At 37.6% G+C, this 140,313-nt stretch overlaps 13 protein-coding genes, 1 non-coding gene and 1 pseudogene across 22 annotated transcripts; 11 read left to right on the top strand and 4 right to left on the bottom strand.

Annotated features, from left to right (window-relative positions):
- Positions 1–5,861: 5,861 nt before the first annotated feature.
- LOC149006407 (putative ABC transporter C family member 15) lies at positions 5,862–14,060 on the top strand. 3 transcript variants are annotated; one of them, XM_089166074.1, is made up of 10 exons: positions 5,862–6,570; positions 6,797–7,677; positions 7,758–9,187; positions 9,328–9,414; positions 10,057–10,656; positions 10,771–10,935; positions 11,219–11,513; positions 11,834–12,354; positions 12,432–12,495; positions 12,622–13,321. In XM_089166074.1, exons 2-10 carry the CDS (start codon positions 6,846–6,848, stop codon positions 12,999–13,001), a joined length of 4,374 nt encoding a protein of 1,457 aa, XP_089022200.1. In that variant the 5' UTR covers positions 5,862–6,570; positions 6,797–6,845; the 3' UTR covers positions 13,002–13,321. The 3 variants fall into 3 exon arrangements, with proteins under 3 accessions (XP_089022200.1, XP_089022201.1, XP_089022199.1); XM_089166075.1 differs by lacking the exon at positions 5,862–6,570 and adding an exon at positions 13,344–14,060 and having other exon boundaries at positions 6,584–7,677; positions 12,622–12,861; XM_089166073.1 differs by lacking the exon at positions 5,862–6,570 and having other exon boundaries at positions 6,584–7,677.
- An 880-nt stretch (positions 14,061–14,940) lies between these two features.
- Positions 14,941–15,014, top strand: TRNAV-AAC (transfer RNA valine (anticodon AAC)). Its single transcript has one exon. It is a non-coding gene; the product is annotated as a tRNA-Val (tRNA).
- Positions 15,015–20,192: 5,178 nt separating this feature from the next.
- Positions 20,193–23,395, top strand: LOC149006405 (glyceraldehyde-3-phosphate dehydrogenase, cytosolic). Its single transcript, XM_089165467.1, has 12 exons — positions 20,193–20,331; positions 20,450–20,479; positions 20,573–20,673; positions 20,938–21,053; positions 21,137–21,236; positions 21,481–21,627; positions 21,726–21,786; positions 21,883–21,980; positions 22,287–22,429; positions 22,589–22,672; positions 22,815–22,904; positions 23,037–23,395. Exons 1-12 carry the CDS (start codon positions 20,328–20,330, stop codon positions 23,080–23,082), a joined length of 1,020 nt encoding a protein of 339 aa, XP_089021593.1. The 5' UTR covers positions 20,193–20,327; the 3' UTR covers positions 23,083–23,395.
- A 1,155-nt stretch (positions 23,396–24,550) lies between these two features.
- LOC149006404 (prohibitin-3, mitochondrial pseudogene) lies at positions 24,551–29,337 on the bottom strand (annotated as a pseudogene). 2 transcript variants are annotated; one of them, XR_016175300.1, is made up of 2 exons: positions 28,284–29,337; positions 24,551–25,701 (listed from the first exon to the last, which is right to left on the bottom strand). The product of XR_016175300.1 is annotated as a prohibitin-3, mitochondrial pseudogene, transcript variant X2 (transcript). The 2 variants fall into 2 exon arrangements; XR_016175299.1 differs by having other exon boundaries at positions 24,552–25,707.
- A 4,793-nt stretch (positions 29,338–34,130) lies between these two features.
- Positions 34,131–39,125, top strand: LOC149006403 (uncharacterized). The gene is made up of 2 exons (XM_089166472.1): positions 34,131–35,456; positions 36,997–39,125. Exons 1-2 carry the CDS (start codon positions 34,749–34,751, stop codon positions 38,317–38,319), a joined length of 2,031 nt encoding a protein of 676 aa, XP_089022598.1. The 5' UTR covers positions 34,131–34,748; the 3' UTR covers positions 38,320–39,125.
- Positions 39,126–47,518: 8,393 nt separating this feature from the next.
- Positions 47,519–52,764, top strand: LOC149006402 (lysine histidine transporter 1-like). The gene is made up of 8 exons (XM_089165294.1): positions 47,519–47,712; positions 49,849–49,997; positions 50,301–50,684; positions 51,006–51,399; positions 51,501–51,606; positions 51,716–51,807; positions 51,933–52,001; positions 52,087–52,764. Exons 1-8 carry the CDS (start codon positions 47,677–47,679, stop codon positions 52,183–52,185), a joined length of 1,329 nt encoding a protein of 442 aa, XP_089021420.1. The 5' UTR covers positions 47,519–47,676; the 3' UTR covers positions 52,186–52,764.
- A 3,822-nt stretch (positions 52,765–56,586) lies between these two features.
- LOC149006401 (lysine histidine transporter 1-like) lies at positions 56,587–58,977 on the top strand. The gene is made up of 7 exons (XM_089165295.1): positions 56,587–56,717; positions 56,838–57,221; positions 57,325–57,718; positions 57,825–57,930; positions 58,047–58,138; positions 58,257–58,325; positions 58,407–58,977. The coding sequence occupies exons 1-7, from the start codon at positions 56,665–56,667 to the stop codon at positions 58,503–58,505; spliced, it is 1,197 nt and encodes a 398-aa protein (XP_089021421.1). The 5' UTR covers positions 56,587–56,664; the 3' UTR covers positions 58,506–58,977.
- A 275-nt stretch (positions 58,978–59,252) lies between these two features.
- On the bottom strand, positions 59,253–65,992 carry POLA2 (DNA polymerase alpha 2). Of its 2 annotated transcripts, XR_016175196.1 has the most exons (17): positions 65,688–65,992; positions 65,528–65,603; positions 65,304–65,435; positions 64,531–64,897; positions 64,262–64,357; positions 63,780–63,859; positions 63,333–63,408; positions 63,058–63,231; positions 62,593–62,697; positions 62,378–62,473; positions 62,218–62,310; positions 62,059–62,091; positions 61,899–61,940; positions 60,718–60,848; positions 60,509–60,635; positions 59,519–60,237; positions 59,254–59,428 (listed from the first exon to the last, which is right to left on the bottom strand). XR_016175196.1 is itself a non-coding variant. In XM_089166568.1 (16 exons), exons 1-16 carry the CDS (start codon positions 65,761–65,763, stop codon positions 60,079–60,081), a joined length of 1,863 nt encoding a protein of 620 aa, XP_089022694.1. In that variant the 5' UTR covers positions 65,764–65,992; the 3' UTR covers positions 59,253–60,078. The 2 variants fall into 2 exon arrangements, 1 of the variants encoding a protein (XP_089022694.1); XM_089166568.1 differs by having other exon boundaries at positions 59,253–60,237.
- Positions 65,993–66,576: 584 nt separating this feature from the next.
- LOC149006399 (transcription factor GTE10-like) lies at positions 66,577–73,083 on the bottom strand. Its single transcript, XM_089166242.1, has 10 exons — positions 70,904–73,083; positions 70,737–70,782; positions 70,456–70,611; positions 69,507–69,580; positions 68,759–68,828; positions 68,568–68,648; positions 68,362–68,477; positions 68,189–68,255; positions 67,908–68,038; positions 66,577–67,817 (listed from the first exon to the last, which is right to left on the bottom strand). Exons 1-10 carry the CDS (start codon positions 72,158–72,160, stop codon positions 67,542–67,544), a joined length of 2,274 nt encoding a protein of 757 aa, XP_089022368.1. The 5' UTR covers positions 72,161–73,083; the 3' UTR covers positions 66,577–67,541.
- A 4,403-nt stretch (positions 73,084–77,486) lies between these two features.
- Positions 77,487–81,114, top strand: TSBTYPE2 (tryptophan synthase beta type 2). The gene is made up of 6 exons (XM_089165827.1): positions 77,487–77,800; positions 78,854–79,187; positions 79,282–79,498; positions 79,584–80,121; positions 80,248–80,346; positions 80,570–81,114. Exons 1-6 carry the CDS (start codon positions 77,737–77,739, stop codon positions 80,824–80,826), a joined length of 1,509 nt encoding a protein of 502 aa, XP_089021953.1. The 5' UTR covers positions 77,487–77,736; the 3' UTR covers positions 80,827–81,114.
- Positions 81,115–83,212: 2,098 nt separating this feature from the next.
- Positions 83,213–84,993, top strand: LOC149006397 (uncharacterized). The gene has a single exon (XM_089166441.1). The coding sequence runs from the start codon at positions 83,296–83,298 to the stop codon at positions 84,085–84,087; it is 792 nt and encodes a 263-aa protein (XP_089022567.1). The 5' UTR covers positions 83,213–83,295; the 3' UTR covers positions 84,088–84,993.
- A 10,982-nt stretch (positions 84,994–95,975) lies between these two features.
- LOC149006396 (RING/U-box superfamily protein) lies at positions 95,976–102,020 on the top strand. 3 transcript variants are annotated; one of them, XM_089166628.1, is made up of 6 exons: positions 95,976–96,170; positions 96,584–96,635; positions 96,734–96,843; positions 99,536–99,864; positions 100,121–100,179; positions 100,301–102,020. In XM_089166628.1, the coding sequence occupies exons 4-6, from the start codon at positions 99,610–99,612 to the stop codon at positions 101,529–101,531; spliced, it is 1,545 nt and encodes a 514-aa protein (XP_089022754.1). In that variant the 5' UTR covers positions 95,976–96,170; positions 96,584–96,635; positions 96,734–96,843; positions 99,536–99,609; the 3' UTR covers positions 101,532–102,020. The 3 variants fall into 3 exon arrangements, with proteins under 3 accessions (XP_089022754.1, XP_089022753.1, XP_089022755.1); XM_089166627.1 differs by lacking the exons at positions 96,584–96,635; positions 96,734–96,843 and having other exon boundaries at positions 100,301–102,019; XM_089166629.1 differs by lacking the exons at positions 95,976–96,170; positions 96,584–96,635; positions 96,734–96,843 and adding an exon at positions 96,850–98,129.
- A 4,266-nt stretch (positions 102,021–106,286) lies between these two features.
- LOC149006395 (DEAD/DEAH box RNA helicase family protein) lies at positions 106,287–119,703 on the top strand. Of its 2 annotated transcripts, XM_089166607.1 has the most exons (19): positions 106,287–107,699; positions 107,905–107,958; positions 108,212–108,324; positions 108,502–108,714; positions 108,816–108,894; positions 109,198–109,251; positions 109,366–109,440; positions 109,596–109,649; positions 110,871–110,915; positions 111,010–111,104; positions 111,263–111,392; positions 112,365–112,463; positions 112,790–112,845; positions 112,922–113,024; positions 117,248–117,376; positions 118,167–118,345; positions 118,828–118,852; positions 118,936–119,051; positions 119,351–119,703. In XM_089166607.1, exons 1-19 carry the CDS (start codon positions 106,383–106,385, stop codon positions 119,436–119,438), a joined length of 3,024 nt encoding a protein of 1,007 aa, XP_089022733.1. In that variant the 5' UTR covers positions 106,287–106,382; the 3' UTR covers positions 119,439–119,703. The 2 variants fall into 2 exon arrangements, with proteins under 2 accessions (XP_089022733.1, XP_089022734.1); XM_089166608.1 differs by lacking the exons at positions 118,828–118,852; positions 118,936–119,051; positions 119,351–119,703 and having other exon boundaries at positions 117,248–117,371; positions 118,167–118,273.
- Positions 119,704–122,123: 2,420 nt separating this feature from the next.
- Positions 122,124–128,326, top strand: LOC149006394 (uncharacterized). The gene is made up of 5 exons (XM_089166325.1): positions 122,124–122,781; positions 124,269–124,425; positions 125,927–125,977; positions 126,114–126,206; positions 126,759–128,326. Exons 1-5 carry the CDS (start codon positions 122,615–122,617, stop codon positions 126,834–126,836), a joined length of 546 nt encoding a protein of 181 aa, XP_089022451.1. The 5' UTR covers positions 122,124–122,614; the 3' UTR covers positions 126,837–128,326.
- A 1,087-nt stretch (positions 128,327–129,413) lies between these two features.
- On the bottom strand, positions 129,414–138,619 carry LOC149006393 (cytochrome c1-2, heme protein, mitochondrial-like). Its single transcript, XM_089165679.1, has 8 exons — positions 138,472–138,619; positions 138,298–138,381; positions 131,646–131,866; positions 131,148–131,427; positions 130,997–131,068; positions 130,270–130,386; positions 130,101–130,166; positions 129,414–130,019 (listed from the first exon to the last, which is right to left on the bottom strand). The coding sequence occupies exons 2-8, from the start codon at positions 138,355–138,357 to the stop codon at positions 129,903–129,905; spliced, it is 933 nt and encodes a 310-aa protein (XP_089021805.1). The 5' UTR covers positions 138,358–138,381; positions 138,472–138,619; the 3' UTR covers positions 129,414–129,902.
- Between the last annotated feature and the right edge of the window lie 1,694 nt (positions 138,620–140,313).

Raw genomic sequence — 140,313 nt, 5'->3', positions numbered from 1 at the left:
GGAAACACCACAACTCAAGGGCTATGGGAGCTAAAAAATAGAGTGGTCTATATCCCAAATAACAACAATGAATATGTTCCTTGAGGTATCTTCAATGGGTTTGGGGGAAGGGGAGATTCTATAACTAAGACGGCCTTCCAATTTGCTTAATGGAGTGATATTTAGAGGATCATTTGCAGAGATTGTGCTTAAACCAGCTCTAAGAGATAATAGCACCAAACACCAAATGAGTAATAGTGTCTTTTGTTTTGGTAAACGCAGGTTTTATTAACTAAAGGGAGAAACCCCTAATACAACCTACTCCTAATTGGTCAAACATTAACAACCAAAATACATTGGGGGGGGGGGGGGGGGGGTGGAAATAGTTAGGAAAGCGTCTTGTGTAAGAGCACTTTCCTTTGTCAAAACATCAACTACCATATTAGCTTCGCGATAGATGTTCCTGAATGTTATAGAAGCAAATGAGAGCTTGAGATGCATAATATCGACGATGATGGGAGATACCTTCCAAGGAGCTTCGGCCAGCCAGTTCTGCAAGATGTGGAATAAGGCCTGATTATCTGTCTCCACCTCTTTGTTGGTCAACTTGAAATCACGGGCCCATAGCAAGGCTTCCTGCACTGCTAATGCTTCTATGAGTACGATCTCTTGTGTAGTATGTGCCTCTACCAAAATAGAAGATCATCATTCATTTGTGGTCCCGAGCTACTCCACCAATACTGCCTAGTTTGGAAGAAGATAAATAAGATCCATCCACATGCAGTTTTATGGAATTGGGGTTTGGAGGATCCCACTTGATGAGGGGTGGCTCCGAATGCAGATGTCCAAATTGAAGGCTTTTCCAAATGCCAAATGCAACTTTTCTTGGCGACAGCCTTTCCTGTGTATCGAATAATCTAGTATATGCTTTCCACATGAGCCTTATTGTTGTGAGGATGGTCAAAGGCTATTCTTCTTGCGTGGCCTTTCTCCATTGTTCAATGAGAGATAAGACTTTGTCCACTAAGTGTCTTGGTTGTTATAGTATGGGAAAGTGTAAGATTTCTCAAACTGTATGAGCAAGCTGACAACTGATAAAGATGTGATCAGGGCTTGTTTGTTGTTCTCCGCAATGAAGGCAATGTGAGGGACACATACAACCTCATTGAGCCAGTAATGAAGCCGTGGGCAGCTTTTGATGGATAACTTTCCATAAGAAATGTTGGGCTCGGGGTAAGAGAGGTACCTTCCAAAAGCTTTTCCAAGTTGAATCGATTGGATACATTACTAGTGGAAGCCAATAAATAGGCCGATCTGACCTTGAAAATTCCGTTTGTTGTCCATTGCCAAATTTGTCGATTTGATTGCTGAGTGACTGGGATAGGAATTTCCAGGACTTTGTTTACCACTTCTGGGTGCCACCATCTTAGCAAAAGGTCTTTATTCCATAAGTGTGTAGCTCCATCAATGAAGCAGGAGGGTTTGTTTGGAGCAGTAGATGCAAAAGGAAAGCATCCCAAGTCCTGTGGATAATGTGGAATCCAAGTGTCTAACCATGGGTTAATACTTTGACCGTCACCCACTTGCCATAAAAGTCCTTGCTTCAGTAAATCTCTGCCCATTAAAATAGACCGCCAACCCCAGGAGTCATAACCGAAGGAGGAATCTCTAGAAAATAGTGGTGATGGCAATACTTTTTCAACATAAATCTACCCCATAAAAAAGTTGGATTTTGAAACAAATCGCATGCCTTCCGAGACAGAAGGGCGAGGTTAAAAGCAAGGAGGTTACGAAAATTTAGACCTCCGCTTGATTTTGGGGCACATAACGTATGCCAATTAATGGTATGAACTATTTGTTTGTCTCCATCAGACCAGAAGAACCTTCTCATCTTTTGCTCCATTTGTTGAATATATAGAAGCCTGTGGTAATCTAAAGCAAGACATGAAGTGTGTAAGAAGGGTTGTAAGGGTGGACTGTATAAGAATTGTCTTACCAGGAGCTGCTAAATATTTAGATCTCCATCCATGTAATCGAGCATTGACCCTGTCAAGGAGAGTATCATAATGTTTCCTCTTCATCTTTTTAGCAAATAATGGAATTCTCATATATATGTCCTCTGCCGCCGTTGGAGATATTTGAAAGTGGTTCGATAGATCATGTTTCATAGGTGCTGAAGTACTTGGGCTATAATGGGGCTCAAGTTTTGTGAACATTGAGTTCTTGCCCTGAGATCTCACAGTATTGTCAGATAATGTTGGCAAAAGTTCGAGCTTCTTTCTTGTTGACCTGCCCGAATAGTGTCACAAATGGTAAAGTCTCCAAAGGTATCCATGATCTGTTGGCATTCTCTATCAAAAGAAGGGAGTCTCAGTAGCGGGACTAGATGGATTTAGTGAAGGGTATGGAGAAGAATGGGTAAGATGGTCACATAAGATGCAAAGGGAAGGAATGGGAAAGGGTACTACACTATGGGGATCAGGGATGTGTAAGTTATGCAAAACCCTATTCTAGTTGGATTTAAAACCTCAATCCAAGTCCATTGTAATTACTTCATTAATTGAGATGCAATGTCCTTGATTAGCCTAAGTAAGAACTGAGGTAGCATGGTGATTATATATTATTTTCAAAAATAAAAATAAAAAATGGATGTGCAGTCATCTTCAATTCTTCACCATTGGTGAAGAAGAATATGCCTGATATATTGGCATGACCAATTCTGTCTCTTTGTCATTTTTTTTTCTTTCTTCTTTTCAAGATTTTGTTTGGATTCAGTGCCATTAAGTAATACTAATACATCATGGGCCATCGGATCGATATTTCATCAACGGCTCGACCGAGGTCTCGATCCAGCAGATCTCATAGGTAAAAGTGTCAAAACGCAGCTCGTCTTCTGATGTCAAATCTTCTGACAACCACCAAAGACGGTGGGACCCACCATCATTTTCTCTCTGCTCTCGTCTCGTCTCGTCTCCTTTCCACTTCTCGTACCTGATTGAAAGTTGAGCACTGAAATGAAATGAGTGTGGCACACTATTGCAAGTGCAACTTGTTGCAACCCCACGAGTGTTTTATTGATAAAGTTTTTAATGGTTATCTTTCCTTTCTTTCTTCTTTTTATTATTTATTATTATTTATTTTTTTCTTATCCATCGCAACGGTTATCCAAACTTTCTATCCGAAAAAACAAATATATCCATTCAACCTACTCAAACGTGAGATAGGTACCAACTTTCTACCAAAAAAAAAAATGTATCCATTGAACCTATGAAGTTTGAGATTGGTGCCAACTTTCTACCTAAAATTAAACAAATAAATAAATGAAACTGTGTCAAGTGGTAGGTTTTTAAACTATAATGGAAGGGTGAAGTTTATTCATCTTGGTAGAGAAGCAAACAGAGCTGCTGATTGGATGTTTAGGGTGCAACTTTGTCCCTTAGACCCATGGGCTTTTTTCCCAAATCCTCCAGCTGGGTTAGAAGGAATTCTCATGGTGGATGGAGAGTCTTGTTTAAGTTAAGTTTTATGTCTGTTCCTTTGGGTTATTTAACCCCGTCTTTGTACTGAAAAAAAAAAAAAAAAAAAAAAAAAACTATAATCCTCATTTAAGTAAGGTTTTCAACCACTCCACTAACCCCGCATTGATGGTGTTTATAAGATTTTTAATTTTTATTTTATTTTATGCTTGAGAGTTCCATTCATTCAATTTTCAGTTGTTATGGTCAAATCTGTCGAATCGGAATATTACGGTTGGTTCGGGTTTGGTCAAACATTAGGTTCGACCATATTAGAGCCGAGCTCAAGAGCTTGTAAAAAAAAAGAAGAAGAGTTTGGATCAAACTCTACTATTTCTGTCGTAGTTAAGTTCAAACTATAGAAAAGAAGTCTATTCTTAACAAAACTCTACGTCAAGACCTATATAAAGAGGTAAGGTTATCGTGTCATAAGGTAGGCACTCTTAAGTTATTGAATGCATTGAGAGATTAAGCTTGCTTCCTTTGTTTGTTTGAACTAACTTGTTCGTCGGAGACGAAATTCGACCACATCGGTCGAACACGTTTTTTGGCAGTTCAAGCGATCGACCACGAGGGAGTGAATTCTACAACAACATCAGTAAAAAATGATAATCTATTTTAATACTCATCTTCATTATGAGAAATTTACTAAGGGCATGTTTGATTACATAAGTTTAGAGATTTCAAATATCTAGAGATTTCAAATCTATAGAGTCATAATTCATAAAATTAACTGTTTGATTAACCTGAATATGTGGAATGAAATCTGTTTGGTCGGAGTGATTTTTATGGATGTGCAAATGTTTTAGTATCTTTTATAGTAAGGATGAAATCTCTAGATTTCACTCCATACCTATAAATCTACAAATTCACAATTTTAGTGTAAAAATATAAATTTCTAGATTTCATGAATCAATGTTTAAAAGTGAATTCCTCTTTTAAATATGTGGTGAAAATAACAAAGTTGGGAAATGATCCCCTTCCCGTGTGAGAAGAAAAACATGTTTTTTTTTTTATTTATGTTTCTCCGACATGTAATGGTAGTGGGCCTATTTGTAAGAAATAAGAGCTTAAATTAGAGGTAAGACCTTCAATAAATCCTACATAAGTCTCACTACTATTGTGTTATGGTAAAGCATCACGAGAACACACTCTTCTCCCCTTAAAAAAAACGATAAACCAAACTCGAATGAAAAAAAACAAAAAACTTCCAAGATCCTGCCCAGAAGATAGAACACCATGATTTGATGGTTGGAGGATCAAGTGGTATAATAAGTTAGAATTAAGGGACAACGGACGCAGTACTTGATTCTTACGAATCAACACTTTAGGGTTCTCCATGGAAGTTGGAGTAAAGATCATGTACTACAGCTAAAATTCAATCTAGAGGATTTCCTCAATTCTTGAGGTTGAAAGATGAGCCGAAGAATCAAACCCGAGTCACCAGACCCGTCATTTTAGGGTTTCAAGAGTCAGGATCAGTTAGGCTTAGGATTCATTCTTAGGGTTTTCAATTTTTCATACCCAATTCTGTCTCAATCTGCACCATTGATTTCCGGTGGTCCATTCCATCCAGGATCTAAAAAAGAGATTCTCTTGTTTTTTTTTTTAAAAAAAAGAAGAGATTCTCTTTTTTGAATCTGGTGACTTCAATTCAATGTCTACGGAATTCTCTTTCTCTAGATTCTTCCCCATTACAAAATGAAAAAGTGTCGACACCATGAGTGCATTATTGAATATATTATCATTATATCATCATTCTTTCATACCTAATTGGCTAATACCACTATTCTTTCTCTATCTTTTTTGCTGGGTAAAGTCGACTATATCATCATTCTTCCTTAACTAATTCCACCATTTTTTCTTTTTACAATACTGAAAATATAATTTTTTTTTTCTTTACTATTTTTCCATTCCATCATAGACCAATCAGTTTCCGGACTCAATTTTTCCAGTTTGTTTGGAACTTGGGAGCCGCCATGCTTTACTCATTCTTTACAAATTTTTATTACTAAAACTTGAAAAATATTTGAAAGATTGAAGAACAACTTACCAAAAAACAATAAAAATTTGAAGAACAAAAAAACTAACAAACCATATGTAAGATAAGTAAGGTTCTCCACTATGTATCTTATCAATGATTAGTGATTATAGTCTCACTTCCAAAATAACAGAAAGGATGTAGACTACATTCTAATACTTATTTCTCATGCTTGATTTTGCACCTACCTAAAAAAAATAATAAAAAAATTTCTCATTCTTTAATGTCGTTAGCTCTGTATCCCATCACCTTTAACCACTCGTCTCCTTTTCATTTTTCACACCAAAACCCTGCTATAAGCCTATAAAGCTGCTTTTCCTCTTTTTCTTCACATGTGTTCATTTTGTGTTCATAAAGTTGAAACATGGCTTTCGCCTTTCTCTTTCATTGTTGCATGAAAGAGCAGAGTTCCATTTACAACCAAATGAGATCCCTGAAAATTATGAGAGTATACCATGTCGAATAATGAGTCATCAATGAGGACATCCTCAGCCACAGAATTTGAATGCTTTGATTCGATTCAAAGTAGCGAAATTAATGGCAGCATTAGCTCCAACTTAAGGGGGGGAATATAGAAAGGCTTGAATGAACTTGGAAGTTTCCATTCAAGGAGTCTGGAGAGGATCTCTTTCTGGGTAGATAAAGAGGGGAAAAAGGAACATTTTTTCAGAATGTCAGAATGGGAATATACCACGGAGTTACTGGTTTCTCTCTAGGGTTGTAATGGATTTCTTGCTTTGATGAGGGAAAGAGCCAGGAAGGTGGGGTTGCAATTGGGGAACAGAATAGGAAGGAGACCCACTAATGGGTAGATGAGATATGGATAGAATTGACAATGCTGCAATAGGCTTTGGCTTCTGCTTTTGTGTTATTTAAGTGAAGGAATCCACATTGAGATGGAGAGCAGAAGACAAGCCTGCTGTGAGGAAGGTAGGGATTCCTCTTCATCATCACGTTGCTGCGCTCTGAACCACGTGCTTCACTTTTCATCCTATTAATATTTGGGTTGCAAATGGTCCGAGTCCCCACCTAGTTGTGAGTATACAGACAATGATTACAACTCTTTCATGGCCTTTTCTTCTGTTTTATAAGTAAACTAACCTTCAAGCCTTTGTCTTGTTTGATATCATTAATTAGAATTACAAGGAAAAGAATGAAAGCTCTTCATGTTTCTTCCTTTTCTTTCGTTGTTCAATCTGTATCTTTTTCCCCATTGGATTCCATTCCATTTTTCACTATACTAACACCTCACTCTGTACAGGGCCTGTGCATTGAGTCAAGCTTTATCTAGTTCTCAATACTGGGCTTTCATGGAGATTCCCATAAGTCTGGTTCTTAGCATAGCTGGTTTCTCACTGTTACTTATATGGGTTCTGGTGGAACTTGCTCTGAAGAGGCACAGATATGCAGAGTGTGATCAACAAAAATATGGAATGGAGAAGACAAGAGTTTTTACGGCCATTGTGCCTCTGTTCAACTTTTTTATCTTTACTTGCCATCTGGGTTTTTGTCTTCGTGAGGTTTGGAAGCTGAAAATAGTCCCGATCGAGTTGGTCTTCCCAGCAACAGCCTGGGTTTTAGCAACTATATATGCATTCTACTTGAACGATAGGAGTCTTTCAGGAAGCAAGAAGTGGCCGTCAAGCTTAACCTTCTGGTGGATTTTCTCCTGTACTGTTAGTGCAGTCAATGTCTTCATATACTGCCTAACCCATTTGAAGTCTGGAACGCTGCCTAATTTTCTCCTCGAACCTAATGCTGCAGAGCTCGTTTCTTTTCCTTTTATACTAGTTCTCTGCATCAATGCTTTCTGTTTCAGTTATAACAGAAGACTCCCAGGAATTAAAGAGCCACTTCTTCAGAAAGAGATTCATGAGGTTCCCCCGTATTTTGATACTTTCAGCAAATTAGGGATTTTCAGTAGACTCACTTTCAGCTGGCTAAACCCACTTTTCAGAAAAGGTCGGTCTGAAAAACTTGAACTTCACCACATTCCGGCAGTTCCTGAATCTGAAACAGCAGAGAAATCACACTCCTTGTTACAGGAATGGCTAGGGAAACAGAAAAATCAATCTTCCTCTCTGCACACAGCCATAGCCTATGCTTTCTGGAGACCTCTGCTTGTGAATTCTCTTTATGCAGGTATGATCAATTGACTGGTTTCTTGCTTTCTTTGCACGTTCTTCCAATGGTTTTAAGTACTGATTACAGTAGTTCTTCAGGTGTCAACACTATTGCTTCATATATGGGTCCTTTCCTCATCACGGACTTTGTTAATTTCTTATCACAAAAAAGTGACAGTTCCAGCCATGAATATGGACTATGTCTGGCATTAATTTTCTTCTTTGCAAAGACAGTAGAATCTGTGTCACAGAGACAATGGTACTTTGGTGCTAACCGTATCGGCATTCAAGTCCGAGCAGCTGTTACAGTATTAGTTTACAGGAAATCCCTTCTAGTCAAGTATGCTGGCCCAACCAATGGTAAAGTTGTAAACCTCATCAATGTAGATGCTGAGAGGATCGGGGACTTCTTCTGGTACGTCCATGGGATTTGGTTGTTGCCTATCCAGGTCCTTCTAGCACTTGTCATACTCTATAGGAACCTCGGTGGGGTTCCATCCATCGCAGCACTTCTCACCACAGTTTTGGTGATGATGAGCAATACCCCACTTGCCAATTTGCAAGAAAGGCTACATTCTAACATCATGGAAGCAAAGGATGTGAGAATCAAATTTACCTCAGAGATTTTGAAAAGTATGAAGACATTGAAGATGCATTCATGGGAAACCACCTACTTGAGAAAGCTTATGCTGCTTAGAGAAAGTGAGAGGAGTTGGTTGAAACAATATCTGTACATATGCTCCATTGTTGCCTTCCTCTTTTGGGCTTCTCCAACTTTAATCTCAGTCGTTACCTTTGGTGTTTGCATTCTAGTAAAAGTTCCACTAACATCTGGTGCTGTCCTTTCAGCTCTAGCCACTTTCCGAATTCTTCAAGAACCCATCTACAATCTCCCAGAGCTAATCTCCATGATAGCTCAAACAAGGGTCTCAATTCATCGGGTACAAGAGTTCATCAGAGAAGAAGATCAAAAGGTGCTACAATACAGTTCTACTCCTATAGAGCCTGATGTTGGAATTGAGATTGAAACAGGGGAATACACTTGGGGCACAAGCAACACAATTTTGAAGAAACGAACAATCAAAATTTCCAATAAGATGAAAATCATGAAAGGTGATAAGGTTGCTGTGTGTGGGTCAGTAGGTTCAGGGAAATCAAGCCTATTGTCTAGTATACTTGGAGAGATTCCAAGGATTACAGGAGCCGGGATCAAGGTGTATGGATCAACAGCTTATGTCCCACAAAGTGCTTGGATTCAGACAGGAACAATTAGAGATAATGTGTTGTTTGGAAAGGAAATGGACAGCAGTTTTTACAGAAATGTTCTAGAAGGATGTGCTTTAAATAGAGACATTCAGTCATGGAGTGATGGGGATCTGAGTATGGTGGGAGAAAGGGGAATGAATCTCAGTGGAGGACAGAAGCAAAGAATTCAGCTAGCCAGAGCCATCTACAGCGATTCTGACATTTATCTACTAGACGATCCTTTCAGTGCAGTTGATGCTCATACAGGAGCACACCTGTTCAAGGTAAGAGATAATACAATTTCAGCTTATCATATGGTTTATCATACCCTTGCTGTGAATGTAATTAAAAGGAACAAAAGTCTATGGTGCTGTACCATTTGTAGGTTGAAGTATCTCAGTGTTCTGTCTGTTGTACTTTGCAGGAATGTCTAATGCGAATCCTGTCTCGGAAGACTGTAATTTATGTAACCCATCAATTGGAATTCTTGCATGCTTCAGATATTGTTATTGTAAGCTACTTGCACTGCTATTATGTACACTTTCTTCTTTAAGAAAAACATCTAGAGCTATGATAGTTTGTTATCATGTCATATTAAGTTGATCTTACTTAAATATACTAAACATGTTTCTTAAGTTATGTGTCATGGGTCTGGTCCACACACACAAAAGACACACCGATACTTACAAGCCCAAAAAACTCTCAAGGGAGGAGGCCAATGTGGGGAGTTTTTTTTTTTAGGGTTGCTTCTCCTAGACTCCACTTTAACCATGTTAATTTGAGATGCTAAAGTAAAGAAGTTCAAGGAATAATATTAGTGTTATAGGGCTATAAGCCTATAATCACGTCTGATGCAACAGGCCTTCAATATTGCTTTATAGGTGGTCTACAATATTGTTTAGAAAATTAAGTTCCTCTTCTAGGTGGCAGGGTTAAGATCCTACTTTTCACTTGCTGGAGTTGGAAGCACCTTGAATGTGAATACAAGGAAGCTGCACAGAGGTAGCACCTGGGGTCTTATTAGTTATCACCACAGAGCTAGATTTGCATTTTTTGAGTACTTCATAAAGTCCAATGTCACTTCATTTTTTCAGTAATGTAATACTTATTTCCCTAGAAAAGTTATATTTTCTACTATTATATATTTCTGTAGGTAATGAAAGATGGAGAGATTGTTCAGTCAGGGAAATATGAAGACTTGATTGCAGAACCTGATGGGGAACTTGTGAAACAAATGGCTGCTCATAGCAGATCAGTAAGCCAAGTGGCCCCACCCCTAGCACATAGGTTTTTAACCTCAGGATCTGATCAGAGGAATCAAACAGAAGTCATAGAAGAAAGAACAGAAGATTTCAATGGCTATGGCGAACTTGTAAAGAAGGTTTCTGATGTAGAAACTGAATCTGGTCGTGTCAAATGGAAAGTTTATGCAACCTTTGTGACATGTGCATATAAAGGAGCTCTTGTTCCAGTTATAATTCTTTTCCAAGTTTCATTCCAGGTATTACAGATAGGAAGCAATTACTGGATCGCTTGGGCAAGTGAGGTGGGGAGCGTGAGTAAAGATAAGTTGATAGGGGTGTTCGTTTTGTTGTCTGGTGGAAGTTCCCTGTTCATCTTGGGTAGGGCAGTTTTGCTGGCAACTGTTGCCATTGAAACTGCTCAGAGGCTATTTCTTGGCATGGCTAACTCAATCTTCCGAGCACCAATTTCCTTCTTTGACTCCACTCCTACAAGCCGAATCCTCAATAGGGTCAGTTCCTCAAGTTCAATAATTTTTTCACTTTCATTGTGGTGATGTATAGTCCAGGTAGTTTTTCATTTTCATGCCTAAGCCATTTACTATTTTCTTAATTTTTATTTGCAGTCATCGACGGATCAAAGCATCGTTGATACAGACATTCCTTACAGATTAGCAGGATTAGCATTTGCTCTTATTCAGCTGTTGAGTATCATCATCCTGATGTCTCAGGTTGCTTGGCAGGTCTTCATTCTGTTCCTTGGGATCCTTGCCATCTCCATATGGTATCAGGTGAGCAATCAACATCCTCCACTAAGGTAAAATATGGTTACTTGTCTTAAGTGATGCATAGGATCCATCAATTAATGGCGTTTGCCATTATATCTCCTGAACTACTAAAGAAAATGTCATGCAATTAGAACATAGCATAAAAATTCAAGTACGCTGACAGAAAATGGCTTTCAGTAATTGACAATTCCATTATACTAGATAGGCTAGGAGTTTTTTTAAGTGCTTGATTTCTGTTTAGATATCTCTAGGGGGAATAAGCTCCAAATATTCCTACTTCCTGCAGGCCTACTACATCACTACCGCCAGGGAACTAGCCAGGATGGTTGCAGCCAGGAAATCTCCAATTCTTCATCATTTTACAGAATCAATTGCTGGGGCAGAAACAATCCGCTGCTTCAAGCAGCAAGATCGCTTTCTTCTCAAGAATCTCAGCTTAATTGATGATTACTCCCGTGTTGCTTTCCATAATTCAGCAACGATGGAATGGCTCTGTGTTCGAATCAACTTCTTATTCAATGTTGTCTTCTTCATACTTCTACTAGTCTTGGTCATCCTCCCAAAGGCAGCAATTGACCCCAGTAAGCTACTCAGTCTGTCCTTTTCTTTTTCAACTTTCAGCTAGCAAGATGACGTAGACCAAGCTAACTCCCTAAAAGGGAATTCCTGAAAAGCTCATGTAGCTGATCTCTTGGATGGTGAAGAGATCCTTGGTAGAGTAGTTTGTACTGGTCCTATACCTTAATATTTTGCATAAATACAGTTTTTCCTTATATGCAGTCCCTCTGCTCTGTCTGAGGAAATTGTCTATTAGGTTTCCTCTTCCCAAATGTTAAAAGATACAATAATTCGTGTTAACTTGTTATTAGATAGTTAATCATACTTGTGGAATGTAATCCAGGTTTGGCGGGACTTGCAGCTACATATGGATTGAATCTAAATGTTTTACAAGCTTGGGTGATTTGGAATCTGTGCAACGTTGAAAACAAGATGATATCAGTTGAGAGAATTCTTCAATTCTCTAGCATTCCAAGTGAAGCTCCACTGCTAATTGAAGAAAATAGACCAGGACCTGAATGGCCAGACCTCGGAACTGTCAAGTTTGAAAACCTCCGCATCCGTTATAGTCCCATGCTTCCCATGGTTCTTAAAGGAATTAATTGCACTTTCCCGGGTAAGGCAAAGATTGGAGTGGTGGGTAGAACAGGAAGCGGCAAGTCTACTCTTATTCAAGCTCTTTTCAGGGTAGTGGAACCCTCAGAAGGAAGGATTCTGATTGATGAAGTAAATATTTGTGAGATAGGTTTGCAGGATTTGAGATCTAGGTTGAGCATAATTCCACAAGACCCAACACTGTTTCAAGGAACTATTAGAGCTAATCTGGATCCCTTAGAACAACATTCAGATTCAGAAATATGGGAGGTAATAAAAATTCAAGTTTGTTTCATTGAAGGTACTGGTCAAAGTCATGTTGTCACTGAAACCATTTGAGATGTCAGGTTGTACGTAGGTGTCACCTTGCTGAGACATTGAAACAAGACCTAATGCTCCTTGATGCAACAGGTACAGATCTTATGTAAATAAAACATGGAATTCTATGTCAATACATTAGCTTCTACAGGGTATATCAAGATGATCTTCTTCATAGTTATCTTATGCTGTTTCATCTGCATTGTGGGAATGGATCAGTTGAAGAAAATGGAGGAAACTGGAGTCTAGGCCAGAGGCAGCTGTTTTGTCTGGCAAGGGTTTTGCTGAAGAAGAGAAGGATTCTAGTGCTGGATGAAGCTACAGCATCAATGGATTCCACAACAGACAATTTGATTCAGAGGACAATAAGAGAAGAAACAAGTAACTGCTCTGTCATCACTGTGGCCCACCGAATTCCGACTGTGATTGATAATGACCTAGTTCTTGTGCTTGATGAAGGTATGCTAATTAAGGCCACTCCTGCACACAAGCGCACACATATGCCCCCATCCCAACAAAAGAAAATTTTTATAAGTTCTATGTTTCTTCAATCGTCGTCTGCATCATGGAGCCATAACCCCACCATGCAGAATCAGTGACAGAATTTCAACATCAACCATCATAGGTTTTTAGTTCTACCAGTTCCACTTCCTCCTCACTCCCTGAGTTCACCTTCCTTCTAGTCTTCACAGTTTTGATTCACAGCCCATAAACCTGCAAGGCTGCAACAATACTCAATCCAGCTATAGGTCTTAAAATCTGCCAAATGCTTTCTGCTATCACCCTACTTGAAATAGACCATTCTCATTCTTCTGGCAAGGGTTAAATGTTGGAGAAGGACATTGATTTTCTCAACTCCATGTGAATCATCCTAGTTTGTGTTCTAATTATGTCAGACTTGTTGTCTCTGCTCACTTTCTTTTGCATTTGGACTAATGCAGGTAAAGTTCTAGAGTATGAATCCCCAAGTGAGTTGCTTAGAGATAATACTTCAGCATTCTCGAAGTTGGTGGCAGAGTTCTTAAAGAGATCATCAAAAGGTGAATGTTGCTAGAGATCAGGCTTGAAGCTTGATTGCTGAATCCACCTAATTAAGGGGAAATGGTGCTGACTTCTTCAGTTTCCTCCCATAAACAAGATATTTCGTGACAATGTAGAAAAAGAGAGTAGAATGGCAGAAGTAAAAACTGTCAGCTGGAACAACAGTGACAGCACGGGAGTACACAGTGTATACGTAACAAAATAGGTTTAAATATCACAGAAGATAGAGAGGCTGTTTCCTAACCTCCAAGAGATTACTTTATATACATGAAGATAAACATATATATCATGACTCTATTAGTTATTAATTGTTGTCATATAAGCCTTGCCTGTTTTTCCCCAATCCCAACATTTCAAGGCAAAAAAATTGAGTAATGCAATCTAGAAATGTAAATACCGGTATCTCAAACTCTTCTTTTTTAGGATCAATTTTACTACACTTGTTGAGTTAGTTTGTTTCCCAGAATCAATGGAAATATTTGTGTAGATTGGTACTTGATGTACAAAGCCATTCTCAACCTTATTTCTGCACATAATGCTCATCTAAGCTGATGCAACTAATCAATATACATCGAATCATGCATGGCAATCTCCACACTAAAGATTGGTCGGTGGATCTAACATCCTATCAATGTTACTAGGATGATGTAGAAGTTCATGACCTAAATGTGTTCTGGTAATAAAGAAATAAATGTTAATGCTATCTTTTTGTCAACTAAGAACCAAATCTGGGGCCTAATGAAACTGGCTACCAAACCCAATTTAAACTAAAGCTCTTCGAAAGGGAAAGCTATCTGCTTAAAGACTCATTGTGATGTGTCCATGCAGCTACACAAAAACTTGTTAAATTGAATTGAAGTAAGCTGTATATCTCTATTCTGAAATCTAATTGAAGGTGGAATACAATATCCCTGTTCAACCATTTTGCTCTCTAATTGATTTCTCAAACAATGGCCGACATCATTCAGTGCTAATGTTATAACTGAAGAGAAAGGTAGACAATTATCTATGATAACCTCACCGAAAGCGCTGCCATTTCCTGGGAGAGCAAAGAAGAAGCAACGTCTGATTGCTGTGTAATCTTTTCCGTGAGTTCCTCAATAGCTGCTGTGACCCCATTAGGGAATAAACCTGCAACATATAGACAACACTCATCATGCTGGAGTTTTAAGGTATAACATTCTATAGAGTAAAACCCAAGTCTATTCTATGGTGTAATCCTACTAAGTAGAGAGCAAAATAAGGACGAGAGAGTAGAAATAGTTAGTAACCAAAAGTGGATTTTTGTTCGCGGCTGCGCGGATATCCTCCGCGCAGCCCTAATTTTTGACACTTGTTGAGGAATTAATCTAACGGTTTCAGTTCGTTAATGTTGTTTTTTAAATTTAAGTTCTTTTGCAATTTGCAACTTCACCCCCTTGATTAAGTTCGTTAATGTTAATACATTTTACCATTCTATGATAAGTATACAAACTTTTAAGATTTAATAAACACAAAGGTTTCGTGGTGTAGTTGGTTATCACGTCAGTCTAACACACTGAAGGTCTCCGGTTCGAACCCGGGCGAAGCCATTACAAATTTTGTAATTTTTTTTATTCGTACCGTGAATATCTATGATACAGAATATCTTAAAGAGATCAATTTTATTTTTTATTTTTTATTTAAATAAAGAATAACAGCTGTGTTGACTCCCGAGTTGGGAAAACAGTCTCTTTACCAATTAGATATGACTAATCTATTTTTGTACCTCGATTACAAGGAATTATGTAACTTGGATGTTTGTCTTCCTTTTGTTTTAGAATGAATAATTGTTTATCCAGAAGAGAAAAAAATTTCCTTGACGATGTCGATGTTGATTGGTGAAGATTCCGTGCAATTACATGAGGTTTTCAATTCAAGCCTAATGACTCTCTGTTACACAAATCTAATCAACTCTTTTAAGATGTATTGGGGCTTGTTTGGTTACTTGAGTCTGGAGATTTCAAATTTATGGAGTCTTGGTTCCTAAAATTAACTTATTTGGTTAGTCTAAGTCTTTAGAATGAAATCTTTAGAGTCATGGTTCAAATGTTTAATGTTTTTATAGTAGAAGTAAAATCTCAAAATTTCACGCCACACCCATAAATCAACATATTCACGTTTTTAGTGTAAAAATGTAAATTTCTAGATTTTATGAATCGGAGATTCACAACCAAACGGGTATGAATCTCCCATTTGTGAATAGATTCATGTAACCAAAGAAGCCCTTAGAAATCGACATTTTCTTTTAATTACCGCTTGTTCAATTATATAATCAATAGTCCTAAATGACACCGCAACCGGTGTATTTAGAAATAAAAATCTTCTTTTAGTGACCATTTATGTAATATTAAAATATTATATAAACATCAATTGACATTGGCAAGACTCTAATGTAGTGTTACATATTCAATGAATCATAGATGTTAGCAAGTATTGAAATATGTATTTTTTTGGTATTAAGATATTGGATATTGGAACATCTTATAGTTTGTCAACCGAAGCATATGTTGTCAATATACTTTCCTCTCATAGTATTTACTCCCTCTCTCATAAATAAATATATTGGTCATTTTCTCATTTTCTCATTTCTCACTTTTCATTTCATATGCTATTTTTTTAAATATGTTGATAATTTGATGGTAACAACAATAATATGGTATTTGCAAAATACAGTCATACAACTTTATAATAATAATAGTAATAATAGCTTCAAAACCATATGCAGTCATCTTTGGGGAAATTATTTTTTTTAGGTAAATGAATGACAGTATTACAATCTTGTTAGGAATAATAGATGCACAACCACGAACAGAGAAAAACACAAACAAAGAACATAAGAGGGATTTAACGTGGTTCGGCAAAACCATGCTTACGTCCACCAAAGAGAAAATAAGTTTCACTATTTCCAGGAAACTACATACTACTCTCACACCCACCAAGTGCTACCCTTTACTTCTTGCCCAATCTCTATTCCCGGAATGGGTTCCCAATTCCTTACAGGAATTGATTCCCCAATTTCCTACAGAAATTGATATATATATATATATATATATATATATATATATATATATATATATATATATATATATATATATATATATATATATATATATATAAATTATCCCACAGAGACTATTTATAAAGAAACCTAAAACTGTAATTACAATTTTACTTTAATATTAGTAATTGACCAAAACATATTTCAATTACAAATACAACCAAACCATAATCACATAGACCCACAGAATACAAGACACCCAAACCCAATATAAATGTATTCAGCTTCAGCTTGTTCTATCTTAATAAACCATTTAATTTAATTTTTCCCCCTTTGGCAAGAAAATAAAATTTATTGATCAACATTACTTGAAAAAGTAGAAAGATTCTAGTTACATAACTTGGTGATCCAAAGAAATAGAAAGTGCCAAAAATGCCTCACATTGGTCGGTTCAGTTTGTTTCTAGGTGGGCTAATTCTGTAGCCGATACCCTAGCTAGGAAGGCCCGGTCCATGGCTAGTAGGACTGTCTGGCCTATTTTCGCTCATTGGCTTCTTGAAGCTTGTACTCAGGATGTCTTGGGTTTTGCTGGTCCTTCTTCTAATTAAAAATCAGTTTATCAAAAAAAAAAAAAAATGAGAAGAGACAGCCCACCTAACTAAGAATTTGCAATATCATTTTGTTTCGCTAGAGAAAAAAATGAATGCAACACGTTTCAAATACAGTCACCAGTTGCTGCAAATTTGAATGATTCCAGCAACTTCAATGGGCCAAACTTGGTTGTTTCCTAAATCAGGTGGGCCAACTCTTTGTTGTCTCATCTCGTCATAAGCTTCTTACTTGCATTTGGGACAGTCAACTACCCAAGGCTTCGCCCGGAATGAAACTCGATCAATTTAGAAACTGCCAAGACACACTTGCCCAACCTAACCATCGTACACTCGAAATTTCGGTTATTGCAAGAAAGCCATAATTGCCAGAAAATAAAAATAAAAGATTGCTAACTTCTTTTCCAATTTCAAAGCTATCAAAGATTGACATTGAAGGATTTACCAAAAACAAAGAGAAGAAAAAAAGATTGACATTCAAGGGGAACTAAGGAATCTATATGGAATATGCTTTGGCATAAATATTATTTTAGAGAAAGAAGTAGAACAGGTTAACATCACTGCAACAACACGTCAACACACCTAAACTCTCTAAATTAGACAAAGTGGTTGGTCATGGATGGGTTGACTTTGGCCCAATCAGGAGGCATCTATTCTTTTTGAGGCGGCTTTTTAAATCTCTTTTTTGTTTTTTAAATATATAAAATGGCTTTCATGAATGCTGACAGGAAAACTAAAACAATTATAAAAAAATTATTATAAAACTATAATTGTTAATTATACATATAAAAAATGTCACTCGGCGTGATGTCCACTAGTAGAGCATTGGCCTAAATTCAACAACGAATCATTTCATCTTTCCCTTCCATGGTTTCTAGTATAGATCTGAACTTAGACATGGATAATTTGAAGAAAAGAAAAAAAAAATATATTTCTTATACAATACTCTCTGACTATGGATTATCTCTCCTAATTATGCTCCTTCAATGATTTTATAATCACAAATACATAGGGGTTCACAAGTGAAAAATATAAAAAAAAAATGAAACCCATCACCGATACATGTGGCCCTCCTAGAGTCTATGGTCGAAAGCCATCGGAGGAGCACAGTCAAGGGAGACAATCTGGACTCATACTCTCTCTATAATCCAACAAATCCAAAAAAAAAATAAGTCTCTTTAAGCTTGGAGTATTTCTTATGCAATACTAGTTTTCCTACTTAATACCCTAGTTATATTATGAAACCTACAATAATTTATGTGCTAGGTTTAATTTCCTGTATTTTCTTGAATGGAGACAAAAAGAAAAGCCTCTTTGAATTTGGATATTTTACCTATAGAGAGAAAAAATTTCAATCAATATGTTTGGATTCTTTATGCATCTTCAATCTCAAAACAAGATATTATATTTTCAGTATCCGACTAACCGTGGTCAATAGTTGTTAAGTTTTATTTAACTTACTAAAAGGTGAAGATCTTGCTTTTGGATGGGAGATATGTCAAGATATCACTTATATGGATCGAAATTTTTATTTCTACACGAATAGAAAATGTAGATTCGATGTGATTTTTATCAGAAGTAAAAAAATGAAAATTTTCAAGGCCATCACCGAGTTATCCCTAATATTAATGCCACCACTTGAGTTATTCAATTTATCAAATAGACCTCTTACTACCAACAACATTAGTTTCAATTAGTTTTTACTTATTTATTTTCAATATTACCCATATATTCTAAGTTTTACAATCTATTCATAATGCATATGTTAAAAACTTTGTGAGAATTTAGAGAAAAAAAATGAGTTGAACGTGGATTTTTCGTTCAAGGTTATTCTTAGGGATAATTACTATTGCTCTCTTATACTTTGGTTTTATTACTAATCAAACCTCATTCTTTGTAAAATTACTATTGCCCCCCTCACTTCTAAAGGTGTTAAGGTTGTTAACATCAAATATGAAATGTCTATTTTGCCCTTTAAATTAAGAAGTAAAAAAAATATGACATTACCTTCATTTATAGAAACTATATTGCATGTCAATTATATCCTTAAAATCTTATATTTTATAATTAATTTTGGATTTTGTGGGACCACATCCTTATGATTGTTGAAACTTTCACATTTCACTTAAATTTTTCATAATTACCATGATGGAAGTTTTACAAACAAATTAACATATAAGATCTAATTGATATAAAATTTGGTAACATACATAATGGTCAGCATATATTAAGTGATTTTCAATTTTCAGCTTTGAATTAAATTTGATATTTCTTAATATTTTAGTTTCAATTTAATTACGTATTTCCTTCATTTGGTGGTTTCTTTTTAAAAAAAAAGAAAAGTAAAGTTAAAGTTAATTTTTTTCCTATTAAGGATAGTATTATCACTTGAAAAAATAGCAAATAAGTAAAAAGATAATTGCAGGGTTATTTTTGGGATTTTGAAAAAATATATAGATGCCACATCATCAGTAAACTGACAGAACTTAACGGTAGGGGGCATTAGTAATTGTTGACAAAATTAAAAGTTGGAATAGTAATTTTAAAAAGTACAGGGGATAGAGTAGTAATAAAATCAAAGTACAAGATGGCATTAGTAATTATCCCTTATTCTTATCTTTTTAAAATATTTAAATTGCTTACATTAGTACTTTAGTGTGATTTCTTAACTATGACGGTGTCTCTAATATGATTTTTACCTTCTAATGGTCTAATTGATAAATTAGATAACTCAATGAATAAAACCAAAAATTTTCCATGAAAAAAAAAATGGCGCTGTGGACCTTTAAACCGAAAAAAAAAAAAAAAAAAAAAAAACAAAGAAAGAGTGGGCACGCACGCGCCCACCCACACCGTAGTGTACTAAAATTGGTTTCTGGCGGATGAACCGAGGCGGATCCCCGAGTCAATCTGGCTTCTGAGTTACGGTTTTAAAAGGTTTCCAAAGTCGTTGTGATAGAAAAACCAAATGGCTAGAATATGCCGGTCCGACCGATCAGACCAGGCAGATGCAATGGGCCTGGTTTTAATGTCTCCGTTTTTAGGTTTACGGCTCTTCTTGAATCATAACCGCTCATCTGATCAAAACCGCCCGTCTTCGATAAAGCCGCACAGCTCGCGCACCAGTCGCTGCTAGCTTCACTCTTTATATAACCGACTTGAAGTTTTCCATTTCTCCACTGTCCTAACTAATCTTCTCCAACCCTCCCTTTTCTTCTTTGTAAATCTCTCTGTTAGGTTTCTCTTTCGCAATCATCATGGGTAATTTGATCTTCCTCATCATCACAGATCGATTTAGAAATATATACATTTGTTTCCGTTTCTCTACTAATCCAGTTATCTCTGTATTTTTTCTTTCTTCCTTCGATTTGTTTTGCAGGTTCTGACAAGATCAAGATCGGAATCAATGGTATTGAACTTGATCATATGCTATCTTTTTTATGTAGAGAGTTTCTCAAATCGTTCTTTATCTTGTCATTCTAACTGTTTATGTCATTTGTAGGATTTGGAAGGATCGGTCGTTTGGTTGCGAGAGTCGCTCTACAGAGGGACGATGTGGAACTCGTTGCAGTGAATGATCCCTTCATCACCACCGATTACATGGTAATCACATCCTTTCATTCAATCTTGCACTCCTGTGATCTACTATCGATATCGATCCATATCACTTGTTCTGACTATAATTTTACCAACCTTATCAACAAAAGAAATATTTCTTTTATCCGAATGGGATACATGATAGTTAGCGATTCAATCCAGAGATCCTTGTCCATATCATTTCGTGTTCGCATGTATATCAATGATCGGTTGCTTGATCGGATTAACTATTTTTCCCTGATCAGCGATCTGTTGCTCTGCTTTGTGCAGACCTACATGTTCAAATATGACACTGTTCACGGTCAATGGAAGCACCACGATGTCAAGGTCCATGACTCCAAGACCCTTCTCTTTGGTGAGAAGAAAGTTGCAGTTTTCGGCTCCAGGTATTAGCCTGCATTTACTGTAATTTGTATTACTGAACTGAGTTCTGACTCTGATCTACTTATTGTTACCGTGAAATTTTCAGGAACCCAGAAGAGATCCCATGGGCTGAGACCGGTGCAGAGTTTGTTGTTGAGTCAACTGGAGTGTTCACTGACAAGGACAAAGCCGCTGCCCACCTGAAGGTTTGCTAACTTCTCTTTCATTTTTATCGACAGTTAAACTCATTCGTGATCTTTGTTGAAGCCATTTTCTTTGTGTCTCGCGTTTGTATTTTGTTAACTTGCCCCACTATTTCTTCAGTATGGTGGGCCGAATTTTGCTATTGAATGATTTCCATTATTGGATCTGCTTGTTGATTACTGTTTTCGCACCAAAATACAGATAGTTAATTGGATACGTCTAACAGGGTTAGAGTGTTTGATGCAGGGTGGTGCTAAGAAGGTTGTCATTTCTGCCCCAAGCAAGGATGCCCCCATGTTTGTTATGGGTGTCAATGAGAAGGAATACAAGTCTGACATCGAAATTGTCTCCAATGCTAGCTGCACCACAAACTGCCTCGCTCCCCTTGCCAAGGTTTTGTTTTTTTATCCTGTTGTTTAAATAAATAAAATTGTTCTTGTGCCATGACAGAAGTATGAATTCATTAATTTTCTTGTCAATATTTCGAACAGGTTATCAATGACAGATTTGGCATTGTAGAGGGTCTTATGACCACCGTCCACTCCATTACAGGTTTGTTTATCACCCTGTTAATTTTCCTTTTTTGTATGAAGAATTTATTGTATCTATTAATGCCATTTCTAATATATATCTATATTCCTAATTCAGCCACTCAGAAGACAGTTGATGGGCCATCAAGCAAGGACTGGAGAGGTGGAAGAGCTGCTTCCTTCAATATCATCCCTAGCAGCACTGGAGCTGCCAAGGTAATCAATCTCACTATAAAGGTTTCCATATTTATTGCTTGATCTTTGACCAGTTGTTAGTTGCTGGTTTTGTTCTTTGTCATGTATATTCTTTCAGTTCACATATGTTTTTGTTGCTTGAGGATGAATCTTATTATAGGGTTTTTTCTTCCTTTTCAGAATCCTGTATAGAATGAATATAGAGAACCTATATATATTTTTCTTCTGAAGTAAAAACATAGTCGAAATTCTGTTTGGTGATTCATTTTATTGGATATTGCTGATTGGTAGTAAGTAATTGACATTTGGGCATGCGTGTTCTTGTAGGCTGTTGGGAAGGTTCTGCCACAATTGAATGGGAAATTGACTGGAATGTCCTTCCGTGTTCCCACTGTTGATGTCTCAGTCGTGGATCTCACTGTAAGGCTTGAGAAGAAGGCAACATATGAGCAGATCAAAGCTGCCATCAAGTAAGTGGTGAATTTCCTTAAGTTCGAATTTTTCTGATGATATTTTAATTATGAATGGACAACAGGTTTAAGAAGTTTTCATGTGGCTATGGTCTGATGGTTCCCAGTGTTCCTATATTTTGTATCTAATAATAAAATTTTTCCTGTGTTGTGGCTCAGGGAAGAGTCAGAGGGTAAGCTAAAGGGAATCTTGGGATACACTGAGGATGATGTTGTCTCAACCGACTTTGTTGGTGACAACAGGTAGAATGGCTATAACCTCAAGTTCTTTATATAAATTAACCTAGTACCTGTGTGGCTTGTTTTTCTTGACGGGGCTGTTCAGATTCATTTGTTGGTGTTCTTCATTGCTCATTGGAGCATAATATGTTTAAAACTGTTTCAGGTCAAGCATCTTTGATGCCAAAGCTGGGATTGCCTTGAACGACAACTTTGTGAAGCTTGTCTCCTGGTACGATAATGAGTGGGGATACAGGTATAAATTCTTTTATCCTATGTTGTTTATATTCAGTTTCATTTAGCATCTCTATTTAAGTTGGGGTTTTCATATCATTGGATTTGATCAATGAAATCATTTTAATGATGTGGTTATCCCTTTTTGATGCAGTACTCGTGTGGTTGATTTGATTGTCCACATGGCCCAAACCAAGTGAAGTGCTACCAATTCTTGAGACTAAGTGAAATGGGGGAAGCTGTTCTTCAATGTTGGTGGATGTGTAGTTCTCTTGTGTCCATGGTGTAGCCGTGTAGGTTAGATCGATCATGAGGGGGAAAAAATAAAACAGGACAGTTTTTAGAGTTTATTTTAAGATGTCAATTGGAGCTTGTAATGCGGTTTTTTGGATCTGTAGGAGACCTTACAGATTCCACGTTTCTTTGGTTCTTTTTCTTCCTTTTGGCTTTTTTTTTTTTGTTGAGGAACGATTTTAAGGTATTCATGGATGAGAGAGCTTCTGGTTTTTAGTATCATAATCCATATCCATTTCGATTATAATTTTCTTACAGAAGAACTGGCTGTATTGGTCAGCCACATTGAATTACTCAGATTTCAGGAATGGATGCGGAAGCAGGGCATTCATGTTTAGGTTAGAACACCTGAACAATGTCTCCCCAGAACCAGTCAACATATATTTTGCCACAATCTTCATCGTGTTAGCCGGATTTGCCCACACTGTTCTAAAGCAACTTCGTTTTACGGGGATAGAGCTTCAGTTCTGAGCAATAAATGCACAAGAGTAGTTCAGCCAATTTGCAGTCATTAGATTCAGATTTCAGTTGAGAATTCAATTTTGACTGCTAGTGTTGTGTTTCAACAGTTGAGATTGAAAACTTTTACCGAAATCTTGATCGACTGACGACTGAACTGCACATTTATTGCTCAGGACTAAAGGAAAAGAAAGGAAAAGGTCGATTTGTACTTTCCAACCTACCTGACGGTCAACATTCTGGTACTCTCCGTTCCATACTTTCTAGCTTTGGATGCCAGAATAAAGGTTGTCACAGTCCGATGGACAATATTCAGTCAAAGAAGCCCATCCCCTAAAGCAATTTCAAGATAATTCATTGAAAGCATAAAAAGTTCCTAACATCCTGATGGCAAGCATCCAAGTTGAAAGGGTTACAAAAGTCCTTTTTGCAGCCGACTGGTCCTGCCTCTTAACTCGTGGGTTTCAATTCTTAGAGTCTATATCCTCTACCCTCTTATAGTTGAGATCTCATTCCCCTTTATATTTTTCCATCCTACAATGGTGGTGAGACTTACTTTTTTTTTATTTGGTTGAATCAACCAACAAAGCTACTTGTCACAAATAACATCTTGTCATTACATCAAAACATATAATGTTTATTGGCTGACGTTTAACTGAAATGGTTGAATAATTAAAAGAAATGACACATTGAGGCAGAGATTACAAGTTAAACAAGCTAGCTCATACCGTGACTGAAGATGCAGGATAAGTTTATGACAAGTGAACGTATCAGCAAGGAAGAAGACTCTCTCTCACATCTTCCTTCCTAAATCTACCAAACTCAGGAACCTTGTGAACTGTCCAAGACCGTTTTCATCATCTTCACTTATCGTGGAGGGAGTAAAGACATGTGCATATATATGCCTTGTGTATCTTATTTGTCTACTGCAAATTTATATCATGATTTGGTCACCCAAGCCAGTTGACGTGAGATGAAACCACAATCAGCTTGTGATTCCCACTTTAATCTTTGCTTCTCAACGTTCTCATCATGTGAACCCAGATCACAAGGTTCTTGAGGTCTTAACCGTGAACCACAAGGATTCAACTTTAAAACTTTTTAGGTGAACCAAAATGATCTTCCACCACAGAAGAGCCAGCCCGAATTGTATCAAAGAGCAGAGGAACAATCACGGATATACATTGACTCAGATACCAGGCATATATACTTGAAAATACAGATCCATATCGCTTCTTTCTTTCTTTTTTCATCAAACAAATACAGTGGATGAACAATCAGATATCGTTAATTAACATTTAATAGTGTTTTGAAACTTGTGATCACACGATTACCACAAAAGAAAAAGAAACCTACGATCACACACGGATGATAAAACCACCTTTATCATCATCTTCAGTGAAATCCATACCATACAGTAGAGGCCATTGCTAACAAAGCAATGCTTGGGTGCCCTGAAACTGAATTCCTTAAACAGCTTGACTATGAGCAGGTGAAATAAGAAACTGCATGTTATAGAATCAGAAAAATAATTTAAACATTCAAGAAATCATTGAGGTTTTTGTGAATCATGGTTTCATGGGGAACATTATCAGTGTATCATCACAGATAAAATCCAGGCAAGTAAACCTCAATTGAATTTTTTTTTATTCTTTATCAAAGGGACCAACCCAAACTATAAGATACTCAAAATCGCTAATCTCCGCACATTTCGTTGATTGCTCTTCTGGGTTCAATAACACAACGGCAGAGCCACAATGTAAAACTTATTTCACAAAGAATGGGATACTGGTAAAATGATCCAAAGCTTTCGTTATTCTCAATTAAAATTTGCATAGCCGAACCCTAAAAGGTATAATATATGGATGTGAGAATTCAAAATGGTTGACTTACATTTACCAGATCAAGTTTCCAAAAACTCTTGACACTAGCAAATTCCTAATCTGAAAATGTTACCAATCAAAAAACTCCAACTCCAAATGGTTGCAAGAGTGCCCTTGGAGTAAGCAAAGCATGAACATGAATTTCAGCAACACCACAGCGTCATGGTGATCATGTAACAAAGCCTGCAACTAAACAATGTAAAGAGAAATGAGAAGGATAAACATAGCTGTGAAATCGTGCAACTTTAGAGTAGCACATAAACACAGAGAAATGAACGAAACAAACAGCTACCCAGTCCAGTCTTTACGTTTGTTCATACTGCATTTACTAACCACATAGAAATGCTTAGTGTCACTATGAAAATGACACCCAACAGTTGGTGACATGACTTTCCCCCCTAAAAGTGCTAACTTGCCTTTATTAAAACATCAAACCAAGAAACATCTTTTTTTTTGGGGGTAAAAAACCAAGAAACATCTACACAGTAGTTGAAACACACAACAATACTGGAATGATGTTAGGCCTTGGCCACACATCAGTGGAACAGGCTGCCACCTACAGCAGTTGAAACACACAACAATACTGGAATGATGATAGGCCTTGGTCACACATCAGTGGAACAGGCTGCGACGCACAGCAATTAAATCAAAACCAAAGCATCTCCCACACCATTAAAAAACTGTACTGTCAACCAGATTTTGATATTGAACTTGATCATACATTTGTTGATGAACTTTAGGAAACATTTTTCTGAAGCTTATCATGTATGCTGGTTGTGATTTTTTGTTTTAATAAATTGGTGACTTGCTACATAACACTTGCAGCAAAGCATGATATTGAATCAGCAAACTTTCTATTTGGTAAAACTTTTCCATTTGACTCCAGACAATCATACAATACTCATTGATGACATAATCCTCTGAAAAACCCAAGTTCCGACTGATCACAGTTACCACCCCAAAACTGTCAGATCATTCAAGGATACATGAAAATATCCTTCCTTGATCCCTACGACCTGGTACAATCAATTGCCTCAAACTACTACAGAAATCTGATAGTTCAAACACTCGACAAGATCTCCTCGAGAAATTAGAATCTCAGAAAACTTGACCTTCTTAAGAAAAGATGATATAAAAGACACAAAAAAATAAAAAATAAAGAATAATGTACAGCTAAAACAACTTGACAAATATTTCAAATATTTGGAGAATCTAGGTGAGATCTCGAAGATTTTAAAACTAAGAAAACTAGGATTGGAAGGTGCCTCTGACTTACGTATAATTCGCTGTACTTGGGTTGGATGTGAGGTGTCTATGAAATATGCATTGTGAACATTTCACAGTAGTTTAAGATTTCGGATAGAAACTTCAAGTCTTAATTATTTTATTTATCAATAAATATGCGTCTATGTTATGCGTGACCTGAATTCTTGTACCTTGTTTTGAAGATTGACCCACACTAACATACTTCGGTGGGGGACCAGACGCAATCCTGTAGGTCTTATTTGATACAATCAGTTTTAGTCTCTTTGAAGTAAAGATAGATTATGGGAGTGTGTAACTTGAGCTATTGATTGAGCCAGGCATGTATGATTTATCTGTGCCATTCAAATTCACCCCCAAAGGTGTCCCAATTCCAACAACAAAAGAAAGCCCCATACCTGAGTAACCAATTGATATGTATGTACCTCACATTCTATTGTGAAGTCATTCTAAGATTTGGGAATTTTCACCTTAGGGTTTTCGGTGAGAGTTTGTAACACCATTATGGGTGTCTTTGAGAGATCTCCATAATAATCTTCTTCCATACAGAGTGAAAGTTTTGTTTCTTTGCCCGTGGACGTAACACATCAAGTTGGTGTGTGAACCACGTTAAATTTCTACGTTGCTTTGATTTGTTTCTATTTCTATTCATGATTTCTATCCATAGATATATAATTATGTTGCTAGCAGTCAGCAAGGTGGAGAATAGGCAACTTCACTTTCAAGGTAATGTTCACTAACCAAGGATGCCAAAAAAAAAAAAAAAAAAACCCACACCCCAGAAAAACGTAAATATTAGAATAAGTTGATTGCCCAAAACACAGTTTTGGAGCCAAATATAGACACTTGACCACCAAAATATCAATCCGAAACAAAGAGAAAAAAATACAAACTTGCCAAGATCTCAAGATCTTGAGAAACTCGCTGGTCAAGACTGATGCTTAAGACAAGTTTTTGAACCCTGAAATATCTGCATAAGTACCCTCCAAATCAATTTTGTGTCCTATCAAAGATTTCTTGAAACCTTATCTATAACCAATCTAAGATCATAAACTTTATAAACATAACCAGTTAAGATTAGCAAAGCATCACTTCTACACTCCCAGCAATATACTTCACTGACTACAGCCTTATCCAAACTTCCATACCATAAGCACTTTAAAGTTCTGTAGTTGGTTTACGTGAAGTTTTCCTGAACCATGGTGGGTGAGAAATCTACAAGTAACTTAAATAAGTGTAACCAAGGTCGTTGGTTGAATCAAGGAATTAGTACCGTAGCTCATTGCCAATACTGCTCTACACACCATGAATAGCTTTAAAATACAGTTAAAACTAAACATCAACTGTTAAATGCACATTGGCAGCAGAAATTTACCTAAGTAGAAAACTCAGCAAACAAAAACTCGAATTAGGCTAGGTGATCAACTAAATGTAATTCTATGTAGATCCCATAATTCAACAAAACAAAAAATCATATGGGTAAGAGATTCAAAGTTAATCACCATGATCATCGGCCAGGCATCAAAGAAGGGTTGAGACCAAGAAGCATGTTATTCCCACCAGGAAGGTAAACAACATTGGGTGTCTTGGCCAAGGTAGCAGAAATCTCCCTGGAAGCCTCAATTTTTCTCAACTCAATCAACCCATTCCCAACAGCTGAAGTGGCTTCGGAGATCAATTTGGCGGCTTCACTCTCTCCTTCGGCCCTAATAATGGCAGCCCTTCTCTCCTGCTCAGCCTTGGCCACGACATACTTGGAGCGCTCGGCTTCTTGCTGGGCGACCTGCTTCTGCTCGACAGCCCTTGAAAATTCCGCACCATAAGATAGGTGGGTAATGGCGACGTCGTCGAGAAGGATGTTAAAATCCTTGGCACGGCGAATCAAGCTGTCACGAACTAGGGCAGAGACATGGGGACGCTCTGTGAGGAGCTGATCGGCATTGAATTGGGCAACGACAGCTTTGAGAACTTCATTGCCGATTGAAGGAAGGACCTTCTCGTCGTATTCAAGACCTAGGGTTTTGAAGATAGTAGGAAGACGAGGAACGTCAGGGCGAGCGAGGACACGGAGGGAGAGATGGACCATCTGAAGATCTTTGGTGCCGGAGATGGAGGAGTATTGGTGGGGATGAGTACGGATATCGAAGATGAAGGGCTTCTGCAGCCATGGAACCAAGAAATGTGTGCCTTCTCCAACCGTTTCGTCGAGAACTCCTTTGAATCGATCGAAAATTACTGCTCTTTGACCTCCATCGACTGTGTACATAGATGAATTCAGAACGGTTGCGCTCAGACCTAAGCCAAAAGCCGCTCTTGCTAGGTTCGTCAGGAGCGAAACTGCAGCTTGACTGCTACCCATTTTCTTCAACCTTCGATTAATCTCGAATTGAAAACCAAGACAGCGAAAGGTAAACTCGAATGTGCCTTGAATCTCGGACAGAAAAAGAGCACAGGAGTGTCTCTGTTCTTGAGGCTCTCACGTTCTATAAACTATGAACGGGCTTCACGAAGTTTTCTTGTTCTACAAGTGTCTTTTTTGTTTTTTCTTAGCCCAACTTCTTTTTCTGCACGTAACGGTAACCAGAACAGAAGCCCCTAAAACCCTAAACCCTACCGAATCCGGATCGCCTTCCATCAGGTCCATTTCCAAATTCCAACCCATCCATTTCCTGGTCCATTTTCCTCTGAATCAGTGACAAGTGTTTATTTATCAAAAAAAATGACAAGCGTTTATGAGTCGTATCAAAAGGCTAAGATAGATTTAGAAGATCCAAATTTTTTATTTAGTTTTAACTATTTGATGTATTGCCCATAAATGAAAAATAACAAAAAAAATTTAAGAGGGATGGACCCAAAGTGAAACCCTGTGGCTCTCCCTACATTCATGGTTAGGGAGCATTCATGTTCCCCAACAGGGTCGCTGATCAAGACTCAAATCCTTCTCAATCCAAATCACTTCGGCACTTTGCTGGGGAGAATAATATATTCTCTCATATAATGGTAGGACTCACTGTAGATCCCACTTACAGTTTATTTTATTAGTATTCATAGGTGGATTCCACCATTCATCTTGTAGTGGGGAAGGTTAATGTGACTGGGATGTCCGAGGTGATCCAGACTACTTATATGACTATTCTATCTAGTAGCTTCATGGCCAAGGGATGCAAGTGGGCATGAGTGCAATTCTCTACCTGTTAAACTCTTTGGATTCAACCAAAAAAAAAATTCATTCTCTACCTGCATGAAAAGAAAAAATTTTAATCCGCATGGACATATCTAATCTAAAAACAAGATTTTTTTTAAGCAAAGATGATTAACCCAAAAAACAAAGCAATGATTATAATGTCAAGTTTTATTTTAGTAAGCTACTCAAAAAAAACAAATATTCTATATTGGTTAATTTAAAAGAAGATGTTGGCTTCAATTACATTTAAAGAAAAAATTTATTGCCTATGTGGGTAGGGGAACCAGACTCAATGGGCACCCGCGCACACGAACTTGGTTCATTCTTCTACCCCATATTCATATTTGCATCCTTCTTTCTGTTGGGTAGGAATATGTAAACTAGGGCTACAACAAGGTTGGATTGGGTTGGACTTTAGCAACCCCAAGCTCCAACCCTTTATATTTAATCTAAGCACATTCTCGCCTTGACCCTAGTGTAGGACCAAGGATTATTAGTCTTGGCCCTAATTAGCCTTATCCCTAGTACTCTTTGGCCCTATCCCTAGCCCTGATTGACCCAATGCTTGGCTCTGGCCCTATCTTTGTCCTCGTTCAAATTCATTGAGATCAAGCATCAGGGAAAAAATTAGGATCATGATTAGGGCCAAAATCAAGGTCAAGGTTAGTGCAAAAAGGGACGGGTTGGGACAAGCCGGGCGGGTTAAAGAGTAATCCCAAGCCCGACCTTGGCCCTAGTCAGAACTAGAATATTTTGGCCCTAACCCGCCCTCAGGGCCCTATTCAAGCTCAGGGTGGGCTAGGGCGGGTCAGAGTCGTTAAGACCAAACTTGCACCCCTAATTGTAAACCCGATCACCATTCTGTTTAAAACATTCCATTCGTTGGGTTGTGAGTAAATGGGCTTGGCCCATATGTTACCATTGACATGATCGTTATTTGTTTTTATTATTCTTCTCTTTTATTTATTAAAACAATATAGTATGGGCTTGCGTTAGTGAAGCCCATGCCATTGTTAAATTAGCCCGTCATTAGGCTGAATTTACTGTACAAACCTCGGCCCAGAGGCCCATTTACTGGATTGGGTTGCTTTCAGAAGCCAGAACCATGTAAGGAATTTAGGATGCGGCTACTATGGGCCTGACCCATTGAAGAAAAGGAAGGATGTGTTCGTATTGCAGGCCCAAATGGACATCGATGCAACATGAATTGGGCCATATCGAATGTAAATTCCAAAATTTCATGACTTTCAAATCGGTATTCTTTTACCATATAAAGCCTACCAGGTATCGATATGATAGAGGCATAAAGCCCTTTAAGCGTTAATTTAGCAAGTACTAGAATAAAGAATTGTTGCAAGTAATATGTCGACATAATCAAAGATATGAATGATAATTCAATGACAATTGTAAGAACAACAGGGGAACAAAGTAGTGAATTCTTGATTACAATTTAGTTACATTAAGGATCGGTTTTAAGTCCATATTTATGTGCACTTATAATGAATAATTTACCCAAAGCATTCAATATGGGGTTTCATTGGTGTTTACTTTTTGTTGGTGAAAGGTATATGAGACACAAGTTGCGATTGGTACTAAGTTATAATCATAGAGAGCAACTTTAGAATCAAACAACTTTAAATTGGGTAGAACGAAAACATGATATCTAGTATATAACGTTGGAGGTAATTAGTTGAATGATGATGTGAAGGAGATTCCACAAAGCGTTTGTTTTAAGTATTAGGGTTCTATCATAAATAATAAAAGTGATATAGAAAATGATGTTTCCTAAAGAATAAAATAGGGCAGATGAAGTGTAGAGGTGCATTTAGTATCTTGTGTGATCAACAATGCTCCTTTGAAGCTCAAAGGAAAATTCTATAAAACCACCATAAGACTAGCTATAATGTGTAGTGTAGAGTATTTGAATGTTAAGAAGCATCACATTGATAAACTCAGTGTAGCACTAATGAGAAATTTAAGATAGATGAATGACAAAACTGAGAAGGATAAGATAAGAGATGAGCTACAGCTAGAGTAACACTTGTGGATGATAACAATAAAAGAAAGTTGATTGAGATGGCAATGCCCATTTTCAATGAAAGTCTTCAAATGCCCCCTAATAGGACCTTATGAAAAGTGGGACAAAGAATATAAATGCATAACTTAAATCTTTTTATGTATGACCTTAAATTGAGGTAATTGAAAGGCAAAGTAACCCATTTGATTGGGAAAAGAATATTGTTGCTGTTGTATTAGGTATTGATGATGTTGATGCATTTCTCTCAATACATCGATTACATCGATATAACATGTGAAACATTGATCCATTGGAAAAGTTGGACATAAAACACACAAAGTGCACCCACAATAATATCTATGAGAGAGAGAGAGAGAGAGAATTATATTCTATATGGAACATATCATTAGGGCAGACATTGTCATCTTTCATGTTGGTGGGACAATCATTTTGGAGTAGTTACTCTAATTAGCAGTACGTACTGCTTTTAATTGGTTTTGTAATAGTTGAGTCCTATTGAGAGAAGAAGATTAATGGTCTCATGGATGTTTTATAATCTTCTAATTATAAGTTGAAACTCAGTCCCACAATTTTCAGCTTTTTAATTGGTTCTGTAATAGTTGAGAGAAGAAGATTAATGGCCTCATGGATGTGTTATAATATTCTAGTAGTTAAGTTGAAACCCAGTCCCACAATTTCCAGCTTTAAAATTGGATCTATAATAGTGGAAAGAACAAGATTAATGGCCTCATGCATGTTTTATTTTCTTCTAGTTAGAAATTGAGAATCGGTCCCACAATTTCCTAACATACTTGATCTTTCAATTCATTGAAATCAACAATACAGAGCACACCAAGCATCACTTCCCTTCTGTAATCCATTGCATCTGTTCTGTGAATGTAAGTGGGACTATAGATGTCTAAGTTTTTCTCTTCTTTCAAGCCTACACCAGAACCACAACACTCCTCACAAGGTCTTACATGATTATGAAAAAGAAAGCAAAAAAGTGAGGAAAAAGGGATAAAGTAAACTGAAGCTCAACATAACATGGAAATGGCTATCTATCTATGTCTATGTCTATGTCTATGTCTATGTCTATCCATCTGTGTCTCTTTAGATGCTGTGGCCTCCTAAAAGAGCAAAACTAAAGTTAAAGCTGCAAATCACGTGAGCTTGGTCTTAACTTTAAAGGTTTTTGGACTTTAGGAACAGTACCTGCCAACCCAGTAGCCTTCTTTGCCAATGGACCCTGCTATTGATATGCCATTTATTTTATTTCACTAAAGCCAATGTTGCTGACACTTCACTAATTAACTCCACTCTCTTCTGACCTTAACAACTCACTAATTATGTCTAATCCCAGAAGGTCTCATGTGAAAAATCCTACATTCAAAAAGTGAAATCTATCTTATTCTCTAATCTGCAATTCTTTAGTTGCATCTTCTATCATATGAACTTGTGGAGCAGAGCAGCAAACTCAGAACTTGAACTCTTACTCATATTTCAAGACCAAACAACCCAGCCAACTTGCATTCTTCCATCTTTAGAGGGGGAAAAAAGGAAGAATTAAGAGGAAGGTAGGCAATTTTATTCTCTAGAGATTGCTCCTTTAACTACTTGTACCACTTCCTTAATTTCAATCAGAATCACAGGGTCCATTTAGTTAAAACCAGAAAAGCCTAACCTAAAGTAGATAGTGATATTACTTTAGGTGGTGATATTATTTGTGGGTCATCAATCAAATCACCCATCATGAAAGCTCTAAGTCTCTAACACAACCCGTTTATCGTTCTTGGTTGTTGAGCTTCCATTCTCCACCCATTAAGGTCTAATAGCCATTAGGCCAATTAACATTAGTGTTTTACTTTTGATGGAAGAGCTTTGTGTTCTTTGACTTCCCCCAGTCTCAGCAGAAGCAATCAGAATTTACAATCTAAAGTTGGAAACCTTCCAACTCACCTTGTTTAAGATTATTGAAATCACAAAAGATCCAAAACCAGAAAAGGTATAATCTCTTTTCGTTCTCCTTGGCCCATCCAGTTCACTTTTTCGGTATTCTACTTTCTCAATTGGGTACAATACGTAGTAGCATGCCAGCATCTCAATCATTTGCCCCAAAAAAAAACTTTACGGGGCCAGAGGAATCAATTTTTATTCAGTTTGCTTTTAATAATTTCTTTCTTTCTATATTTCAGCATTTCTGCGATTCTTTATCCGCCATTGAAGATTTGAAGTAAGGCCAGTGTAATTATACAAGTGGGCTACTCTCCAAATCTTCGTTACTGTCTTTTTATCTCGATGTACGATTAGCTTCCTTTAACTTTAAGCTTCCTTCTGCTCGTAAAGAGTACGTCATTCCTCTGAATTTTGCTTGATGGGAGCAATAATGGCTGTTTTTGCCTTTATATTCCCTCCTCCACTTCCCCTGTTTGTAACAGTCTCTGCAACTTTATAGTGTCCACTGGGAACTACTGTCCCTCCTCTGTCTTCTTCACCCCTGCTATCATGGGTCGTCCTTACTTTCCCATTTTGCTCTAGCTTCTCATGTTTCTGCTGGATTAATCTCGGTTTTCAGTTCAACTCCTGGTTGATCATTCTGTTTTGCTTTCATTTCTTCCACACCCTTTCTTCTCCATCTGTCTGTACCTGTTTTCTTTCACAACCCTACTGTCAAAATCGTAGTTTTCTCCATATTATTTTGTTTCCATCTCCCTAGAAGCTACAGTTTCTTCTGCATTATCTTTCACATAGCACCTAGGCATCAAAATGCCTCCTTCATACTTTCCTTTACGGTGGGAGAGCACAGGAGATCAATGGTGGTACGCCTCCCCAATCGATTGGGCTGCTGCAAATGGCCATTATGACCTGGTTCGTGAGCTTCTTCACCTAGACACCAACCAACTCATCAAGCTCACCTCTCTCAGGCGAATTCGCCGTCTTGAAACCGTTTGGGACGACGAAACCCAGTTCAAGCATGTTGCAAAGTGTCGTTCTGAGGTTGCTCGGAAGCTCTTTGTAGAATGTGAGAGCAAGAAAGGAAGCAACAACCTCATACGTGCAGGGTATGGAGGATGGCTTCTGTACACTGCTGCTTCCGCTGGGGATTTAGGGTTTGTCAAGGAATTGCTCGACAAGGATCCTCTGTTAGTATTTGGGGAAGGAGAGTTCGGTGTCACGGATATCTTTTATGCTGCTGCAAGGAGCAGAAATTCTGAGGTATTCAGGGTTCTGTTTGATTTTGCAGTTTCTCCAAGGTATTTGATGGGAAGTAGTGGAGAAACAGAGCGGCAGCCAGAGGAGGTCCCTGAGGTTTTTAGGTTGGAAATGGTGAATAGGGCTGTTCATGCTGCAGCTAGAGGAGGTAATTTGGAGATCCTCAGGGAGTTTCTTGCAGACTGTACTGATGTTTTGGCTTATAGAGATCTTCAAGGTTCTACAATCTTGCATGCTGCCTCTGGCAGGGGACAGGTTGAGGTGAGCCTTTTAGCCTTCAACTGCTTGCTTGCTTCATTTTTCTTTAGTTGATAACCTTAACGAATCTCCCTGAAGCAAAATTTTGTTCAGTGCAAATGTTTAGGTAAAGTGGTTATGTCTGCTTTGCCTTGTCTTATATTAAAGTTTAAGCAATCTGCATTTTATCACACTAGTCCGTTTTCTGTTGTTCCACTTGGGTTTTCCATTAACAGCTAATTTTAGATCCTAATCTGTTCAAAACACTGTTTTGTTGTATAGCTCAAAATTTGGATTTTTTTATCTTGAATCGGCCAAATAGGTGAATTTCAAAATTGTTCTAGTTAGCAACCAGGCTGTATGCGAGAGGGACAACTGAGGGGGTTATTCACAGGGAAAAGAGGCAGATACAGACATGAAATAAAATAAAACTGTGCAGAGACTCACGGGACCGCAGCAATTGTGGGCTGATGGAGCCAATCTATAGTAGTACCAGTATTGGGATCAGCCGTGACTGGTGTGCTGTTACTGTGCTTTGTGACCTTGGTTTGAAAGTTCACCTGTGCACTATGTTTCTAAGTGTAAAGAAAACTGAAATTCAGGAAGCATTTAGATCCTGACTCTCTTTAATCATATATATGGCCTTCTATCCTAGTTTTACATGAATTATGTTTACTGGTTATATGTGTTTAAATAAAAAAACAATGTGAATTTCATCCCTTAATATTGTTCACCTGTGGTTGTGGAAATGGTCAAAGATGAGATTTATGCAAGATCATGTTCAGTTGCCCTATGTTTCATTGAAGTATATGAGAAGATTTAGGGGTGTACTCAGTTAAATCAAACCCTGGTGGTGTTAGGTACCTGGAAACTTGATATTGGTATCTTTTCTTTTGTTTCCTTGGGACTCTTATCATATCATGTTAGGCCACATGCTAAATGGTAAGAAAGGTAGACAAGAGCATTGCCAATAACACTTATCTACTCCATAACATTCATATATTTATTTGTGATTCAGATGAAAACTCAGTGAAAAATAATCTTTTTAAGTTTCACTTCATCTGCCAATTTCCAGCTCTGGGGGATGAAGAACCAGAGACTTGCCAGTGAACTCGCCGGTATCTGTTCGTCTGGTATTGCCCAATTATTTAGATTATCTATTTGAATAGCTTGACCATATAAATTCAGAACTATTTCCATCTACTGAATTAATTAGGAAACAACAAGATGGGTGTTTGTTTCTATATACCATATACCAGTGGTTTCAATCTGTGTTGTTTGTTGAGTTTGGAAAATTTGTACATGCCATCTGATGGTTTTAAAGTTCCTAGACCTGCATGCTTTTGCTTGTCAGGTTTTTTTGTTTATAAGCTACTCATTAGTAAACAATCTCTCATCAAATATCAACTATATATACATTCTAGGATATTTATATCCAAACATTCCTGGAGATAGCTTCCTCAAAGCTCAGTATGAGGAACGATCGTGGCCATCTTACAGCTTCTTATTTTTACCACAAATCTCTCCTTTCCGACCGAAGTCTAATCACTGGTCTTCTGTGCAGGTAGTTAAGTATCTATTGGCATCCTTTGAAATCATCACCTCAACTGACAATCAAGGAAATACTGCATTGCATGTGGCAGCTTACAAAGGTCACCTAGATGTGTTAGAGGCTCTAATTTTAACATCCCCTTCGTCCAGCTCTTTGAAAAACAATGGGGGAGACACCTTCCTCCATATGGCTGTGGCTGGTTTCCGCACTCCAGGTTTCCGGAGGTTGGACAGACAGATTGAGCTCATGAAGCAGTTGATCTGTGGAAACATCTTAAGTATGCAAGATATCATTAATATCAGAAACAATGATGGAAGAACTGCTCTTCATTTGGCTGTTCTTGAGAATATACAATCTAATCTGGTGGAACTCCTAATGAGGATACCATCAATTGATTTAAACATACATGATGTTTATGGCATGACACCACTAGATCTCCTCAGACAGGGACCAAGTTCTGCAGTATCTGAATTATTGATTAAGAAGTTGATCTCTGCTGGGGGATTGTCCAATTGTCAGGACTATATGGCTAGAAGCGCAATTGTTTCACACTTAAAGATGCAAGGCATTGGAAGCAGTCCCGGAACTTCTTTTAAAATCTCTGATGCAGAGATATTGTTGTACACAGGCACTGATAATGCATCAGATGTTGGTGGTGATTCAGGAAGTGTATCATGCTCAAGTGAACGAAGTAATGCTGAATCAGTCGATGGGAAGCATGGCTCTTCTGAAAATAAAAGGTCCAGTTCTGTGAATTATGCAGCAAAGCGGCTGAAGATTCTCCTCCGATGGTCAAGTCAAAAAGAGAAGAAAACTGAAGATCTGAAGAAGTTGGGAGATGATGATTCAGTAGGATCATGTAAGAAACAAACCACTTTGGAAGACACTCCAACACCACTCAGGCAGAGATTCTCAAAGCCCTCCAGTCTTCCGAACAACAAAAGGGCTCTATCTGTCAGGAGTAACCTTCCAAGTTCATCCAGCAAGAAGAAGCTTGCTGTAGGACTAATCCATGGTGTTGTTCAGGCAATGCCACATTTGGCTGTTCCTACCCGATCATCTACTGGTTCTTTCTCAAACTCACCAATTCCTTCACCTTCTTCCTCAGGTAAACAAGAGGCTGTGCATACTGGAAATGGAAGTGCTGACACCTCTTGCTCTAAGAAGTCGCTAGTTAGTGATCCAGTGGTCATGAGCCAAAAACAAACCCCGGTAAAAAGGAGGTCGATGAACCAGTATTTCTGTTTCGGTGCTCAAAGCTTGTCCGTACATGACTCTGCTACAGGGCAACAATCAAACCAGGATTATAAGTGTTCACTTCTGTCAGTGGCTTGATTGAGTTGATCTTAAGCTGCGGTGGCAGTGGCTCCTACCATCAGAGGCTTCCTTGTATCATTTTATCAGGTTCACTGCACTCTTAAATGTACTATATCAGTAGAGATCTGCCAAAGTTACTTTATTCTCATCCACATAATATGGTTGTTTTCATGCATAGATATCTTGAAGTCTTGATGGATCTCCTGAGGCAGCCAAAACATCTAGTATGTCTGTAGTGTGAATCTTCCTTTTGTTATCTATTCTGTTATCTGAAATCCATATAGTATGTTTTTTAAAGTCAATTTTAGCACTTTTTTTCAATGCAAGATGAGAACTGAGCTTCTATATGAAATTGTTTCCCTTTGGAACTAACAAGTGCAACAGCAACAGCAACAGCAACAGCAAAGAGATGAATGTGAATTCAATATTCAATACAGACCAGAATAGAAGAGAAGAGAAGAGAAGATCATTCAGCAGTTCTACACTTTTGGGGGATCACCCACTGGTCCTTGCTTGCTTGAATCATTATCATTAGATCACAATAGGCTACATATAATCTCCTAACTCTAGAAATGCAAGTCAGCCCTGGAATAATGTGTGCCAAATGGTTTGAACTTGTGATGTGATAAACTCAAAATCTCAGATCTGGTGACTTGTATTGCTCAAGGTCCAAGTAACCCTGCCAAATGGCCTACCCCAGTATCCATCTAATTAGGCCTTGTTGAACTTGAACCCACATGGTTTGATCAATAAAAATATATAAAAAAATGTAAGAAATTACTCTCCAATCTAGTCCAGTCTAGTTTCTAGACTTAAGAACCACGCCAGCCATCAATACTTAGCTTCTTCTTTTTTTTTCCAATAAAATTTTCAAAATCTTGGGATACATAGTTGTGAAAGCTTTGTCGTGCTCTTAAAAAATCCAAGTGAAGCTTGGGAATCCCAATAAACGTTGACATTCTGAGAATGACCCCCATTGTTCTCGTTCTTGTGTGATTTTTAAAAGTTCTGAACAGAGGATCCGGACTGTGTCGAGTCTAGAGTCTCTAGACACAGGTCCAAATTTTCTATTTGTCATGTATAGGTGTTTCTTTTCTTCTTGGATTTACCAATGAGTGCTGATAAAACGGATCAAATATCCATACTTCTCAGTGAAGAGCTCGTGGATTTGACCTTTGTAGACAGTAATCTCCCTCCTAAAGATGTAGTTGAGGTGCACACAAGCTGGCTCAAATGAACATCAAATCGAAAAAAAAATAGTAAATAAATAAATATAAAAAATTAAAAATTAAAGATTGAATAATCTAGATGATCTCCACCCAGGCTGGCCGTTTTTCCATACCCATCCTCTGGTTGGGCTATCCTTGTACTACGGATAGGCCATCCTGTCTGGGTGGAGAGGATTTGAACGCGAGAAGAGATTTTCAATAAGTCCTAAGTGGACCCCACCTCTATTGTATGGTGAAAAAATACGAGAAATCATAAACCTCAGGTAGAGAACCCAGACTTGTTTTTCATATTCAAAAATATCCATATAGTTGAAAAATCAGCAGTATAATACAGGAGACATTATGAGCACAAAATAGGATCAGCTCGAGATTCTCAAAATCTAAAACAAACCAATTAAACCCCCTAGGTAGAGATTCTTTGACACTGCACAATTATTGAATCTTAATTATAGCCCTCTTTTAATTGTATGCACAAGTTGAGAACCCAGTCAACCCTTCATCTTCTATTCCATTCCTAGTTGCACTTAATTTCCAATACAACTACAGCAACTGTATGAATAATACATATATAACTCTCTAGCTCTGTCTGTCATCTTCCCAGTGGAGTAGCTTAAGCTGGAAGAATCTTATTAATTACTTTCTCTCTTCCTTCATCGTACTTAAATCTTATTATTGCTTCATCTTTAAATCTTATTTTTGCTTACATAGTTTTACCATCATGATGACCTTAGCATTTGAATTATAAGTACGTAAAACGTACGTATCAATCAATTTCTCTCTAATAATCTAATAGTGGATGAAGTTTCATGACGATGGAAGTTTTCGGAGATTCTGCAAGAGGGAGAAGAAGACATTCATGTAATTACAGAGCTTTCGCCATCAGATACTCTCATTCACACTCCACAATACGACTAGTTGCAGAGCAAACGCTTTAAAAAAAAAAAAAGTGTTGAAAATCAATCACACAGGAATCTTCAAAGTTAGAGACTCTGAAAATCTGCTGGCGATTTCGATTATGGAATATGATACCGGTTTGACTTTTCCTCTTTCTTAGAAAATCATCTGCAAGTTTAATTTACTATTAAAATGCGGTTTTTGAGTCCTAAATAGACGCTAAGGTCTTCGATTTGTTAGCTCTTATCCTTCTCGATGATGATGATGATGATCTAAGAGGAATCGGCTGGAATTTTGTGATTAACATGAATAATTAAACTGGGTTTGACTCTAAATTTAATGGTGATTAATTAATTAATTAATTAATAGAAGTTTTCGTCTTGTTTAGGTAGGGATGGTGATCGTCTCACTTTAGAAAGAAAAAAAAAAAAAAGAACGGTTTTCTGGCGTCAGCAGAAGACGTGTTTACCACCAAAGCCTGCAAAGAATTTTGGACGGCGCAATTTCTAAGTCAAAGCATTCAGAGGTGGTGGCTGAGTGATTATAAGCTCACTCTGACACAGTTTGATAGTCTCCATGTCTCAAGTTTCCGTTTTAAGTTTGAACTCGACAGTATGAATATTGCGTGGGGATACGCAAAGAGGTCTACATCCTCTAATTCTCATGCTCTGCAATTCCCTGTAATTTGCATTTAGGATTGTGACATGTTTCATAATTCTCTGTAATTCTCATTGCGTGGACAGGGAGGTGCAAGAGGCCTACATCATCTACAATTCTCACACTCTACAATTTCCAGTCATTTGTATTTAGGTTTGTAACACATATGACAGTTCAATTAAAACTGGTACGAGGTCGCTACTACTGCATCTCCATTTTTGTGTGTTGAATCGATCCATACAGCAAGTCTAGATCAGGAAAAAATTGTCTAACCAAGCAGCACAGGGAAGTATACCAATGCGATATGGTAGAAAAGTTTCATATGTATAGAAATGATAGTAAATTGAAGAAAATAAAATTAACTTATATATAAGAAGCCTTGTGTTTGAAAGAGGAGGCAATTTTTATGATTAAGGTAGAGATTTCTTGAAAAACAGAAAGAGTTGGAAAGTGTACTAATGACAATCATTTAAAGAGATTGGATCAATTTAGATCTTTTATTAAAGGTATGAAGAGAAAGAGTGCCTGAGTCTCCTTAATCATTTTTTTTATAAGAAAACGTGTGGAACAACCAACAGTGCATTTGACTTCAATTTAAAAACAATCCCATCTTTTTTTTTTATGTTGTTTGTGAGATCCCTCTAAAGGTCTTGACTCTAAGTCCTCAAACCCATCATTGAAGATTATTTGAGTAAATATTTCCTTAAATTATTTGCAATGACTGTAACAATTCTTCACCTAATGAGATTTTTACTTCTTTTTTATTTTAGTCTTTTGACAATAGTCATAGTTTTTCTCCAGTTTTCATGTATTGAGATTTTTTTCAAGTCATCTTTTGACAATAGTAGTGATTTTTTCTCTAATGTAAACTTTTTTTACATAAGCTCCTGTGTTCGGTTATTGCTCTTCTTCGTGGTTGTGCATTTGTCATGAACAAGAAATTATATTCATATTGAATAAAACCTTATTTTATTTTTAATTGATCCAAGTGGGTGGGAGTGGAGGAGAAGATTCAAAAGACGCAAAAAAATATTAAGAAGAAGATTCAAAAGAGGATGGCTGTCCCTATAACCCCACCCACTTACTCACTTTTGCCAAAGTTGATCATTCAAAGCCCACAAACAAACATAAACACTACACATTCACATTTGCACATTTGCAAATTGGCAAAGCCATTAAAATTACATGATAACTACATCTCCTTAATTTAGACTTGGCTACGCAGCTGTGCAACTGCCGTCTTCTTTCGTTGTTTTGAAATTTCTTTGTTCCTTCCTTGTGGGGGTGTCTTGGCGTCTCCTATTTTGACTTTCTTAATCCACTTTTCTTTAATTATTATTATTATTATTGTTTAAATATCATAATCTTATGACTTATGATATGAATTGTCACAATTAAAATTTGGGTGGACACAGCACCAAAGAAAATAGAGAGAGAATCCTTAATTTGTCTGAGTTCAGATACATATGTTAATCATGTTTACCAATATTAATATCTATCAAGTCTTTTAAACACCATTTCACCAATACAATATACCATCTTTTACCGACATCATTACCTCAAAGGATCTTCACTTCACTGTTCTTCTTCTATAAAGTTCTAATCATTCAAGTACACATTTTTCTTCATAGTTGAAGTCAAACTTTGCTAGTTTGTCACTATTCTCTTTTAGAGATGAGAAAAAAAATGAAATAGCTCTAGAAAACTGAAGAATTTCATAGACATGGACATTCACTAACAAAGTTAAGAAGAAAACAAAGATGGAGAATTTCAAACAACCCACTTAAAACAATTGCTGTTAGAAAATTTATTTTTTCTCCTATGACAAGTCATGGGGTCTATCTTTATCTTATTTTCTTCACACAAAGTACGGATTTATTTGTTCAATTTCAATTCACACTTTAGCACGGAAAAACTATCCATCTTAATAGATATTATTTTCATTTTTTTCCCTATAGTTCTGCCAATGTTTGGCCCAAGACTATTTAGGTAATTGGAATTGAGAAAAAGAAATTTTAAAGACGACTCAAGGGAGCAATTGTAATGATGTGTAGCAACGAAACAATATATTTTATTTTCTACAAAGAAAAGAGAAATAGACACAGAGATGCTAGCACGAAGTAAATACTAATACGGTGAAAACAAGTAAAAGTCGTTAAGAAAAAAGGAAGAAGTGTGAGTGGATTAGGGTTAGTATAAGAAAATTTGAGTTTATCATCATTATGTTTCATGAAGATTTCAAATGAGAATGATATTTCTTATCACCATAATCCACTATAGCTATATGGACGGTTGTACATCAGTTAAAAAAAAAATGGTAACCATACAAGTTTTGTAAAAACTAAGAAAATACAAAATCAAATTGCTTGTCTATTGACCAACAAAATTGAAAACCATACCAAGAGTAATTAACATCTATATGTCAAAACTAGTTGATTGCTAAATGGCAAATCATAGAAAACAAATGGATTTCTGTAATTAGGGGACACCAATCAGATGTATTAAATCATACTACCTTGTTTAATCAAACATTAGATTAGGTTTATGTTTAATTATGTGAAAATATAATGTTACGTGCAAGCAAACACACAAGTAACAATCAAAATTTTCAAAAAAAAGACTTAGAGCTTACTTCTTTAATAAACAAGAAACCAATAAATTTCATTTTGATCCGTATTTTATTGACTCTTATCAACTTTTTGTTGTATTTTTCCCATAATAATAAAAAAAAAACTTCCATTTAATTGGATCTATACTGGCTTTGTTTATTTTAGGAAAGGGTTAATAGCCCCTTGCCGGATGTTGGATCCAAGTTATTAATAGGCCTTTTAACTTTGATTTAATATCCAACCTGGCTTTTGTGTCCCGGTTCATTTGGCCATTCATAATCACTTTCCAGTTTCTCCGCAAAGATAAGAAATCAAGTTAATTGAACGTTTTGCTTTTTCCCCCCCCTGGACGGCTTTGTAGATTTAGTTTAGCTATATTTTTCAATCCAACCTCTTTTGCCGGTTCATTTGGATTCATTTTTCCAGTTTTAAGATAAGTAATTGAATTGCTTGGACGTAGACTTTGAGAAACATGTTGTGTTTTTTAAGAGTTTAAGATATTGATCATTGAGTTTGAATAATTGAATTTGAATCAGTTTAAATATTGAATAGTCGTTGTTAACAGATATAAATAGTGAAACATTATAGATTCCATCTTAATGAATAATGGTTGATGCTGAGTTTTGCCCAATGTGAATGTGACCACATACCTGTCAAGATGAATTAATGGAAGAATTCTCAAATATTAATTAGAGAAATGGGTTTTTTAGGGGGTTAGGTTTGATATTTGTAATGGTTAGAGGTAAATTTAATTGATATCATATGGATATGGTACAAATAGAGTTTGGTTTTTTGTCTGTCAAGGTAGAGAGGTCTGTTGTTCTCCTCACACCTCTCCACCACATTTCTAAATAACAAAAAAATAAAACAGATGTGGGACTCACAGTGTGTCACGTGTGCTCCACCATATTGTGTAATAAAGACATGTAAAGGGAGCACGGACTTGTACCCTGACGGATAGAATATCTGGACTCGATATCAATTACATACTAAATTGACACTTTAATTTGAGTTGAAAGACACAGTGGGGACTGGGGACTGAAAGGAAAACGTGTGGCCGACATAACACCCAATTACGTAGATGTCACTTAACTTCGTTCTTACCTGACCAATCAGCACTAGAATTCCCCTCTTAGTTAGATAAAGACACTTACGTTTGCTCTTAGTTGACAAAGATGACACTTGCCTCTCCTCTATTAAAAATTTCAATTAAAATATATTTTATATTTTTTGTAAATCCCAAGTTATCTTTGACTAGAAAATATTTTTAAGTAAATCTTAAATTATCCTCAATTGTCATAGTAGTTAAAACTCTAAATTATTTTTAATTAATTTAATTATTAAAACATCAAAATACCTATAACATGTATGTTTCATAAAAAGAAGAATCTTTTACATGAGCCACCTTCGTTTTCATTGGAAACAACTCCAATATCAAAGTCTTACAAATACCTCCTCCACCTCTAACACTATTACCTAGGACTATTAAAATTCAAATTAGAATTTTAATATAATCATCAATGAATACTATTCTACCAAAAAATGTTAATTGAATATCAAAATTTTCTATTAATAATAAACTTAGATTTTCCAACAATTAAGTCTCCCCTTTTCTTTTTTTTACAATCAACTAAGTCGTCCTCTTAAACTCTTAGATGTTGAGAGATCTTCGTTTGAAGGGATTCAAGGTAAACATCGAGATTCAACAAATAATTGAAATTTCATTTCCTGATATGTTAAAAAGTTATTCTGTCAAATTATGATCAATGAACCAGATTATATCTGACTAGATATTCAAATTAATATTCCAAAAGGTAGAACCAAATGCTTCTAGGGCTACCTGAGGAGCTTGGTTAGCTACGACACCAATGCATTTCTTCAAAGGTGTTACAAGAAATGCTTACTAATAAATTCGATCATATTAGAGTTGGGTAATTGGGACTAGAATCATTCGAGGAATAATACCTATTTCTCCAACTTTACACCTCAGAACACGCTTTCTCTCCGTGTGTCACATTTTCTTATCCCAAAATGGCTCAATTAGGTGATTTGGTATTCCTCCAACAATGCAGTAAATAGGGCCAAGCTTGCCCATTTTACCTTCATTGATATTGAATTATTGAATAAACACAAGATTTCTTCCAATTTATATGGTATCCCAACTTGGAAGAATAGTGATTTTTTTCTTCTTTTAAGAATAAAAATTGGATGAAAAATAAAGGGAATCTTCCCATTAATTTTGCTTTCCTTGTATGTTTGGCCCCTAACTTCTATGACCTATTATTAACTATAAACAATATACCTATTTGTCTCAAAATAAATCAATGTGCTGTCATATTCCTGATTACCCTTTTTTGGCAGAATCATATTATTGATGACTGGAGCTACATTTGGAAATCAAGAAATTAAAAAAGCAAGACAAAATTTGAAAACAAAAAAAATCTAAAAATAAAGTATAGTAACAAGTGCATCGTTTTTTTGCGTAAATGTAGTAGTTGTATATTTATGAACATCAATATCAAGTGTTATCAAATGACCATGGTAGGGCATAGTAGAATAACAACGGAGTCCATAGATGAGATCATAAGACAGAAATTGTCAGACTTGGCAACCATAAAAGTGTGAAGTGTGAAGTGTGAACCACACATGTACAACAATTGTCAAAAGTTCTTATTACAAAATTTCAAATGATTCTTATAATTCAACTCGACCATAAGCCAAGAAACTGAGAGATCAAACAAACAACTACGAAAATTTGAGCAGTGTGGATAAATATTATCCATTGTGCCTAAAGTTTCAAACTTAAAAGTAACAAAAGAAGTTGAAATCTCATCTCCCCTCAACTTCAACTACCCTAAACTAACTTTTGTACTTCTTAATGTAAGGTACTCTCTTAGCTTTTTTTTGTTTTCTCAACTTCTATTTTTCCTCGGTCAACTTACTTACACCATGTGGCTCATACTATAAAGACAAAGATCTTGAGGTTATCAATATAGGACTATCTTCTTATCATTCATCTTCATGTATAGACAAGAGAAATTAACTACGTGCATCCAAATAGATGATCAAGCATATCAACTTCAATATATTTCTAATAATGCTAGAGAAACCTACTCTGATAGCCTGTTGATTTTTTTTTTTTTTTAATTCATGCTAATTAGGCTGTTGTAAATATTTGTTTAAAGAAATAAAAAATACTATGCCAACTCTAATGTACTTTCCTTCCAAAAAATTTCGACCATAAAAAAAGGATTCTGATACCATATATTTATATAATGAGGAAATTTACAAGAAAAACAAGTAAAATGAAACAAAATATATGTATTGCATATCTGTCTTTCAAATTTTTTTATTTTACAAGGCGGCGAGAAAAAAAATTCTATTGCAATTTATATTAATAATATTTTAATTTTAATAAAATATTTTAATATTAAGATGCATTGTTTTATTTTTAAGAAGCATTATAATTATTGAGATGCAGTGTGCAGATGAATCCATACAGCACATCAATTCTTTCAAAAAAAACTACACCACATCAGTGGGTTTTTCAGAAAAGTTATCTTTTGCATCCATGTTTTCAGAACAATTAAGATAAATTATGACACAAAAACGGCAAAAAGATAAAAATAATAAAAGAGTCGTTTCAGAGGAAACTTCAGATTTTTCAAATTTTGCCAGCTTTTTTTTTTTTTGGTTCCAAATTTTTTCTACCTAGGAAAGGCAAGTCTGAAGTCAAAGAGCAAAAGGGGATTTCTACACTCCAATCAGACAATAGCAAACACTCTGCACAGCTGGAACAACTTTAAATACAGGACTTCCCTTCTTCTCATCTCTGTGCCATTTTCTTCTTCTTCTCTCTCCCCCAACTCAAAAGTTTTTTCTTCAACTTCTGTCTTCTCTCTTCTTCTTCTTCTTCTTTAAGGAGGCTTTCTCCTTCTTCATTCACCATATCTTGCCTTGCCTAATCCCATTTCAAAGCAGCCATCATGAGTCAACCTGCACCATATGAAAGCCCTGTCAAGGTATGCTTAGTTTGATTAGCTTTCACTGGGTTTATTAATAAGAGTTAGAATTTGCATGAAACTCAAAACTCCATCTATGTCATCTGGGTATCTCACTACTCTTCTATATCCCCCTTTTCTTTCTGGGTGGAGGGATTGGTATGGTATGGAGTTTCTTTTCTGTTCTCTTTCTGGTTAGTGTTTTTAATCTTAACTCAGAAGTCAAAGAGAATAGATCCACACAGGTTGGGAATTGGGTTTTAAAATTTGTCTATCAACCTTTGTTATCATTTGAAACCTGTGGCAGAGATTAGAAATCTTATACCTGCATTTTTCTCAAGATGAACATTTCTTCAATACTAGATGTTTTCTTTAGCTTTTGGCCTGCTGCGTAATTAATGTGCAGCAACTACAGCCTACCATCCGAGATTTCTAATTTGGATCGTCCCTTTCATAAAAGTGAAGAGTTATAATAAAAACAAATACAAATGCCAGAATTTTGATTTGTAGCATAGTTGCTCTTTAATTGTTCAGCACTGAATTACGACTCCTCTTCTACCAAAAAAAAAAAAAAAAATTACGACTCCTCTCGTACCGCTGGAGTATTCCTCACCATGGGAAGCTTGAATTCTGGCGTTTGCGTTTATTATTATTGTCGTTTTCAGTTTTCTCCACCTTGTGTGCCCCAATTGCCCATAACACACGGTGTTCTTGACTGACTAGAGCTGGGTTTGGCTCAAAGTCCATCTCACGAGGTGGGATTCTTCAGAAATTTCCGGCCACTTTCTGTCTTTCTAGCCTCTAGGCCTTGTATTATGTCAGAAACTGATTGCATAGGAAGAAATTAAATGACAAAACTGATAGCTATATCATTGACTTGTCATTTTGATTCTGGGTTTTTCTTAATATGGTGGTCCCAACCTGAACAGTATTGTCATGTAGGACAGAAAATGTGAGTATAATAAGCATTTTTTCTTGGTTTCATCAAATATCATACATTCATACGGGTGTTGAGATTTGAATTGAGTATGAATTTGAGTTTTGGTTTGGATTTGGTTGAGAGTTTTTGGCGGTGGGCTTCTGTTCATTGCTACAGTAACTTTGATTATTCAAAAGTTGCATGCAGAATTCCAAATCCTTGTGTGTTCCACCAGGTCACGATTTTAAGAGAAAAAAATATATTCAATTTCTCTTGAAATTTTGGTGAAAAAAGAACTTCTTCATCGGTGGGTGTAACTGTAATCCTCAGATTGGACTCCAGAAAAGTATTTCAAACCCTCAACCAACAGTGAATGAGGAGGTTCAATCAAAATCTCCATCGGATATCTCCAGCTGTTGAAGAACATGCACCCGTCGATGCAGGAAATTAAACCCAGTTTTATCGGTTCAACTTCACTGCTCTGCCAACTGTTGCGATCAAAGTCGACGCATTAAGTTCAACACGGTGGAACGTGGAAATGGGCGCAACAATGATAAAATGAAGATAGTTTATTTGATTTCTTGACTTTTAACCATTATTTAGAAATAATATATTCAAAAGTCTTGGGAAGCAAATCCGGAATCTTCCATTGCGGGACTCTGGAAGCAATCCCTAGGTTCATGCTCATGCCCAGTTCAGAATCTCAGATCTTACCATTACAAAGCTCGTCATAATTTTTGGCTAAGGCAAGATTTTTCTTAGTGGGTCTCAACTACTGGATAATGATCTCTAAGAAAGAGCAAAGACTGACTAGAATGGTTACGACTTACGAGAAGGGTCAGCGTGACCTGGTTTAATCTGTTAATTGTGTTTTGCATGATCAATAGATACTTTGGTAAGAATTCATTAGTGGGTTTCCACTTGCCACCCTTAGCGGGGATCGTTGACCTGTGAGTCCAATTAAAAATTTATTCTTTTCTTTTTCTCAGTGAAGGAAGACTAGGGATGGTTCCCACGATCAATATTTGAAAGTTTCCTCCAATATAGTATTAATTTCCCTGTGTTTGCTCCTCAGCAGGGAGTTGATTGGAGTCCATTTTCTGTAAATTCTTTCCAAATGTTCAGATGATTTCTATGGCATGGTTAATTTTTAGCACGCCAACTGTTTGTTTTTATGATAAGATTTTATCCACTCTTTTTTCCTGATTTTTTTTGTGTTTGGGGTTACTTAATGGCAGAAATCGGCAAAAGAGAAGGCCGCCGATGACTGGCTTCCAATCACTTCATCTAGGAATGCCAAGTGGTGGTATTCTGCCTTCCACAATGTCACTGCCATGGTTGGTGCTGGTGTTCTCAGCCTTCCCTATGCCATGGCCGAGCTTGGATGGTGAGTACTTCTTTAATTACCCTTTCATTTATTAAAACACAACGCTGCCTTTCTCATGAAACGTGAATTTTAGTATCACATGGATTTTTGCGGTATCATTCTACAGTTTTTATGGTTACTTTCCAATAGAGGTTTCTTGATTAGTTTTATTCCCGACTCTTTGTGGTACCCTTCTTCATGTTTATGGGCTGTTTTCAAATGTTTCTTTTGATCTATTTGGTTATCATCGATGCGCCTTCTCCACTGTTTAGCATCAGTTTCCCATATGTCTCTGTTTTCCTAATCTCTCTTTGGCCATTTCAGGGGTCCTGGTGTGGTTATTCTTGTTTTATCCTGGATCATCACTCTGTACACTCTATGGCAAATGGTTGAGATGCATGAAATGGTCCCAGGGAAGCGATTTGATAGATACCATGAATTGGGTCAGCATGCTTTTGGTGAAAAGCTTGGCTTATGGATTGTTGTTCCTCAGCAACTGATAGTCGAAGTTGGTGTGGACATAGTATATATGGTCACAGGAGGGAAATCGCTGAAGAAGTTCCATGACACTGTGGCCCCCAACGCCCCCGAGATCAAGGTCACCTACTTCATCATGATCTTTGCCTCTTGTCACTTTGTTCTCTCTTTCCTTCCCAACTTCAACTCCATCTCCGGCGTCTCCTTGGCTGCAGCTGTCATGTCCCTGAGGTAACTCTCTTTTCTTTATAGTTCTATGACACAAGCAGTGTAAGGTTTCTGGCCAGAACCACAGATTGAGTCTTATACTTGAGGTAGTCAATTGGTTCAAAAGCGCATGAAATTTTCACTTTTCAAAACCGAAACCAGCATTTTCTGTTAATTCAGTTCGGTTTGAAACCCCGATTTCATTTGCAGTTCTTAATTAACTGGCACCCTTGGTTTCTGGCCAGAACCACTATGTATTCCTACTCTGTATATGGTATCATGAAATTAGGTGACATTTCTGTTGGTTCAACTTGTATATAATGCTTTTGTTGTTCGTATATGCAGTTATTCCACCATTGCGTGGTCAGCTTCAGTTAACAAAGGGGTTCAAGCAGCTGTGAGCTATGACTACAAAGCCACAACCACAGCAGGGAAGGTCCTTGACTTCTTTAGTGCCCTTGGTGATGTAGCTTTTGCCTATGCTGGGCACAATGTGGTCTTGGAGATCCAGGCAACAATTCCCTCTACACCTGAAAACCCCTCAAAGAAGCCTATGTGGAAAGGTGTGGTGGTTGCCTATATCGTTGTTGCCATTTGTTACTTCCCTGTGGCACTCGTCGGATACTATATTTTTGGCAATGCTGTGGAAGACAACATCCTAATCTCATTGGACAAGCCTAGGTGGTTGATTGCTATGGCAAATATGTTTGTTGTAATTCATGTTATTGGGAGTTACCAGGTACAGTTTTTATTCCTTGATATTAGCTTTTATTACTTTGTTTTCCTCTTTGCCAGTGTTGGTCTAATCCTGCATCTTCCTCTCATTTTCTTTGGATTCAGATTTACGCAATGCCAGTGTTCGACATGATAGAAACTGTGTTGGTTAAAAAGTTGCATTTCACTCCTTGCTTCAGACTTCGCTTCATTGCAAGGACAACATACGTTGGTAATGTGTTTCTCTTCATTGAATGGGTTGTAGGAAATGTTATGCATGTTCACCACTTGGGTTTTTCTGGATTCTATTAATGTTTTTATTTTTGTTTTTTGGAGTGCAGCATTTACAATGTTCATTGGTATGACCTTCCCATTCTTCGGCGGGCTCCTTGGGTTCTTTGGAGGCTTTGCTTTCGCACCTACAACATACTTTGTAAGTCAAAATCCCCCCCCCCCCCCCCCAACTCTTCTTCCCGTCTGGAACAGCCCACCATGCTTCTTTCTCTTTTTGAAACAAAGAATCCATGTTAACATTTGCTCCCCTTCTGAAACTTTCAGCTTCCTTGCGTCATGTGGCTTGCAATCTACAAGCCAAGGAAATTCAGCTTATCTTGGTGCGCCAATTGGGTATGTATATACAGGAATTTAGTCCTCATTACCCCTAGAATTCATTGGCTTTATTTATTAACTTGGGATTCGTTGGTTATTGCAGGTTTGCATCGTACTTGGGGTTCTATTAATGGTTTTAGCACCCATTGGTGGACTTAGGCAGATTATCATTAAGGCCAAAACTTACAAGTTCTACTCTTAGATCATCTCGGCACAAGAGGGGATTACTTATAAAGGAACCAACGAAGAAGAAGATGATGACCTGATGCCTGTAAGGAACAGGCCTCAACTTGATGAGCAACATCAGTATTTTAGTAAACAGACTACTTTTGGTTGGTTTTGTGGTGTTTTTGTGTTCATCAGCTTCTCTGCCTTAAAGCGGTTGCAATACCCATGCGACGAATTGAATTGGGGAGGACAGATCCTCGAATGGGCCCTTTTCCGTTTATAGTTTTGATGTTCGCATTATTTAAATGACTGATTCTATTGGTGTTTTATTTTCTGAGTTTGAAATCTCTGTACTGAAAGTGGATGTAAATGTTGTTTTGTCCCTCTTCACCTCTTGTTCTGTATCAGTTCCAAACGAGAATACAATGTCAAATTTCATCCAGAAAAGTATTGAATGTCATCTAGTGATTCTGATTTCATAGCCTGTGTTTATCTGTTACATGAGGAGAGAGAGCTCCCATAATCCCGTATTTATTGTAAACACATTGAAGGGTGGAGAGAGCTCCCTATTTTCTGTCTTGTATTTTCTATTTTCTCTGTTTCTCTAACTTGCACCCTATTTTGCTCTGTGTGGGTCTGTCATCCATTGCTTAATTAAGAATGTAAATTAACCATTTGACTATTATAAGTCGTCTCTTCCTAAAATTGTGGAATTGCAGACAGTCCTTAAACCAGAGATACCACCTCCTCAGGTCCTATATTGTTGACAGGGGAGGCCAGGAGATTAGGTGTTGCAGGTGCAGGGTGCTGTAGGTTGAAGAAGGGTTGGTTGTAATAGCCAACATCCTGCTTTTGCTGGAACAACTTTTTTCAACGTACAACTTCCCCTGCATGTCACTACCAATTTCTGCTTCTCTCAAGTCAGACTCAGAAATCTTTCTAAACTTCTCTCTTCTTCCTCTTCTTCTTTAGAGGCTCTTGTTTACTCCAACTCCATTCACCATATCCTCCCCTCTAAGTCCATCTTGCAAAAGCCATGGGAACTGATGCTGCAAACGGAAACCCCACCAAGGTATGAGTCGTTTGATCAACTCTTTCTGCATTTGTTAAAGAGTTAGAATTTGCATGTTAATCAAATTTCATCAATTGTCACCTGGGTATATCACTACCCTCAGGATGTAGTCAAGGTGGGCATGGTTAAACCATTTAAAAGAACTCTCATGAGTCTCATCTCTCCGTCAGCCTTCTTCGCGTTATATGTAACAACTATGCGTAGGATGTAATCGAAGTGGGTGTAAGTTGGCCCGGACGAACTTCAGTTCCCCCTTGCCCCTCTTCAAAAAGAAAAAGGAGGAAAATTCGAAGTATGTTATGGATACTATCTTAAATGATTCCAATTTCTCCTCGAACACATGGTTTCCTCTGAAAGTTTTATTCAGTCTAGGGATGTAAATAGATCAAATTTGGCATTGTTAAACACATGAATCTAGAGATTTCAAATGCTCTGAATCGGATTATACCCGTTTGGGACTAGTCATGATCTCAAATTATGAAAGCGAATTAGAATTTATTTAGTTCACAAAATCATGTCAATCAAATAAATTTTCAGGATGAACGTTCATTCCACAACCAAACACTGAATTTTTAAAGTAACTCCATGGATTTGAAGTAGATTTGAAATCCTAGATTGAATGCAATGTAACCCGAAAGTAATGGATAAAAATATCCGAATGCAATTCGAATATTCTACATCTGATTACATTAACTATTGGTAGTTAAATTGAATTAATTACTATTAATGAAGGAATAATGATGTATTTCTTAAAATTAAACTTTAATAGAATACAGATATTAAAACGGATAGTATCTATCAAATAGGATAATATTCCACTTAAAATTAGCATATATCCAAATTAAATCAATTCCTAAATCTCTCACTACTGGTTAGAGTATAACCTTCGCAATGGTCCTCCAAATTTTGCTCCTCGAATGCAATTTGAATGGTTATCTATAAGGATATTTGTCTCAAGCTAGCTTCTATTCAAAAAAAAAAACCCAAGATCACATCTAACTTGTATTTCGATTGATGCAATGGAGAAGATAGTCGTCAATGGATCATGCTTGGGAGAAGGAGCAATGCATGGTTATGGTTAGATCCAATTTGAGGTCCAAAGTAAATCTGGACCATTGAATAAATAAATATTTTAACTTACACAGTCAACAAAATCAATAAAAACACCACCAATCAGAACTTTGTCCTTTCCTCTTCCGCTTTCTTGAAGACATAAATTTCGGAATATTTGAGCTCAAAAAGATGGATCTTATATGGGGTCCTTCGACTGATATCCGAAACTTTTTTTTTTTTTTTTTTTTTGTTTTTTTTTTTTTGGTAAACAGCACTTCTTTTAAATAATTAAAAAACAGTACAAGCTGTAATCCATTGTAAATTTATTTAATTCCAAAAACCCCTTGTTATGAACTCCACAAGTCAAGTCTGGTCGGAAACGAACCAAGAGGTCCTGTAGTCTTGTTGAAGTGATGGTGGGAATCTGAGATTTCAACCGTCGTCGACATGCAAATTGACAGAGCCCAACTCCTTCGATAGCTGAGCAATCCATCCGCGAGAGCAAGAGCAAGAGCAAAGGAATTTGGTTGGGTCAAGCCCAAAATGGATCGCGTCCACAATACCCTTAGAACAAACACCCACATAGGGGGAGATACAAACACCCATATAGGGGGAGATACATATAATACCCACATAGGGGGCCGCAAGGGCGGACACAAAACTCCTACAGGTATGGCAATGGTAGCAACCTATATCCGAAACTTGAGGTGAAAGCAAATTTAGGAATTCGATTGGACATTTCTAGAAAAATTAACCCAGATGAAAAATAATAATAATGAGAGAGTAGTTTTTCTTTTTTATTCATGCCATTTGGTTGTTGTTATTATTTTCAAGAGCAAATTGAACTGACACCCCAAAATGAAAGCCTTAAAGCATTGACACCCTACTTTATGTTTAAAAAACACATAGGTCCTATTCTGTTAGAATGATTATTACTTGGTTAGTCTTATTTTTGTAAAGACTATTATACCCTTCACTTATTCTTCAAGAGCTCTATTGGATTCCACCGGAAGAACATCAGCGGCGGTGAAATAGAAAAGAAACAGAAAAAAAAAAAGTCGAATCCACTGGACAGTGAGATGGAATCATCAGATTCTGGTGTTCGTAGGAGCTTTTATATCGATCAACGTTTCAATTCTATGAATGCACTAGAGATCTTGAGAGAAACTGTTAGAATCCTTCGGTTCGATTCGTCGCCTTTCATGGTGATTGCTGCAGTTCTTATTTGCCCTGTTTCTGCCGTAATCCTCTCCCATGTCTTCATTCAACAGTCCATCGTAAAGAGACTGACTCTTAGGCTTCTTTTGGTGGCACACTCTACGGGAATTCCTTTGAAGCCTTGTATCAAACCGTGGTGTCAACGGTTATCAGAGATGGCACTTGCAGCTTCTTTTTACTTCCCTTTGTTCATAACATAACATTTTCATTATTGTCCAAAGCTGCTGTTGTGTACTCTGTTGGCTGCACCTACTCGTGGTGTCAACCGCTGCTGGAAGAGGAAGAAACAAAAAAGGAAAAAAGAAGCAGTAGCAGCGGCAGTTAGCACCGCCGCTGCTGGAAGAGGAAGAAACAGAGAAAGAAAAAAAGCAGTAGCAGCGGCAGTTAGCACCGCCGCTGCTGGAAGAGGAAGAAATCAAAAAGAAAAAAAAGAAGCAGTAGCAGCGGTCTAACTGCCGCTGCTGGAAGAGGAAGAAACAGGAAGAAAAGAAAGAAAAAAAAAGAGCAGCAGTTAGCACCGCCGCTGCTAGAAGAGGAAGAAACAGAAAAGAAAAAAAAATCTGGATGAACCCCTATTGATAGAATCGGTGCTGCCTAAATTGCTGCTGCTGCTCTTGCTCTTGCTCTCGCGGATGGATTGCTCAGCGCTTGAAGTCGAAGGAGATATGGGCTCTGCTGCTGCGTCAGTCCGATTTGGTTTGACATCGCAAGGCTGCAAGTGCTGCTATGGCTTGAAATCTCAGAGATTCCCACACCATCACTTCCAACAAGACTACAAGAGGAAGACCATCGATGATGGTGTATCACTGCTGCAATCCGGCGACCTAGACTTGACTTTGACGGCAGGGTTTCATAGCAAGGGTATTTTTGGAATTAAAATAAATTTAACAATGGATTAACAGTTTCACTAATAGAATGGACTAGTGTGTTTATTGAATTGGAGTGTCTGTGTTTTTTAAACATAAAGTGGGGTGTCAGTGCTTTAATGCTTCTATTTTGGGGTGCCAGTGCAATTTGCTCTATTTTCTATCCTCTTTTTTCTTTTTTTTTTTCTTGTCTGATTTGTGGTGTTTGGGGTTCCTTAAGGAAAAGACGGCCGAAGACTGGCTTCCAATCACTTCATCTCGGAATGCCACTTGGTGGTCTTCTGCCTTCCACAATGTCACTGCTATGGTTGGTGCTGGTGTTCTCGGCCTTCCCTATGCCATGGCCGAGCTTGGATGGTTAGTACTTCATGTTTATGGGTTGTTGTGAACTGGATTTTGTTTTTATCTATTTTGGTTATCATCGATTTGCCTTTTCTACTGTTTAGCATCAATTTATCGTCTGTGAGTCCATTTCAGGGGTCCTGGTGTGGTTATTCTTATTTTATCCTGGATCATCACTCTTTACACTCTGTGGCAAATGGTTGAGATGCATGAAATGGTCCCAGGAAAGCGATTCGACAGGTACCATGAGTTGGGTCAACATGCTTTTGGTGAAAAGCTTGGCTTATGGATTGTTGTTCCACAGCAACTGCTAGTCGAAGTTGGTGTGGACATAGTATATATGGTCACAGGAGGGAAATCACTGAAGAAGTTCCATGACACAGTAAGCCCCAACGCCCCAAACATCAAGCTCACCTACTTCATCATGATCTTTGCCTCTTGTCACTTTGTTCTTTCTTTCCTTCCTAACTTGGACTCCATCTCTGCTGTCTCCTTGTCTGCTGCTGTCATGTCCTTGAGGTAAGCGATGTTTTGTTTTATGACAGAACCACCAATTGAGTCCTACACTTAAGGTTGTCAACTCATTTAATTATTATAATGCTTTTGTTGTTCATATATACAGTTATTCCACCATTGGGTGGGCAGCTTCAGTTGAAAAGGGGGTTGAACCAGGTGTGAGCTATGACTACAAAGCCACAACCACAGCAGGGAAGGTCTTTAATTTCTTAAGTGGCCTTGGTGATGTAGCTTTTGCCTTTGCTGGGCACAATGTGGTCTTAGAGATCCAGGCAACAATTCCCTCTACCCCTGAAAATCCCTCAAAGAAACCTATGTGGAGAGGTGTAGTCGTTGCCTATTTCGTTGTTGCCATCTGCTACTTCCCTGTGGCATTCGTTGGATACTATATTTTTGGCAATGCTGTGGAAGACAACATCCTAATCTCATTAGAGAAGCCTAGGTGGTTGATTGCTATGGCTAACATGTTTGTTGTCATTCATGTTATTGGGAGTTATCAGGTACAGATTTTATCCCTTAACAGCTTTGATCACTTCAATTTGAAGTCTTTTTTTCTTGCCAGTGTTAATCCAATCCTTTATTTTCATGTCATTTTGTTGGATTCAGATTTATGCAATGCCAGTGTTTGACATGATTGAAACTGTGCTGGTTAAAAAGATGCATTGCATTCCTTGCTTTAGGCTTCGCTTCATTGCAAGAACAACATACGTTGGTAATATATTATATATCCCTTAACAGAATTGGATTTTGGAGATCTTACTAATGTTTCACGGCTTGGGTTCTTCTAGTTGCTGTTGTTAATGTTTGTTTTTGTTTCTGGGATTGCAGCATTCACAATGTTCATGGGTATGACCTTCCCATTCTTCGGTGCACTTCTTGGGTTCCTTGGAGGCTTTGCTTTTGCACCTACAACATACTTTGTAAGTCGAAATCCCATTTTTTTTCCTTTTTGGAACAGCCGCCCAGTGTGCTTGTTTCTATTTCTGAAACAAAGAATCCCTGTTAACATTTGCTCTTTCTTTCTTTCTGAAACTTCAGCTTCCTTGCATCATGTGGCTTACAATTTACAAGCCAAAGAAATTCGGCTTATCTTGGACGATCAATTGGGTATGTATATGGAAGAATTTATTAGCTTTTACCTGTCTCTCTATTGAGTTGAAGTTGTCAATTAAATCATGGGTTTTGCAGATTTGCATAATACTGGGAGTTGCATTGATGGTTCTGGCGCCCATTGGTGGACTCAGGCAGATCATCCTTTCTGCCAAAAGCTATAAGTTCTATTCCTAGATCATCTCAGCACAAGAGGGGGGTTATTATACAGGAACTTATGAAGAAAATGATGATGATGATGATGATGATGCCAGTCAAGTTTGGCTAGTCTGTGGAGTAAGGGTTCATCTGTTCCTCCATGTAGAAGGGATTATCCATGAAGAGAATAAGAGATTACCATTAAAACCAAGCAAGGCTTACTCTACCTTCTTTCCCTTTTTGAAAGAAAAAAAAATGGAATTTCTTGATAGTGATCATAACCCCTGGCCAAAGGCCTTGAATGATACATGATGCTTTCTGCATGTGCTTTCTCCCGTGTTACCAACAATTGGTCGTCTATCATTAAAATTCAAAATTTTAATAACCTCCTCGATACGATATTAGCCGATATGCATCCATATTGAATATAATCAATGCAAAACATATCGATACATCTCTCTATTGGATTACACACTAAAGCACTTTTGACAATACGCTATCATACTCTATACAAGACACTACAATCTCTCACAATCACCTAACTAATACGATACTCGATACAGATACTTTAAACCTTAACTCCATCCACCACCTCTACAACCCCCAATCCCTTGTGCCTAAAATCATAACCCTCTACAAGCCCAATTTCCCAGGTGGAGCTTTTTCTTCTTTTTTTTTTGGTTGCCAACCCCGGTTTCCAAGGCTTTGCCCTGACTAATCCGGTGTTCGATCTACCATATACTACCAAATAGAAAACCATAAATGTATTAAACTTCACCAGTTATAATAAACTAATAACGCCTAAAAGAGCATAAAAAGAAAATGTAAAACAATATTTAATTTCAAAGAGTCTTCAGTTATGAGTTGACAGATCCTGGCATAATGTGCAACCCTCTAACCTTAAATTATTCCAATCTGGATTCAAACAGTTTTCTCGGTCAGTTTCAGTCTCCTATCTGCTTCTGAAAACAAAAAACAGAAAGACCTTGGTCAAAAAATGTCAATCAGTTCATCAGTCTCAGTTTCCTTTTTTTAAACACTCCTATACATACCCGTGCACACTGTTTCACTGGCTTTTTCTCTTTTTGGTGGTCGCTGTGCATCTCTGTAAAGAATGGGGATCTATGATCCATGTTGTGTATGGCCATGCACCAAAGGAATAGAATGGTTGAACCTATTTTCAGTATCTGTTTTCAATGTGGCAGTAAATTTTTCTAAGATGGGACTCCCTAAAGAGATGGTTCTAAATTCTTCTGTAAATTCATGGCACGGGTTTTCTTCCGTTGCATTATGTACAAGACTAATATGCTGCATTGCATCCTCAATAAGTTGATTCTACGAAGGAAACCTACTGTTACAACATAAAATTCTTATGGCACTTATTCTAAAATTTCTGACAATCTAGACGATTCAGTACCACTAAAAAGAGGTAGATCAGATGAATATCCACCAAACATTGACAAGAATGCTGTCCAGAAACTCTTCATCCTCATTATCACCACCATTTTGGTCTTCTCTCATTCATCAGCCTCTTCTGCTTTAATCCCTCAAAACAAGCTTCCTATGCGTCTGCTACTTGATCATCACAAGGTGCAAATCTTTAGTACGAAGATTACATCCTTATAATTGAAGCACTTGTACTGTCCAGATTCTTTTGATAATTTAGCTGTACAAAGGTCCCTCCTCCAATGCCCTTAGCCAACCTCCCAGGATTCACACACAAGCACTTTAATTGCTCATCCCCATCGTTTCTCCCACCAACAGAGAGCACCTGCAAAAAGCAACATGTTGCATGCTTCAAATTCCTCAAACTACAAGATAAAAAACTGTATGTAGATTTCACCCAAAATAAACTGTACGCAGAAAAAACCTAACATGTACCTACTAATACCTAAGAATTTCACAGTAAATGTGCCCCTGTGCACCATGAAATGGTGCAGAATTGTGCAACCATTTACATAAGAATCCTTTCCATTAATTAGCGATGGATTAGACAAAGGTCTGCCATGCTGAGTCTGAGAAGAGCAGGAGACTGGTGTTACCTTCACAAAAGGAGCCAGATCTGAAGGCAGGACTAGAATATCAGGAATCAAAGAGATCTGCATAGCTTCTGGAGCAAGTGACATATCCAAGGGAACACCTTCTGAGGGTGGATACAAGGGGTAAAAGCTGATAAAACAAAATAATTAGTTCTCTGATTATTCAAAACCACCATCATCGGTAAAAGTAAACCACAATGCATAATACGTACCTACGCTGACTGAGCAAATGAGTGGCTAACCGACTCATTCGGTCAACAGATGATGCATTGCCTGGGTTTCGTGAGATTTCCTCCCCACTAAGCTGTTTCAGGATATCCACCGTGCAGCATCCAACCTTGACCTGAAGCTCAAAACTGTGATTCCACATTCTCTGAAGATATAGATAACTATATTGGAGATGACAAGGAAATTCTTCGAAGCATGAAACAAACTGTTTTATCAAAATTGTTTCATCGAAATTTCAGTGAGACATGGCATTCATAAATAACCGTCCAAAAGGAAATCACTAGTGACCTATGGTATTACAAATCCTCATTAAACTTTAGATACCATCCCTGGGAGTTTATTTTTGAAGACTTGAAAATTACTAGTCATTATAATTTACCAAGATATTCAACCATGCCATAACCATAAATTTTTATAGAACTGTACAAGCACAGACAATGTTATATGGAATTAAAGTATTCAACTGTTTTGACCTTGGATCGAAACAAAAATCACTATCACTTTTTTTGAGAGGATATGTTTTTGTCAAATGAATGATAGAACCACCTTCCTTTGTGTGCAGGTGAATGTTGTTATCACCTTCCTTTTTTTCTTCTTTTGAAAAGCTTTTGACACCACATCTGCAGATGCTATCAGGTTTATCATTTCCATACAACCTTGCATGGGATTGGGATAAAGAATAGCCACCAACAAAATTAAAAGGCTAAAAACACAATGTATGAGCAACTTCAAGCCATATGGCACTTCAAACCAGCTTAATAGTCCCACTTTGCACCAAAAACAACCCCACCTTCAACTTTACTTTTTAATGCTTGTCAAATGGCATACCTAAGCTTACTGGGTTTTGGCTGGCTGGAATACACAACGCTACAAATTCATGTCCAGGTAAAGTAGGAATTACTGTTGATCATCCACATAACTTGAGAATCCTTTCCTTCAGACATTAAGAAGCTGTGCAAGGCCATAATGATAAGTGATACGGATAAATTCCTAATGAGTGAAAGCTATCATGCATTAACAATTGAGCAGATTTGTGTTGTTTCAATAGACCTGGGCCTTGATACCTACTTACCCACTAGCCCTGCTTACTAGCAGCCCAACCATTGCCCTCCTTCCCAACACACATGGAAAAAGCAATGATAGAAAGGGACATTTAAGGATGTACCTCATTCGCATAGAAAAGGCCCGGATTTGGAAGACTACATATCTGAGTCCAAAAAAAATTGAAAAACAAGATTTATTAGATTTCAATAATCATTAAGACCAGGAAGATCTTCATGATCCAGTATTTTGGAAACTTAATAAATCCAACAAAAGGCACATACCTGATTTTTGAGATCAGGAAGGTCAAATGCAGGCTGTAAAACCAAAATTAATTCAAAGATGAGTCTAAATTTTGGATATCCAGAAGGTTTTTTTAACACAAATCAACTAACTAAATCATTGGATCAAAAAAGTTTATAAAACCCAGCAAACAAAAAAACCTGAGGGAAAACAAAATCATGGTTTGCATCTCGTATGGAGGGGATGAGAATCACACGTGCTGCAGAACCCATAAATGCAGCATAATCTTGCAACTGCATCAGAAGATAATGATGAGAGAAGTAAACATCTCCTAAACATTTTTACAAATGCAATACTAACCCTTTTAAGAATTTCCACATGAAAAAGATCTGCAAAGCTTCTATCAACAGTTCCTTTCTTAATCTCAGGATGATCAGAATCAACAAATGGTCCCAGCTGCAATCATTTCAAGATTTATTTTTTTTTTTTGAGGGGGGGGGGGCATGCACCTTTGTTAGTCAACAACAAAGGGGAAAATTTTAAATTTGGACTGAACAAAATCTTAGGGTTGTTACCAGCATAATCAATTGAGGCTGTTTTCTGCTTGCATAAGCTAGCAATTCTACTAAAGGCTCAAATAACAAATTATCAGATGTTGTGAAGGGACCTGCAGCAATAACCTGTCAAAAGTTCCCAGAGATAGTGTAAATACACCTACGAAGGATGTGCATGTGAGATCATGTCAAGTAAATAAAAGCAGCAAGTCCAACTGCTATGCATTTGAACACTGCTTTACATGACATTTAACATAAGATAGCTGTCATGGGTACCTAATCATAGGTATGTACTGTAACTAAAATTTCAATTGTTCCCGTCTCCTTTTCAATAATGAGAGCATACACTTAGTAAGTAAATAAAATAATTATACATCATAGTTCTTACATAATATACAGTCGTCATCCCTTTTAGTTAATACCACGTGAGCACAATGTGTTGCTTCTTTATCTAAGTTTCAGACATTCAAATAGACATTTACATACCAATGATAGCTCCCCAAGCATAGAGGAAGGAGTTGCCTGAACTTCTGGTTCAAGAGCTTGCCTCTTTGCAGGAGGCAAAGACATATCAGGAACAGATGACAAAGGAATAGCATCTACAACTTTAGATGCAATCAAACAGTGTCCACTGGGATTGTGACCATTGACACCAATCACCTGCAACAATATATTTCTTCCAAAATTCACTTAATTATTTCTTACTGACAAAGAAAAAGGGGAAAAACTGAGCTTCAAGTTAAGGATTGTATGAATATTACCTGTCCAGGGAAGAAGGAAAATGGGGTCAATTTCTGTATGTCAAGCCGCACACGTTGACCACAAGAATGCTCAACACTGCTAAAAATAAAGACTCATAAGTAGCAGCAAGGTTTATGGAAACTGCAACAGGACAGGAGAACACAAAGTGTCATCTATGGGCATCAAGTACCTAATCCTATGCCCAACCAAAGCATTTTCTAAGCTGAAACATTAACAAATAATGCTCGTAATTTGCATCATTCTGTGTACCCTACCCTAGCCATCAACATCACAGGTGGACTAGTTTACATATATATCTTTTGGCCTGTTCTGTTATGAGATAAGGCTTCTTCTCCTTTCCTTCCGCAATAATTTTTGGAGCCGAACATTCAGACACACTGTAACTGAGATTTTCTAATCATACAGCGGATGTAAAGAAACAATGAGCAAGAAGAGTTGCTCCCTACCTGCCTTGCAACAGAATGGACTTCTCATTCAGACGGCCTTCTCCATCACAACAGACCATGCCAACTGAAAAAACTTCATTCTGAAATAAAAGAATTTGTCAAAAGCATGCAATGTCTGACTCAATCAAGCCAACAATCAATTAGCTGGCAATTGTAACACAAAGAAAATGTATATAGTACAAACCGATCTGAGATCTCCTAATGAGTAAAATCATCAATTTACCAAAACCGAACTTTCAAATTCAAATGAACTGCAGCAGGGGAACAATAACAAACTTCGAACTTCAATCATAAAATTCAAATTACAGACTCAGTAATTAGTACAAAGAGTAAAAAGTAGAATAATTTTGCACTCTTCTTTCTAAATATTTCATAACCCAAGAGGAATGGGGGAACGAAAAAATAAAATAAAAGAAAAAGAACCTTGTGAGAAACAAATGGTTTAAGAGAAGACAAAGGGGTTCATGAGACAGCCCAATCACCTGAGAGGCAACTGTGGGATCCACTGGTTCCTCATAGAGTCCAGAAGCAACAAGTGCATTTGCATATTTCATGATGCGTTCTTCAAGGGAACTGAACTGAATCACCAAAAACGGATTTAAGCATAGAGCACTAGACATCAATTAAAGTGAAAACCTCACACTCCATGAAAACCATTTTAAGGCTAAGGAAAAACATACGGTTCCAGAGATGGAATCACTTTAGAAATAGTGCTTCTTGGACAAATAAAGACATTATGAGATGTACTTACCCTGTCCTCAATTCTATCATACATGAATCTGCAACCTGGTTCTGGCTGTGATACATGAATTTGCACAGAACACTTCTCACTAGGTCTAACTCTCCTGATGACATCGTCCTCAAGACTCTCAAGAGTGTCATCTTTTACACCATTCTCTATACCTGGTGGGTTATTAAAAGAATGTTGTACTACGAACTTGGTTGTCCGTTGCCCAAAAGGAGTGATATGGCTACTAAGAAGTTCTAGTTTTCCAGATGTGGACTTCCCGCTTATTCCAGGCGTAATATCAGACAAGTCTGAAGGGATAGTTTCTGATCTATCCACTGGAGTTCCAAGAATACCTTCTTTTGTATCTTCAGGCTCACCATTTAGAATCCTACAAAAAAAAATTGGTCTTTGTGGGTTGACATGTAGATAACCTCTGCTAATTGTTAATATATGCAAAAACAAGGATGAGAAAAATAAAGCAAAACAAACCCATCTCATTCCCCCCCTCAAGGAACATTGGCAAACTTGTCTGTATCCATAGATAAGGCAAAAAGAGAAAGTTTGACAAGAACGAAAACATCTCGATTTTCTTTAACATCACTCTCTGCACCTATCTAAAAGGTCATGAATAGAGGAAAATATTTCTTTGAAGGTCTGGAGATAAGGGTAATGATGAAACGCTAGATCGCTTAATAAGAATAGTTAAAGGAAAAGATTCTCGTTCTAATGTCTTGACCTGACTATTCAGAACACAAATAACAATTGAAAGCGTATAAACTCAATTCATTGCTCACATATCAACATCATTACTGGAATAGACGTGCAAATGAGGATTCTCTCTAATAGCCCGGTCCTTCTGTTCATTTTGTAGGTGTAAGAAGAAGCCATCCATGTGAGCATTCTGCACCGAGGTTACGCTAAGTTGCCTGTCAGGAAAAAAGAAGATCAAAAGTATTAATGTATCTATCTAGAGTATAAAACCCCTGGAATAATCGGTGAATACAATAAACCGAATAACCTGTTAAGGTAGTAAACCTCCCAACTCGAAACGAGATCTGAAGGTCTGAGCTTGAAATTTATGCAGAAAGTGAGACCTAAACAAGTAACACAGTTATCAATATATTAGATATGCAGATAATGGGGACTTGGCAAAATAGAGGGAAAAGGAAGGAACTAACATTTCTGGAGTACTTCTTCCTCGTCGTCGACTGGAAAACAACTCTTCTCAAACTCTGCTTTGATCTCTTCCTCCATGGTAGCAAATTAGGGTTTCGTTTCAGGCCTCTGGTGCAGGGTCGAGAATTGCTAGACAAGGGCAAGAGGTAAAGCATAAACTAAAGGCGGGAAAATCGTTTCGGGCCTATAAATACTTTGAAGGTTCCCGCCACTCCTAACCCACGGCGAGGGGGGGAAATGCACACGCAAGCGAGTATCGACTAACAAGAAAAGCCGGGAAAATCCGGACCGGTAGAACAAACGAGCGGGTTCCAGTTCGAAAAGTGTAATAAAACGAAAACGGATTTGCTTCCCTTTTTATGGGATTTTTACTTGCAATCCCTTTTTACGAGTTTTTTATAGGACCAATCATACGACAATATAAATTTATTTTCAATTTTGAAAAATAAAATTGAAATTTTTGGGGGAAGAAAATTTATTGATTGTCTGATCACAAATTACAGGGGCCCACATAATTTGTATTTGTAAGTTGTAACACCGTCAAGAGAACACTCTGTGCTTCCCATCAGGGGAAATGATCCACACTATTAATATATCAGGGGAAACAGCCTCAGCCTGAAGGGGTGTCAATCAATTGGTCGGGTTAATGGGAGTGAATCGGAATCCTCTACTCATATGGAAACAAAATTTTGCAAATTAAAGAAAGGTTTTTATTTTTTTTAAGTAAATTAGTTAAAATGGTGAACAATGCTGTGGATCTGGACTCAAATCTGAGCACCTCATAAATCCTGGTCCACTTTCAGCGATGCCTGAAGAGTAGTGTAAAGTCACTGGGATTTTCAGTGAAACTCATTGATAACCACGGTTGGCAATTTGGATCAACATCTACTAGCCTTACAAAGCATATAAGGTAGCCATCAGTAAAACTGATTTTACTATCCAAACAAAAATTGAATTGGCCATCTAGAATGCTACAACCAAAACCAAACCACCCCCATTTTATTAGGGTTTAAAACACGGATTGAGATCAGCTCAGGAACATCGGTATGCCAAAAAATACCCTGTCAAACTTGTGGATTTCACTGTACTTAAGATATTTTGGTTCTCAGGTCCCCTACAGTCTACGATTCAAAGTTTTAACCCTCATGCCACTGATCATGGAACCCCAAGGTTCCTAGCAACAAGTACAAAAAAGTATAATCAGAAAACCACCAAAAATTCTTATCATCTTCTTGAGTTCATAACCTAATAGATCATACAGAAAAATCTGACTTGAAAAGGAGTATGATATACTAACAGAATCTGCTCCAAGATTTTTCAACCCTGTACAGATATATCAACTTCACTTGAAAGCAAGAACATAGGACATATGGCACCGCATGAAGCACTAATGAAAAGGGCACCCAGCAGATTTGAATAAGAAATTTCATTTCAATGTGTCTCAGAAGAATCTCTCTTTTTTTCTACAGTTCAGGAGTCCTCCACCCTTGTATCACAGCCCCTCGCCACCATCCCCAACTCAAGGAATGGGTGCTAGTAAACTGTCTTTACAGAGAAAGTCTGATCATTAGATTAAATTAGCCCTCAGAAGAGAAACTCTGCAATCCAAGTCCCTCAGTGTTATGGTAAGATTTGCTTCAAAAAGCAAAACTTTCATCAATCAAAAAAATGACCCCAAACCCAGAGCAGTAGTCACACTTCAGCCAAATCAAAAGCAATTAATTCCAATGGCTCCCAGACATCCTTGTCACCCATTCCTAGAAAGCGTTTAACAAAATCCTCACGGATGGACTTCCCAGCTATATTTTCTGATTCAAACTCCCTACACAGCATAGAGGCACAAGAACTAAACCTGCTCAGTCAATTTCTCCCTCTTCAACATCCTTAACAGGGTCTGGGACACTATGTGGCTCAACTTCTTCCTCCTCTTCATCATCCATTTTCATGTATAATCCTAGTTGCTCCAAAGGGTTACTACTTCCCTGCAGCGTGAAACAGCCTATGCCATCTTGAGAGTGAGCTGGGCTTGTTTCCTCAATATAGCTCAGCAAATGCTGAGCAGGCGCACCCCTAAGCATTTCCAAGTCCTCCAGAAATTGCGAATTCTCATTAATTTCCACAGTCTTTTCCATCTGCAGAATTGCCAAAATATTCAATCAAACAAGAGAGCAAGAGGAGAAACATGCAATTGGTTACCCAACGTCAAACGCATCTTAGTTTACCTTCTGCAAAGCTTGACGTGCTGCTTCTCTCTCAAGCTCCCTCTGCCGCTTGGCTTCAGCTGCAGCCTCCGCTTCAACTTGTCGTCGAGCCTCTTCTGCAGCCTTGGCTTCTGCTTGCAATCGAACTTTTTCTGCTTCCAGAATATAGTAGAAAATTATGAGTATATGGTTTTATGTTTCTTGTACCAGCCAAGGTCTTTCTAATATTATTTGCAAACAAAGCCTTCACTCAGCATGCCAAAAATGCAAGCAACCACATATTTGAAGGTTAACCAGTGTACCTTCCCTCTTCTGTCTCTCGAGCTCTTCCCTTTCACGTCGTAGTTTCTCAGGGTCCCCCTTTTCATCCTGAAGGTCACCAAATCAAACCATACCCAATCACAATTAAGGCAGAATTAATTTTGGAAAATGGACAGGGACAATGGGTTAAATTATGTCCAAACTTGTAACCAACCTTGTGAAGTGTCTTTTCTCGAGCTTTGAGGATGGTATCAGCAAAACGATTCCTCAATAAAGCTGCACGGTAGAGCTTTTCTGGGGAGACCTGTCTCTCAGACGGAGCACTCTCCCCTAAAAATGTCATTAGAGAAAGGGTGATATGACAAACCAGAATGAAAAGAACCTTGCTTTTTTCAGTTTCTCATAAGCATTCATGCTTACCACCAGGATGGCCATCTTCCTCCACAGAAACAGGGCCGGTTTGGGAATTTAGCTCACATTGATCCACCCCACTAACAGATTCTGTGCATCCAGGGAATATGAGAATTGAATACCATTATAAAGCAATCTTAGAGAAATTCACACTCTAGTTATTAAAACAGGTGTGAAATACATCGAACCCAGAAACTCACGAATTCCATCATGTGGATCAATTAAGTCATTTCTCCGTTGTTCCGCATCTTTTCCAGAACCTAAGTTCCTCTGAACAAAAGAAATTCAAAAGAATACATATAGCACTTTAGAACAGCAAAGACATACATATTAGAATTTTAGAACAGCAAAGACTAAAGTAAAAGGCCAAGGATATCCATTTGCCATGAGGGCCAAACAAAAATTGTATACAGTGCGCTTTTCAATATTGCATTTTACACAACAAATAATTATTCCACAGGATGTGTCATTGTAGCATTTGACAAAATCTGACAAATCCAATAACTATTGGAGGAACAAATCTGGTTCCAGAAGTTATGCCCAAAATTCTTGCAAATTCAGATGATTCCATATTCATTGTTATCCATGAGAAGGAATTTAGTGTTTGCCAGCATCACGATCCAACTTCGTTAATCTTTCTACATGAATTAGAGAAAAATCAAGTTAAGTGACACTGCCCCAAACCAATAATAAGCCTTCCTGCTAATCTGTTACCCTCCCTCCATCTTCCAAGGTCTCACACCAATCCCTGGATAGCAGATAAAGATATCTTCATGCTAGTTACCTTCCATCTTGATTGCCACAATCCAAGTGTTAAATGGGTCTAACTATCACAAGTTCCCTAGGAAACACTAACCTAATAATTTTAAAAAAAGGGTCAAAGCATCATAGAATCCAAACTAGTTATGCCAGGCTACAGATAATTCAACTATACAATGATCAATATACCTTTGAGGGATTTACTGGAGAAGAAGCTTTAGCACCCTCAGATTCTTTTCCTGAAGAACTGCCAGACTCTGAATCTGCAGATGAAAAAGAAAATGTCAAAAACTAACTCTACAACCAGTCTTAATCTTCAAGTAGAAGAATGTCAAAAATAAAAAATCAGCCAGGAAAAAAGACTCAAGCGAGAACAGTAAGGTAAAACTGGCCCCAGACAGTGAACTTTCCCAGCAGAACGTAGAAAACTATCAAACTATATTTTTCTGGTAAGCCTTTAGTTACAAGCAAAAGGGAGTGAAGTTAAGTGAGATTTGAGCTTGGCCCATGACAACATATGCCAAAAGTTGTCTAAAACTCCAAATTAACTAACAACCTTAGCAACTGGCTTTCCAGTTACTGCATATCCTCGGGTACTATATCATCCTCAGAAGTGTTCGGGTAAAGGCTCCCCTAGTGCAATAGTGCCAGCATGGTCACTCACCTCTGTAAGTTGATTTTGTTGAACAGAAGCGAAACCGCCCAGAGAATGAATTTTGATACCATAACCAACTTGGTTGGCGGGAAGTCATCTCTTGGGCAGTCAAACAGGGCAACACATCTTAAAGATCCCAGACCTTAATCTTGGTAATACCCCCAAAAATCCTGGTTTCAGACTACCTTTATATCGTCGTGAACATTCATACCATAGAACAATCACTTTTATTACAGTGAAACTTCAACAAATAATTACAGAGATTCTTTACTCGCATCATTACAATTTTAACGACAAAAAAAATGAAAGGAAGGACATGAAATTAGTTTACTGGGGGCTTTATAAGTCAGAAGTTGCTAATGGATAGAACTTCATCTGCCAACAAAGTTATTCACATTTTCAGCATTAAAGTTACAGTTACACTTAGAGCACAAAAAAGCAATGTGGTAGTTTGGGAATGATACAACAGTAACTGGTACATACCACTAGACGAAGAGCCAGATTCACTGCCAGAGCTTTTTGAACCACTGCATTTGCTGATTTTAAGGCCAGTGTCTTTTTCTATCTCTACTGGAGGGTAACTTGAAATAGGAGGATCATTCCCACCAATATCTACATCCTCATCAACAGGTTCATTGCCTGTGCATGTAAAGCGAACTTTATTTTCCCATAAAATTTATGAGGGTACATCTGGCTCACATGTTAACAAAATTCAACTTCCAAAAAGAAAATTTTAAATAATGATGAACAAATCAAAAGATAACCTTTGTAAGGCATTGATGAATTGCTAAGCCCAGAGTCATTCAAAATCTGCAAAATAATTTTACTAAATCTAAGTAAAAGACAATCAAATGCATTATTAGCCAAGTAACAGAATTCAAATAGGAGGATCAACATCAGACTTACAAATAAAGAAAATTAGTAAGGATACCTCCATTTCACAAGGCCCAACTTTTTCCTGATTTATTTGTTTGTCCCGCAAATAATCATCAAGAAGCTTCCGTAATGAGAACAATGTATCATCACTGAGAGTATCAATATCAATCTCAATTTCATCATCCCCAGTATGGCATCCATTAAAACTATGCCCCTTCAGGAAATCAACAATGTGCTCTGGCATATCTCCCATCAAAGATTCCAATTCTCTACTAAGTTTATGTTTTTCTCCCTCTGTCATGATCTGTTTGACAGGCTCTGTCATGACATTCTGATTTATTGTAGAGATCTTTTTTTTCTTCGTAGGTGGCATTGGCTTAGCAATTTCTATTTCTCTACAGACACTAGGTTTAGCAGGCACTGCCTGCAAATCAGCAGAAAGAAATTTCTTCTCAATAGATTCCCATCTTTTCTCAAAATATTTACTCAGTGTATCAGCCATGGCATGGACGTCATTTCCAGGTGGATTGTAAGTCATTGCATTTGAGAATGTAAGCCTTACATCAGTAACAAAACCCAATGGACTAGAGTATGCTCCTGAAGCTATCTTTCTCTTTATCGTACCAAAGTCCATCGGATGCTTGATAACTTCAAAATAATCTGGGATCTTCAACTTCACTACATCCACAGGAGATTTAAAAACACGAGCGTAAGAGTGTGAAATCAGACGTTTCAATAATGTCTCACACTGTTTCATCAACGTAGAATTTGACATTCTTGAAGGAGGAGCTTGCTTCATAGATTCAAACTTTCCCGAAATATCCCTTTTCAGCTGGGCACCATTGTTGCCTGGAGCAAACCGTTTCTTCCCCTGCCCAGACACCAGTTCAGAAGATCTTGGAAAATTCTCCCGGTGGGGCATTCTTTGTCCATCACTGCGGCAGCGTATGTCACTGGAAGATGACAGTGCAACAACACCATTTGCACCCTGCAAAACAATTCTTCTCTGAAGCACCCTAACCTGCTCAAGCTCTGCTGTGAGCCTCAGTTCCAAATCCTTCCTTGCAGACTGAGACATCTTTGATAATGGCAGGACTCGTAGGGGAACGCCAAAGTGATCCCACGTATCGACTTTCAAACCCATACACTTCCTTTTTGGAACGAAGGAATCCAATGAAGCCATTACCTCACTGTCTACTCGGCCTGAGCTGCCAAACCCTTCAGATTCGCCCATGGTTTCAACAGCATGACGATAGTCCGAAACAAATCCAGACGAATGTGCTTTTGACAACTTCTGCGATTTCCCAGTCATCGCCACCAAGACTTTCTATTAGTAGTTCTTTGATTCCTTCAGTAGTTTATACCCTTAGAACTTTCGACACCATAAGGTTGAACCCTTAATTATGCAAACATCAATTATCCCGGAAGACAAGTCTCAAGAAACCAAGTCTGCGGTCGTACAAATGGGTTCTTCTTCAATTTGTTCCAGAATAATATTAGATTCAATATTACCAGCACAGAAAGTTTCATTAATTACTTCCTTGTGCAACAGAAGTCAGTCGCCAAACCACGTCAGTTATTTTCTTGCCCAGGCGAAAATTTAAAGTCAATCCGAAGTGAAGATGTAATCTAAGATCACCCTCTGCAATTACGAAAGTTCGATTTCGAACTATGCCTCACAAATTTTCCTCTCTTGAAAAACCCTAAACTCGATGCAGTCATTGATCGATACAGAGAAATGGAAAACCAAAATTGGATAACTGCAAAAGTAAAACCCACCCTACATTACAATTCCCAATGCCGTCCGAACCGGAATCTACAATTCTCATTCAAAAATCTGAACAAAACCTCTCACTCTATACCCTAGCACAAATCACGAACTCTTCCCAAAACGGATGGAAAATGATTTAAGCATCAAAAAAAAGTTGAGGAAAAACACCAAAGAGTAATCATAGAAGTGTAGAACGCGTAAAATTCGAACATAACCCTGGAGAGAGACCAATGGATCAGGAGAAAGAGTACAAATAGAAGCTCCGCAAAAAACTCAGACACGAAGCAGTTTTCATAAAACCCAAAAACGCTTTAATACATCCAATAAGAAACCTGGATTTCGAGCCAAGCTGAGCAACTTCGGAGCGAAGAGTAAACCCTAGAACTCTTTCTTCGTGGTTCTCCTCCTAATATGCAAAAGAAATAAGTGCAGACCCAGACACTCGAAACGGAAGAACAAATCCACGAACGCTCGACCAGTTGGTTCTTCTTTAAAGACCACGGCAATTCCGCCTGGGCGATCGCTACCGTTTAAACCTCCAGCTTGTCTAATCGAACGATTATTGTCTTTTCTTTAGAATGCCCTCCGATTCTTTCTTTCTTTTTCTTTATTTTGTCTTTTTTTCTTTTTTCTGGGGGTGTTGTGTTTCGGAGAAGGGGAACCAGTTGCCCTCCGATACAGCTGTGCGTTCCATGATTGGTCTGGAGATACGTTACGGCAACATTGTTTTTGTTATAAAAAAAACATTGTTTTTGTTATAAAAAAATATATGAAATAAAATAAACACGTGAGACTTTTATAGTCGAGTAAATAAATAGAGGAAAAAAAATTATAATTGTGAGTTCCACAATTCCACTATCATTATATTTTTCTCGCTTTCTCTAAATATTAATATTTTGAACTTTAAATGGGCGAGGGCAGAAAAAATAATATTTTTTTTTTATTTTGTTTTTTTTGTTCAAGAGAAAAATAATGTGCTATATTAACAAACAAGGTCCCTTAAATCAATAAACAAAACTTGTATTCTGATTTTTTCCATTCTATTGAGCCAAAAAAATCATATTTTAAAATTTTTAGAATTTTTATCCATTTTTTTTCACTTCACTTCAAATTCTTTCAAACAAACAATACTATGGGGTTGGCATACACATCTAATACTTTGTAGTATGAGTTTAAGAGAATAGTTGCTTTTTAAAAAATAAAAAATATATATATAATAATTATTTGTTTTAGATATAGAAATTATTAAAAATTATTTGATGATTAATTTATAATCAATTAAACAAACAAATTAATATTCAATCTCAACTTGCTAAAACAATTCGTAATGCTAAAATAGGACAAAGACTAAAGAAATTCAACCAACGAGTATAATCATATAGATGATAAGGAAGCCAATATACTTGGGTCCTTGTATGTGTGGTTAAATAACTCATTCAAAAAATAATTAATTTAAAAATAAATTCAAAGGGCTATTTTTTATTAAGCAAAATCATATAATACTCAATGGTTTTTTATTTTATTTTATTTATATAATATTCAATAGTTTATTAACATCTAAAACTTGCATTCACACCGAAAAGATCAATTATTTATAAATAAATAAATAACTATGGTTTAGATTTTATAAGTTCAAAATGTGGCCAATTGATGAAATACTCAACCCTCGTGTCATCTATCATTCTTAAGCTGAGAATCTCAATCATCAACATGAGAATAATCAAAGATGAATCTGTAGAAACTATTTGTAGAATGGACAATGGAAGAACCACATCAAATTGGAAATTTATCATTCACAATGTCAAACAAAAAGGATCATAGCCTATGCCACCAAAAAATGTGAAGCCTAGGTTTGTGCAGAAATCGTCCGGTGAAGGATTATATGGAGAAAATTTGCAAGGTAAATAAGAGAAATAAAGATTTACCCTATATGTGTTTGCGGTGAAAAATCATTGAATTTTTATCATTTTTTATGGCATTATTAACCAAGCCGAATTATTTGCTATAATTCAATTCAATCAAAAATAATTGTGAATTTATACATATGGGTAAAAATCGAGAATTTTACAAAGTCGAGGGGGAAAAAATGTGAATCAAGCAAAGAAATTGCATTATTCGGGTTCGACAAATTATTCATACATAACTATGGTCAAGAATTCAAATATCCTTTGACCAATGCGAAGCATCGTATATATAAAATTGTTATTCCCTTTTTGGGTAAGCAATTGTTATCTCTCTTGTAGAAATTGTCATTTTCAAACAAAACTAATAATAATAAGAATAAATAAGCATGTCTAGTGATTGATAATTGTTGGGAATAAACCCAAACTATGCAATGGATCAAACACAAAAATCATACACAAGACACAAAGGTTTACTTGGTTCGGTCAAATGACCTACATCAAATGATGAGTCACGAGGACTCAAGACAATATGCACAACTAATATTAATGTTAAGTTGGATACAAAATGAACTCTCAAGTAGCTAAATATAACATAGTAGAGAATAAACCCTCAAGAGATCAACCAATACCTCATAGCATAGCAAACTCTAACACCATGAAACGATCTCACCTGATTCGTACAACACCGATTCATCCAAAAGCACCAAGAGACTCAACCAAAGACCAATAAGCCTCCAAACAACAGAGGGAACCAGCAAGAGAGCCTCAAATCAGAGGTAGCAGAGAGGAGAGGAGAATCGCACCATGCAAAGAGCAAAAGAGAATCCAACAATAGTACCTCACAAATGAAATCCAAAACCCAAATTGAGGTTTATGTTTACAGCAAATGAAATGACATAAATGCCCTTCAATTAACGCTAAACACGTAAGCTCGTATCCGATAAAAGAAAAATGACAGAAATGCCCCTGCTATATAGAGATGTTCCAACAATAATTGACTCTGAATTTTGAATGTTAAAACTTGCGATTTTTATAGTACATATCTTTATAATAAGAATAAATAAACATGTTTAGTGATTGATAAATTTTGAGATGTTAAAACTTACAGGTTTTACAATACATTTATCTATATAGATGAGGGACAAAATGAACACAGATGGTGTTGCATTCAAAACTAACACTATGAGTGAGCCGTGGGTGAATTTACTTGAACATGGTCTGAACTCTGAAGCGGGTCACAAAGACAAGATAGTTGGGTCAAGGACAAGAACACCCCAACGACAGCGAAGAAAACCGCCAACGACAGAAAGCAAGACCCCGAAAGAATCAATTAACAACAGAGCGGAGGATAAATCCAAACGAGGAAGGTCCCTCCCCAGGATCAAGATGATTTAGAGTTGCGGGGCCCTAGGGGCAAAGACGCCCCTTCCGTTTGATCATGCCCCCCAACGTCGGTTTCCAAAAGAACAGTCAGGTTTTGAACCTTAAATTTGTTAGGAAAATGACTCATATACTCTATCAGGTGTAAAAAAACCAAAATACTCTTAGATAAGTTTTCCTCACATTTTGCTCCGTAGGTGAGGGAAGGGATTCATCCATCTTCCTTCAAATATTGCCGGAAACCCCACAACTGCAGGCGACCCCCACCCCTCTCTGCCGGAAATACTCATTACCGCTTCAAAATTCATTATCGAGCTAAAGTTTAAATCATTTTTGAAGAAGACGAAGGCAAGGGTTTCACTGGCACATTCAGGTCTAACAGAGAACAATACTTCGTCCGGTTACTCTTCGTCTCATCTATGAAAATATGTTTACACATGCACTTCTCACTGCGGAACACTCAACTCTTCTGTGAGTTAGCCATGCGAGTCAGTTTCAAAACAAAAAATGAAAGAGATCATGATAATGACGACCCACTTGCCAAAATTGCATGATTTGTAGTTTCCAGAAAACATAAGAGGGGAAGAAAAAAACGTTCCATGGAAAGACTAATCGATATTGAGAAAAAAGAGATAATGGGTTTTGGGTTTTGTTTTCATTCTCTATCCAAAACGCCATGGAAGACTTATCTAAGAATCGAACTTGAAGATGACAGGGAACTAGAAAAGATTGTAGCTTCCATGGCAGACGAAGAAACGGCGACAAAGATTCGACGGCGACGATGGATCAGAAGAAACCAATTAGTAAAATGAAATAGAGTGGGAGAAATTCCAACCTTTAAAATCGAAATCGATTAGGAGTGACATGTGTAACATGTGTTTTTTTTTTTTAGTAGGAAAAAACATTTTATATGATACTTCTATTAGGTTGTTTATGTTATTTGATATATCATATAAAAAGGTTGTTTATTTATAAGGTATATTATATATATTTTTTAATTTAATCACAATTATTTGATATGACTTATAAATAAATTTCAACAATTTGATGTGATTGAGATATATGTGTTGGTAATTGTATTACAAATTCTACAAAACACAATAATGAAATTGCAATACAATTAAAAAATAAAATCCTTCGCCAATTTGGAGAATTTGATATTCGAAACTTGATATTCAAGGTCTTAATACCCCTCTCTGAAATTAGGACAATTACGTTGGATTTTACCTTTATTAGATTTGTTTAGTCTAGAAATAGTTTTGCTGACTATTTAGCTCAGGGAGCTAATCTTTTTAAACTCTTTAGACATTGGTGGGGTTTGCTACCTTTTCTTTGTTGTTTTCCCAAGCTTGTTCCTCTCCAAGCCTTTGTCTTTGGATGCTTTTAATTAATGAAATTTTCATGTTGTTGATAAAAAAATATATATATATTCGAAACTTGCCACGTATGAGTGAAGTTGAGTAAAGTGTTAGTCTTTAAGGCGGTTTGAATGCGATGAATTAATAGAAGAGGAGAGGGGAGAGCCTGCATGCATGTCTCTCTAGAGTCTTCTCTATTTATTTTCTCTTTGTGCCTCCCAACGTCACTCTAGCGAAAGATGAGCACTGGGAAGTGGGAATACTTTCAGTCAAGAGAACGCAGTAAAGGTTCACTCGAAACCATACAAATCCATCCACCAAGAGACATGCAATGCAAATTTGACGTTTTAATAAAGTTAATTCAACGGTCAACACATGACTGACGTTTGCCCTAGAAGGCTTGATGTTATTTGAGGAGTCTTCTACAGTCATCGTCTGATCGTCAGTCCTGTAATGTAGAGACATCACAGTTTCAATGGCGCATTCGCTTTTACCTGCTTCTTCATCTCACATCTATGGCCAGAGGATCCGTCGAAAAGGCAAACCATTTCCTCTTATGCTCTTTCGTTTCAATGGCATACTGAGCATTTTATTTTTCTTTTCTCTGATGTTTTGCTTTATTGTTGAATTTTTTTCTCCTCCTCTGTTTTTACTTTTATTGGGAATAAGTTATATGCAATTTGGTAGAAAGATATAGCCCTTTCAAGACTGATCAGAGTTCAAATTGTTCAAATCAGATTTGGGTAAAAATATTTTACTTGAAATTTCAGTTGTTATCAGACGTTATTGTATTTGTTATGTTGGGTACAAGTGTACAACCTGATAAAATGCCGTGATGTTAATTTTTGTTGTTGTTGCTGTTTGTATTAGTTCTGTTATTCTGTCTGAATACAATTTGATACTTGCCTATCATTTTTGCCCCAATCGCTTGGCTCAGGTGTTTATTTATTTATTTTTGTGGTTAAAGCTTGGGTGTTTTATTAATTAAAAGGGGTAAGAGGTTGTTTGGTTGGGTGTGAATGGATGTTTAATCTTTCCTGGGATCATCAGCATGAATGGTTGTGTAGCTATTTCTTGGCATGTCATTATCTTCTTCTGTAATGTATTTTTAATTTCATTATCGCATCATTTCATACCTATTCACACTAACCCTGTGTAAATGATATAATTCATTACTTATTCTCAATTTGATCCAAGATTGAATGCATTAAAATTTTATTTTATAAGTCAGAACTGCATTCTTGCTCTGAAAATTCAGATCTAGAAATAGGGAACTGATGCATCTTTCATTAAACTCAGATCCTGGATGAATGCCACCTTGATCAAATCATGATTAACCTAGGTCTGATATGTTTCCTGCACTATTAGTAAAGTAATAACATGAGTTTCAATACTAGGTTTGTTTCCAATTTTGGAGTGATTAGATTGTCAGCCGATTAAATTAGCAAGTGAAAATTTTCCTCTGGGGTTTTCAAACTTATTTATTTGGAGCTCTTGGCTATTATGCTTAGTTGTGTTTTGCTGTAAGTTTATGTCACTGTCACTCTACCTCAGGAATAATAAAAGCAGATCTGTTTGCTATGTTGCTACAGGTGGGGAGCCATGGATCTGCAGTTTCCCTACTAGGAGAAAGCCGATGAATTTGAAGTTTCCTTATGGCTCCAGAGTGAGTGCAAGAACAAATTCTGTGTCTGAAGCTAACGCAATAGACATCCCCCATCAGTGGTATAATCTTGCTGCAGACCTCCCTATCAAGCCTCCACCACCTTTACATCCAAAGACTCTCCAACCGATCCAACCTGAGGATTTATCTCCCCTGTTTCCAGATGCATTGATAATTCAAGAGGCTACTACTGATAGGTTCATCAACATCCCCGCAGAAGTTGTTGATGTTTACAGGCTTTGGCGCCCAACTCCACTGATCAGGTTCTTTTGCTGTAGCATCATGCATATGGTTTGGAAGTTTGAATTCTTTTATGATAATTGGAACCAACAACTTATATTTTACAGTGCAAAGCAGGGCCAAGAGATTGGAGAAACTTCTTAAGACACCTGCCAGGATCTACTACAAATATGAAGGCGGCAGCCCAGCTGGATCACATAAACCAAACTCAGCAGTCCCACAAGTATGGTATAATGCACAAGAAGGAATCAGGACCGTGGTGACAGAAACAGGTGCAGGTCAATGGGGGAGTGCATTAGCCTTTGCCTGCAGCTTATTTGACCTCAATTGTGAGGTAAAAGCAGCTATTTCATGGATATGAAATCTTTATGACCTATGATCTCATCTATTACTCAGTCTTCCTTGCCTATTTCCCGCAGATCTGGCAAGTTCGTGCTTCTTATGATCAGAAGCCATATCGTAAATTGATGATGCAAACATGGGGTGCCAAAGTGCACCCATCTCCATCTAGTGTAACTGAATTTGGGAGGAAAATCCTTCAAACTGATCCATCTAGTCCTGGTAGTCTAGGAATTGCTATTTCAGAAGCTGTAGAGGTTGCAGCTACAGATGCTGATATGAAGTACTGCCTGGGAAGTGTTCTAAATCATGTTTTGCTACACCAGACTGTTATTGGTGAGGAGTGTATACAGCAGATGGAGGCATTGGGTGAAACCCCTGACATCATCATTGGTTGTACTGGTGGAGGATCCAATTTTGGAGGGCTTTGTTTTCCATTTATCCGCGAGAAGCTCAATGGGAAAATCAATCCTATCATAAGAGCAGTAGAGCCTGCAGCATGCCCTTCTCTGACAAAAGGAGTGTATGCATATGATTATGGGGATACAGCTGGGATGACACCGCTGATGAAGATGCACACTCTTGGGCATGACTTCATTCCAGACCCCATTCATGCTGGTAAATATCACTTGGTTTAATCGAAGCCTCTCCAACTTCACCATTTCCCCTCCAAAGTGATTGTTAGAATTTTCTTTTCCCACTGTTTTCATTCTTTGATGTTGAGGATAAATTGTTTGTTTGCAGGGGGTCTGCGTTACCATGGTATGTCACCATTATTGTCACATGTGTTTGAATTGGGTCTTATTGAAGCATTAGCCATTCCTCAGACTGAATGCTTTCAAGGTAACTGATACTTTATTGACAAGGATCTTCTTAATGCCTCACCTTTTATGCTGAAAATTGGAGTGTCTCCACAAGATGTCTTACATCTTTTCTGCGCAGATTTCCTTAGTAAAATTATGTTTACTACAGAAATAAGTAAGCCATAGTATAGCCTAGAAACAATGTAGGTGTTGTCTGAGAAAAATTGATGTTAATTTTGACTTTCATCTTGATGTGATCACAGGTGCCATACAGTTTGCTCGGTCAGAAGGTCTGATTCCAGCACCAGAACCAACTCATGCAATAGCTGCCACTATCAGGGAAGCTCAACGTTGCAGGGAGGCTGGGGAAGAAAAAGTTATTCTCATGGCTATGTGTGGCCACGGGCATTTTGATTTGGCATCTTATGAAAAGTACTTGGAAGGAAGCTTGGTCGATTTATCATTCGATGATGAGAAGATAAAAGCATCTCTGTCTACAGTTCCTCAAGTTAGTTTCTAAACTGAATAGCATTAGTTGAATAAAGATGATGTTTAGGATAGATAGGAGAAGCACTAACTCTTTTATGTTGAAATTTTTAGTTAGTCGATTGGATCTACCCAAATGTTTCTGCATTTACCCTACTGTCTTCTTTCAGCCATAAATCATGCGCTCAATGCCCAAACAAGTTCAAAGCTAGTGATTTTTTTTTTCTGGGGGTAATTTTCATTTGGACTTGGTTTGATTTTTTGAAATAAAATGATATTTTGCATATCCTTCTTCTATGGTATTTGAAAAGGTCATTTAGGGACAAATCATCACCGTACATCCTTTAACTGTTAAGATAGCTCGATATATATAACAAAAATCAACGGCTGAGAATGAACATGAACATATGGGTTTAAGTGCAAATATTTTAATTTACTTGGACTTCTGATCTTTTAAATTTACTTCTCAGCCCCACATAGATGACTTTCATTCTGTGCCCTAAGTTTTCTCTCCCTTCTCTGCCCCTCTTATTCCAATTTTTTCTCCTTGAATCTAACGTCTTCTTGCATTCTTACCTCCTCTGCTTCTCTATAATTTCTGTTGTTCTTGGCTATAAGTCTTCAGAAAAGAAAAAATAAGGTAACTTTAAATCATTCAGTCCTAATTGTAAACAAGAAAAAGCCATATCAGAATATACGAATGACGAACGAGAGTCACTGCCTAAACTTGGTTGAAGGCGAAAATCCATTCTCTAATAGTCAGAAAGACGAGAGCTTCAAACCCAGAAAAAGGAAAACAAAAAGCAGTAGAGTTCCATTTTTCTCTGTTTACAGATGCCAAACGGTGTAGGATACTAGGATTTGCCTCTCTTATATGGGATTTTTATTCGCAGCAAACCGTCCAAATTTTGCCACGTATATAGAGAATAATCCGCCGGTGTAAAATCAATATATGTTGTAAATTTCAAAGATTTAATAGTTTATAAATTTACCAAACAAAATCTCCAACTCTAATCTCCTATTTCGCAAGCCCTAATTAGAAACTGACGATTCTCCGTATCTGAAGTTTATTGAATATACACAACGAAGAATCATATTTCAATCTAGATAGAAAGGCTCTCCTATGTCTGGGAACCTTTTAGTTTTACATCCAACAGATTCAATTATTTACAATTTCTTGAGTATAGAATCGCAACCAAAGGACCGGCCATTAGTGCTAGCGAGAGAATCTAGAGGGAAAAATAGACAAAAGTTTGATAGCGACAAGGGCTTAAGCAACCCACAGGCATGGGAGAACTGAGATAGGAAATTAGAGTCCGATAGATTTGGGGCTTTGTTTTGTGAATTTGTAAACGATTGAATTGTTAAATGTAAAACTAAAAGGTTGTAATTACAACATAATCCCAGCTATTTGATTTTACAGTGTCCAATTACTCAGACTCTCTGTATATGTGGCAAAATTTTCACCATTGGTCACATACTGCAGCTAGAGCAAATAAAATCCATTGTATGTTATGTCCAATCTTAAGCCTCTTTTTCTCTTAAAAAAAAAAAAAAAAAAGGAAGGGAGAAGAAAGAGGAAAAAAAAAACCCTCTTTTGGTACATTCCACTAGTTTATTGCCTAATTATTTTTTTTGTTACCTAATTTGCGGCAAATTCAAAACAAACCGGTGAGTCGGTGACAGCCCGAAGAGAGCGAAACAAACCAGATCAAAACCAAAAGGAGACCAAACAGCAACCTTAAGCGGTTCGTTTTCAATGAAAATAATGGGACTGAACCGAGTCAACCGACTGATCGACAAGACGACAACCCATTGGCCATTCGACAATGACTTATCGAAGAAGGGTATTTTTAGTACTTTCAACACCTCAAATGAAAATTCTTAAATTCTCGCACTCGAAAATCCAATCGCGAGGACGGAAACTGTGTTCATCTGATGAACGGATGACGTCACCAAGATCTTCCTGAGATCCATGTCGTTATCCGTCCGTCCACGTGGTTCAATTCAACGCCTACTACTTATGGAAACCCTGAAGTTGTGGTTGTTTCTATCCAATCCTCATTTGCCCACGTGTCCTTTCTTCGAGAACCTCCACTAATTCCTTTTCTATTTTTGCCCCTCACTCCTCCCAAGGTGACCCTACGTGTGCCCCATCCTTCATACCCAGGTTACGTGACATCTAGCACGTTCTTATTGGCCCTCCAAGTGGGCCCACTCGAGCCTCCCATTCGTCCGATCTTCACCAATCATGTGGTCCCCACTCAGACTTTACGAACACGTCTCGCTTTCGACCAATCAACTTGCTGCGCTGTACTAGACATTTCTCCCACACGTGTTTCCCTTCCACACGTGGCTGCTCCATAGCTGTTATAAGTATCGCCCTTGGCCGGTTCTGCATTTAGTGTGTGTGACTTCTCGATATAAACTAGCAGCGAGACGGAGGGAGAGAAGCAGTGCGCCGCCGTGGGTGGAAGCGGAAGAGATAAGGAAGTGAGAAGTAATGGACAGTAGAGGAGGTTGCTGCATCGCTCAATATGCCGGAAATCCATACGAAAAGTCGAAGGTTGACCGGATAATGCTGAGATATCGCCCGATCGCTCCTAAACCGGTTTCCGGCGGCGGTGTTACGGGCAGCTCTACGGCGGAGAACAACGAAAACTTTAAGGCTGGGAGAACTAAGAGAAGGTACGTGAGAGATAATAACAGAAGATGCAACCGTAGGAAAAAGGTGGTGTCTGAAGGGAATGATTCTGCCGTTGTAACGCTGCTGCCACTTCTGCCTGAGACGCCTGATCGGAAAGATATGCCGACGAGGATCTCGGCGCCGGATCTGGATCTGAAACAAGCTCCGATCTGGTTGGGGGAAGAGAGTGCGGTGACGGTGGTGGTGCCTCGGCCGGTGAGGCCGGTAGGGTCGTTTGTGACGGTGGAGAGAGTGACGGAGGCGTATGGGGATGGGGAAGGTTTGGGGAGTACGGATGAGGAGAGGAAGAGGAATCTGGAGAAGGACGCGTGTCCTGGTTTCATATCGAACGGTTTAAACATGGTGGAGTGGACAAATGAAGCGTACAAGAGAATGATCGGAGGTGAGGGCCAGCCAGAGATGGTGTGGCTGGTGACGAAGGAGCCGTTACCGTTAACTTATCCGGCGTTTGCATGTCCGGTGAGGTTACAGTATACGTGTCGCAAGGAGAAGCACTCGTTGACGGTGCCTTGTGACGTGTGGCGAATGGACGGAGGAGGGTTTGCATGGAGGTTGGACGTGAAGGCTGCACTTAGTTTGGGTCGATAAATCTAAATCTACTGTTGTGTTTTGGTGACGGCGAAACCCTAATATCTGCAGAGATCAAAAGAAGGCTAAAATCGAAGCACAACACCCATATGTGATATATCAACCTCAACCTCAACCTCTTTAACAAAACAAACTGTGAATAGTTTTTTCACCTACCTTTTGTGTTTCTTTACTAAGCTTGTCATCTTCTTTCTTTTATTTTTTGCTTCCTTCCCTCCATCTAAGTTCCCTTTGTTTTGTCTTTTGAGCTGATTTTGATGGTTTCAGAGTTTTTGATCTTCAAAAGTTGAATTATTGCAAGCTTGTATAGTATGTAAGATTGCTTATGCAATGAGTACTACTCTTGTTCAGCTTTCTTTCTTTCTCTTCTTGGCTTCCCTTGTTCTTGTTATGTGTGTGAGAAGAGAGTAAAGAAGCAGATCAGATGAAAGGATTTGCAGAGAGGAGTAGCTTTTGGGTTGGCTGGGGACTTCAGATAGAGAGAGAAAGAGAGAGAGAGAGAGAGAGAGGGACAAATGGGTGAGATATCAAAAACACAGCCAACTCTAGATCTACACCTGTCCCTTTGCATGCCCTTCCCTTCTTTCTCTCCATATGTGTTGCTCACTTGTCTCTCTCTTTGGTTTTATCTCCTCTCTTTAAGTTCCATCTGGTTGGTTGGCACGTGAATGCAGGTTTAGAGATGCATTGCAGTACCGACATACAGAGAGACATGTGTTAAGAGGAGTTTGAGAGTCTCAAGTGAATGTCCATGCAAGTTGCCACATGGCATTCAAAGACTTCATTAGCCATGTGGTGTTTTCCTATTGGTTGTACTGTTTTTTAAATTTTATCAACTCTGAAAACATTGTGTTCGGAGCTTCAGCTTTGTCTCCTCCTTTTTCCTTTTTAAATTAATTCAATAACTTTAAGCAGGAATGTAAATATGTACTGGTTAATTAATGGGATCAAATTGTCTTTAAATATATCCTACAAAAACATAGGACTCTATTAGCTTGCTTGCTTGCTCTACTGTCTACCAAGGTACACTATTCCCTATAGGTCTAATAATAATATACAGTTATACACCATGTGTTTGATAATGTAAAGCTCAAGTTTGGTGGGAGGTAGGACCTTATGAGTCTATCGTGCATTAATTTATCCAAACAATATATTAATGTTAGCCACGTGGCAAAATAATGTTCTTCAATTTTTTGAAAAAAATAAAATTTAAAAGATGATAACTTGGTTTAAGTGTCTTGTCCATACAATTTGGTCAATGGTAATTTTCTTGGGTTATTGTGGTCAATGGTATTTGAATGTTACAGATGTTTTAAAAATTATAAAGTATATATTGATAAATTAATATCTTAACTAATTCAATTTTCTTTACTATTTAATGACATTTTTTCATATATGGTGGTTTATGGACCACACAAGTACATAAAGTGTTATCTTTCTCTATGCTTTGATGTTTGATATGTACTTTCATTTTGGCTTACAAGGTATAGTACTTGTAAAGTAAGAATGAATGTTCTTTGACTATATGCAAATTATTATTTTTATTTATAAAAATAGGAATTGCAAACTATTTTCTTTATTTATGGAAATGGGAATTACGTTGATAATTTGTTCAAATGCCATAAAGAAGCTAAATCTTGACTTCATTTAGGGGTATTAATCTGTGTACATTCATTATAGAATGTAAAAATTGTGTATAGATTTTTTTTTCTTCTTCCTTTTTGGGTCTTTTTTATATTTTTAAATAAAGAAGAGAATATCTAACTTAGATTGTATGTTGTGTATTGACCTAACGTGGAAATTGTCATATTATTTTGTGACATAATAAATATTAAGTGCACCATATAGATGGTATACATTGGAATACCATATAAAAGCGTAAGTAAAGATTTCTTTGGGTTTTACACAACACTTGTTAAGCATTTACTCTCATCAAATTCAACTCCAACTACTGCTTCTGTTCTTTTCTCTTCTTTTCTGCTCTGTAGACCTGCTACACGTCGACATTCCTACTTCCTATTGATAATCTTACCTTGTCATCTCACCCTTCTTATCAAGAACACAACCTATATATTGGATTGAACGGCAGTTGTATACGTAACCTAATTCAAAGAAAAAACAAGGTTGGAGGAAATTTCAGTCTCCATCGTGCATCACTATTAGAGACAATGCGAGAGTGACAACTCTCCAATCTCTCCTCTGCAATAAGTCTATCTGAAAACCTCAATGTAACGGAAAGTCACTTCCGCACCATGACTCATGAAGTTTTGAGAATGACAAGTCTGAAACAACATTTTGAAGAGAGAGATGATTCTTTACCATATTGGAGTTACAACTCAAAAGTAGAAATCTATACATACAGCATTAATGATCATCAACACATCATTTTAGTATTTGGTTCCTTTCTTAGGAGGATACACAAGTTTTACATTTTAATGGCAGAGCTAATATGATAATATTGGATTAATGCTTCATGGTTGGTTGGTTTGTGACTGGAAAGGGTGTGTTTGTCGTTGGGCAAACACAGGATTCGTGAATTGGGTATCAACAAGCATATTATACCTTTTGAGTGGTCCAAACACCCTTGACACTCGGGCAGGTCAGCATCACCCAATCTATTCTATTCTATTTATTTATATATAATTTATATATATCTTTCGCTTTCTGGGTTGTCTCTTGAGAATTCAAAAATCTGATGCATGATATATCTGCCTCCACTAACCCTAGCTGCGACCACTTTTTCAAATCTGAAATTTCTTCATTGGAAGCACTGAAAAGCATCGAAAGCTAAGCCCCAAAATACCCGCAAAGTTGGATTCCTCGCTGCTCTTGGTACGCGCCAATAGCAACTCTCCACATACAATCCTCCCCACACCCCATGATTCCAACCTAAAATTATATCTATTCGCTTTCCTTGCCATCTGTCCCCCCTCCAGCAGCTTTTGAAAACGACATCACCCCTACTTATTATTCACTGTTGGATTATTTGACTTCTTCACAGCCCAAAAAAAAAAAAAAAAAAGAAAAGTGAGATTATTGGAGTTTGAGATCACCTTGTTTGCACTGAGTTAATGCGTAGAACTGTTCAGCGGACTGTTGGATTGAGATTTCGACTATTGATTTTCAACTGTTTAAATCAAGATTTCGATCGAAATCTCAATCCGACGACCGATGATCCTGCTGAACATGTCATGTGCAGAAGACATGCAAGGTCCTGCCTCTAATGCTTTCACACAACATAACTACGAAGAAATTCCATGTAGGGTCTCTCTTTAATCTATTTTGTTAGTATTCAAACGTGATTCATACTTCTGATGTGTAGTTACGAAGTATCAGGGAAGCGTATTGTTCTCCCATATTGAGTCTGGATCTTTCCATTAGAACAAAAGTCTCAACTCCTTTTGTATCTCTCTACCATACGTTACGAGTGGGCCACTCAAATCTTATATTTGGTTCATTTTGTTAGTACCCATATATGGGTTTCACCTTTAATATGTAGTACAGACGTGTGAGAAAAACATAAACCTCAATCCTGATAGATAGCGAATCCAAATTCAATATTACACCTCGTCTGCATTGCTACGCTATGAGGTAATTCCTTAAAAATTGGTTATACTAACTTAAGATATATGAAAAGTGCCGAAAGCTTTTGCACAAGTTGAGTCTTGATTGGGAAGACGGTATATATATATATAGATTTCATCGTATTAAAGGTGGTTCATACTTCTGATGTGCAGTTACGAAGTACCAGGGAAGCATATTCTCCTCCCATATTGAGTCTGAACCCCTCTCATATCTCTCTACCAAACATTACAAGTGGGGTCCACTCGAGTTCAATCTTTGGTGTCGGTATCCATAAATGGATTTGATCCTTAATGTACAGTACAAAAGTATGAGAAAAACATAAACCTCAATCCTGAGAGATAGAGAATCTAGATTTAAGATTAGTCTTCGACTGCATTGCTACGCAATAAAATAATTCTTTAAAAATCGTTGCTACTAATTTAAGATATATGACAAAGTGCCGAAAGCTTCTGCACAAGTTGAGTCCTGATTGGAAAGACAGTCTATTTATAGATTTCATCATCATACAAATAATAATTATTTATATTTTTCATGTACCATCACGTATATTAAATATATTTTAATTAATAAATTAATAATGCATAGGTATTATTTTACCCGACATACCACATGATAAAGTTTCTAAAGATGGACCAAAAATTAAAAATATAATTTTTAATATATCGAGTCACACCAACCAATGGGGTATGCTTTTTTGTTTGGCTCTAATAAAAGGACATTGCTGCCTACTTTGCCTACTTTCTAACTTGTAATATTAATTTATTCAGTTTCAAAAACAATTTCAACCAGTAGATTTTGCTAGAGTCACATGCTTCACTCAATAATAAATAGAAATAAATAGAAAGAACCAAATTTTTTTTTTTTTTTGAGAAATTGGGGTGACTAGTCAAAGAGTAGGTGCTCAGTGTCTTCTACAGAAATGTCTTCTCTACTATTTCTATATATTTGTTGTTTCTGCTCCCAATAGTAGTCTCTTCTTTTCACAAATTGGTTAATTAAGGAAATATGTTTGGTTGCGTTGCTTCTAGTAAATGGTTTCTTCTTTCCTTTAATGGTATAGGACTTAGGGTATGGAGAGAAAGATTACATGCAAAACCTGCAACTACAACAACATAGAATATTAATTTTTTTAAAAATAGTATTAAATATTCGAATATCAGAGTTTAAATTTTATATCCCGATGAGTTGAATTTTGTACTGTATTCACACTTCTTTATATACCATACATTAAGAAATGGCCCATGGGAAATTCACTGGAAGTTTCAACTTTAATTTACTTAGTAAATTACATGGCACCTGCTATAAAGTAAGTAAAACTTTTGACCACCCGCTATTACTTCTAAATTATATGGCATTCACACTCAAAATTACTAGTTACCTAAAGTTATATTTCCAGTTAAATGGACTTGTAAAATTATCAAAATACCCTTACTTATAATTTAAGCATTTAAAATTTAATTTTCAAATTATTTAAATACCTTTAGTTAGGTATCCCTTCACCATTCCTTCACCCATCTTCTTCTTATGCTGAAAACTCCTCTCCACCACCAACGACCAGACACCACCGGCAACCACAGCCCACCCCCATTTTTTTCTTCTCTCTAACATCTCTCTCCTTGTCAATAGCTCCAACAACAATAATTAGGAACATCCATCTCTCTCTCTGTCAAAGCCGATTCAAAGTGAATTAGGAACAATGGAACAATGGGGATGTGGTGCTTAGAATAAGAAGGAAGTAACAAGCGGGTTTTGCGGCGAAGAGTCCCATTGAAGATGCGGTGGTCTTGCCACTGGCACTAGGAGTAGGTGCGGGAGCGACAAGGTTAGATGCAACACCGTCGACACTGTTGCCTATGGGACCAACGGCTGCGGGGGTGTTGGCGGAGCCTTCATTGGGAGACAGTGCACCTTCATGGGATGGGTATGTAATTTATGATAGGAGTTTTCGGCATAGGATGAAGATGGGTGAACAAATGGGTATTTAGATAATTTAAAAATCAAAATTTAAATACTTTAAATACAAGTAATGATATTTTGTTCATTTTACTGAAAATATAATTGTGGGTAATTTATAATTTTGACATCTGTGGGACTACTAATTACGTGGACTATAACATAGTAGCTTTGCTAAATGCATCATTAAGCATTGTTATACTTATGATTACCCCATTTGCATTCTTAATTAATTAAATAACATACTTTTAAATTTTATCAAAAAATGGTCTAAAGAAATACAAAGCTAAAGCACGAAGGTGATAACTATTGCAACATACTATTCTATTTTTTTTTATATTTTTTATTGAACATTTCTTAAAAACCCTTATGAATGAATTTAAAAAAGAAAGAAAAAAAGTAATTCTAATTCATTGTTAATATGGATAAATTAATGATCAAATACAAAAGCTTACAGAGGTGACAGATGAAAAAGAAAAGGGAATCTCCAAGATTAATTTAGAGAAGAAACCAACAAAGAGGAAAGTTAATGAAAGTAATGATGAAGTACGAACACCTGAAGAAATGGACATAGGAAGGTGTTCTTGATTATATTAATCGCACCACTCTTTAAGCTTCATGTGTTCATGGCTTTTTATCTGAAAAATAGTTACTTTCTTTCTTTTCTGAATCATAAGCTTCAGATATGGCTTTCTTTATAATTTTTTTGGGTAATAAGCTTTCAATCCAAATGTGGTTTAATTTCTTATTTCTTTGCACATTCATGGTGTCCATTGCTTCCAGTTGGACAGCACTGAGCCACTGAGCATTCATTAGAATTAAAAACCCACTCTGAAAAAAAGAAAAAACCTTTTGGAAAGCTTTAGGTTGAAGCGTTCCATCACATCTCTCCAATGTTATGTCATCATGAGTTCAATTTAACATAAGATCTTACAAAGATACTAAGCTTTCTTTAAATTAAACTAAACTAATCTTTATTGAAGAATATTTTTTTCTCCACAGGGTTATATTTAGTTAATCTGGAGAACAGTTTCTACTAGAAAAACAAAATCCATGAAAGATTTACATCATGGTAAGAAATTTACCATGCCATATCAATTTGAGTTAAAAAAAACAGATATATATTATTTGTATGGAACCTTGTATTTTAAAACAAATAAAAAACAACAAAATTTTGAGTATGAATATCTCACAAAAATATGAAAGATTTTTGCAAATTAGACGATATGCTGAAATTTTTTTGGTGAAAAAAATACAAAAAATGTATCACACAATATTTTTGGCCTCCTGACTAGGCATTCACGATCAAGTAAGTATTGTTGGCCCAACATGATCATGCCATGCTCCTCCATGGTGAACTTATTGCTTATAGTTTTTATGTTTTTGTTAAATGTGATTGTCACACCCCACCCGTCGGTCTCGGTTACCCGCCCGACAACCCGTGGGTGCGATCCGTCACAAGATCCAAGGTTTTAGTCTATCAACAATATTTAAGACAAATACAGATAATCATGAGCAAGAATATCCAATAACTAAATTAAATGAATTACAGAAGCCCAAAATGCTCCAATAACAAAGGAAAGAAAATAAAGAATAATGAACAAGTCAAAAATGAGGGCAGCGGAATAAAAGTGTTTAAATCAGTTTATTTCCAGTTTGTTTCTCTAAGTTAATGAACTTAGATTCCAGTTTAATGAGGTGAGAGTCCCCCACTCGTCCTCAAACTTCCATTCTTCTCCGAGGACCATCAACCGGTGCGATAAGCGCACTCCATGCAACCCGCAGAACTCCCGCACATGCTATTTCCATCTCCCAGGTTCTGCCACGTCTTCTTCAAACGGGATGGTTCCTTCATAGGGAACCAACCCATCTTCGGATACAATTCCCTCCTCTCGTATAAGCTAAAAACATACAAAGAATAAAGGAATGAGTTCTAAAGAACTCCAGTAAGAAACAATCATATATCTCATCCATCATCCAAAAATACCATGATACATCGAAGTAATATGAATGAATGCAAAAACATGAATGATGCTATGATTTCTAACTATGCAAGTCTCTAATAGCTGACATGCTTTAAGATAAACACCAGCCCTCCTCCGGGTAAGTCTCATCACTCCGATCCGGCAAGGACCGGTTACCTCCGTAGGGATCCGGGGAAAAAGGGAAAGTCCACACGGCTCACAAACCATGGTTAGGGGTTAAGTCCACACTCTCTCACCACGACCATTGGTAATGAGTACTTGGCGCATGTCCCGGGTTTCTAATCCAATGCAAGGTCATAATGGTTACATGTCTACATGAAGTCCGAGATACATCCCCTATGGCACCGACCAACTCGGTTCAGTATCCTTCGCAACCTAGGAGTAAGAATCCTCACGGACTGGCTACCTCTGTTGGACTCTACTCCATAACCCTATGGTCATCCACATATCATTGGGGCGGATGCTCTCATGATTCCTCCCGACACCCGGTCCGGTCCTTGGACATCCATGAGCCCAACCCTAACATATGCAACCCTACCATTTCATGACCAACGGTGGACCACCAAGTCACATCACTGTCATCACGGGTCACTCGGTTTCAATTCCCCTACCGAAAGGGTAGTAGCATGTGGGGTACCTAGCCATGCAATCTAGACTCATCCTAACAATGTCATCAATCAATCATGATAGTGCTGAAGTCATCAGCAGGCTTGTGTCCCATTCCACAGCCTCCTGATAACATCAGCTAAGATATCCCAAAAGGAATACCCCAACTATCATAATCATATACCAACTACCACCATCTCATAACAATCACAAACCACAAAGTAAACATGAAATTAAAGTAACAGCAGTAGTATGACAGCATTATATATGAAACTACAGCAGTATATATTGGTACAGATTAAGAATAACAATTTGCTAAATCAACATGCTGAAGTATACATAATAGATAAGATAGACTGTCCTTACATTGCATATACTGAAACGTCCGTAAAATGGAATCCAGTAATTATTAGTAGACTTTTCTTACAAACAGTAGTCACCTAAACACAGGGTTATTAGAATATATAAGTTACATAAACCAAATTGAATCAAAACCGAAATCTATTTGGTCACTGTTTACCAGCCGGTCGCTTGTGCCGGTCGCTTAGGTTAAGCGACCGCCACTAGTGACCGCCCCAAAAACAGTGAGCTTCAATCCGAAACTCAGGCTTCTGATTACTCGATTTCAATCCGTTTTTCGAGTAATCTCATCCTAAGTCTCGAATTAAACACTCCCTAAGCCAAAAAGGTAAGAGAAAACAATCCCCTATCATCAGTGGATTATCCCTAACCCTCTCCTTTATTGAATTTTCCATCTCACAGAAGCAGGGTTCTGTTTATGGTTATTCCATCTCACGCAGATAAAAAAAAGGGTAAAGAATAACCAAGGGGGTAATCACAGTGACGAGGAAAAAGGATAAAATTAAACTAACGGAGATAAGAGAGTAGAGAACGAAGGGTTAGTTCAATACCTCACACCAGAAAGTCAGAGAAGAAGAGAACTGATCCTCCAAACCACTGTCAGTAATCCAGAGACTCTTTCGGATCTTCCCCGCAGCCGTCTTAACTCCCAAAAAGAAATAACGAATAAAATAATCGTTAATGAGACGGAGTTTACCTTTTATAGAAGTCTGGGGGCAAAATAGGGCAAAATCCCAGAAACAGACCGGGCGGTCGCTTGGGCCGGTCGCTTAGGTTAAGCGACCGCCACTAGTAACCGCCCCCATGTAATTTGCCATACAAGGGTGCTTTTACTAGGGGGTTGATACCCAAGGTCAACCTAGCCCTAAATAAGAGATGGGGGAGATCTTACCTTCATTCCGGACATCTCTGAACGACACATGACTTCCAGAATTTCCCACACCAGCCAAGGCAGGCTTTTCAGACATAGGATCCAGATCCATGGGTCCTGGGTATGGATCATGGGCTTCAATCCGGATACTCCACAAGTTCACCCGACTAGACCTTCGGGTTCTCGGACCTGGAATACGGATCTCGGGTTAGAAATACGGGGGGTATTACAGTGATTATCTAAATAATATGTTTGTACCCCTCCTCCACAAAAAAATAAAAAATAATAATAAATGACATTTTTTAGAAAAAAATGTAATTATCTAGTCGGAGAACAAAAAATAAAATTTCTCTAATAATATCACAAGTTGAGATGGCCGAGTTGGTCTAAGGCGCCAGATTAAGGTTCTGATAAGAAAATGACGCTTATGTTGAGAGATTAAGGTTCTCAACTTTTATGTTTTTAGGGTTTGGAATATGTTTTGATGTAAACAAGAAAATGACGCTTATGTTGAGAGATTATGTTTCTCCGGCTTTTCAATAGAGGTGTTCTTCTTTTTCATGATAAGAAAAATCGGTGTTTTTCAAAGTGGGCTTGAATTATGCCAAAGCTTTGATTCGTTCCAAAAATGGAAAAAGAACATGATAAATAGATTGAAACACAAATATGTTTTGATGTAAACAAGAAAATGACGCTTATGTTGAGAGATTATGTTTCTCCGGCTTTTCAATAGAGGTGTTCTTCTTTTTCATGATAAGAAAAATCGGTGTTTTTCAAAGTGGGCTTGAATTATGCCAAAGCTTTGATTCGTTCCAAAAATGGAAAAAGAACATGAGAAATAGATTGAAACACACATAGATGATTTGGGAGCTATTTGTTCAAAATTTGTAAACAATACCAAAAATAAGAAGTAGGAACGTTATCATACAATCCCTTAACCTTTAACTTGAAAATTACTGTGAAATATGCTCTATTAGTTTCCAGGTATGGGAGATTTTTTTTTTCCTTCTCTTTCCATGACATTTACATTTACATTTCTATTGGTAGTACATTTTGTCAAGTAAATTATCTTTTTTTAAAGAAGTATTGTTAAACCTATTGAAAAACTGGAAGGATGCGAGTTGGCAATGGAGATTAAAAAAAAGCACTCAACATCCTCTCTGCTTTGATTTGCAGTGAGAGAGGGAGGTAGAATTACTGGGAACACATAGTAGATATTCACTCCCATTGTACCACAATGGACATATACAAACCATCTAAATACTACAATGCCATGTATTTGCCTAAGTGGCTTAATGTTCAATGAGTGTGGTTATTCTGAAAGGAGAACTTATAAAGGAACGGCATATAAACTTTCAAAATAGAGGATCACCTGATGCTTAATATTTGTCATTTCCTCTAACCAGCTAGCATTTTTTATGTAAGAGGGTGTACTATCAATTTGGCATAAGATGTCCTTGAAAAATTTCAAAAAATATAACATTCAGTGTGAACCGTAAAAAAAAATAACACAACTGACACATCCATTACTGGTTATCTGTTAATAAGTGATGTTGTCAAAAATTAGGGTATGGCTCCTCTTTTGTGAGAATATCTCCTAGAGAGTGCCTAGTGAATTATGAGAGCCTGCCACATGGATTATTCTAATCCAATAGCTCAAATAAAAGACCTCTATTTTATCCAATTGAAATTCATGAAACCCAATTCAGCCCGATTTAAAAAAAAAAAAAAGGTCTTCACCCGATTTTAAATCCCATCCTTTTTCCTTTTGAGTTAACAAAAAAAAAAAAAAAATCATCTTCTTGGTTGTGATACCTTCAAGAAAGAAAAATTATGGCTGCTAAACCTTTTGATTATTCTTGTATCACAAAAATGTTGAAAGCAATTTCTCTTTAGGGTTTTCACAACTAAAAAAAAAGAAACGAAGAAAAATAATAGGACGATGAGCATTCTTCCACATCTTGAAACTGATCTCCTCAATGAAAATGTTGAATTTTTTTTTGGTCTTTAGGAACTTCCAGGTTTTTTAAATTTTTTTTAATAATAAAAAATAAATAAAGAAGAAAAACACGTTGAAATCATAGATCATTCTTCCACATATTTTTTAGTGGAAGAAGAAGAAGAATGAAGATGTTTAAAATCCAAACAGATTTATCTCTCAGAAAATGTTTGAATCGTGATGGAAAAGATGAAGAGAAGCGTTTGTGAAGACGAAAAGTAACGTGAAGAAGATGAAGTCCAAAGAATTATCTGAGGGCTCATTGGGCACTATTTGGGAGATATTTCTCTGAAGAGTAGCCAAACCCTTAAAATTAAAATATTATACATGATTAAATCTTAGAACTCTTGGAAGAACCGCTCCAATAAGAGGAGCCGAACCCGAAACTGGTTTCTCGGTCTGGTTCTAAATTTTCTATGAAAATACAGAATCGTTTCAGTTTAAAATGCACGTGCTTCTAAAAGATGTACAAGTAAGGTTAAAATGGTAAATTTGTCATCTTTTATGATTCTCCTATGAAACGGAAAAACCTAGAAACCAGAAGGAAGAGGACAGTCGAAATTGGGGTTTCCTCTTCTTCTCAACCGAAGCTTTGAACCCTGGCGCCGCCGTTGCGAAAGGGATTACTCTTCGTCGTCTCTATCTCCGGTGACCCAATTCATCGGAAACACTAGTTTGCAGCGGTTCATCTCTTCTCATTGTAGTCAGAATATGGGCCGTTAAGGTTAGTGAAATAAATCGGTTTTTCTCATCATGACTATTCTATGTTCAATAATTCTTCTTGTTTTCGTCTTCCCCCAAATTTATCTGTGGCTTATTCTCCTTATAGGAATTATTCTATATACCTATTTTTATTTTAACCAATTGAATCCTAATTCCTGAAAACGTTCAATTTCGTTTTCGGGAACAATAGAAACAGAGAACAAGCAGAAGCCTCTGCTTGTGTAGGGTTTGGCTCCTCTCCAGAGAGTGCCCATTGAAGCTTGAGGAAATGCCACGTGTAAAATGCCCATCTGTATGCTAAGATAAGACGTCTGTTTGTAACCCAACTTGAAACTTACGACAGGGTGAAATCCCAGAATCTCCCCAAACTCGATTTCGTTTCCAAGTTTCTCTACCTTTCCAAATCTTTTGCAGGTTCTTCAAGCTTCGTCTTCATCTTCTCCATTGCTATTCGCACATCTGAGAGGTAAACCGTTTGGATCGAAATGGGGGAATGAAAAAAGAAAAAACAGAAAGATTCAATTGCTTTAACAAAACGTTAATGTTGATCAGCTTTAATTTCAGGTTAACCTTATAGTCCGGATCAGCTTGGCTTTTTAAGTAGCAAGTTGGACTGTCACGGGAGGCGTGTTGGTTGGGAAGCCGACGAGTTGCGATTCCAACTTGCAATTAGGGTTTTCTGCTCATCTATCTTTTATAGCCCTGTTTTTATTCGGAAATTCAGATTTCTCTCTCTATATATTTCCATTGAAATTGAGGGAAAAAGCAGAGACGAAAGATTAAATAAACATGAAATCTCCAATCATTGTTTGCTCTTATTGCCAAACAGAAAATATTGGGTCTTCATCTTCAAATCTTGCAGGTTTTGATGAAGATGAAAACTTAACAGAGAAAAGGGGAAGATGGAATTTTAAATAGTTAGGGTGTTCTCCACTCTTGCAGGTTTTGCAAAGAGGAAGACACAAGGTAGATTTCAAATTGGGTTTGCAATTCTTATGGGTTTGGTGGGTTTTAATGGGGGTAAAGTTAGTTGTTTTATCTTTAGCCTTCAGATGGGCATCTCCTCAGGCTTCACTGGGCACTCTCTGGGAGATATTCTCCTTGGAGAGGAGCCAAACCCACTTGTATTAGGCTATCAGCCATGTTTCCCAATGAGATTAACTTTAAATCCATAACCAAATAGCCATTATTACAACATCTTATAGTTATATGTGCGGGTTAAAGCTTCAAATCATCTATCTACTATTGAAAAGTTGTATGATAAATGAATCCATTTACCCTTTGGGCTGATTGTTACTGTCTACAAATTAGGTTGGTGGAGAACAGACACGGAGTTGTTTGTTTTTCCATGTTTTGATCTTCAATTGTGATGCTAATGAGATTTTGGTGTCTATTTTAATGTTGGTTGTAAGAAGTAACAGTTGTTTCTTGTAGTTATGGTCTCATGGGATAGATTCCTCCTTTAGGATTGTCACCATATTCTGATCTTGTTTTGCTGTTATTTAACTCTTGTTGTTTATATTACACGTCCAAGAACTGCCAAGGTGAGTTCTCATCTTGTCTGTTTGTCCTTACTTTCCCTATTAAATGTCAAATTAGGCTGTTAGTTTCATGAGAGTTATTCAATTTCAGTTCTAGAAAACAAGTCTGCTTGCAAGCTGCTGTTGACTACTACCCGTTTCTAGTCAAATGCGCCTAATGCCCCGAGAGGTTGCTGCTCCTACAGATTCAGATATTCAATCTAGGATTTTGTTTCCTCATAATATGCACATAACAATTCTTTAGGTTTATGTCCTCATAATATGCACATAACAATTCTTTAGTTTTCAGAATGAAGAAGCTGCTGCTGGCTAGATTCAGAATCCATAGAAGGAGCTACAATTATTAGAATTGAAACTTTAACTTCTATTTTTTACTGTGGAATCACTTTACACAAGTTATACTTCATCTACACTGCTAGGTAAGGAGAACCTATCCTGTACCCCTTTTTATCACCTTTTGTTTTTATTTTCTTGATGTTTCGGATTTCTCAAGACACCCAAATTTCAAGGTCAGGTTTTATAGCCATCTAACCATCAGATCTATCCCAAACTTCAGACACATCATCCCCCCAACCCTAGTGACCTTAAGTCTTAATTTGACCCCATTACAACCATCCATTTTGAAATACAGTTTTTTCTTGAATTTTTGTACTCCCTAAAACCCTAAAAATAACAACCCTCGTAACTTCTAATTTAGCTATCAAACCCAACCAAACTTGGAGGGTCATATCCCTATATTATTACTTACTTCCCCCTTAAGTTTTGTCCTATTATGACAAATCTTCCCTAATTTAGCCAACCACCTCTTAAAAAATAGAACTTACCCAAACCCTTCCAAACTTATATTAGTTCTTCCTCCCACTTTAGCAAGTGAGCCTTAAAGTCACAAAGCCATTAGACCACTTCATATGTCACATCATCCCCACAGCCCCTTGTTCAAAAACAGCATGCTTGGCTCAGTTTTGATTCAGATCTTGGCATTGGTCCTTGGTTCAACCCATTAGTCCAAGGCTACTTCATATTTTTGGACCCTTCCTGAAAAACTCTATAGGTTAAATCAACATTACCTTTGCATTCTAGTTAATACAACTTACATCTTCGTGTTCTGTTTTTAATGGTCTTCCCCTTGAATCCTAAGTCTTGATTATGTGCCCTGAGAATCCCTGAAGATAGGCTCATCCTCTTTATTTGCTGTTGATAGCTCACTGAGATTCCTTATCATTAAATGTTTTCTTGTATCAATCTGGTGTATCATTGAATTGAGCTTCGTTATTATCTATTACATAATGAATTTGTGTTGCTAAACCCTGTATGACGTCTCAGTATGACTTTGAAAATGCACTTTTTCAATTTTTGGGGCTATTTAACCATCTCCTTAAATTCTCATGTAGCTGTGTCACTTGATTGTCAGTTACAAGCTGTGATTGCTAAGAGTAAATTTATTTACCACAAAACTTTCAGTGTAGTATTTTTAGATGATTGGACAAAATGCAACTGATTATTCTTTGTTCTCTTCTTAATATTATCCTTCTCCATCTCCAGCCCCCCTTTTTTCCCTCCTCTTTCTGAACACACTGCAGCTGTCTGATTTTATTTTATTAGACAAATTTGCCAACAAAAGTGAATTTTCATTCTCATCATAATATTCTCCCTCACCCCATCCTTCTCCCCCACCCCCACCCACAGGGGGGGGGGGAAGAAGAAAAAGAACACAAAACAATTTGATTTTATTTGTCTTGTTATTTATTTCCACTGCTTACCTTCTAGATGTAAAATTGGCATAATCCTATGGTTTTATTCATAAATTTATGTTTCCCCCCTTTAGGTATCCATTTGTGGGTTTGAAGCCAAGTTTATTATCAAGTTAAGAAAGGGAACAACAGAGGCTGCAGACTGAAGATGCTTCAGATCCGCCTTAGCAAGGGTTCATCTATTGAAAGTGGGGGAGGAGCAAAGCCTTTGCCAGCAGACAGTGTGACTGTTGCATGTCCTGACCACCTTGTCCTTGCTGATCTTCCTGTTGCCAAAAGCCTTGGCAATGTTAGTGCTGCTTCCCTTGTCAAAACTGTTGGCCGCAGGTCTCGTCGACAGCTCGGTGAACGAGTCCATTTTTGCGTCCGTTGTGATTTTCCCATTGCAATCTATGGCCGCTTGGTAACTAGCAGTCCTATCTCACTCTCTCGATTTCTTCATTATCAGTTGTAGTTACCTTTTAATTGATCAATTAAATGAATATAGTTTTCTGTGTTGCTGGTAAAAAATTGGTTTTGTCTATTCATTATGTGTGGTCCTCTGGGGCATTTCTGGCTTTATGTTTCTTTTTGCTTTATAAACATGTATCTTAACCCACCCTTATTTTTTGTAAGTAAAATTCATTGGCTTTGCTAATCACCGGTTTTATGGTTTTCAGTCTCCTTGTGAACATGCCTTCTGTCTGGACTGTGCCAGGAGTGATTCCAGCTGCTATCTGTAAGCAAATCCTTGTATTCTTATTACACGCTCATCAGTTCTTTGTGTCTTGAGGGTTCTGGGGGGAGATTAGTTTCCCGTTTAGAGTTTGTAGTCATTATAACTGTTGTTTCTCTTGCAGTTGTGATGAAAGGATTCAGAAAATTCAAACTATTAAAATGATGGAAGGCATCTTCATTTGTGCAGCCCCACACTGTCTGAAATCCTTCCTAAAGAGATCTGAGTTTGAATCTCATATTCATGAGAGCCATGCTGACCTTCTTCAACCCAATACAGAAAAAGAAGATGTTAATGAATCCGATGCTTTCAATATGGTGAGGCAGCACTCGGCAGATACTCATGTCAGACAGGCTACACCTGCAGATTCATCCACTGCCCGTTCCCTACAGAGGCCTGTTTTTTCACCCAACTCAAATTCTCAGCCCCATGAGTCTGAGGACAAACGTGCTCGTCACCCACCCAGAGAACCACCGCCACCTACCAAGCCAGTTATACATCCAAAGCCACCACCATTTTACGCTCGACAGCAAAGCCAACCACCAGACGTACAGCTTGATAACAACCCGCCGATCCAGTCCTTTGATGGTACTGTGCCCTATGGGCGGTTCCATCCCCAGCAGAGTTTTGACTCACAACCAGGCCCATATTATCGGAGAGATGCAGATCAGTTTCCAGACAAGCAGCAGCAAGGAGTCATGTCCGAAACCAGCTTTCCAGAATACCCACATATGCATTCACATCAACCACCTAATTTTGTTGTGCCAGTTAATGTGACTCAGGGAATGCCTCCTCACCCTCCATATGGCTACCCTATTCCTCCTGAGGGGGCTCAGCCTTTCCACAATCCACATTATGAGGGAGCACGAGCAGATTTAGCATCAGAAGGTGGCCAGGAACAGGGGTCATTGTTGGGTTATCCACCAACTCCAGGAGGTGGTGGCTTCCCTGACAATTATTCCCGTCCTTGGAATATGGGGCCTGCAGGTGTACCATTTGAGCCAACTGGGAGTCAAGGAATACCCGAAGGTTTCACCAACTCAACAGATTCGCAAGGTAGAGCCACATTCTTTCAAGGTGATTATGGACGGTTTCCGGTTATGCATCTGAATCCTCTGCAGCCTCCTGGTGGAAATAAGGGTTTAGAACCGCTGAATAGTGGTGGTGCTTTGGATCACAAAGAAGGGAAAGGGGTGTTGGCATCACAGCCAATCCCACCGTCAATGCCGATCCCGCCTCACTTATCACAGATGAAGCGGGGTAAGTTCTCAAATTCTGGTGATACAGGACGGGAGGGGCAGGGCTATGCATGGCAAAATGAAAGGCGTGATGGCTTTGGAAGCAGCCAGGATTGAGAATGTTTTTCATATTACTGCTGAAACAATGTTGTATTCAATTAATTGTTTGACGATTCAGCAATCTTTCTTAATTGAAAATTTTGGTGTTCCAATAAATTGTCACAGAAAACCATAGAATTGCTAGTGTTACTTCTAGAGAACATGCAACATCTTTAGCTGACGTCCTCACCTTAGCTTTAAAACTAGAGAATTGTTCTATTCGTGTAAGAAAGAAACTGATAGTGGATATAAAGTTATTCTTTTCTTCTTCCATGTGAATATGGCCGGTGAGAGAACTCAGCAGAAGAAGCAGACAGCAATCACAAATCTCTCCAACGGTTCTCTTGACATCACCCGAAAAACATCAACTTTGCGGGTAAAGCAGAGGGACCAGACAGCAATGACAAACCTTTCCAATGGCTCTCTTGCACCCAAAGGCAAGAACTTTACAAAGACTACGTCACCAACACATGTGTCGTAATACAAATAATCAGAATCTACTGAAACAGGCACTCATGAATTTCCCTGCAAAGCGGGAAAATATCTGGAAGTGAGACCACTGGACACTAATGGGTAGGCTGAAAAAAGAAGAGGGAAGGGGCTGGGAGAGTTGCAAGGTGGCCCTGAACAAAGTTTCCCATGTATGCATAAAATGTTACATCACTCTTTTCGGAGTGTGTTTACTTCTAGTCCTACTCTGATCCTTCCTTTCAGAACTTACTTTTCCAAAGAAAGTCACTGTTGGTTGGGAATCCTCAAGGTTAGCTAGCTGACCTCTCCATTTCCATCGCAATGGTAGCCGCCTGGTAGGCCAGATTATGAATGATAGAGCTGCAGAAGAGTATTGATATGTTGCTTCTTCCAATGTCAGGTTTATTCCTTTCTGTGCACCTTGGACTTCCACAGTAATGTTTGATCCTTCTGTGAAGTAGAACTTATAGCAGGAGCAGAGATTAGTTCATTAAACTCATCTTGGACATGTCAAACCAACTAAAAGTCTTGCAGTGGCAAAGTACTGAAGATTTTTCAGTAACAAAAATGATGACATCACTCATGGTTAAGTCACCAGCCAACTGGGATTCAACAGCAAGGATCCACAGTGTTGACAATTGAGAAAATTTTTAAAGTAAATATCAGTTCAAATAAAGGCAGACCAAGCTGGTGATCTAATCACTGTTCTGTCAGTAAGAAATATGTACGAAGTGAGCTCCTCCATCATTTATGGAGTTCTAGTTGGACTGAAAAATTCATAAATCAATTGGGAACAATTGGGAATACCTAGTGGGTGGTTGCAGTTAGCCCTGCAGATATCTCCAACAATCCTTCTTGATTTTTTGTGGAAGACTTGTGTATACTTCAGAAAGTAAATACCGGTTGTTAATGAACTTTTTTTGATCTATCCTGCTCTACATCCTTCCCAATAGAAAGACAACACAACTCAACTCAGTCTCATGCCAACTAAGTGTCCACTTGGCCAATCAACTTGGTTCATAGCTTCACCAATAAAAATAGAAGAATGAGCAAACTTCTTGACAATGCTTACAAGATCAATACAAAATAAGCCTCTATTTTTGTTGCTTTTGATGGTTCTGTTTGTTCATCATGAAAAGTTTTAGGAAATGTCTTAAAAGCAAGAGAAAACTGTACAGGGCAAAAAAAATTGAACTGGATACAAAAATTTGGAAAACAACTTTTTAAATGAATAATGGCATTTTGATCAATCATACAATGGCCACAGATGGAAGACACTACCACAATCATACAGTTTGGTTTCTTGCTCTATTAACTAAGTCTAACTAAACTTGCTTTTCATGTACAATACATAAAAAAACGACAAATAACAATGAAATAAAAATTAGCACTTGAAATAAGGAAAAAGTCATTGACAGACCATCAAATCAAACAAAACAGTTACAGCCAGACTTACCCAAAAAATTTACGGTCAGTTTGGGCCACCACTCTAAATGGATGATGTAGCAATGTCACAAATGCATTGCTTTCCTACTGCACTTTGATCCTCTGCTGAAGATTTATTCATTCCTTGCCATTGTTGAAATTGCATGACAGGCAAATAGTGTTGAGTGCCAGACAGTAAGTATATATCATTCTACATTATTTATGCTGTTCTCTGGGTTTATAAATAACAGAATTCTCAAGGCCTATCAATGTTAGTATTAAATAGTATACTTGTATGAATCTGAAATCCATTGGTACTATTGCTAGCTGGGGCTGGGACATACTCGCTGAGGTAAACTTAAAAATTTGTTGTGGTACTGAGTGCCCTACCTGATGATACATGTTTATGCTCTTTACAGGGTAAATTCATTTGTCTACTTTGTGAAGAGTCTTCAGTACTAATAACTCAAGCAGTCTCTGAACCTAACTATAACATGATCCTGCAACCATGTAAGTAATAACTAGAAGATGTGTATATCTTAAGTAATTTTATCATGTGACTATGGTCTATATGCTTCCTGTTTTAACGTGCGCCTAAGGTCTATATGTTACTAACTCCTAGTTGGACTCTTTAAGCTTCATGACAGTACAAGTTATTGCATTAGATACCATAAGATTGATTATGAATCCTACTGGTTGTAAGTTAATCTGCTGCTACAACCATCAAATGGATCTACTTATTGAGTCAGGCAGCCACAACATATATATTAAAACATGGCTCCAAATTTCTGAAAAAAACACAAAACAGTTCAAATCAACACAAGAAACTAAAATGCAAACAATAAATGGACACAAATTTTTGAACAAGATAATTCATACCAGCATAGGCATGATCCAAGAAGCAAGTTTCTGGATTAGGAATTTCTGCATCCTTAATGTTGCTGGAACTGATGGTTCTGACGATTTATCAATGGTGCTACACGACTTTAGTGTGGTTGCAGTTTCAACTTGTGAACAAGGTACACTGGCATCATCATTCTCTAGAATAACTCTTGCAGGTTCATCAGGAGGGGTCTAAACAATTTCAATTGCAGAGTCACAGTTCACAGTGGCATTTTCTTCTATTGAAGAGGGCTCTGGGTCCATAGCTGGTGTTTGTATATCTGAAGTACTGCTTGCACTATTTGGGAAGTCCCAACAATTTCTAATGAAGAACAGTCGTCATCATTTGGAACTGCTGCTACTGAAGCATTCTCCAGCTATATAAAATGGATATGGCTTGCTAATTAGAACCCTGAAGCATCCACCACCCTGCAACTCTTAGAGCATTCAAGTTGATCTGCTTCTACGATAGTGGCTTTGACATAAGAGGCATCAGATTCTCCTGACTTTTCATTTCCGAAAAATAAAATGTGTCTCTCTTGTCACTAACTAATAGTGTTTTCACTAGAGTCTCATGGTCCGTACTTCCAATAGAAGCTTCAAAGTTTTCTTCATTCATGCTCTTGGAGGGCAACGAGCTTCGATATGCAGGACTTGAGATTCCAGAGGAAGAGGATCCAGCTCTTAGAAATTTTGTGCTCGAATCATGCCTGAAATTATCCAAGTCAAGTTTCCTGTCACTTAACTGGCTTTGAAACAGAATCTCTGATGGTCTGGAAGTGGTCCAATCAACAGACGATGATATTGATACACTGCCAAGTCCACTGGAGCTTTTCATGCTGTCCCTTGCATAAGATGGATGGTCATAAGGTATATTTGTAGCAGAAAGAACCGTCCCTTGAATAATAGGCCACTTGCTACTACTTGACCTTGTCAGCAATACAGAAATACCAGCTCCTACAGGAACATCAACCTTTAAGCTTGGATGGCTATTAGAATGCTTGAACTCTATATCCACATTGTCATACTTTTGGATTGAATGGAACCAACAGTTTGCTGAACAAATTGCTGCTTCTCTCCATCTACTATCAGTTGTGCAGGGGAACTGTCATGGAAACAACTCTCAGTTTCCTTAATGCTGCATCTGTGGTCTTCCTCAACAATCTCATCACATTGTACAAGCTTGATTTCATTTCTAGTATTGACCTCTGGCACTACAGTCAGTTCTGCTTCGCGCTTTATTGCAAGAAAGGATATACTGAGGTTAATTCTGAGTTAAATGTATTGCTGTGATTGTAATCCACAGTGTGTTCCCAAGTAGCTGGAGTCAAAGATCCACTTTTCTTACTGCAATCAGCACAAAGACTATCATTCCCTTCTATAGGCTCAATAACACAAACCTTGCTCCCACAATTAGAACAGTATGTGATTCCTCCATCACGATCAAGCACTTCAGAAACGTTCCCAATATTAAAAAATTCAGTGCTAGTTGACTCGATTGTTGTAGCCGAAAGTAGACTATTGAATTTTTCAGAATCACTAGCTTTGGTTTCAGTTGTCTTAGCTATATTTAAGTCAGAACACACAGTGTTCTTCCCATCATTGGCTTCATTAATATCTAGCCTCATCTCATCCATTTCTTCAAATACAAATATTTCATCCATTAGAAAGACAGAGTTAAGATTTGACGGTTTCCTCCACAACAAGTTTTCATTCTTTCTCTGCTCCTCTGCCGCGAGGTTGTGTTTCTGTTTCAGTTTCTTTTCATTCTTGGTTTATTGTTACTTTCCCTGAATCTCTCATTCGCTCTTGCTAATTTTTTTTCTTTCTTCTTTCTATTAAAACCATTTAAAAATAAATAATAAATTATAGAGGATGGGTTTATTTGTTAATTATTTAGATACCAGGGGAAATTCATGCAAATAATGAAAAACTGATGAGTGCGTATGCAATTCCCCGCTAGGTTAGAATAAAAAAACGTTAACGACATTTTGGCGGGAGAATTCGAACTTTCTTCTCCTTCAGGTCTCAGCCGTTCCTTGGAAGCAAGTCTATCTTCTACTTCCCAACGGAATCAATATCAGATCCTCCATGGAAACCGATTCAGACTCTGAAGGTTCTCACGTATCTGCAACTCCGCCCAGAGATCCAACACCACCACAATCTCCTCCTCCTCCTCCTCCTCCTCCTATCCTTTTGTCTTCCAAAAAAATTAGGGTTGAAGTCACGGCTTCTTCCCGATCAAACACCACATCAAAATCAAAGCTCGTTTCGAAGAAAAAACCTCTAAAATCCAAAATCGAGGTCAAAACTAAAGATTCTGAGGAAGATCTACCGATACATCCTCTATCATCCGCTGATTTCTCCGTCCTTCCTGGTTCATTCGTTAAATTCCATAATCGAAGCCATGGGGTCTCGACGCATTCTTCTGTGGAAAATCTTCTGCAAGGTTGTTTACCCTCCAAATTCGCCTCCTTCTCGAAAATCCGGCGGCCATTCGTCACTGCAGAACCAAATGAGGAAGATACGGTGCTCCATTCTCCGTCAAAACCACTGCCTAAGTCCACCGGCGGTAGTGATTCTGTGGAAGGTGAGCGGACTTTCGCTGGTTCTGTTTCTCTAGGGACCAGTAGCAGAGCTGCAGAATTGTCTGAGGAAAATAAGATGCTTCATTCTCCGTCAGTACCGCAGCCTCAGTCCACCGGCGGTAGTGATTCTGTGGTGACTGAGCTAACTTTCGCTGGTTCTGTAGGGACGAGTAGCAGAGCTGGTCAAGTCAGTAATCCTTACAAAATGGGGAAGCTACCTAACTTGATACGTCAAAGTGCAGATCCGCGGCCTGCAAAGAGGACAAAATCGACGGGTGAAGGAAATTTCGTTAGGCTAAACATCAATGGCTATGGACGCAGCAAGTTTAAAAATAAGTGGGCAAAGAAACGGAATTCTTCTTCATCTGGTTTCAGGGAATCTTACAGGAAAAGTAGAAGAAAACCAAAACCAGAAGGTGAAGCTGACGCCAATGTTTATGATGAAAATGGTTTAGTCTCGGACATCACACAGCAGATGGACCAGAGCAGAGATTCAAAATTTAGTCATGAATCGATCCAGCAAGCTGTCTTGAGTGCTCGCGATGAACCGTCTGAGAAGAACTTAATGACGCTCTTGAAACTGACGCATGGATATGAGTCGTTTCGTGAGGGACAGTTGGAGGCTATCAAACAGGTGCTTGCAGGTCAGTCGGTGATGCTGGTTCTCCCAACTGGTTCCGGAAAGTCATTGTGTTATCAGTTGCCTGCGTTGATTTTACCTGGAATAACTCTGGTTGTGAGTCCGCTGGTGGCTTTGATGGTTGATCAACTAAGGCAGCTTCCACCAATGATTTGCGGTGCTCTTCTATGTAGTAATCAGGTGGTTGATGTTTCCATGTTTCCATCTCTATTGCTTACCCTTGTTTTTTACTTGTTCTAAATAGGTGTTCTAGTTTGTTCCCATACATACATTTTGAACTTTGTTGTTCGCTTGTTCTATAAAGGTGATCTAATTTGTTCTGATACGTACTTCTTACACATTCTGTATAGTTGTCCTAATTTGTTCTGATACATCTTTCTTTCAGACAAGTGAAGAGGCTTCTTTAACACTTCAGCAGATTCGAGAAGGAGCGATTAAGGTTGTCTAAGGAAACAATCAAGATGACAGATATGCCATACACTTGGGTATCAAATTAAGAATAGAAAATGTGATGATGGATTCCCAAACCATATTATAGATAATATTGAAACCCGTATGAAATTATTGGAAAAGAAATGATTTTCAAAACAAAAACAACATCCAATTTGGTTTTTTTTGAGATTGTTTTCAACCTTTTGCATCTATGTTAAAATGCTGATCTGCTGGTGCAACTTTATTATTTCATTTATCAGGTTCTTTTCATCTCGCCTGAGAGGTTTCTAAATGCAGAGTTCCTGTCCATGTTTGAGGCTACTCCACCTGTATCACTTGTAGTGATTGATGAAGCACACTGTGTTTCTGAGTGGTAAACTGTTAACTCTTCCCCCTGTATACTTGATTGGTAAATATTGCATGAGTACTGAAACTAGTAGCCCCCCCCCCCCCCCCCCACGTCAACATTTTCCTTCTTTCCCCCCTTTTCTTGTTTCTTTCTTTTGGAAGAAATTTTCTCTGCCCATTTCAAAATTGGAACTTTTAACAGGTCCCATAATTTCCGGCCTTCCTATTTGAGGCTCAAGGCATCATTCCTTCGAGCCAAGCTTAATGTCAACTGCATTCTTGCAATGACTGCTACAGCAACAATCAAAACTTTGCATATGGTAGTGTCTTCCTTGGAGATTCCTGCAACAAATCTCATTCAGACATCTCATATAAGGGAAAACTTACAGCTGTCTGTAACATTGAGTGCTAATAGGCAAGTGTATTTCTTTTCATCAGGTTTTGGTAAGCTATTCTAATATTAAAATTCATGACCAGTTCAGCTGACAATGTGTATTATTTAATATAATTTTGTAGATCAAAAGATTTGTTGATGTTGATGAAGTCTTCTCCTCTGGCAGAAGTTCAGAGCATCATTATTTACTGTAAATTTCAGGTATGCCTGCATTATTACCCATGAATTTATGTTCTCTAGGTTTCCATTAGTTTCAACTTATATATTTTGCAGGTTTGCATAAGTACGAAGAAAGGTGAAAATATTTTACTGAAATAAAATACAAAAAGTCAGAAAACAACTTTTAATTTTAAATTTTGTGAGATGTTTTCCGAAAAAGTGGTGACATTTTTATCATCGATACATTTGTCGCTCATGTAGGATTCAAAAATCAATTTAATTATTTGCCTCATCCAATCACTCCAAAATGTGCTTCTTACGTCTCTTGGTATATTCTTTTTGCAGTTTGAAACCGATTTACTTTGCAAATACCTTTCTGATAACAACATTCCTGCGAAGGTCAGTATTTTATTTTTAAAGCTGCATATAAAATTTCTGATATCCATTTTCTTATATGCCTAGCATTTGCGTGTTGAGAAGTAACACTATGGATGGTCACTCATTACCTTATAGAGCTATCACAGCGGTATCCCAGCGAAGGTTAGAAGCCGTACTCAGGAGCTGTTTTGTTCTGGCAAAATAAGAGTGGTGAGAATAGTATTTTGTGGACTGCTGTAACTTAGTACTGTTGGTTGTGTATATTGTTAATTTGATGTGTATGAATTGTTCAGGTTGCTTTCCAAGTTAATGAGATGTTGCCTTGCCTTATGTAAGCAATTACATTGCTCTTTTATGTGTAACAGGTTGTGGCAACTGTGGCATTTGGCATGGGGCTTAACAAGAGTGATGTTGGAGCTGTATGAACAAATTATGCTTCTGGCTCCAAGTTTTGCATTGTTTATTTCATATTAATTGATAACTAAAATCTGATGTTAGTGAAGTGGATCATGATCACTGGTTACCAGTAAATGTGGTGAAGAGACTGGACAAACAAATCTCCACACCTCCAAATTGTTCAGCAGATCCAATGGAGGTGACCTCATGAGATCTGTTTATTGGGAGATTTTTGCATGCCATCCCTAGTCAGGGCATCAATTTTCAGATGCCTTGGACACCTTGTATCTGGACCCCCTCCAATGTCATGGGTCACCTGAACATGTGAAAATTTGATGCCTACTAGTTACATCCACCCAGAAACATTAAGGCAGTAAATAATCCTGACTCCATTTTCCAATGTTGTATAAGCTGAAATATGTCTAAACAAGTAACTCTGGAATGCGCTCCCCCCTATCCTCAACCATCCATGTGATACCACCATTTGGTCCCCTTCACCTTCGAAATCCTTTACTACTTCTTCTGCATGGAACCTCCTTCGCTCCCCTCATCCCCTTGTTCCTTGGTCCCATCTGGTTTGGTTCAAAGGTCATAACCCCCGCCACTCCCTTACCCTCTGGAGAGCTCTCAACCTTGCTCTTCCTACCCAATCCTTCCTTATTAGCCGCCATATCCCTGCCAACCCTAGTTGTGCCCTTTGCTGGAATGGTTCTGAGGACATTGACCACCTTTTTTTCTCCTGCCCCTTCTCCCGGCCCATTTGGGATAGAGCCCTCGCTTCCATTTGGCCCCGCTCGAGACACTCGCAAGGGTTTGTTCGTGATTGGTCCTGGATATCGAGAACCTTTTCCGGCCACTCTATTTGCGATCGCCTTGGCAAGCTTGTTTTTAGTGTCGTTATACATCACATTTGGTGGGAGCGCAATCTTAGAAGATGGACTACCAAATCCCGTTCTTTTGACATGATTTGGAAAGCCATCTTCTTTGATGTTTCTTTGAGGCTCCTCTCCCTTCCCCATCCCCCTGTGGCCGATATCCCCAGAAATAGGATCATTGTTAGTTTCTGGGGTCTCAGCTGCTCTCTCATCTCCTCCCCTTGATCTTCTTGCTCCACCCTTGTGTGGTTCCTTTGTATTTCCTTTTTTATCGCTCTTTGTCTTTAATATATTATTTATTCACCCAAAAAAAACATTATCTCTGCAGCAAGGTAACTCTGCTACCCTCAATTGTGGTTTTAAATACAGGTTATTCATTACAGCTTGCCAGAAAGCTTGGAAGAATATGTTCAGGTGATTTTTGTTTATAGTGGATGTAGGAAAAAAAAATTATGCCTTAGAAGCTGTGGATCAGTGGTAGCAAAAACTGAATTATATAATTATGCAGGAGACAGGGCGTGCTGGACGAGATGGGAGGTTGTCTTACTGTCATCTTCTTTTTGATGAGTCAACTTATTTCAGGCTTCGTAGTCTTCTATACAGGTGCTAATTCTTCACCAGATTCTTTTTTTTATTTACTTATTTATTTTATGTGTCCCTTGTCTTTCTGTGTGATATTCTCTACACTAGTATCCCATGCTCCATTTGAAATTCATTTGCACAAGAAATTTTACAATCTGCTTACTGTAATCTGCTGCCAGTGATGGTGTAGATGAGTATGCTGTAAACAACCTTCTGTGTCAGATATTCGGCGATGACCTGAATCCAAATGGGAAAATATGCTATTTAGTCAAAGAAACAGCATCTCGCAAACTTGATGTGAAAGAAGAGGTCTTTTCTTTTACTACATTCTTAAATTAACATGTCAATGCATTGGTAAGCTTTTGAATCTGATTATTATTATTTTTTTAATGGAACCAGCAAGCGTATAGAGGTAGAAATGTGCTTGTGCAAACTTTCTTTTGTTTTCTGTTTTTTCTTGGACGGATATGAGCTTGTGAATTCTGAATGTTTTTTTTGGGCCTGCTTGAGTGATATAATCTAATAATGAATGGTTGACAGAAAACCAATCGCATAGTTATGAAATTATTGATAGAAGCAATAGCAATAATCATGAGTGATAAGTTGCTAATATATTGAACCGAGTATGTGACCGTATGTTTGACGTGGATTGGAGAAGCTAGGCTTTTATTGTTTGAATGCCTCAAAAGTGTAAATATTGGAGTAGAGAAGATGAAGGAAGACACAAAACAATCATTGGTCCTGGCATGCTTTTCTCCTTGGTGATTAACAAATGCATATTTTTATTTCCAACTGTGGAGTCTATGTTGGTTGATCTGAAGGTAGAACACCAACTGTGGATTTATGTTGGTTGATCTGAAGGTAGAACACCAACTGTGGAGTTTATGTTGGTTGATCTGAAGGTAGACACCAAGTGTTACTGAGTAGGATACTGGCACTTGACTAATAAACACTTCTGACAAGATTGTTCAACCAGATAGTTCTGTCTTAGTGTTATACCCGAGTGACTTGGGCTTGCTTCTTATTCATCTATTCTCCAAAATGTGTACATGCTTGCTATTTGTTTCTGATAGTGGCAAAATGATATTTTTCCAGGTGTCAGGGAATCTGCTTTTGTAACAAACCAGTACTTAAGCTTTATGCATAGCTATTGCGAATTTACCCTTTCAATATTAGTTGAAGTTGGTAGAAATACTACCTTTTAAGCATGTGTATTACATGCTTCTTTTAGTTTGGCATGCATTTGCTCTTAAAAAAATTATGTTGTATAAATACTTGCAGGTTATACTCACAGTTCTAACATATCTGGAAGTCGGGGAAGTGCAGCACATACATCTACTTCCCGAGCTGAATGTAGCTTGCACTTTGTATTTTCATAAGGTAGGTGGAAAATTTCTTTTCGTGAATTTTATTATAAGGCGTCATAATAATTGGCTTCCTCGGGTTTTAGGAGGTTTAATAAGTTTCTTGAGTAAAATATAAGGCCATAAATTGTAGGACAGTGATAATGTTAATCTGCTTTTTTTCTAACTCAGAAAATCTAGCTTTCTCAGTAGTTATTGTAGGTTCTATTTCCTGTTATTTTGCGATTTAATGCAGTTTAATATTTGCTAAACCTTTTTTGATAATGAGTCTGGTCCATACTTTTCCTTGTCTGGGTGCTTTTATATTGATGAACTAAGTCTTTTAGAAATTCAATGCTGCAGACTCCCCCAGAGATGCTTGCTGGAAAGGATATTTTAGTTGCCACAATTCTCAAAAAGTGAGTTCTATATTAGATATACTTCGATAAACATTTAAATGCTTGAGGAGCTCTTTGCTGATTGAATCATTTTTAGGTCCGTAATAAAACAAGGGAGCTATACTTTTGATATACCTAGTCTGGCAAATAGCATTGGCATTACTGCCATTGGCGTATCAAATTGGTTGCAAAACTTGAAGGTATGGACAATTTAATGACTATGACATCTTAATTGTTAACTGTATTTCTTTATTCAAAGTATTCAATTTTTACTAGTCATATTGAGGATTTGTTGAACACTACCACATCCACATGAACATATGGTCAGCAAAGAAATTCATGGTGGAAATTAGTTTAAAAATGGTAACCTCAGCGCCCCCCCCCCCAAAAAAAAAAAAAAAAAAAAAAAAAAAAGAAGTGAAAAATGTTTGTCAAAATAGAATAGTATGTCTCTGGACTCAGGTGATTCAGATCTCCTACAAAATTTGAATGTGATTCTAAATCGTCAGAACATCTATAAGAATAAGCTGTTGAGGGTTTATTCTTAGTAGTTTGCTGTGAGAATAATCTGTTGAGGCTAGCTGTATAAGATCAAGCATAACAATGAAAATGAATTGTTGAGGATAGAATGCTTAGAGCAAGCTAGGCAAGGGGATGATGAAGCTTGCTGATCTATCGAAGAAAAAAACAATTGAATGGCCTTGTAAATAAATCAAGGATGTATCCCAGACAGCATGTTTTTCTAGCTGAAACTACAATCATATTTTGTGAGACATGACTGGTGAATTATGCATATTTTCACACACTAGATAACCAGGATCACTAAGTTCAATGAATATAGTAAAGGTTGATTATGAGGAATATTAAATGCCTGTTGGATGGATTCTCTTGACTCACTTACCTGGATATGCGTACATGAACAACAGTCAATCAGTTTATAAATGCTAAAAAGAATATCCATATGAGAGGCATAGATGTTCAATCTTTGAAGTGATCATTGAAGTTTAGTGAAAGGTATTTATACATGATTGGATTACATTATAGCCCTTTGATGATGTTAGTGTAGTAGAGAGAAGATCTATTCTGTATGTCTTTTCCTTGATTTAAACACTGGATTGTGGATCACATTACTGTTCCTCAAAGAATCAAATTTTTTGTGTTTTATAAGTTGAGGTACAGAGTATTTGTGTATTTCTCAGGGTGCTTTCAGTTTTGATCTTGTAAACAATAGTAGAAGAGAGAAGAAGAAATAGCAGCATTAGATAGTTGAAAGTTGAACCTATTGTTAAAAATATAATTTTTGTTTTTAAACTTAAGTTTGATCTTTTATGAATTTGAACTTTAACAATTTTTATTGGATTTAAATTTGCTTATTTATGAATGATATCTCAAGTAAACGAAATGCAAATAACAAAACATTTACTTAAAAGATATTGGGCACAAATGCCTGTGGGGATAAGTGACACTTAAATAGTGTTTGTCTTGGTTTCCAACCGGATTTCCCTAAATTTCGTTTAAGATTGGTGACACTTGTATAGGTTTTTGGGTTAAAACTTACAAATTATGGTTGAAATGTGTTGTAACTGTAGTGTTCGGTCGAAAAATGTGACCTTTTTTAGCTCCATTCAAATCTTGTTTTGGTTTGTTGTGAAATTGAAGTTCCTCAGTGGTTTTATTAGGTGTCAACCAAGTTCTCATTCCATGCCTATTGGTCATGATCCATTAATGCCAACATAACAATCTTCTTCCATAGAAGTTCTGTCTCGTCTCCTCCAATCCAAAACTGATAAGCTTCTCATTTCCCCCATCCCTAAATGTAAATCTCTCAAGCTCACCCATCTTGCTTTTGCTGATGATCTCATGATCTTTTCTAAAGCTGACCACACTTCTATTTCCTCCATTCTCTCCTCTCTCTCCTTCTTCAAAGCCCTGTCTGGTCTCAAAGTCAATCTCGAGAAATTTGCAATCTTCCTCTCAGGTATCTCCGACTCTGTTTGTTCCTCCCTTCTCCAACTCTCTGGTTTTAATCTAGGCTCTTTCCTTGTTACCTACCTAGGCCTTCGCCTCTTTCTAGTAGGCTCACCCGTCACCACTGCTCCTCTATCCTAGGCCACATTCGAAAAAAGCTCCAACTATGGAAATGTAAACTTCTCTCTTTTGTTGGTAGAGTGGTGCTCATCCGGTCCGTTCTCTAATCTTCCTATCTCTATTGGTGTGGCATCTTCCCTCTCCCCAAATCTATCATCTATACCATGGAATCCCTCTTTTTTGCTCTTCTTTGGAAGGGTCAAGAAACCTCTTGGTTTCTTTATCCTATTAGTTGGGATGCCGCCGCCGCCCTAAGCCCTGAAGGAGGCCTTGAAATCCGTCGAATCAATGATGTTAACTTGGCCTGCCTTAAATTGCCTCTAAGCATGACTCCATTTGGATCTCCTGGGTCTACTCCTATTTGCTCAAGTCAGACTCCATCTGGATTGTCCCAACCCTTTCCTCCTCTTCCTGGATTTGGAGAAAGCTTCTCTCCCTCCGCCCCTGTGCCCTTTCTGCAATCTCTATTAAAATCTCCTCCGGCTCCTCCATTTCCTTCTGGCTAGATCCCTGGCATCGGATGGGTATATTGTTCTCTGTTTTTGGTCCCTGGGTTGTCTATGGATCCCGTATCCCTAAGGCTATCCCCATCTCCTCCTTTATTGTTAATGGTTTTTGGTCCCCCTCTCCCCATCCTAGTCTCACACACGTTTGGAATTCCTTCCCTCCCCTCCTATCACCCTCTGCTTCTAACCACACATTTTGGACCCCCTCCCATACCAAAACTTTCACAACCGCCTTTGCCTGGAACCTCCTCAGGTCCACATTCCCCCTGTCCCATGGGCCCCTCTTGTTTGGTTCAAAGACCATATCCCTCGCCACTCCCTCACCCTTTGGCAGGCTCTTAACTTGGCCTTCCTAACATAATCCTTCCTCATCAGTCACCACATCCCTGCTAACCCCAACTATATCCTTTGCTGGAATGAAAATGAATACCTAGACCACCTTTTCTTCTCCTGTCCCTTCTCCCGGTCCATCTAGAGCTTAGCCCTTGCTTCTATTTGGCCTAGATAGAGATATTTTTTTGGTTTTGCTCGAGATTGGAATTTGATCCTGAGAACCTTCTTGGCTCCTCGATTTGCGACCAAGTGGGTAAACTTATCTTTGCCGCCACTATTCACCATCTATAGTGGGAGTGCAACATGAGAAGATGGATTTCCAAATCCCGATCTCGAGTCATGATTTGGAATGCCATCTATTTTGATGTTTCTTCTAGACTGATTACTCCCCCCCCCCCCCCCTTAGTTTATGACTCTCCAAGGAATAGGTTGATTGTTAGTTCCTGGAGTCTAAACTCCCCTTTCCAGTCACCCTCTTGACTGGCTGCTGCCCTCCCCCCCCCCCCCCGGTCTGATTCTCTTTGTATTCCTTGTTTGGCCTGTGTTTTTATATAATTATTTATTTGTCCCAAAAAAAAAAAAAAAAACAATCTTCTTTCATTTTTTTGTTTGTGACTCCTAATTTCTCAATACGACAGTTGGATGATGGGGACACAAATTCATTAGTGACAATTTTCGATGGTTCAGACATTTCAAGAAACACAAACCAATCACCACAGAGCAAGAGACCTAGTTCTCAACCTCCAATCATGAACTAGTCTCAAAACAGTCCTATAATATAGCATGCATTGCTGAACTTGTTCAAACAAAAACTAAAGAAACTCGCAAACCTTGATCTGGACTCTGGAGAATAAATCAATGATGATTAAAACCCTGAAGAGAGGAGACAAGAAACTAGGAAGGTTGTAGCAGTTCTTAGAGATCCTGCTCTGACAGCGTGTGGATAATAATAAAAACGAAAAGAAGAAGAACAATGAGAATCAATGTATTTGCATACCCTTGGAGTTATAGACTTAATGTTGGAGGTTCCACTTCTTTCAATATATATTGTCCTAAAAGACGTATTAGGCAAACAAGAAAGAAGAAAATAAAACATAAAAGAAGCAAATAAAACATGGTACCTAACTTCCCCTGACTAGAACAGAAACACTACATAGTCTCTGCCAACAGAAAACATGGAGGTGTCTCTCGATGTACTTGTTTTATGTGTAGTATATTTTTTCACCGCCACTCCAATCCTGCCATGGTGTTACTGCTTGCTGATAAAGTTTACATTTGCAACAACATCGGCTTTGCAATCACTGGGGGAAACGAGATGTTGGCATGAGCACAATGTGGCGGTTACTTTATTTCATTTTGAGCACAATGTTCATTTATTTCTTTTTTGCTGATGTGTGTGTCTGAATTTCTTACTGTGGTTAAGAGTTATTTAATACTCTATTCCTTTCATTACTTGTGTGAAGTTGATATTTATTTTCTTTGTGGTGCAAAATCAGTTGAAGGGAGAAATAACATACGAGACAAAAGAACCAGGATTTTGTTATACAATTGTGAGAAGGCCAGAAGATTTTTGTTCCCTTGCTACAGATGTCACTAGATGGTTATCTGAGGTTGAAAATTGTAAGGTAATCTATCCTCATTTTCTTTTTGTGAAACTGCTACATTGACTATAAATCTTAATAGAGAAAAACAATGTTAATAACAATAGGTATGTTTCAGTGATCCTGGCATTGAATCTGCTTTTGTAAGACAAAATCAATATTTTTCCTCTTGTCTGAAGCGATTTCAAACATATCAATCAAAAATAGTATGTACAAAATGAATTGAGGTAGATCTACTGAAAGTGAAGTTTGTATTCCTGAGAATCACGAATTTGCTTTTCAAAAATATTACAAAGTGATTTTAGCTCTACTTTTCAATAGCCACTTCTTGGTGGCTGGGGTAATACGAATTTCAATTTTTGCGGGGCCTGCATTTTTTATTTTGTGTAATTTTCATGCAACTTTAAGAAGCCACTTGGTGGTTATGGTTGAATGAGAGCTGAGCATTAGCCTCTGTCATAAAGCTGTTTCCCGGGAAATGGGCCTATCTATAGTCTCTCCACAAAAGCTGCAAAATGCTAAATGCTGAAAATTTAAGAAAACAGGAGTCTGTCATTTCTTTATATGCTAATATTAATCAAAACTCAAATGATTAAGTTCTCAAAAATTAGAGCTGACTTCCCCAACACCCCTCCTGCAATAAATTTGTATTCTTTGCAAATGTACCCTAAGACAGCAGTGGCACCTATTGATTGGTCGTTACACAGAAACTATTACTCTGTTTTTGATCTTTCCGATGTTGTTTTTTCCGTCATTTTGGGACTTCATCTGTTTACTGGATTTATAAATGATTTCCTGTCTGCCTCTGAAACAGGTGCGGAAATTCGATGCAATGTTTAATGCTGCAAACTTTGCTGCAAAAGCATGTAGAGAAACAGTTGGTTGCTCTGGTCGCCAGCATAGTCAATGCCTCCAGAAGAAAATTTTGGATTATTTCACCACGGACGAGAGCGTCCCTTGTTGTGAATTCCCTACTAAGATGGATCATAGCAGGTTGGAAATAAATGCTTAATTTTTTTTTTTTAATGAAAATAAGTGAAAGAGAGGGGGATTCTGAAATCTGAGGGTGCAAAATTTAACCGAATGTTAATAGGTGGGCTTGGAAATACCTACAATCCAACTTGCCCACCTTGTTTCTAGGTTGTCATACACTGTAATTTGTTTGAAACCTGAGCCAGTCATTCCCTCCAAAAAGGAAGAAAAATTGCTATTCAAGAAAGGCCCTTCTTATCTTATGAAAGTCCAATCAGTTTCACATGTAGTTTGATTTTAAGATCAGACTTCAGTTTTGCGGTTCAAAACCAATCTGACTTTGATCAGGACATTGTTCTGATGATCAAGGATGGAATGTCACCCATACATGGATTCTTTGTTCAGTGGAAGTAGTCGGAGTTTGTTGGGTATATCTGTATTTCTGAATCTTACAGTTGCGACTTTCCTTTTGTACTGATTGTGACTTTCATTGGCGTATGCAGCCCATTTTTGCAGGCAGATATAAAGGTGAGTTTTAAAATGTGTAGCTTTATATATTGGGCCTTTGCATTGCTTGTGGAGCTGAATTTTGCTGGGTTTCTGTGTAACAGGTCTTTTTGCAGAGTAATTCACATGTTAAATTTACTCCAAGAGCAGTCGCTAGGATAATGCATGGCATTGGAAGCCCAGCTTACCCTTCTACAACTTGGTCCAAGACTCATTTCTGGTATATATAAAAAAAATCCATCTATTTTATTGAGAATAGTTTCAGTTAAGTATAGGGAACTGTGGGAGGCAAGATAAGACCGCTGAACTTCTAAACAGAACCACCAAAAATTTTCTCTCTTACGGTCAATGAATCAAGCCACCAAATATCATGCTGGCTGGTGCAGGAATATTTCAGTTAAGAGTATTTGTTTTAAGATTGAAAGGTTATGCCATATGCTTATCAAAGCATTGGTTTGGCCAAACAGGTATACTGACAGGTTTTTCTCCTAAGCTAATTATTTTACTCATGGATGACAGGGGAAGGTATTCACAGATCGACTTCCCAGTTGTAATGCAAGCGGCAATGACAGGACTTATGAAATCTGCCAGAAAGGAAGTATCATAACTGGATTACATAGTTTGTCTCCCCTTACAGCAAAATTTATGTTCACTAAGATTATTATTATTATTTTTTTTGGGTATATATGTCCACTAAGATTAGTGTTGTAACATGAAATATAGTTCCTTCCAAAGATTAATTGTGACGAGTAGCATTTAGCCTTGTAAACCAATGCATTCCAATAAAATGTTCCGGTTCCTTCAGATTGATGGCTTCATTAGATAAATGTTTGTACATGCATGTTTAGGATGGACGATTCAGGCCACTTCAGCCACCCATCTTTTGGTTCTCGAGATCATCACGCAAGAGTAATATCAATGACAGCTTTCATGCCTAGGCATGTGGTTGCATGTTTTAAATGTTTTCTCTCATGGTTCATGGTCTATGATGTATTCTACTAACAAGGCTTTACAGCTTTTAATATTGCAGGAAAAAGTTTAAAAAGATTTTCAAAGTCTGGGAACAATGGAACCGATGTTTTTTATGTCAAGACAATCAGAATCATGCTCTGTACAAACAGTGAACCTTGCTTTGGTAAGTTGGTCTAACCATATGGCAAGACACACAATGTTGTGATATTGTGGATGGGGGAGTCCTTCGCTGAGTTTGGCACAGCATTTCAATGCATAGAATTGGGGATCAAAACATGTTGGAATTGGTCTTACGAACCTGGAATCAGCTTCAGATCTGAAAATTTAGTGATTTTATGGTTTCTTAGTATGAACTGTCGATAAAGATCTGCCAGAATTGGAATAGGTCAAAGAAGGTTTACCGAATCAAGAATCCAAACCCAAATACTTTAAACCACGGTTCATCCCTATTGAAGTCAGTTAAATGACAATAAAAAAAAAAGTTACATGACAATCAAATACTTTAAGAATAGTAGGTACATGGAAAATTATGGGTGGGTTGATCGATATTGCATTAAAGTGAAATATGATTGGTATGTTTACCAAAAAATAAATATGATTGGTATTTTTTTCAGACCTTTTTTATATATTCAAAGATTGCAGCTGCCACATCATTTCAAATAACCTTTACCAAGAAAAAATTTGCTTCAACTTGAAGAATTCTCAGCTACTACCGAAAAAAAAAAAAAAAAAAGAGTTCTCAGCAGGAAAAAGGGGTAAATGCCGCTGCAGTATATCTAATTTTTTCGGTAAATGCTAAATGCAATATTACTAAATTATAATCTTATTTTTACATTTTTTGAAATTAATTATCTCTTATTATTATTATTATTTTTTTACCAAAGGCGAGCTTAATATTATAATAATTTAGAGAAAAAAGTTACAGAAGGATCACACTCTCAAGAAATAACAACCAAAATTTTCCTTTCAAACTAAATCGGGAAGCTCGAGGGGAGAAACTCGACATTCAAAATTAGTTCTCCAACTGCTAACATCAAGCCTGCAAGCCAATTTGCACATTGGTCGGTCTCTTAACTTTATGAAAAACATGATACTACCCAAAGCCCTCCAACAACATAATAATATCTTCCATCACCTCTGTAAGGTTTGATATCGTCCATATTTGACCGGGTTTCGATTTCGCCCCCACCTCCCAAGTTTTAGGGTGGGTGGGGGGAGTATTTTATGTCATTTTGGATTGAAATTTTGTGTTTAGCCTAATTTGAGGCTAGCAAACACAATGAGAATGTCATTTTGCCCTATGGCATCACTAGAACTGATGTTCTCGATTGACACATGCTCGATTTTATAGTAAATCTTCAGATAGTTGTAACTTTTGATCTAAGAGGAGTCACAAGACCCACATATATCAAAATAAACGGCTTGAAAACTCAGCAACGTCTATTTGAGAGCCAAATTCTATCGTTTAGTGAGTTTTCAGGCCACTTTTAGTTACTTAATTAGATTTAAAATTTCAGTTTTGAGTTGTTTTAATTATTAATATTTTTAGGATTTCATATATATAAATATAGGGATTGTTATCTTGTAGAGAGATTTGAATAACTATTCTTAGTTTATCGGGTTCTTATAATTTTTTATTCTTTAAGCACATTATATCAATGTCGAAGTTTGAAGCAAAATAGAGCAATAATACGAGAAACATGAGAGAAAAAAAAACTCTAGAAAATAAAGAAAATATGAGTAGAAAATATACTAAAAAATATCACAAGAAATTGCCAAAATATCTTGAGGCTATTTTATTGCACATGTCTTTTCAAGTCTACTTTTTGGGTCGCCACCTTCCAAAACAACTAAAGATCATCATATTTAGTACCATGCTAACATGAGGTAGTGGAATCCACATTCATAAGGTTTGTCAAGAGAGTATAGGATCCACACTCATGTGTGTAGAACGAAGTTTAGATGGGTAGGTTGGGCGGAGGAGATCTAGATTGCATCCACTTGTACATATTGTTCACAATATTGCTAAAAAGAATTTTTAAAAAATATCTCAAAATGACGATTGGACCAATGGAGGTGGAGCATATTTTAAAAGGAAACTCTTACCCAAAAAAATTAAAAAAATTCTAAAAAGAAACAGGTAAGAGAAGAGTGTAGACCATCTCTCCTACGGGAACTAGATTATGTTGGGTTTATAAGTAAAAATATAATAAAAAATTAAAAAAAAATCTATAACTCTAATTCTGTGGGCCCAGTAATTTACGGTCAATAGCCGTCGGGGGAACATACGTCGGGGGAGACGATCCGAGCTCGTTTGAAAACGCCCAAACGCAGCATATTCCGATTCCCCCATTGCGTAGCGGAAGAGAGAGAGACCGTTAGTTAAACGAACGTGTTAATGGTGAAACCCAACAGCAAAAAAAACTTCGATCGTCCCTCGAAAGCTCCTCTGCACGTCCACCAGAGCAATTTCTACCTTCCGAAAACCTCGTAGGGTGTTTCGAAAAATAGTCTCCTCTCCCCCCAGCTCCCTGTATCTTCCGCCTGAGCTGCTTTCTCTCTTTCGATCTTTTACCTCCGCTGGACTTGTAGAAAGAGGGAGAGAGAGAGAGAGAGAGAGAGAGAGATCGATTCATCCAGAAACGAAACCCCAAAAGCAGGAAACAAGCAATCTCAATCGTGAAGTAGATTTGATTTCTTTGTTAGCGACGGCAAGATCGCTCGTTCATCCTGAATTGCTGATTTTCTATCTGCATATACGTATAAGAGAGATTGACCACAGGAGGAGCCTGTTTTTGAGGAGAAAGAAGAATGAGGATGAATGACGCAACGGATTTCTCAGCTTCGTTTATCCGGAGGTCAATCCTCACACCTTCGTCGTCTACTTCGTCCTCATCATCCATTTTTGGGAACTTTCCTCTCATTTCTGCTCTCATCGCTTTCGCTCTCGCACAATCCGGCAAAGTTTTGACCACCTGGTACTCTCCTTCCTCTCCGCCTTCCTAATAATTTTATTTATTTCTCCCATTTCAATTTTATTGTAGAATTTGGACATGTTACTGATTCTATTCCTCTGCTAGATGATTTTTTTTTCCTGCTTTTTGAGAAATTATTACAATCACTGCTTAATTGATCGACTTCCTATATCTTTCCCTGTCTCTGTTTGGCTGTGTTGGTTTTCCGCTACCTCTGGCCGATTCAATTTAGCCAGTTTTGTGTAAAGGCTATTGGATAAATAGCCATAAATCACGATATGGAACCCAGATTATTAAACCTATCAACCGTGATGCATACTCTAATAAAAGCATAATAAAATTGACATATCTCTTTAAAGATCTAATTCCAAACTTGTAGAATGAATATAGAAGAAAGGAGAAGACCTTGCTCAATAAAGAAAAGCAACATGAAAGACAAAGGTTCTAGATGATCACCACAGGATGAAGCCACTAAAGTTATCAAGGATCTCAATGAGCAATTAGGGTGCTCACCCAGCTACAGAGTTATACCATCATTTTTGTATTTTGAGGTTCAAAAATCCCTTTGACTGTATGACCTTATATATAGAGATGATCAGCGATAAAGTCCAACCCTAAGTGAGATGCTACCCACCCGATGCCCTGTCCACACTGCCTTTTCAGCTTACCTTGACAATTACCAAAATTCCCCAAAAGGATTAGGAAACAGAAATTAATGAATTACCATTATTTAAAACGAATCAAAATTGGTTTTGCAAAATGCAAGTAGAAAATCTTTTCAAAAGGTAGTTCGTAGGTGTGCATATAAAATAGTAATTGTCAAGTCACTAGCAATGGAACACTAGTCACTAAGATCAACACTCAATGTATACATAATCTTTTCAAGGATGGTCTCCACAAATTCAGAGTATACTATCCATAGAGAGACTAATCCTCATTTCTCACATAGTTTGAGAAATTTTAACTTGCACCACTCAATCTCCTTATAGTCCAGTAATGCATATGTTAAGTAAATAATACATTATGATGGGTGCGGTCAAGTCAAGGACTATTTAGTGGTTTAAACCGGATAATCATCCACAAAATCAATATCCAACGGACCCAATAAACCAATGGACCAAATTAATTTCATGAATGACAATAAATAATAAGTGCCACACATAAACAAATGAAATTAGAAATGTCTAGTGTTAATGTGCAAATAATATAATCACATGTGTTGGGCTACATAATTCCTACAGGAAGTCCATCACTTCATAATGCTCATTTCCTTAATTGTTCTCAACTGAAAAAGTAAATGTATTCTGCTTTGTTATTCTTTGTAGCTGGTGCAGTAATATCAAGCTATATTTGTGCATGATGTGATAGGTGTTGGTGTAATGTTCTTACTAAATCTCTTAAGCCTTTTCGTGTCAATATACTTTAATGATCAAATCATCAAAAAGAAGAAAAAAAATCTCCTGAGCGTTACAAATTTCATAGATTTTCAGGTATAAGGAAAGACGATGGGATGCTAAACAACTTATTAGCTCTGGTGGGATGCCTTCATCACATTCTGCCACAGTTACTGCTCTTGCTACTGCTATTGGATACAATGATGGATTTGGAGGATCACTATTTGCTACTTCTATGATCTTATCTTTAATTGTATGATCCCTAACTCTTTATTACCATTAATCTTTTTATAGAATAATTGTATTTTAAGGTGCAGACCCCAAAATATATGCATATGTATATGATCCCTTGCTCTGCCATGCAGTAAAATTTTGAATTTCTACCTCATATGATGTCCATACATTTGTGTTACCAATGGTTCATTTGGTTTACATATGCTTCATAAATGTTCAGAGTTATGTGTTACTTTTCTTTGTATTCTTTGGTTGAAATTTTGCATTTACCTTGTCACTAAATTTAACAACTTTCAATCCTGTGGCCATCATGTTCTAGAACCTCATTTTGGTTTTGTATGTGATCAACAAACCGCCTTTGATTTCTTTTTGATTGCGTATTGGGTAGTTGTGCATTTGAAAACTTAATGCTCATGGGATCATCTATGGTTTATGACTGCAATTTGGCATTGGTCTATAAACTTTTGGCTTCTGTTTGATTTTTTCCTTCTAGGATTATTCTTAACAAGATATATAATTCATAGATAGACTAAAATGTTTTATCTTTTGATTTCGGTGTGAATCTTAGTACTAAAAGAAATCTCGAGATACTAATGTTTCATCTGAGCAACTTTCCCTTTTTCTTTTTTTTTTTTTTGGGGGGGGGGGGTGTAAAATATCACTGTGACTGTAATGACTTTCTATTAACTCAAATAATAATAATATCAACCAATAAATAAAGTTTGTCTAATTCCTGTCTAACCTCAGACATTGGTTTGTTCAACAAGTTTATTTCGAGCCTGACTTTTTTCTCTGGTCCTAATTTAAGAGTCAATCTAGTAGAAATATTGACAGTATCCCACACCATTGGTGCCCTGGATCCTGCACCATGCAAGTTCAATAGTTTCTACAGACCCTATCTAATCACTCATAAGAATATATTTTCCCAATCCTTTCTGATCCATCTGGAGCTTCAAGGTTCTTATTGGAAGTCTGTTTGAGTAGCATAGTGCCCACCACATGGGAATATATGATATAATTTAATGCTACGGAAGATTGAACAATATAAATTTGACTTAATTGACATGCCTTCTTAGATCAGGTTTTGACATTTCTTCCAATTTCTCTCAATTGCTCCAGAAATGGATTATAGGTTTCTTATGAGTTACCTACTTTGATCCGATGGGGAGGCTGAAGAGACATCTGATGAGGGTTTGACTCAACCATCAATAGTCAGCTTAAATCCGCCCTAACCCATTGAATTGTGGTTTGCCTTTTTTAGTAAAATTTCGAATTAAGACTGGTTGGTCCTAATAGAGCACTGAGAGTAGATTTAAGTACTTGGATTGAAAGCTGACCCACACCGATATTGCTGATGCATTGGATTGGTTTGTGATAATTTGCAAACAGATTTCCTATGATTATCAAAACATTAGATGTTAACACATGTCTCAATTTTGATTCCCTCAGATCTTGGATAAAGTTTTGCATGCCTTATTCTATTTTGAAGATCTTTCTTCTTAGAAGGCACTGTTTTGCAGGTGATGTATGATGCTTTTGGCGTTAGATTACAAGCTGGCCGTCAGGCTGAGGTATGATCTTGCTATTGGTGCTTTTTTGGGGAACTGGACATGCCATAGTATTTTTGTGGCGACATGCAATGTATTAGCTTAGTGAACCATGAGTATCTTATATTTTGATTGAATCATTCAAACTGGTGTTCTTCAGGTGTTGAATCAAATCGTGTATGAGCTTCCAGCTGAGCATCCACTTTCTGATACCAGACCATTGCGTGAACTTCTTGGCCACACTCCTACTCAGGTAGGGTGAATGCCTTATTAACCTCATTTAGAAATACTCTTTGCATCCTACATTAATAGTATGTATTGTTGTGAGCTTGGAAGAATGCAGCGAGGGACCTTTTCCATGTAGTGGTCAACAAGGAATATTTGTACTCCCATAAGATAAAACAACCCCGATATTGTCTTGTGCATTCCTTGTGTTTCTTATTCCACTAATGCCCCCCACTGCATTTGTCCGATGAAACTAAGTCTTCAAAATCTTGAATTTACTAAACTAATGATTGCTAAGCTCACTTGATTGGTGGAAATTTTATGCTGAATCAAGCAAAAAGTAATGTGTAAATATATTTGCTGGAATACAGATCATGAAATGAGTTTTACTGTTCGTTTACAACTTTATATGGCAGAGAAATTGTCATGGAATTTTTGCAAATGCTTGCTTCATCTGTACATCCCCTGCACAAGAGAAAAACTATTCTGTTCATATGAAAAGAAGCAGTAGTTGATGACCATCATACAGGGATAGAAGAGACTAATTTTTTTTGCTTTAAACCGTCATGTTTTGTCTCAGGTTATTGCTGGTGCTTTACTAGGAGTTCTCACAGCTTCTATTGCCTATTTGATCAAGAAAGCATGTTCTCAAATTTAATCCCACAGTTGACCTGTGAACACTGATTGTGAATTGGTGCTGAATGACAGTTAAGCTACTGCGTGAACTGCGTAGTTGCATCTAATTATGATGCCCCTATTTTTTTGTAATTCTGTCATGAGTACACTTACTTCCTCCTACATTGCTCAGTTCTTCTTCCCATTTGGATTAGTGTATGTTCAAAATGAACTTTGTTGGTTGTAGCATGATTGAAATTTGAAAGGTAATTGTGACTTTCTGTTCTGCAACTATAGAACAGGTTGACTGTTCAAAGCTCAGTTCAAACCGTAGACTAGACTTGTTATATTAATGATGTTTTACTGCAGATTAATTGCAAGTCAGAATCTTCTTGGACTGGAAAATCATTAAAGAAGATTTGCGCTCTTTATTCCGCATGCATGAGTCCAATGACTTGCTTAGCATTCTTCTTTTCTTCTCTTTTTCCTTTTGGTAACCAAGCATTCATCTAGGTGAATGGTTCTTGTATTCAAGCATCATGGCTTCATCAGTTACAGAGGCAGTCACCTAGTCCATTGAGCCATGGGACATGAAACTCAGATTGCTCAAACGGAGGTCTTCCATTCTACCTATGCATTGAAGTGTCTGCAGGAGGTTCTCTTCAATGAGGTTCTCTCCACCCTCCCTCTTCATGACCTGTACTTGTTAAATACTTCCTGCTGGGATTAGAAGAGCAGGGTAAGCTGCCCGAGTCCCTCTATGACCTGCCCATCACCCGTCCTTGCCATATCTAGTGGGGCTTCATTTTCTGCTGGATCATCTCTGATTGAAATCTTAGCTGCTTGTGAAAGATGCATACTGAAATCTGTGATGCTACAGTTTGCAGCTGACTTGGACAGATTATTTAGTGACACTAACATACATGATGCATGTGTACATGCATAGAGACAAGATTCACAGCCATTATTGTGCCTTTTTGGTACCAATGTACAAACAAGCGTGAACATTGAGAACTAGACTTGATCAGGGAGGGGAACATACCATGCCACCCGGGCATGCCCATGCCTTATAGTAAGTGGGGATTCAACGAAGCAGAGGTTGAGTAGCTTCCCAGAAGTGTTGGTCCATGCCAACCTGAACTCTGATCCAGGTCTAATTCATGGTCATTTGGCTGAAATTGGGTCTCATCCATTTCAGAAGATGGCCAAGAGCATGGTCAGCACTGTGTCCCTCAAATTTTCTTCTCTCCTAAACTCACGGTTGCGTATTTTGGCTTCCCCCTGGTTATAGTATAACGTCGTTGTTCTTCCAAAACCGAAGGGTAAACAACTAACAGCGAGTAACCCCAAGTTTTGAGTGTGAATCGGTGACTGGAAACCTCGTTAGATTTTCAAACCCTTTTGGTAATATGTCTCGGTTTCCATGGTTCAATCATGTGGATGGCTCCCGGCTTCCGAAGGAAATGGTCAGATCACTTTAGGCACATTTGAACCCTAAAGAGTGTGATAGTAGTTGTTTACCCCCAACCTAATACCACCAAACACTGAATTACACGCTGGTAACTAGAGGGCAAAGGTGGGGTCTGCAAGTTGTCTCCGTGAAAACCTCTCTGGTCCCCCTTTCAAATGGCGCCCACGTCTTCCATGGTCCCAGTGAGATGGCGTGTGCTTCAAATTTCTTTGTTCTATAGAACATAGCATTGATGAGAACATTTCTTAAGGTGAATCCCAAGTAGAAGTTGGTAATTGAGGAAGAAAATATCTTCTTGTCCAATATGCCATAGCATTAGGAAATTAAATTAGAAGTCGTGGACATATATATATATATATATATGCATTACCCAAAAAAAAGGGGGAAAAATACAGAGATTATATATATATATATATATATAAATAAATATGGGGAAAAATACAGAGATTATATATATATATATATAAATGCATTACCCAAAAAAAAGGGGGAAAAAATACAGAGATTTAGAGGGGATTTTTGGGATCACTATTATGTTTTCGGTTTAACCTGTTAGGTTGGAAATATATATTTTTTTTTGTTTTGGGTAACTAGGAAAGAAATTTCCTCAGAAAGCAACATTCCAACCATCCAAGGCTATCAATGGAAGAGAAGTAAAGAGAAAAAAATAGAAATGAAAGACAATTAAAACTATCATTCCTTTTTTCTTTTTGACTTTCAAGGATAATACTGAGCTCTTAAATTAGGGAAAAACTATTTGTAACTGACCTGAGAACTGACATTGTAAGCCTTTTTCTTCAAAGGGAAAATTATACTCTCAAGTATACCTAGTTTAAATTGCATCTTGAGAAATTGAAGAGGATTTTGTTTTTTGATAAGCAAAATAAAAGGCTTATATATTAATTAGGAACATCACATACAGGATTTCTAGCGAATTGAAAAGTATTTACTTCTATCCTCAAACAATACAACTTTTTAAAAACTAAGATAATAATTTTGCGACTGGACTAGAAAAGTTGGGGACTAGAATTTTCTCCCCCAGGTACACTGACCTATTCAATTTTTACCCCAAAACAAAAATGTGCTCCATCGATCTCACCCAAAAAACACACACCTGTGTTCAATCAAACAAATTTCCAACTGTTTACGAACAGAATCTCACTTTATTCAATAACCCTGCAGGAATAAAGTCTGAACAAGGCAGCTAGCCGGCATCCAAAACCCAGTGCATTGACACTAGGGAGCAAGGAGTATATAACTCTACAAGGTAAGATACAGCACAATAGGTATACAAAAACATCTTTCACTTACTTATGAAAGACTTAAATTACAGATGATGGTTTGATCTCCGATCATGTAGTATCACAAAAATGAAAGACCAGCAAGACCAGCATTCCAACCGCCTTGAAGTGTTGTAATAGCAACCAGAACCAAAATTCACAAATTCATGGCAAAATAGAAAATTGTGTTCATGATGTACAGAAAGCAGAGAGCCTATTCCTCCATCAAAAGAATAATTGGTATGGCAGCTCAGGTCTCCATACACCACTGCAGCCTAGGCCATCTCGATATCAATACAGCAAAACTAGATCATCTACGCCAATTATTGCCAATTAAGTCCATTGACAAACTCAAAGGTTAGTTGACAACATTAAGGACCAACTTGCGAGACTTCAAAACGGACCACTTCAAGCGACGGTAATAAGCAGCCTGGAGAAGTGCAAGTGACAGCACAAATATCCATTTGAATCCCATCTGCATTTGAAAGCTAGCAAGTGAGAAATCACCATTTAAATTGAGATGCCACTAGATGCAAACAAAGTCCCACCCATTTACCAGTTTCCTCTCTTCCATTTCTGGTTCTGCTGCCCAGGACAAGAATGTCACAACATCTTTCCCCATCTGCACCATTTAAAAAAACTCTGAGCATCTGCTACTTTGAAAGCAGCCTATGAATATTCTTAACTAGCACAAAATTGCTGAATTGTTAAACTTTCAGAATTACCTGAGCTTCTGTTGCCGGAGTACCATCCTCATACTCGACAGCTCCATCAATCAACATTTTGGGCATAGCTATTGCCCCTCCAGAGAAGTATGGATTATAGTGTAGCCCTTCACGAATCTAAAATTACAATTAAAAAGGCATTGCTAAATAGAGAAACAAGGGATCGACCCACACACAAGGGAAGAAAAAAAAAAAAAAAGAAGAGTGAGAGAGAGAAGACAAACAAACAAGGTGGAGGGGGGGGCGAGATGGAGCCCCTCCAGGGAAGTACGGATTCTAGTGTAGCCCTTTTCTAATTTTTCAAAATTCTTTCCTTAATTTTAATCTTGTTGCCCAAATTTCCCCCCAGCGACATCAATACCCCTACTGCTAGCTATAGCACACCTAAACCTCAAAAAACGTCAGCAATATAATCAATCAATCACCTCAATGTGTATATCCCTGATTCAACCACTTGCCATTATGATATGTATTTCCCTAACCTGTCCATCAATCTAGCAATCCAAGTCTTCACATATGCCCTTCAGACTCTAATCATAACCTTAGTTCCATCATAAACACAACCCCTCCCCCCTTTACCCCTACAACGACGAACACACATTCAGGCGGTGAATAGAAACCTACAATAAACATTAGGCATGAGAATATGGATTCTTTAAACATTATTACGTCAACCATATGCAGCATACTTTAATTAATCTACAAGAACATTGAAGTAGAGAATTACCGAAACACCAGCAGGAGGATCACGGTAGCCAGTTAGGAGGGAAAATACATAGTTCTGACCATTGTGGCGAGACTGAAAAGACAAAGGTTGAATACTGCTGTGTTAACCATAAATTTTAGGAAGGAATTCAAATTCAGAAAGTTGGGGTTACCTTGGTAATAAGACTCAAATCTGGGGGGTAGGCCCCTCCATTAGCAAACCTTGCTGCTTGTTCATTTGAATATGGCTGAGGGAAACGATCACTCAGCTTACCAGGGCGAGTGAACATTTCACCTTCATCATTAGGCCCATCAACCACCTCAATCTCGGCTGCCATATCTTTGATTTCTTCTTCTGTATATGCTACTCCCACAAGATCACGGAATGACATTAAAGAGACTGAATGGCAAGATGCACAAACTTGTTGGTACACCTGGTGACCACGACGGATCCTGCTCACATGAAATAAGCACTCAGAGTGTAAAATTTACTAAACGAACCTCAAAGTTCCTTAATAAGCTGCAACAATACAACACACCAACACGACCAAAATTACTACAGGTTTCTTCTATGCTTGATGATCTCAGAATAGGAACCAGAACGGATAACAAAATCAAGAACCCAATATTTTACTCAAATTGTTTCGTAAGGGAAAGAAGCATCCACTCACGATGAATGATCATATGAACTGAGAATTCCTTTATGAGGCCAGGGGTAATTAGGAGCTGCCAACCCATGCTCTGCCTCATCAGCAGATGCTACTGTTGCAAAACTCAATAGCCCAGAAACACCTGCTCCAAGGAGTGCAAACATTCTAAGCGACTTTATGCCAGTGAATCCGGATCCATCTTGATCTTGCTTTGATACAAGGGATGAGCATGCTGGAGGGGCCTGTAAATCAGAAAGCAGATAGTATTAGCAAATAGAAGTGAAAAGTTGATCAATGACAGTATGTGTGGTGGATTGTGTCAGATATACTGCCAAACAAAAAGCTGGTAAGCAATAGAACAGACTTTTAATGAAAAGGTCCGAACAATCCTAATACATAACATTGTGAACTAGTCAAACCATCAGAGACTGAGAGACTGAATCGAGATAGGCTGGGACTCATCCTAACCTGACTGAGATCCAAATCCCTTAATCCTTCAGTTGAAACTTAACCAAACTTCAAGACAAGTTTGAATATGGACCAGCATGATCACTCAAAACAGGAGAGGTAGAGCCATAGAGGTCAGCACCTAATTTTCCTTGGAATTGATTAATGAAATGGCCAACCAAGGTTGTCAAAGCGACAAAGCAATGGCAGGCTTCCAAGGTGCCAAGGCAACAAAGCGCCAATAAAGCGATGACTAAGCGGTCAAAGGGTTCTGTTGTTAATTTTTAGGCAGTCAAGGCATTCTAGTGTTACTTTTTTGATATTTGATCCAAATATCAAAAGTTACATAAAATTCCTAGCATTTAAGCATGGAACATTTTGCAAACTTAATGAAAAGTTCGTTCATATAATCAGTAAATAACATTGAAAAATGGATATAGTCATTAACTTCAAACATAACCACATCAAAGTCACAAATCAAACTTCAAAGTTTAACAACCAAAGGAGTTCCATGAAGAAGAAGACTTTTGCAAGAGAACGAGAGTGATTCAGTTTAGGGTTTTGTTTCGTGAATTCGTGAGGAAGAGTGTTTAAGTTTCGTTTTTTTCCCACCCTATTTTACTCTGATTTGATTCCATGTATCATAATTCTATAATTAATGTGTAAAACTAACCAATAAAAACCTTTAGATTAGAATCAAATGCAATTATATTCCATAACATTGATTTGGTAACTTTTTTATAAAAATATTTTAAAAAATAGAAACCAATACAACAGTCGCTTGGATGCCTAGGTGTCACCTGAATCAAGGCGCCTTGGGCGAAAAAGCGATCGCTTTATTGGTTTAAAAAAAGCAACGGTTACTTTGCCATAGTTGAGACTGCCCGGATGCTTAAGTGACGCCCAATGTCCGACAAGTCGAATGGTGTCGTTGTGTTGGTGGCCAGCGACACCACCGACATGTCGGACGATTCTTTATTCGACTTTTATGGGTTAGACTTAAATATGGGCTTTGAGAATTGAAATAACTAAGCTTTATTGGGCTAGGCTCAGGTTTATGATTTATCGAGTGGACCCCATATACAAACCACCAACTGCGAGATGCAGGACCCAACCCATTTATAGTTTATAAAACTTATTATGGTCATCGCAGGGATTTGTTGGAGCCAAGTACTTCACATGAGCCCATTACACGTTTCATCCATATAGCCATGTGGCTTATACAGTTATATTGCATGATGTGCCATGTGAACATTGATGAGAACCAAAGCACTTTGGAACTTGGAAGAGAAATCTTCAGTTTCGCTCGTCCTCTTCTCAAATTTACAGCGACATTGTTCATGATACGCCACCGTAATTTGAACCCCTTAAATTCATCGGTGCACAAAATAGCTCACCTCTGTTCCTCCAAGATACTTCCCAAGAAAGGAAATCAAGAGAAAAGTCGATCGAGAAAGGAGAAGCGATGTGGAGAAAGCAAGATTCGACTTTGACAAACACCAGAAACTGGTTCTGCAATGGCTAAGATAAGGTAACAAGTTTGTTAAGGAACAGAGGAGCTAAAAAAGGTGAAAACTTTCCAACCTTGGATGGGCATCCGGTGGCAAAGAGTTTGCAGAATCAACCGTGGAAGCCCATGGGCCATGATTCATCCGATTTTTTATTGAAAAATTGACCATCGGCGATATATTGCCGACTTTAGGTATAAATCGTGTCGTTGGGGGGAATCGTGTCGCCCCCCAACGACTCGGCGACATATGCTAACACACGGCGATATGTCACCGACACAGTGTACAATGGCGACACCTTGACAACTATGTGGCCAACATGACCACAACTCCATCTTTCTATCTTTCCCCCTTTGACTTCATTTCCTATGAAAGATTGCTTTATAATTCAACATACGCGTTATGCTTTGGTAGATTACAGTACATAAAGAATGGCATAGAAGCTCAACCAAACAGCCGGAATTTTAAAAATAGCAAGAAATCAATCAAAATGAAATTGAAATATTGAAAGTGAAAGTAAAGGTTTTTTTTTCCCCCCCTTCTTCGAGATATCGTGAGATTTTTTTTTCTTTCTTTCCTTTGAGATATTATTCACAATTAATGAGCCTACTCCTAAATCTAATAAGTTAAAGTAAAGGGTGTTATGCAGGTTGGTTGTTCAAAAATGGACTCAATGCGATTATTAAAGAAAGACCAAAAGAAATAGTATCTAACCTGAAGACTAAGTTAAAGAAAGCTGCAAAATTCCAACATTTATCATGTCCATTTACTTCCGCCCCTCTCTTAATAAGAGCATTGCTCAAGATAAGAGAATGAGAAGCAGCTTGGAAATAGAGAGTAATATTGTTTAATATGACAACCATTCTCCATGTAACAAATGCAGAGCTGACAGATTCAAACTTCAATGCATGCATCAAGCAAAGTTTGAACAAAAATAACACCCCCTCCCCCCTTTCTCCCTTCTTCTGTTCTTCCTCTTGACAAGTCAGAGTATATCACGATAGAGAAGGAAGTTCCTATCATGGGGATGTATGCATAAAGCCCTCAACATGCTTAATGAAGTTCCCAACAAAGACTAAACCTAGAGGCAGAGACAGAGAATGCAGGGGGCGCAAGAAGAGTGAGAACTAATGGAACTTCAGTGTAACTCATGGAAATATTTAAGTAACTATCAGACAAAAATGAAAACATCTGTAGCAGTAGCACACATTTTTCTGACAAAGGAAGCCAAAATAAGCTGAAATGTTAGGAATACAGACTAAAAGATAAACTTCGAGATAAACAACAACAACAACAGGCCTTAACCAACTATTTGGGGTCTGCCACATAGATTATTGCCTTCCAATCAGCTCTTTTGAGTCCATACTAGATACAAGGCCTAAGGCATGCATATCCTTTCTCACTACTTGTCCTAAGGTTATCCAATACTGGATATTCTCTGTATTCAGAAACCCATAATTATCAGGGCCAACACAAAAATTGTTCAAGGTGTATAATGATCCTAACAAAGGGCTATAGATAAACCAATGAGAATATGAACAGAAGAAGACGGGAGAGACATGTAATAGAGACACAGCTTGTGATCGGGCCATAATATGCATGGAACTTCTAATTAACTGTCATTTTCAATTGAGTATATGTGATTGAATTGATTCCTTTCACCATTTCAGTGAGATCAATGGGTTCACAGGGTAAACCAAGATATTGAGATGATTCCCTATGTTGCAGATGCATTGAGATTGCACATACATCAGCACAGTCCACTCTGGTGATTCGTGAGGGCTGTTTCTGCGCCAGAACAGAGAATGGGAAAATGGAAACAATAAAGAAGAAGAAAAAGGTATATGGAGACATGGCCGAACAGTTTAGCTAGATAGGCTCTAAGAATAGAAATTGAATCCAAGAAGGAAACTTAAGATAGACTTAAATAAGGAAGCTAACTCAAACTTTTGATCAACGACAATTATTTAATGAAAATAAAGTCCTAATACAAGATAAACCACAAAATGCCTGAGAAGAAACAAGATTTTTCTATTTCAATGGATGCATAATCCACAACATGTGCATTTTGTATCTTTCTTTTGCATATAAGATGGCAGGAAAGTGTTCATCACTTGCTGATTTGTTGTGACCACATAGTTAACATTAAATTTTTTGAATTTGAGTTGGTTATTGTTGAAGACGAGAAAAACTTTTTAACTGGATGACATGAAAATAATCGAAGGATATCAAAATCAATTCCAAGAGATGGGAAAAATCAAAGATATTTTGCAGACTTGGCACCTTGGTTTGGCAGACCAGTTGGTGGGTTTGGGAATGAACCTTGAAGGAAAGTCTAACAACATTCCTTGGACTTCCAAAAGTTGGCAAGAAATCAGTGGGATGGAGTTTTGAGATGTTTATACACCTTAAGGCAGGAAAGGCTCATCATGCAACAAAATTGGCGCCACCCATTTGGCACCTCACCCCACCCCTTCAAAATCCATCAAGTTGACTGGATTTTGAGAGAAAATAGGGGAAAGGAATAGTTGCAGTAAAGTTGTACTCAAAGAAATCATGCCTCTTCAGTTTCGAAGGAGCAGTTTCCCTACAGAGAACTAGTGATAAGTCAGAAACTCAAGTCAACTCCCTCACTTGTGGCATCCAAGCAAGCCTCATTATCACAAATCATCTTCACCCTCTTCCAAAGCATTTACAGCAGGATAATTCATTTCAATCATACTAACTCAGGAAAATTCTCTTCCTGTTTTGGAAGCTCCTCTGCAGTTAAGAGTTCACTCTGGAAGCCTTTTGGTCTTGAATTCTGAACTCAATGGGGTGTATAAGTGTAACGTCATTTGTCCCAAGAATGCTTACTCTTGTGGTATCTGCTACAATCTATGTTTTACTTTTTCCCCATTCCCCACAACCATCTTCGATGTCCAAATGCTTTTGAGAATTTTTTTTTTCCTCCATGACCCTCAAACATGTCTCATACTCAAAACAAGAAAACCCCATGCAGATGGAAACATAGTAAAGTTTCAATCTGTTGTCCTCTCTTGAACTTGAGGCAATATACTTTTAAGAGCAGATCAGAACACCTCACTTGAAAACAGTTCAACCTAATGTAATAAAATAAGTTATTCAAAAGCAAGTAAAGTCTTGTGCTCCAAATTTTATGTAGGACCAAGAGAAGAAAGTGAGGAGGAAGAAGAAGAAAGCTTGTTTGGGCCCCTGTTTATTTATGGGAAAGAAAAGGTAAAATAAACGATTACTGATACAGTAAAGTTTAATTTTCCCAAGTCAACCAAACAAACAATATGATGGAAAGTTACATCTTCATTACTCCATTATCCTTGCCATTCACCCCTCCAACATGTGGGATCCATCTCCCTAACTTTCCCACCACACTTTCATCTGCCTACCAGTTGCAACCTTTAAGGAAGTTGCATCTAGAAGGGCAGGCCTTGGCACAATGGTCAGTGGACCCACACTTATAGCCTGAAGTCAAGGTATTGAAACAGCTTCTCAACAAAAATTTCTGGGGTAAGGCTGCATTCGAAAATCCCCCCCCCCTACTCTGCTTGTGGGGAAGCGTTTGGCACTGGGTTTGCCCTTTTGTTGTGGAAATTGCATCAAGGGTGTCGTAATTGAGCAATGGCGCATCAAATGCAAAGGATTCAAAGATAAAAGTATTAAGCATGCAGTGAGAAGTAGCAAGCTATATCTGTTTATTGCCTCTTTTATTGATGAGATGTAGCTCGTATAGTCTAAAGAGCCGTTTTCTTACTCCGTATAGATATATTCACCATTAAGGATAATCTTTGGAAGCAACTACACAAAACAGTAATATCATTGACAGCAATTATCTCACTGTTATCATTGTCAATATGGTAATGGTGGTTGACACAATTATGGCTATAAACAAATATCTACTCCACACCAAAGTTATCTGTAGAGAGTCTGCTGCACTCATTGATTTTATCACCAAACCTATTAATGGAACCAGAAAATAATTTGCAAGGCACATATCAAGACATAAAAGAAAATCAAATCAGTATTTACAGAAATGCAAGAAGACAACAACAGATGAAAAGCCCAATCCACTAACTCAGTACCATATTTAATAGGTTTCTTGCAGGGTCAAAACAACATGTGAGAAAATTAGGTACTAGAATACAATGAGTCAACTGTAAAATTCAACTAGCATCATGCATTTAGAAAATAGATAGAAAGGTGACCATTCTGTTAATATTTAGAAACTCGACAAAGGAACTTGGGGAATAACCAAGATCCTAAAGGAAAGTAATTCTCGAGAATATCAATATTTCCTAGGCTATGAATTTTCTCAAAAACCCAGACGATTTAGATCAGGAAACAACTACCAGATTGAAGAATTTTATCGGAAGCTAGTTTCTTCAAGTGATCGATAGAATATAGAAATGAGCGCAATCCATACCAATCTAGAGTCTAGACTCAGAAATTGTTATTTTTTTTACAGAACAAATTGTCAAAAAAACGTAGGGGCACATAAAGGAAAAGTATTGTAAGAGAAAACGTGAGGCTCTTTAGCTCAAAGCCGCATTCTCAAATCGTAGTTATCTAGCGAACTGTCAAAGGAAAGCCACCGATCAGGACAAACACCCAATGGTTCTGATTCCCTCAACAGAAGAGCGAAATAAATGTAAAAAATCACACGCAGAGAACAATAATCATAAATAGAGGAAGAGAGGTATTACAGTATATTGGGACGGAACTCTTCTCTTCAACAAGTGATGAATCGCTCTTCCCGCAGCCATTTAAATCGATTTTTAGGTCGATTTCTTTAGAGAAACAGCAAGAGTTAGTAACGTGGATCAAATGACAATAATCAGAGAGCACAAAGATCTAAAGATGGAACTGATTTCCATTACCTGCCGGGGGATTGACGGACGAAACCCCACCAGCGACACTGCAACAGTATTTTCGATTCCTGGAAAGAAGAAAAAAGTATTAAAGAGTGAGGTCTTCAACCAGCCGAGACGATACGAGTCACGCAGGCGAGAAGAATCAGACAACAGACAAAGAGGAGAGAACGATGGGTAGTTTTGTCATTTCTGATATTTTTTGGCCGAGAGCTTGGAAACCATTTTTGTTAGGGTTCACCTAATTTGCCGCCACGTAAGAGGAATGGTTGACTTTACATCCAACGGTTTCGAATTTAAAAATGAATGCCGCGAATTAACCACGCGCCAACTCGCGAACCAGTAACACGTCAGCAAATTCGAGCAAATTATAATTTTTTTTATTTTAAATAAGCAATACTTCATCTATTTAAAAGTAAAGATACAGAAGTGGCAACGCAAACCTGTTCAAACTAATACCTCTTAATGAAAAGGTCATGAATTTGACTCTCGCTGAGGCATATTAATATTCCCATCCCTTGCTTAATAAAGCCCCTTTATAAAAAAAAATTTACAGAAATAACAAAAAAAAAATATATATATATATAGTTGCATTAAAAAAATAGATGCAAAATGCAAGCTTCAATATAAACACCTAAAACATATTGCATTCGGTTTTTTCTTTTTTTGTGGGTAAATGTAAAGAGAGGTTGAGTTCAGTCTCTCTCTTATCTCTTCCTTCTCACTTTTTGGCTCCTAACTTTTACCCATTAAAATGAAAACAAACGTTGCTACCCATCTTCACTCTCTCTTGGCTTGTCAACCCCAGTTTCCAAGGTTTTGCCCTGACTAATTCAATGTTCGCCCTTAGTGGATCAGTCTCTCTATCTCTCACGTTTCTTTATCTCTTTATATATATAATAATAATAATAATAATAATAATAATAATAATACAATGTGTTAAATAATTTGATGTGCATTTTAGTCCTTTCACATCTGACATTTGAATATACTTATTAACGGTATTAGTCTGGTTAGAACCCACACGTAATATATTGCACCAAAGGATCTGCACATAAAAAACTCTTTAACCTACCATGTGTATTATTAACCAAACAATTATTATTTGTAATCGATAACCTATTATCATAATCAATTATTCATAAACACAAACTATGCCAAACAAATCCTAACTAAAATAGTCTAAGGTCATAGACATTGTACACAACATTGTACACAATAGAGAAGGTGAAATTATATATCATGTAAAAGATGCAATAACAGAATAAGATAAATGATTACTTAGCGGAAGACAAAGACAGAGTTGAGCATAATTATTGTTCAAGGTATTCTTGTCTTTAAAAAAAAAATTATCTTGCTTACATCAGCACTTAAGTATGACATTATAATGTTAGTGGGTGTCATTGATATATAATAGGCCATAGGTATTACTGGATTTTTTCTTTTGGTGTTTGAGGTTCATTTGGACCAGCTTGTGCGCACCTCGATTATATCCTAAGAGGGAGCTTTGTCGTCAACAAAAGTCGAACCCATGACCTCTACACCGAGAAGTATGAATCTTACCACTCTACCAACACTGCATTAACGTATTACTGGAATTTTTGTTCACACCTACACAAGCACTAGAGTCTAACATGTGTCCTCAATAATGATGAACAGTTGAGATGTATTGGATGTGTTTTTATATTAAAAAGTTTTAAATATTACAATTATTCACACCTGATGTTTTTCAAATTTACAAACTCAATTCTGGTAGGATTGAGGGGGTAATAGTAATTTAATAAAGAGCAGAGTTTTTTTAGTAATTAAGTTATAATACAAAGAGACAACAGTTATTATCTCCTATTTATT

The sequence above is a fragment of the Hakea prostrata genome, chromosome 8 (assembly GCF_041222555.1).
Source record: "Hakea prostrata isolate BN-2017 chromosome 8, UWA_Hpros_2, whole genome shotgun sequence".
Taxonomy (NCBI): domain Eukaryota; kingdom Viridiplantae; phylum Streptophyta; class Magnoliopsida; order Proteales; family Proteaceae; genus Hakea; species Hakea prostrata.
The sequence above is the reverse complement of the archived record's forward strand: the minus strand, read 5'-3'. Positions and strand labels throughout refer to the sequence as shown.

Coding starts and splice junctions, on each gene's coding strand:
- TSBTYPE2 (XM_089165827.1), top strand. CDS start 77,737: ATGGCGCATTCGCTTTTACCTGCTTCTTCATCTCACATCTATGGCCAG. Junction 77,801..78,853: donor CCAGAGGATCCGTCGAAAAG/GCAAACCATTTC, acceptor ATGTTGCTACAG/GTGGGGAGCCATGGATCTGC. Junction 79,188..79,281: donor CGCCCAACTCCACTGATCAG/GTTCTTTTGCTG, acceptor AGTGCAAAGCAG/GGCCAAGAGATTGGAGAAAC.
- LOC149006401 (XM_089165295.1), top strand. CDS start 56,665: ATGGTTGGTGCTGGTGTTCTCGGCCTTCCCTATGCCATGGCCGAGCTT. Junction 57,719..57,824: donor ATGTTATTGGGAGTTATCAG/GTACAGATTTTA, acceptor TGTTGGATTCAG/ATTTATGCAATGCCAGTGTT. Junction 58,326..58,406: donor TATCTTGGACGATCAATTGG/GTATGTATATGG, acceptor TGGGTTTTGCAG/ATTTGCATAATACTGGGAGT.
- LOC149006403 (XM_089166472.1), top strand. CDS start 34,749: ATGCCTCCTTCATACTTTCCTTTACGGTGGGAGAGCACAGGAGATCAA. Junction 35,457..36,996: donor CTGGCAGGGGACAGGTTGAG/GTGAGCCTTTTA, acceptor TCTTCTGTGCAG/GTAGTTAAGTATCTATTGGC.
- POLA2 (XM_089166568.1), bottom strand. CDS start 65,763: ATGGAGGAAGAGATCAAAGCAGAGTTTGAGAAGAGTTGTTTTCCAGTC. Junction 64,358..64,530: donor ATGATAGAATTGAGGACAGG/GTAAGTACATCT, acceptor TTGGTGATTCAG/TTCAGTTCCCTTGAAGAACG. Junction 60,636..60,717: donor CATTTGCTCAGTCAGCGTAG/GTACGTATTATG, acceptor TTGTTTTATCAG/CTTTTACCCCTTGTATCCAC.
- LOC149006402 (XM_089165294.1), top strand. CDS start 47,677: ATGAGTCAACCTGCACCATATGAAAGCCCTGTCAAG. Junction 51,607..51,715: donor TGCAAGGACAACATACGTTG/GTAATGTGTTTC, acceptor TTTGGAGTGCAG/CATTTACAATGTTCATTGGT. Junction 52,002..52,086: donor TATCTTGGTGCGCCAATTGG/GTATGTATATAC, acceptor TGGTTATTGCAG/GTTTGCATCGTACTTGGGGT.
- LOC149006397 (XM_089166441.1), top strand. CDS start 83,296: ATGGACAGTAGAGGAGGTTGCTGCATCGCTCAATATGCCGGAAATCCA.
- LOC149006396 (XM_089166628.1), top strand. CDS start 99,610: ATGCTTCAGATCCGCCTTAGCAAGGGTTCATCTATTGAAAGTGGGGGA. Junction 99,865..100,120: donor TTGCAATCTATGGCCGCTTG/GTAACTAGCAGT, acceptor TATGGTTTTCAG/TCTCCTTGTGAACATGCCTT. Junction 100,180..100,300: donor AGTGATTCCAGCTGCTATCT/GTAAGCAAATCC, acceptor TTTCTCTTGCAG/TTGTGATGAAAGGATTCAGA.
- LOC149006394 (XM_089166325.1), top strand. CDS start 122,615: ATGAGGATGAATGACGCAACGGATTTCTCAGCTTCGTTTATCCGGAGG. Junction 124,426..125,926: donor CTATGATCTTATCTTTAATT/GTATGATCCCTA, acceptor ACTGTTTTGCAG/GTGATGTATGATGCTTTTGG. Junction 126,207..126,758: donor TTGGCCACACTCCTACTCAG/GTAGGGTGAATG, acceptor GTTTTGTCTCAG/GTTATTGCTGGTGCTTTACT.
- LOC149006405 (XM_089165467.1), top strand. Junction 21,054..21,136: donor GTTGCAGTTTTCGGCTCCAG/GTATTAGCCTGC, acceptor TGAAATTTTCAG/GAACCCAGAAGAGATCCCAT. Junction 22,430..22,588: donor CAGATCAAAGCTGCCATCAA/GTAAGTGGTGAA, acceptor GTTGTGGCTCAG/GGAAGAGTCAGAGGGTAAGC.
- LOC149006399 (XM_089166242.1), bottom strand. CDS start 72,160: ATGACTGGGAAATCGCAGAAGTTGTCAAAAGCACATTCGTCTGGATTT. Junction 68,829..69,506: donor CTCCAGTAAATCCCTCAAAG/GTATATTGATCA, acceptor TCTTTTGTTCAG/AGGAACTTAGGTTCTGGAAA. Junction 67,818..67,907: donor CACGTCAAGCTTTGCAGAAG/GTAAACTAAGAT, acceptor GCAATTCTGCAG/ATGGAAAAGACTGTGGAAAT.
- LOC149006395 (XM_089166607.1), top strand. CDS start 106,383: ATGGAAACCGATTCAGACTCTGAAGGTTCTCACGTATCTGCAACTCCG. Junction 108,715..108,815: donor GTAACATTGAGTGCTAATAG/GCAAGTGTATTT, acceptor ATAATTTTGTAG/ATCAAAAGATTTGTTGATGT. Junction 112,464..112,789: donor GCACTTTGTATTTTCATAAG/GTAGGTGGAAAA, acceptor TCAATGCTGCAG/ACTCCCCCAGAGATGCTTGC.
- LOC149006393 (XM_089165679.1), bottom strand. CDS start 138,357: ATGGCTGCGGGAAGAGCGATTCATCACTTGTTGAAGAGAAGAGTTCCG. Junction 131,428..131,645: donor AGTTCATATGATCATTCATC/GTGAGTGGATGC, acceptor TCATGTGAGCAG/GATCCGTCGTGGTCACCAGG. Junction 130,020..130,100: donor AAATGGAAGAGAGGAAACTG/GTAAATGGGTGG, acceptor TTTCAAATGCAG/ATGGGATTCAAATGGATATT.
- LOC149006407 (XM_089166074.1), top strand. CDS start 6,846: ATGGAGATTCCCATAAGTCTGGTTCTTAGCATAGCTGGTTTCTCACTG. Junction 9,415..10,056: donor ATGCTTCAGATATTGTTATT/GTAAGCTACTTG, acceptor ATATTTCTGTAG/GTAATGAAAGATGGAGAGAT. Junction 11,514..11,833: donor AAAGGCAGCAATTGACCCCA/GTAAGCTACTCA, acceptor AATGTAATCCAG/GTTTGGCGGGACTTGCAGCT.